At 32.8% G+C, this 144,179-nt stretch overlaps 8 protein-coding genes across 16 annotated transcripts; 4 read left to right on the forward strand and 4 right to left on the reverse strand.

The window, feature by feature from the left end:
* Nucleotides 1–2,377: 2,377 nt before the first annotated feature.
* LOC7469842 (pentatricopeptide repeat-containing protein At5g27270) lies at nucleotides 2,378–9,375 on the forward strand. Of its 4 annotated transcripts, none has more exons than XM_002325345.4 (9): nucleotides 2,378–3,010; nucleotides 3,297–4,686; nucleotides 4,822–5,133; nucleotides 5,639–5,743; nucleotides 5,821–5,908; nucleotides 6,026–6,147; nucleotides 7,574–7,638; nucleotides 8,059–8,641; nucleotides 8,734–9,375. In XM_002325345.4, exons 1-9 carry the CDS (start codon nucleotides 2,471–2,473, stop codon nucleotides 8,748–8,750), a joined length of 3,222 nt encoding a protein of 1,073 aa, XP_002325381.3. In that variant the 5' UTR covers nucleotides 2,378–2,470; the 3' UTR covers nucleotides 8,751–9,375. The 4 variants fall into 4 exon arrangements, with proteins under 4 accessions (XP_002325381.3, XP_024447342.1, XP_024447343.1 ...); XM_024591574.2 differs by having other exon boundaries at nucleotides 2,864–3,010; nucleotides 3,281–4,686; XM_024591575.2 differs by having other exon boundaries at nucleotides 2,865–3,010; nucleotides 3,240–4,686.
* A 2,993-nt stretch (nucleotides 9,376–12,368) lies between these two features.
* Nucleotides 12,369–14,612, forward strand: LOC112325232 (uncharacterized). Its single transcript, XM_052449685.1, has 4 exons — nucleotides 12,369–13,812; nucleotides 13,882–14,086; nucleotides 14,184–14,347; nucleotides 14,470–14,612. Exons 1-4 carry the CDS (start codon nucleotides 12,369–12,371, stop codon nucleotides 14,610–14,612), a joined length of 1,956 nt encoding a protein of 651 aa, XP_052305645.1.
* A 6,606-nt stretch (nucleotides 14,613–21,218) lies between these two features.
* On the reverse strand, nucleotides 21,219–25,106 carry LOC7469843 (4-coumarate--CoA ligase 2). The gene is made up of 6 exons (XM_002325779.4): nucleotides 23,895–25,106; nucleotides 22,504–22,702; nucleotides 22,145–22,290; nucleotides 21,978–22,045; nucleotides 21,683–21,785; nucleotides 21,219–21,506 (listed from the first exon to the last, which is right to left on the reverse strand). The coding sequence occupies exons 1-6, from the start codon at nucleotides 24,966–24,968 to the stop codon at nucleotides 21,384–21,386; spliced, it is 1,713 nt and encodes a 570-aa protein (XP_002325815.1). The 5' UTR covers nucleotides 24,969–25,106; the 3' UTR covers nucleotides 21,219–21,383.
* A 6,420-nt stretch (nucleotides 25,107–31,526) lies between these two features.
* Nucleotides 31,527–32,964, reverse strand: LOC7453578 (FAS1 domain-containing protein SELMODRAFT_448915). The gene has a single exon (XM_002325780.4). The coding sequence runs from the start codon at nucleotides 32,683–32,685 to the stop codon at nucleotides 31,807–31,809; it is 879 nt and encodes a 292-aa protein (XP_002325816.3). The 5' UTR covers nucleotides 32,686–32,964; the 3' UTR covers nucleotides 31,527–31,806.
* A 3,005-nt stretch (nucleotides 32,965–35,969) lies between these two features.
* LOC7453579 (cellulose synthase-like protein D3) lies at nucleotides 35,970–42,319 on the reverse strand. Of its 2 annotated transcripts, XM_024590840.2 has the most exons (4): nucleotides 41,601–42,319; nucleotides 40,152–41,052; nucleotides 38,102–38,909; nucleotides 35,970–37,840 (listed from the first exon to the last, which is right to left on the reverse strand). In XM_024590840.2, exons 2-4 carry the CDS (start codon nucleotides 41,015–41,017, stop codon nucleotides 36,083–36,085), a joined length of 3,432 nt encoding a protein of 1,143 aa, XP_024446608.2. In that variant the 5' UTR covers nucleotides 41,018–41,052; nucleotides 41,601–42,319; the 3' UTR covers nucleotides 35,970–36,082. The 2 variants fall into 2 exon arrangements, with proteins under 2 accessions (XP_024446608.2, XP_024446610.2); XM_024590842.2 differs by lacking the exon at nucleotides 41,601–42,319 and having other exon boundaries at nucleotides 38,102–38,956; nucleotides 40,152–40,295.
* Nucleotides 42,320–60,333: 18,014 nt separating this feature from the next.
* On the forward strand, nucleotides 60,334–74,618 carry LOC7453580 (probable arabinosyltransferase ARAD1). 3 transcript variants are annotated; one of them, XR_008058206.1, is made up of 12 exons: nucleotides 60,334–60,970; nucleotides 61,075–61,248; nucleotides 62,033–62,190; nucleotides 62,278–62,425; nucleotides 63,270–63,385; nucleotides 63,472–63,610; nucleotides 65,041–65,151; nucleotides 67,690–67,758; nucleotides 68,447–68,578; nucleotides 71,961–72,013; nucleotides 72,680–72,738; nucleotides 74,258–74,618. XR_008058206.1 is itself a non-coding variant. In XM_002325346.4 (9 exons), exons 1-9 carry the CDS (start codon nucleotides 60,491–60,493, stop codon nucleotides 68,567–68,569), a joined length of 1,518 nt encoding a protein of 505 aa, XP_002325382.4. In that variant the 5' UTR covers nucleotides 60,335–60,490; the 3' UTR covers nucleotides 68,570–68,875. The 3 variants fall into 3 exon arrangements, 1 of the variants encoding a protein (XP_002325382.4); XR_008058205.1 differs by lacking the exon at nucleotides 72,680–72,738; XM_002325346.4 differs by lacking the exons at nucleotides 71,961–72,013; nucleotides 72,680–72,738; nucleotides 74,258–74,618 and having other exon boundaries at nucleotides 60,335–60,970; nucleotides 68,447–68,875.
* A 5,900-nt stretch (nucleotides 74,619–80,518) lies between these two features.
* LOC18108295 (TOM1-like protein 1) lies at nucleotides 80,519–88,735 on the reverse strand. 2 transcript variants are annotated; one of them, XM_024591541.2, is made up of 5 exons: nucleotides 88,544–88,735; nucleotides 88,134–88,350; nucleotides 87,476–88,042; nucleotides 86,666–86,911; nucleotides 80,519–81,182 (listed from the first exon to the last, which is right to left on the reverse strand). In XM_024591541.2, exons 3-5 carry the CDS (start codon nucleotides 87,992–87,994, stop codon nucleotides 80,763–80,765), a joined length of 1,185 nt encoding a protein of 394 aa, XP_024447309.2. In that variant the 5' UTR covers nucleotides 87,995–88,042; nucleotides 88,134–88,350; nucleotides 88,544–88,735; the 3' UTR covers nucleotides 80,519–80,762. The 2 variants fall into 2 exon arrangements, with proteins under 2 accessions (XP_024447309.2, XP_024447307.2); XM_024591539.2 differs by lacking the exon at nucleotides 88,134–88,350.
* A 2,031-nt stretch (nucleotides 88,736–90,766) lies between these two features.
* LOC18108297 (uncharacterized) lies at nucleotides 90,767–95,531 on the forward strand. 2 transcript variants are annotated; one of them, XM_024591699.2, is made up of 8 exons: nucleotides 90,767–90,940; nucleotides 91,035–91,290; nucleotides 91,388–91,446; nucleotides 92,669–92,728; nucleotides 92,842–92,911; nucleotides 93,783–93,852; nucleotides 94,620–94,646; nucleotides 95,128–95,531. In XM_024591699.2, the coding sequence occupies exons 2-8, from the start codon at nucleotides 91,066–91,068 to the stop codon at nucleotides 95,175–95,177; spliced, it is 561 nt and encodes a 186-aa protein (XP_024447467.1). In that variant the 5' UTR covers nucleotides 90,767–90,940; nucleotides 91,035–91,065; the 3' UTR covers nucleotides 95,178–95,531. The 2 variants fall into 2 exon arrangements, with proteins under 2 accessions (XP_024447467.1, XP_006371248.1); XM_006371186.3 differs by having other exon boundaries at nucleotides 90,769–90,940; nucleotides 91,049–91,290.
* Nucleotides 95,532–144,179: the final 48,648 nt, after the last annotated feature.

Genomic DNA, 144,179 nt, shown 5'->3' on the forward strand with positions numbered 1-144,179 from the left:
TCATAATGGTTTGCCATTCATAAATGATGCAATCAACAATAATATTGTAAATTATAGACATCCTATCCCTATACTTAATGATATTCTTAATGAGTTGCATGTATTTTATGTGTTTAGTAAGATTGATTTGAAAATTAGTTATCATCAAATTAAGATGAAAGAAGGGGATGACGAGAAAAATAACTTTAAGACTAAATATGGATTGTTTAAATGGTTAGTCATGTTATTTAGTCTTACTATTACACATAGTAATTTAATGAGATTGATGAATCATATATTGTCTGCATTCATATGTAGCTTTGTTGTGGATTACTTTGATGACATGCATAGTAAGAATCTAGGTGAGCATGTTGAGCATTTATAGTTTTTGTTTAATATGTTACAAAAGAAATCATTATGTGTTAATCTATTAAATTGTGAAAAATTTTCACAATTTAAAATAGTTTATGTTTTAACTCTACTAGATTTGATTTCTTTACTTGTTGATGAAATAGTTAGATTTGATAACAATAAAAAAGCACAGGTGATGAAAGCATTGTTTAAGAAGGTACGACAACATGTTGAGAAAAAAAAAAAGTGAAGTATGCATTTCAAGATAACAAAAGATGAAAAAGGATTGTCAACCAGAAGATTGAGTTTGGGTGCATATGTGTAAATAAAGATTTCCTAAACATAGAAAATCAAAGTTGATGCTTAGAGAAGATGATTCATTCAGATTCCTTTAAGGAGTCAATTCCTATAAAATGGATTTATAAGGTGAGTATAATGTTAGTGATATATTCAAGGTTGTTGATATTTTTTTTTATTTGATGTAGGTGATGATTCGAGGTCGAATCATTTTGAGAAGAGAGGGGATGATGTGATCCTAGCTAAAATTAGGAGTGTTCATTAGGCCTATTCTAAGGCCTAAAATGAAGTGGATCCAAAAGGTGTTCAATGAGATAAGTTAAGAGGCCTGAGTTAAAACCTTTGTCTACTTTTCAGGTTATATTTGAAACCATAGGAGGATTTTGGATGGGATTTTAATTGAGTGGAAAACTAGATATATATCTTTTCCACTGATATATGGTAGGTCCACTAATTCATCTGGACAAGAGAGAACAACATATTTGAAGTTGGGCCTAGAATCTATCAGCAAAGTGTGAAAACAAAAAAGACATTGTTTTCTTAAGAGTTATGGATTTCATTCACAATATAGAGCTCTTAATGCTATTGAGAACTTATGTGGAAGCCTTTGACTTGCTTATTTTACAAGGATTCAATATCAAACAAGAAGAAATAATTGGTTAGAAATTAAATTTTATTTTACAAGGTATCATGCTTTTGTTCAGCAATGATTCTTCAACAATTATTTCTCTTGAGTATTTTTTACTATCACACGTGGCAAAGTATGAAAAATAATCTTAGACTATTGTTTTATTTATTTTTATTATTTTAAACCTATTTTAATTAGTTTGGACTTTATTTAAATTAGATGTATGTCTGACTCGGTAGCTTTAGGGTTTACATATAAATACTTTTATGCAAGAATTTTTATGAGTTGATGAATTTTTTTTTATCTAAGGTTGCTGCATATTGTGTGCCTTTTCTTCTTGTATGTTTGAGCGATTCTCATACTAATTTGTTGTTTGAACTTGCAAATTCTTCAAATGATTAATCAATTTATTTTGATTTATATTTCTCATTCGCGTCTTCATATAAACATAGGGTGGAGATAATCAATTGCATATCTTGTTGCTTCAAGTTACAAACATTTTTTAAAACCTTAAATTAACAATTTAAAAAACAATTCCACATCATTAATGATGTTTGTAAGAGGGAAGGGGTGGAGAAGGATGCTCAATCTATGGACCAAATGATAATGGAAGAGTTGAGACGTGACAAATGGTTAGAAAGAAAGTAGAAGCTTCAACATTCACACTTGTACCCTTGCTAAAATTTAACTAAAAAAATAAAAGGTTTGACAAAAAAAAGACAACTTAGGAATTAATACTATCATCAATGCGGTTAATGACATACTTGTATTAATTTAAACATTCTCTCCAAAAAAATAAAATTCACAAATAATTTTAAAAATCAAGGTGTAAAGTGAGATTATTATGTAAATTACAAGTAAAAAGTAATAAATAAAAGATGAAGATATATTTTTAGCAATTTAGGATCATTTATTTATTTTTATTTCTTCTTCCTCAATATATTCAAATAAATAAAAATTCATCTATTGTTTCTCTTAAACCAAACCAAACCAAAGAAATTTGTTTTTTTTTTTTTCGGGTTTCAATTTAGTTTGTTTTTATTTCCTAAAATGTTAATAGTTTCCGTAGAGACGGTAAAAGAAAAGGCTTTATCCTCGCGCCATTTATAGTTTCATCATATGCCTCCCTGTTGACATACTTTCCCGGAAAACCCTATTTTCCCGAGGAAGAGGGAAAAAAAAAAAAAAAACAGAGAGGGAGGAAACAAGAGTGAAATGAAGATCATCATCCTCGAATCCCCGTTTCTCCCTCCCCCTCCCAATTCAAAAACAAAGCCAAAACCAAAGTCCATAAACCCCAACAAAGTCCCTATTAAATCCTCAATCCACCCAGACCCTTGGTCCTTAAGCGACGGAAACAACATATCTAAACCCAAACCCAAATCCAAAAACCCCAAAAACCCGTTATCGGATGACAACGCCAGGCGCATGATCATAGCCAGAGCGCGATACTTGAGCTTGTTGCGTAAGCACCAAGGCCCGCAAGCTCAAACACCAAAGTGGATAAAGAGAACTCCTGAACAGATGGTGATGTATTTGGAGGATGATAGAAATGGGCATCTCTATGGGAAGCATGTTGTGGCAGCTATAAAGAGAGTGAGGGGATTGGCTGGCAAGAAAAATGAAGAGAGGGATATGAGGTTGCTTATGAGTGGGTTTGTGGGTAAGTTGAGTTTTAGAGAAATGTGTGTTGTTTTAAAAGAGCAGAAAGGGTGGAGGGAGGCCAGAGACTTCTTTTCCTGGATGAAATTGCAGGTGGGTTTCATTTGTTAATTGTTTATGTGTGTGATTCTGGGGCTTTTTAGATGTTGAATGAAGTGGGTCTTGCTTTAATGTTTTATTTGTTTTAAATTTGATCTTAAACTTGTTAGAGTTGATTGTGAGATGGTTTATGGTTTAATGGGATAATGAAATCATGTTCTTTTAGAACTTAAAATTCCTTTATTTTTTTTTCCCTTCATTCTCTCTCTCTCTCTTTTTTTAGCCACAGAAGAAGTTTTGGAAATTGATTTTGTGCAATGATAGAATTGTGCTTTGACAGTTAAGCTATCATCCGAGCGTTATTGTCTATACGATTCTTTTGCGAATATATGGGCAAGTTGGAAAGATCAAGTTAGCTGAACAAACCTTCTTGGAGATGCTTGAAGTAGGATGTGAACCGGATGAAGTTGCATGCGGCACCATGTTGTGTTCTTATGCCAGATGGGGACACCATAAGGCTATGTTTTCGTTTTATTCAGCTATAAAAGAAAGAGGGATTGTAGTCTCTATTGCAGTTTACAACTTTATGCTGTCTTCATTGCAGAAGAAATCACTTCACGGAAAGGTTATAGTATTGTGGAGGCAGATGGTTGATAAAAGGGTTGCACCCAATAATTTTACTTATACAGTGGTTATTAGTTCACTTGTCAAGGAAGGTCTTCACAAGGAGGCTTTCAAGACTTTCAATGAGATGAGGACCATGGGGCTGGTGCCTGAGGAAGTAATATATAGCTTGCTTATTACTGTGAGTACCAAAAACAGTAACTGGCATGAAGCATTGAAATTGTACGAGGACATGAGATCTCACAGAATAGTTCCGAGTAAATTCACCTGTGCTTCACTTCTGACTATGTATTACAAAATCAAAGACTATTCTAAAGCCCTTTCCCTCTTTATACAAATGCAGAGCAAGAACATCGCAGCTGATGAAGTTATATATGGATTGCTCATAAGAATATATGGCAAACTTGGTCTCTATGAGGATGCGCAAAAAACATTTGAAGAGACTGAGCGATCAGGTCTACTGAGTAATGAGAAAACATATTTAGCAATGGCACAAGTGCATCTCAGTTCAGGAAACTTTGAGAAAGCCTTGAGTGTTATTGAAGTGATGAAATCTAGAAACATCTGGTTATCACGATTTGCTTATATTGTGCTGTTGCAGTGTTATTGTATGAAAGAAGATTTGGACTCTGCTGAAGTTACATTTCAAGCTTTATCAAAGATAGGATGTCCTGATGCTGGTTCTTGTAGTGACATAATTAATTTATATGTTAGACTTGGCTTGACTGAAAAGGCCAAGGATTTTATTGTCCACATAAGGAAAGACCTAGTAGATTTTGATGAGGAGCTTTTCAATACAGTTATTAAAGTATTTTGCAAGGAAGGCATGTTAAAAGATGCTGAACAATTGGTATATGAGATGGGCACAAATGCATCATTCAAGGATAATAGATTTTTTAAGACATTTTCTAATGTTATGTATGGAGAAAATAAGGAACTGGAAAACATTATGGTTTCTGCTGACACCACGGCTCTGGGGCTTATCCTGAGTTTATACTTGGAAAATGGCAATTTCAACAAGACAGAAGAATTCCTGAAGTTGATACTTGAGGCTGGTAGTGGCTTGTCTGTGGTGAGCCAACTAGTAAACAGCTTTATTAGAGAAGGTATGTAACTCACCAAATTCACTCTTTTTTTTTTGTGATTTTTACTATTTACAGTTATATACATTAATTCTATGATATGAAAGTATCAACTTTTCAATGTATTTTTTGGTTGAGAGATATCACTATCTTCTATAGGTGATCTATTCAAAGCGGAGGCAGTAAATGGTCAATTAATCAAGCTAGGCTCTAAACTAGAGGATGAAACAATTGCTTCTTTGATTAGTGCATATGGGAGACAAAACAAGCTGAAACAGGCCCAGGAGGTCTTTGCAGCAGTTGCAGATTCTCCAATATTGGGAAACCCAATAATTAACTCAATGATTGATGCATGTGTCAAATGTGGTAAATTTGAGGAGGCATACTTACTTTATGAAGAAGTGGCACAAAGAGGGCACAATCTTGGTGCTGTTGGTATTGGCATGGTTGTGAATGCTTTGACCAATTCTGGTATGATTGTCAATTCTCTAGTAGACCAGCCATTATCAATACATTTTGATAGTAACAGTTTTATGCATGCATCTTATGCATGTGCATGTGATGCAAACCTCTTCGATATTGGTAATTTTAGAATAGTTTCTTTGGTCTATACAACTTTCATTGACATAATCTGGTAATTATAACTCCATAAAAAGGCAGTTATAGCTGATGTGGTTGTGACATATAACAGATGTTTAGTAATCTGCGTGCATTTTGTTTTATGGTGGGCTATTGCTTGAATTAGGAATATTCGAGCCAGCATTAATCAAGGGCTGGTTGTGAATTATTTTAAAGAATTGAACAAATGAAGAGACTTGTGAGTGCAGGAGGAAATGGAGAAAAGGGAAAGAGTAAAAGAAAACAAAGACCAAAGTAAAAAAGTGCTTTAAAAAGCTAATGCATGCTCAAAGTTGATTCTGAAGAAAGCTACTTCTGTTACAATGCTGATTAATGGAAAAAATTGTTTAATCCTCAGGCAAACATCCAGAGGCTGAAAATATTATTTGCAGGAGTATTCAGGACAGGATGGAGCTTGATACTGTGGCGTACAATATTTTTATCAAGGCAATGCTAGAAGCAGGTTGATACAGACCATCGTATTATTATTTGTTTAGGGAAGAAAAGTGTACACAATAATCTGTAAACCTAATGTTGCAGGTAGATTGCATTTTGCAACCAGCATCTATGAGCACATGCTGTTATTGGGATTCACTCCATCAATTCAGACATATAACACTATGATTAGGTAAGAGCTTGATGGATGAAAAAATGACCCAAACAACGATCTTGATAATGCTGTATGATTGTGCACATCTGTGTGGTGAGTTGTTTTTCCACTCAAACTATTTAACAATTGATGCAGTGTATATGGACGTGGTCGAAAGTTGGATAAGGCTGTGGAGGTGTTCAATACAGCTTGCAGCTTGGGTGTATCTTTGGATGAAAAGGCATACATGAATATGATTTACTATTATGGCAAGGCTGGTAATAATCACCTATATTATCTTATTTTCTGTTCATGCTTTAAAGCAAAAACTGATTAATATCAAATCTGTGAAGTTCCTATAGTAACTTATTTCTGTCTGTATAACCCCACCCCCCATCGTTAGTTATGGCCTCCTAGTTTTTGGCTGGAAATTACTCCAGGAGTATCCACCTCTCTGTACTCCATTCACTTAAATCGAGTCACATTTACTAATTGACAAGAAAACAATATGTGAACATGGAAACAAAATCATATCAACTTTCAATGTTATTGTCGATTAGTACACATGGCTTGATTTAAGGGGATGGAAGATGGAGTGGTGAGTACTCCTGCAGTACTGGAGTTATTTCATGAAGATGTCTTGCATTACAAGTCCCTGTGAAGTCATTCATGAAGATTCTGGAAGTAGTTAGCACCAACATTCCCTTCATGCTTGGCAGAGCAAGATTTCCAACTCTTGTAAAGTTCTCAAATTGCATCCACAAGTAGCAAGTTGCCATTGCTCTAACCTTGACAGTCTAGGTGTACAGCTACTAGAAAACCTGACTGTAAAATCATGTATTTAAATTCTCCAGCCCCCTTACTGTCAAAAGCTTTGAGTGTCGAAAAACCTGACATTGTAGTAGCTCCTGAGCCATCTGCCAAACCAATGCCAGCACTCTTCTTGCTCATTAGTATTGAGCTTAACCTAGTTCAAAAGAGGATAGAGCCTCCCCTACTTTTCTCTGGGTTCTATACGTAGCATTGCTCTCCGAGGATTTAATGGTTATGGTGTCCACAACCATATTCCAATTCTGCACAATCCACAGTGAGCCATTTGAAGGAAACCTCACCATAGTCTCCATACACCAGATTCAACCGAACATGCCTGCCCCCATTTACATTCTGTCTGTCAACACATGATTGATTCACACCTGACACCATGGATAGTAAGAATTGCCAATCATATTTCCATTATACTGCTGCTCATTGGTCACTAGACAGCTGTAAACAATAAGCCAAAGAAAATTGTGGATACGCTACCCCCTCTGTCAAACTTTGATGGCACTACTTTTTATCGGTCAGCTGACAGTTGTCAAGAACAAGCCACAGAAACTTGGGTATACAATGTATCCCAAAACGTTGTCATTGCACTAGAATGAAGTGGTGATTGTTGTCCTGTTTTGCCATAGTATATGGTTAAGAATCAGCGCACCAACAGAGCATCACTGTTTATAGCATATATATGCCTTTGACTGATCATTTTTAAAGCACATATTCACTAGCAATATATTCAGTTCATTTATTCATTGCCAATCTTGTGCTCATTTTATTAGAGTTGGCAGATTCACATCTTCTCCTATCAGTAGATTTATTGTAGTAGCAGCCATGTCTCTTCATTGCTCAACATATTCCATTTCGTCACTATTTTTTATTACTTTGTAGGTAAGAGACATGAGGCATCTCTCCTGTTTGCCAAAATGCAGGAAGAGGGGATAAAACCTGGGGTGGTAATGCTCATATATATTTATGCTGCCAAAACTTTACAGATTATTTTCTGAAATTTCACGGAGAGAAATGAACATCATACATTAGTAGTTACTTCTATCAAATATATTTGTTTGTTATAATTTTCCTGTGGTTCTGCATGAAAATTACTATTTTTTTATTTTTTTTACCTTTTCCAGATAATGCTTAGAATGGGTCCATGTTTTTGTCACAGGAGTACGTATTGCCACTTTAATTTTGGTGATATCTTCATTAATCTGTAACATTCATTTAAGAAAAGATATCCCTGTTTGTGATGCTAGAATACTTAATCTTGGAGTATATGTAGTAATATAACTAAATTTCTTCATCCAGTTGTATATGTGTTTCCAAATTATTATTTTATGAATGAAAGACTTCTTGTCTTTGCTGGGGAATTGCAGGTTAGCTACAATGTAATGGCCAAAGTATATGCCATGTCAGGACTTTATCATGAAGTTGAAGAACTATTCAAAGTTATGGAGAGAGATGGTTGTCCACCAGACTCGTTCACATACCTCTCCCTTGTTCAAGCTTATTCAGAGAGTTCGAAATGCTTGGAGGCAGAGGAAACAATAAATGCCATGCAGAAGAAAGGCATCCCTCCTTCCTGTGCCCATTTTAAGCATTTGCTCTATGCTCTTGTGAAGGCTGGTCTTATGGTGGAAGCAGAAAGGGTGTATATGGAGCTATTATCGGCTGGTTTAAATCCAGACCTTGTCTGTTGTCGGGCTATGCTTAGAGGTTACATGGACTATGGACATGTGGAAAAAGGCATCAAATTTTATGAACAGATCAGGGAGTTAGTAAAAGCAGACAGATTTATAATGAGTGCAGCTGTGCATCTGTACAAATCAGCTGGAAAGAAACTCGAAGCTGAAGTTCTTTTTGAATCCATGAAGAGTTTGAGGATCTCGTTCCTCAATGAGCTTGAAGTTGGATTGAAGATACAATGCCCCAGCCACGTATCCCAGGTGACCGACCAAGGTACTATTTGACAGTGAGCAACGCTATTGAGTTGTGATGTTGATAAAGACTGCTGATGAACAAATGTTATGTGGTTGCAAAACCTTTTACAGAGCTCTCAGTTATATGAACTATGAAGACGGGGGATCCTGAGAGATGCCAAAAACTTCGATGAGGAGCAAATACGAGCAAATACCACATGGTTGTGTACCTGTAGCGACATACTGGTGTATTTAGAGCTCCTACAGCTTAAAAGGTTGAAATTGTGATCAAGGATTTGTTCATCAGAGTACACCTTATAGCCTAGGTATGCGACATGATGATCTGTATTATGTACCTTACAATCCTGGGACGAAGGCATTTGTGCTCCCCTCAATAACATTTTATACGTCGACGACAGAGGATATCTTTTCACCCATGGCGGTGCTCTTGGTTTTCATGGTAAGGATGTGGGTCTTCAGCTGCATGAGAAGAAAAATATTCACAAGGCAACATTGGCACTAAAGATGATGCCAGTGTAGTGCAGTATGCGTTCATCTATGTATTGAATGTACTAACGGAAAATTTTCAATTCTGGGAGAAATGGGAATGTGTAGAACTGTAAAGATAGTATTATTTATCAATGAGAATTGTCTCTTTTACTGTAAAAGGACAGACAGGTATCAGTTTTTTTGTCTGTGGATGCTGATAATGTCCTTTCATCAAGGAACATAGGAAGGACCATTGATGATTCAACTTATTTTTTGTTTCTTGTATTTTGCTGTTACTGACCGACTGTTCCTCCCTTCAATGTGGCTTTATTTGGAAATCTTTCGGCACAACTTTTTTTTTTAAAAAATAAAATAAAAAGGAAGAAGAAATATTAAACAAATAAATTATTTGTTGCCGTTTACAACTTTTTTCTTTGAATTTATAAGAAGGAAGAAAACCCCAAATAACATCATAAGGCAGCCCAGATGTTCTTCGTTCTCGCAAGGGTCCGTGGCATACTGTCCTGGCGCCCTCAACTTTATTAACAAAAGAAATTAACTCTTTCTGTTCTTTTTGGTATGTCTATGGGAATTGGAGTCGTCCCAAATATATTCTCTTATTGATAATCTAGAAGCAGTGATAATAATAGAGTTATTGTAAAATATACTTAGAAAATTCTACTTGATTATATAAAATTTATTAAAAAAATTTAAAATATAGCAAATACTTAATAAAAAGAATCTTTCATATCCTCTTACTAAACTACTATTCTAGTAAAATTATTATTGTCAAGGACCTGTTTAAGATTGTAGTTGCGGTTGCGGTTCAAAATATTTTTCATTTATAAATACATCAAGATGATATTTTTTTCATTTTAAAAAAATTATTTTTAATATCAGCGCGTCAAAATGATCCAAAAACATTAAAAAAAATAATTTTAAACAAAAAAAATTAATTTTTTTGGAAACGCCGGCCAGCCCGCGTTTCCAAACGGGGCCTAAAGCGATATGATATTTGATAAATGAATGATTGTATGTAATGCAAGTTTGAGATTATTAGTGTTTATACTGTGTAGTTAATCAGTTGGTTACACGTAATATGGACTTTGTTTATATAAATATATTTAATTTATTAATAAAAAATATTTATCTTTAATATTCATCAATTTTTTTATTAATGAATCTAATATTAGTTTAATATGCTCTGTAGCTAATTAGTTGGTTACACGTGATATTATTATATTCATTTAAATACATATTTATTATTAATAAAGGTTTAATTTATCTTTATTATTCATATAATATTAGATTAATGAATCTAGAGTAAAGATAATGTTCATAGGAAAAAAAACATTTTGCAAAGAAAATTATAAAGTTGTTATAATTATGAGATTCATATTACATCAAAACATTGTTTCTAAATTGTTCCTAGTCGATGCTCTCTTAAATATTGAACATTTATTAGAGTCGTAGAGACTAATACATATTATCAGTGTTTTAAAACCCGGACCGGCCCGGCGGGTCGACCCGGGACCCGGCCGACCCGGGCATGGGACCGGTCCGGGTGGAGGCAAAAACCCGCTCGGGAGTTGGCCCGGTGAAACCCGGTCGACCCGGCGGGTCAACCCGGGACCCGGGCTACCCGGTCAAACCCGGCTGAGACCCGGTCTATTTTTTTTTATACTGCTAGATGTTAAACGACGTCGTTTTGGCCTTTGTTTTAAAGGCCAAAACGACGAAGAACAATGAAGCAGAATTGGGCATATTGATTGGCCAAACCTAATTAACAAAAAAATCAATTTCAATCGATGAACTGAGGAGCAGAGGAGAGTAGAAGACGTCTTGATCGTTGTTGTTTCACTGCGAAAAAGGTTAGTCTCTTGTTTGAAACTTCTTCTGTTCACGAATCTTCTTCTTTCACTCTCTCTTTTCTTTATTTTTGGCCGTGTTTTGAACTTGATTCAGAGGAGAGCAGAAGGCATCATTTTGCTGTTCGTTGATTCAGTCTCGTTGATTCAGTCGCAAGACTCGCAACCCAGTCATCTCAACCTCAGGTATGTTTCTCTGTTCTTTCTTTTCTGCAATGTAATAAATCCTCTGCTATTAGGAAGTGTCGAAAATGGATGAGGAAACTAGTTTTGTTCGGTGCATTTGCTTTTGGAACTGTTATAGGCAGAGATTGAAACTGTTGTTGTTGTAAGAATTATTGATTATGGTTTAAACCATCAGCACAAATGTCCCCAGGTTTGAGAAACTTCCTTTGACCTGCTTTTGCTATGGTTTAAACCATCAACACAAATGTCCCCAGGCTTGTTGAGGCTGTACAATCTAATATGTTCATGCATGTTGTCCCTCTCAATGGTTTTGTTTGATCTTCTTTAGAAAATTTTACTCATTCTTTGGAGTTGTTCAAGTTTGAAATTGTAGCCATTACAATTTTCCACTTTTCGACACTCCATGTAAGAACTTCCCATTTAAATCAGTAGGTCTTCACAGGAAACTTTGCATCATATTGGCCAACGTTTAGTTACAAATTGATTGGAAAATATGCGGAGACTTGGAATGTAAAGAGGGTTTCAGTTGAAGTGAATGTTAGCATTTCTGATTTCCTCTTCCCACCCACATCTTCACAGTATCAGGATTTTAAAGGTTTCTTGAATGATACTATTCTTGTATCAGAGACAGTATATTTATATAAATTCTCCCAATTCTAGGATTTAATTAAATTCTAAAATTTAATTAATGGATTGCAAAATGATTTAGCTTTAAATTATATTTCCTCTTATAAATTATGTTAGGTTCTGAAAATGTCTTCACATGATGGTAGTACTCCAAGTAGTGATCCTTCAACGGCTCAATCATCTCAACCTTCAATTTCCGTGTCAAGTGGTAGTAGAGGAAGAACAGATTTGGCATGGGGTCATTGTAGAGAAGCTCTTGAACTTAGTGTTGGGTGTAAAAAAACTAAATTAGTTTGTTTATATTGTGCTAAAGTATTTGCGGGTGGTGGCATTAATCGATTTAAGCAACATTTAGCTGGAGCTAAAGGAGAAGTTGAACAATGTCGTAAATGTCCTCCTGATGTTCGACATCAAATGCTTTTGAATCTTAAAGGAAATGCTGAAACAAAAAAAAAAGTTAGAGAAATGCAAGCTGAATTCAATCCATTTAATGCACGACAAAGGGAGCATGAAGAGATGATGATTAGGCAATTAGAAGATGAAGATGATGATGATGGTGATGATGAGGATGATGAGGATGCCAGTACTAAAAAACATATGTTACCACCGAAGGTTGCAAAAAAGAAAAAGATTCAAAGCACCAGCACTGTAAAACAATCGACTACAAGTTGTGGAAAACAGAATAAATCTGCAACATTAGGGACATATTTCATGCCGAGAACAACTCCTGGTGTTCAAAAGTCTCTTCAGAATTGTTGGCAAAGGAAGGAAGCAGTTGAACGGTGTGATCTTGCTTTAGCAAAGTGGATGATTGATGCATGTGTGCCATTTAATGCTGTTAATTCTGTGTATTATCAGCATGCCATAGATGTTGTAACATCCATGGGTCCTGGTTATAAAGGACCAAACTTGCATGCTATTCGTGGTTATTACTTGGCAAAAGCGGTTGATGAAGTCAAGATTTATGTTGAGACTTATCGAGAGATTTGGAAGAAGACTGGTTGCACATTAATGGCTGATGGATGGACAGATCAGAAGAGGAGGACTTTAATTAACTTCTTAGTATATTGTCCTAAAGGAACAGTTTTTTTGAAAACCGTGGATGTATCAGATGTCTCAAAGACTGCTAGATTGTTGTATCAGTTGTTTAGAGAGGTTGTTTTGTATGTTGGGGTAGAAAACATTGTGCATATGGTGACTGATAATGCTGCAAATTATGTTGCTGCTGGCAAGTTATTGATGGAAGAATTTCCTTCAATATTTTGGTCTCCTTGTGCTGCTCATTGCATCAACCTCATACTTCAGGACATTGGTAAATTGCAGTCGGTTTGTTGTGTTGTTGAGCATGCTTCTGGTATCACAAAGTACATTTATAATCATTGTTATCCATTGTATTTGATGAGGAAGTTCACTGGAGGAAAAGAAATACTTCGTCCAGCTCCTACTCGTTTTGCTACCAATTTCATTGCATTGCAAAGCATTTTAGCTCATAAAGATGAGTTGAGAGCTATGGTGACATCTAGGGAATGGGTCTCATCTGCTTATGCTAAAGATAGCAAAGGAAAAAAGTTTGTTGAGAGTGTGCTAGACTCTCTGTTTTGGGAAGAATGTGCAATAATTGTGCGAATGAGTGAGCCTTTAATTCGAGTTCTACGAATGGTTGATGGTGATGATAGACCTTCGATGGGATATTTGTATGATGTTATTCATCATGCAAAAAAAGAAATGATGAGGAGATTTCAAAAGAGAAAGGCTAGAGTGAAACCTTTCATAGACATTATCAGTAATCGGTGGGATGGACAATTTTATAGACATCTTTATGCAGCGGCATTTTGGTTGAATCATCGATTTCAATATGATGCAAATATAATGGATAAACATATGAGCACCATTTCTGGACTTCTAGATGTTCTTGAGAAGTATGCACATGGAAATCTACCATTGCAAAGTAAGATTACAAGTGAGATGAAGTTGTTTAGGAATGCTGAACATGACTTTGGTCGAGTGTCCGCAATAAATAATCGCACCCTTATGCCTCCAGGTATATAATTTTTATATTTAAAAATATTATTTGACATAGTCTCCTTTTACTTATTATTTTTTTATATAGATGAATGGTGGATGACATATGGAACCAGCGCTCCAAATCTACAACAGTTGGCTATACGAGTGTTAAGTCAAACTTGTAGTTCTTCGGGATGTGAGAGAAATTGGAGTATGTTTGAACATATTCATTCCAAGAAGAGAAATAGATTGGAGCACCAAAGGCTTAATGACCTTGTTTACGTCCACTGCAATCTAAGATTGAAACAAAAGTATTTTTCTTTTCTCTAATTCCTTAAATATTATTTTATCTTGTTTAGTAATATTATTAATACTTATATTGTGTTTATCTTCACTTTTAATATATAGGAATTATTGGAAAGGACGAAATTATGATCCAATTAATGTTGAGACAATTTGTGACATTGAAAATTGGGTAGTTGAAGATGACCCGTCAATCTTGACAGCTGAAGAAGCAGAGAGTTTTCACCAAGCTCTATCAACTATAACCATGCAAGATATTTTAGATGATGGTAATTAATGATTGATTATTTAGTGATAAATATTATTTAAAATAAAGTTTTGTTTAACACATAATATTTATTTATTAATTGTGTTTGAAATGTAGATGTCATAAATGTTAATGATATTGAAGATGATTGTGACGATGAAGTTTCAAAGGAGCATGCAGATGATTTATTAGGTGTTGACGAGATTGGCTCAATTCCATCGACATTTGATCCAAATTTTGCTTCTATGGACACAGAAGAACTTAATGTGTTCATTCAACAAAAATGAATATGTTGTTGATTTAGAATTTATGTGGTTGGATGTTTTGTTTTAAATATTTTAGAATTTATGTGGTTGGATGTTTTGTTTTAAATATTTTAGAATTTATATTTTGTTTGTGTTTTGGATATTGAATTATATTTATGTTGTTGGTTTATAATTTAAATTTGGTTTATGTAAGTGTTGCATTGTAACTAGTTATGTGTTTTTTTTATAGGTTTTTTTTTTGGGTTGACCCGGGTCAACCCATCTGACCCGTGACCCGATCACTTGACCGGGTCGATGACCGGGTCGGGTTTCAAAACTATGCATATTATGTTCTTTTATTTATGAAAGGAAGCAGATGTTCTCATAGGTTGAGGTATAAAAGATACATAAAACTAATATGTAGGTGCTTGTCATAAAACATGTACACTAAACTGACCAGCATGAGAATTCTATATGTCTATGGATAGGCTCACATGATGGTTATGTAAGCGATCCTTATACTTGAGATCACTAGGTTATCTTATATAGATAATATTATACTTTGATCCTGTTACATATTATCTTAATCAAAGTAACAAAAAGGCAAACATTGAGTATAACATAAACTATATGAAGGTATTTGAGTGATCAAGAGATAATTCATCACCCAAAAAAAATAGAAAAAATATTATATTTTTTCTCAAATAGTATTGACTAAGAAATCCTTGACCAAGGTTGAATGAAATTTAAAAAGAGTTTCAAATCTTATTCAAATTATCAAAGACTATTGTGTTTAGAACAAATATTATTTAACATGGCAGATATACTACATGCTTTATTGTTAAATCGAAACATTATTGATGAAAAGATATTAATTACACTAAGAAACCGGTCACTGAAAAGTTAAGTCAAACCACTAAAAACTTTTCTAATATTTTAGGGATCATGACACATTGTTAGATGTTGTACTTGATCTTCAAATATAAATTAATTAATTATTGAATTGATAATAAATTAAATTGTTTAATTTATTTAATTCTATTTAATTATAAATATAATTTATATTTGAGCCAACATATTAGGAACCTAATCGGTCACATATATTAAGAACCATTAGTCAAAAATTAAACTAAGATGATTTAATTAAGTATGACTTGGTTCGCATATATTTTAGAAATTAAGAACTAGAATATAATTAATACAAAGATTATATTTCTAGACCTAGAAAAATCAAGTAAGGACTTGATTCAGTTAATTTCTAAAATTGTCTTGAATTAATATATGAATATTATTCAAGGGGCAAATTGATATTTTGCTAATTTATAGGGTTTTTTAGACTTATAAATAGTAAGTCATACCTCTAATTTTTTTATGGTTATCTATTAAACAGAAAAACTACGTAAGTCACATAATAAAAAGATAGTACTCTAGGCATAGAAATCATTCTCTTCTAAATAGAGATTTAGAAGATTTCTCACCAGTGATTCGTGTGGATTACCGTTGGAGGCCGAACAATTGAATGGCTTGTGCTTTGCGACAACCCAACCTTTAAAGAATTATTCAAAGCCGAAAAAGATCAGATCTTCAGGTAATTAATCCCTAAACAACTCTAGATGTGTTTAACGTGATCCTAGAGAGTTCCGAATAATTTGTTTTATTATTTCCATTACGTGTATGATATTCAGGAATCTAACATCTAATATTTGATTAATCAAGTTTGAATTGATTGTAAATAAGTTTTAGAAATTTAGAACTATAATGTAATTTATACAGGGAATTACAGTTCTAGACCTACAAAATTCAAGTAGAGACTTGATTTAATAAATTTCTAAAATTATCCTAAAATAATATATGTAATATTATTTAGGGGAAAAATGAATATTTCACCATTTGTAGGTGATATTATTCAGGAGGCAAATTGATATTCACCATTTATAGGGTTTTAAGGTTTTCCTATAAATAGAATGTTATGCCTCTTATTTTGTTTTTTGTAGTAAATGGTATACATAAGTTACATAACACTTGAAAAACACAAAAAAAGAGCTAACACTCAAAGGCATAGCAATTCCTCTCTCGTAAAAGGGTTTAAGATATTTCTCACTAATGGTTCGTGTGGATTACCATTAGAAGCTGGACACTTGGACGATTTGTGGTTTGCGACAACCCGACTTTGAAGCAGTTATTCAAAGCCATAAAAAATCTAATCTTCAGGTAATCTTCTTATAAACCCTAAACAACTTTAGATTTGTCTAACGAGATCTTGGAACTCCAGAAAAAAATTTTAAATTTATCGTTTTCACTACGTATATATCTTTTAGGAAACTCAACAATCTAAAGGTCATAAATAATGTGATCTAGTGGAGCATGTCTAGAAAGTTGTTATGTCATGATTAGTTGACCCATTAGACTTGGGTCTTACTGGGTAGCAGGACCAATGCTAGGGGCTCTTTTTGGAAGTGTTTTGGGCCTGACATGGCTGCCAGACCCAACAACATTAGATCCAGCTGCCAAGCCAACCCCAATAGCTTTTGGCAGAGGAGGCAATACACCTAGCCATAATTCTTGCCAAAAAAACACAGTAAAGGAAAGCCCCCCTTGGAGTTGCAGCCAAGCGTGCAGGTCTACCCCCAGTGCCCAAGCCTAGGCAGACCCCGCGTTGGGTGTCTGCAACATAATAATAATAAAAAAAAAATTATGATATTAATAAAATTATTTTTTATATTAATAATTTTAATTATAGTAAAATAATAATATTCATAACACAAATAATACTATTTGTAATATTAATACTTTTAATTGTACAAAAAATAATAATATTTAGAACTCAAATAATACTATTTTTAATATTAATAGTTTTAATTATAATAAAAAATAAATATTTATAATACAAATAATAATACTTTTAATAATAATAAAATATTTATAAGACAAATAATAATATTTTTAATATTAATAATAATGTAATTCAAAATATTTATAATACAAATAATAATATATTTAGGTATAGCTACGCTGCGAGACCTAAGGATATTGGATCCTTAGACCCGATGCAGGACCCAAGGCCAATTGTTTATGTGTCTGAAGTACCCAAGAGAATTATAATAAAAATAATAATATTTCTAACACAAATAATAATATTTTTTTATATTAACATTTAGAATTATAATAAAAATAATAATATTTATAACACAAATAATTAAATTAATAATTTCAAGAATATTTATAATACAAATTATAATATTTTTTATATTAATACTTTGAATAATAATAATTATTATTATATTTATAATACAAATAATAATATTTTTTTATATGAATACTTTGAATTATAAAAAAAATAATAATATTTATAACACAAATAATAATATTTTTTATATGAATACTTTGAATTATAAAAAAAAATATTTACAACACAACCCAAGAACCAAGACAATTAGGTCCTGACTCTGGACCCAATGCTCTTGGTTCCTACGTCGGGATCTATTTTGCATGGGTCCTATGTTAGGGCCCAAGAGAAATGGATCCTGACGCAGGACCCAAGAGCATTGGGTCCTGACACAGGACCCAAGGTCAATTGGTTCAGCACCCAAGAGAATTATAATAAAAAAAAATAATATTTATACCAAAAATAATAATATTTTTTATATTAACACTATGAATTATAATAATAATAATAATAATAATAATAATAATAATAATAATAATAATAATATTTATAACACAAATAATTATATTTAGAAACCCAAGAATATTTCTAACACAAATAATAATATTTTTTAGATGAATATTTAGAATTATAATAAAAATAATAATATTTATAACACAACCCAAGAACCAATAACATTAGGTTCTGACTCTGGACCCAATGCTCATGGTTCCTGCATCAGGACCTATTTCGCATGGGTCCTGCGTGAGGACCCAAAAGAAATGGGTACTGCCGCAGGACCTAAAAGCGTTGGGTCCTGACACAGGACCCAAGAGACATGGGTCCTAACGATGGACCCAAGAGCATTGGGTCCTGATGCCGGACCCAACAGAATTAGGTCCTGACACAGGACCCGAGACCAATTGGTTCAGCACCCAAGAGAAATTTATACCAAAAATAATAATATTTATAACACAAATAATTATATTAAGAATTCCAAGAATATTTAAAACACAAATAATAATATTTTTTATATTAATACTTTGAATTATAATAAAAATAATAATATTGTAAAAAAATAATAAAATATTTAATATGAATACTCTGAATTATAAGAAAAATAATTATATTTATAACTAAAATAATTATATTTAGAAATCCAACAATATTTCTAACACAAATAATAATATTTTTTAGATGAATATTTAGAATTATAATAAAAATAATAATATTTATAACACAAATAATTATATTTAGAAACTCAAGAATATTTCTAAGACAAATAATAATATCTTTTATATTAATACTTTGAATTATAATAAAAACAATAATATTATAACACAAATAATAATATCTTTGATATGAATACTTTGAATTATAAGAAAAATAATAATATTTATAACACAAATAATTATATTAGGAAACCCAAGAATATTTATAACACAAAAAATAATATCTTTGATATGAATACTTTGAATTATAAGAAAAATAATAAGATTTATAACACAAATAATTATATTAAGAAACCCAAGAATATTTATAACACAAAAAATAATATCTTTGATATGAATACTTTGAATTATAAGAAAAATAATAATATTTATAACACAAATAATTATATTAAGAAACCCAAGAATATTTATAACACAAATTATAATATTTTTTATATTAATACTTAGAATTATAATAAAAATAATAATATGTATAACACAAATAATAATATTTTTTATACTAATACTTTGAAATATATATATATATATATATAAAATATTTATAACACAACCCAAGACCCAAGAGAAATGGGTCCTGCCGCAGGACCCAAGTGAAAAACATTAATATTTTTTAGATTAATACTCTTAATTATAGTAAAAATAATATTATTGATAACACCAAAAATAATAATATTTTTTATATTAAAAATTTTAATTTTAGTAAAAATAATATTATTTATAAAATAAATAATACTATTTTTAATATTAATACTATTAATTATAATAAAAATAATAATATTTATAACACAAATAATACTAGTTTTTTATATTAATTATAGTAAAAATAATATTATTTATAATACAAATAATAATATTTTTAGTTTTAATACTTTTAATTATAATAAAAAAAATATTATTTATAAGACAAATAATAAAATTTTTAATATTAATAATAATAAAATTTATAATATTTATAATACACATAATAGTATCTTTGGGTATGGCTACGCTGCGAGACCAAAGGATATTGGGTCTCGTTGTCAGCCAGACCCAAGATCAGTGGGTCTAGGTGGGCAGACAGACCTATCCCCCTTTTTGAAGTGTTGTAAGTCTGGATCAACACTATTGATGGCTCCTTTTAGAAGTGTTTTGGGCATGGCTGTCATGCCAGCTCCAATAGCTTTTGACAGAAAAGGCAATACCCCCAGCCGTAATTCTTGCCAAACAACACAGCAGAGAAACACCTCCCCTGGGGCTGCAGCCAGGCACGCGGCTCTGCCCCTAGCGCCCAAGACTAGGCAGACCCTGCGCCAGGTGTCTGCTGCCTAGGGTCATGGCTAAGTGCGCGTGGCCGGCCCCAACACCCATGCTTGTCAGCCCTAGCGCCTGGTGTCGACATTTTGAGCTAATTAATTATAATTAATTAATACTTTTAATTACAATAAAGATCACAATATTTAAAATACAAATAATAATATTCATCATATTAATAATAATATTAAACTTGCGTGACTAAAGTTTATACAGTAATAATATTTTTTTTTAAATATTAACAATAATAATAATAATAATAGTTTTTACTATATTTTGTTTTTCAATTTTCTTCTATTCTTAATATCAATACTTTTAATTACAATAAAGATAATAATATTTAGAATACAAATAATAATATTTACCATATTAATAAAAATATTAAACTTGTCTGGCCAAAGTTTTTACAGTAATATTGTTTTTTGAAAAAATCATTAGAAATAATAATAATAATAATAATAATTGTTATTATTTTTTTTCATGTTCCTTCTCTGCAAGGTCTGCTGATCCAACCGCGCGTTCCTATAAACCCAAGGGCGGTCAGAACAGACCTCGGCGGCCGGGTCTGCACCCAGCGCGCGGGTCTGTAGACCCGCTCGTCCTGGGGCTGCAGCCATGCATGCGGGTCCACCCCGAGCACCCAAGGCTGGGCAGACCCTGCACCAGGTGTCTGCACGGCCAGCCCCAGCACCAAGTGGCTACAGCCAGGCGTGTGTGGCCTGGCCAACGTCCAGGCCTAGCAACCAAGCGTCAGGTGTCTGCAGCCCCAGGAAGTGTACCTCCAGCCAGGCGTCTCTGGCCTATAGTCTCACCATGCCCCCACGAAACAATGCAGTCCACAGTAAAAATACTCATATCCTACGATAATTTCACTATGGTGTCAAATAGTATAATTCACAGCAAAAAAAACTCACAATTGATATTGCTATAATAAAACACTAATTTCTTGTGGTCATAGTTAATATGAAAAAGTTTGCTCAATTCTTGTTAACAGCCCTTTAGTTATTAGAAATAAAAAATCACATCACAAGGGGCAAATCTTACAGTTTAATTGAAAACAGAATGATGGGTTTGTAGTAATTTATTTGGGGCACAATGAGTGAAAGACAACACAAAATAATAAATGCAGATTTAACGGAATGAAATCTAGGACATGGTGGTGGCTGTGGCAAGCTTGGCTCTGAGGTCTTTTCTTAGAATCTTTCCAGCAGCCGATTTGGGAATAGAATGAACGAAGAACACCTTGTGCAGTTTCTTGTAGAACACCACCTGTTTAGAACAAAATGTAAGAGTATGTATGATCTTAGCTTCCAATGGACGTGGAAGCTTTTCTTTTTCTTTGTTGTTCTTAATAAGCATTGAAACCCTTATTAGGATTGTTTAGAAAAGGTATCTTTTTTGACATTGAAAGAGCTAGTATATATATATTGAAGTTGCACGAGCACCTGCTTTGCAATGTAGTCTTTTACAGCCTCTTCATTAAGGTCAAGATCATTTGAGCGGACCACAAACGCGACAGGAACTTCACCAGCAACCTCATCTTTTTGCCTGTTGTTTCCATTCAAGTTATTTCGGCTTTGAGACAGAAAACATGATTAAAATAAAAGAAACACCAGCTCTCTAGCTTTAGGGGCCTTAGAATACAATGATAGAACAACACCTTCCTTTCCTAATCTGATTGAACAAGAATGTTATTAAGAGAAATGATACAGATATGATGATGAGTTTGATTGTACTTACGGAACAACAGCCGCATCCGCAATTGATGGGTGGTTTACAAGGAGAGCCTCAAGCTCCGCGGGCGGCACCTGACCATAGAGCATGGAACATGCTTGTTAAATTGTCAGTGAGGTACGGTACAATACATGCATAGACATGAAAGGAAATAGGTCCAATGTCAGACATGCCTGGAAGCCTTTGAATTTTATGATTTCCTTCACTCTATCAACAATGAAAATCTCGTCGTCGTCGTCGACATAACCTATATCTCCAGTGTGGAGCCAACCCTCAACGTCTATGATGTTTGCCGTGGCTTCCGCGTCATTCAAATATCCTGTTTGGGCTTAGGCTATTAAGGGATAATAACTTTGGAACTCTCGCATGATTAACCTCAGAAAAACAAAAACATTTTCAAGGAGCACCCTTTGCAGAGAATAGATTATAGATATACTGTAGATGGTACTATGACATAGCCTCTCCTACAAAAGAATGATATAATTAATTATGTTTTTGGCATATCAAGCTGAGTGTGGAGAAATTACCGAACCTTTCATGATTTGAGATCCACGGATGCAGATTTCACCAGGTTGGTTGCGACCAAGAGAGCTACCGGTCTCAGGGTCAATGACCTTGAGCTCTGCGTTTCTAACCACCGTTCCACATGATCCAGACTTGGTGGGTAAAGGTTGCTTTGAGAAGGCTAAGCACATTGATAGCACTGGCCCCGCCTCTGTCATCCCATAACCCTGTTCATGTCGAAGCCATCATCAACAGTTTCCTTCCTTACTTTGTATGCATATATACGAGAAATGGTTCGTCTACGGTATTAATATTTTTTATTTCCTTAATAAAGTCTATATTTATGGTTCGTAAATCTCAGTTAGTTTAAATAAAAATGACTTACTAGCAAAGATATATATAATAAAGTTAGGATTTGTCTCGTAATTATTAAATCCATGCCACCATCAGCAACGGGCACCTAGAGTGCCCTAGCTAGGTGGTCGTCGTCGTAACGGGCGGCGCAAATGGTTTGTCGCTTGTGCCCATTGCATTTCGTGCCCGACCAGACTCGTGCGTATAATTCCCAACCATATCCATAGATCCTTGGCCTTCCTACCACACAGATAGCTTTCACTATCGCATGCTTCTAAAACAATGTTTAACCACTGTGATAGCTTCATTAATGGATCAAATCCTGCCACCTCCAATGCCTTTAATTGCAATACAATAACATTTAACTCCTCATTGGATCGGATATCGGATCTAAGATCTCCGGTTCCGGTCATCATCAAGAGACCAGTACTTGTTAAATTATTGGTTATTCAAATATTTATATGTTCTTTTTATTACATGTAAACATTTATTTTTCAATAGTACTGTGTGATATGTCTACCTAAATATAGTACCATAAGAAATTCGTTCTTAACCTTAATTTTATTTTTAATTCGATTTAAGTATATATCTGACGTTGCTTTCATCTACAACATCGATCGTACATCCATTTTCATTAAGTTTTATTTTCTTTTCTTTTAATTTTATTTCAACAGTCAGATTTCGTGAATACAATAGTTTTTGTTTTTTATTAATATAGAATTTTGAAAATTAAATCGATATGTTAATTTGTGATTATTTTTTTTAATAATTTTGATGTGTTAATAGTTAAAAAAATTAAAAATGATTTTAATATATTTTTAAAATAAAATTTCTTAAAAAAATAAAAAATAAACAAACTATGAATCAGAGTAAATGGAGCCTAAAACAGCTCAAGTATCGTAAGATTTGTCCAACACACAAAAATAGTGATTCTCTTCTACCTTTCCCATATATATATTTAGCAAAACGAAAACGCACACACCACCCTCACTATTACGCATGTCATGTATATATGTTCATGAAAACTTTTATTAATTAATTAGTGGCAAGGTAACTAACGCTAACCTGTCCCAGGATGGCCTGTGGAACCCTGCTCCTGAGGGCCTCCTCGAGCTCCTTCCCCAGTGGCGCAGCCCCTGAGAGGACTACCCTGATCGAACTCAAGTCGAAGTTCGCCACCATTGGGTTCTTGGCCAACGCCAGCACCAGTGGTGGCACCACAGCCGCAACCGAAACATTGTGTTTCTGAATGAGCTCTAGCAGTGATCCGATCTCAAACTTTTGCATTAACAGTACAGCAGAACCGGCTCTCAACGAGCATAACAACACGCTGTTCAATGAAAAGATGTGAAACAAAGGTAAAACGCATAAAACGACATCATCTTGTTTCAAGTATAAATTTGGGATCTCTCCATCAACTTGTTGAGCCACACTTGTTATCAAGCTCTTGTGAGTCAGTATCACTCCTTTTGGGAGCCCTGTTGTCCCTGAAGAGAATGGTAATGCCACAGGATCATCCGGATGGATTGAAACTGTTGGCATTTCACTCTCGTTAGCCTCAACAAGCACATTGAAATGTAGACAGTTCTCTGGTGGGTCATCAATGGTGATTACTATGAAATCTTCCTCCGGTTTTTGGTTGTTTTCATGGCAATCACTATCTCTTAGCTTGTTCACATGTTGAGACTGGGTGATAATCAGTTTCGCACGAGAAGCAGAGAATTGCTTGAATATTTCACCTGGAGTGTAGAAAGGGTTCACAGTGGTGGTGACTGCACCAATCATGGAAGCACCCATGAAGGAGAAGACGAATTCTGGGCAGTTTTGGAGCAGGGTCATGATTACATCGCCTTTCTTGATGCCCAAATTGGATAACCCAGCAGCGACCTTTCGAGATATTAGGTGAGTTTCGGCAAAAGAGTAGGTTTTTCCCGTGGAACCTGAAATCAAGCATGGCCTATCTGAGAAATCAGAGAGGTTTTCAAAGCAGTATGCGTGCAGAGGGAGGTGGTTCGAGATGGTTATATCTGGTAGTTTTGATCTGAAAATATGATCAGTTTCATGAGAGGATGGTGCGTTTTGGTTTTGTGGGGGGGAGAGTTCCGGTTTCGGGGGCTCAACCGTGGCCACGGACATCATGTTTCTTGAGATGAAAGGGAGTTTCTTTGTGTGATATATGTATCTAACGCTCAGAATGTATACTCAACCAATCCCAATTCTGGATGGTGTTAATCGACCGGTGTGTATGCGTGTACGAGGAGAGAGCCAGTCGAGCAAAGTGTAATAAATATAGGAGCAGAGAAAGTTTGGTGAAAGTAGTGGTGAGAGACTGGTAGCTAAGCTGGCAAATTGAAGATGAGGTGAGTAGGAAGGGAAGTAGGGAATCAAAGCATGCCCATCTCACATTCAAGAAACCAAACCCTTTGGCTCATGCAGTTCCCATCAAAGCCCAAGCTCTCACCTACCCCCAAGAGTCCATGGCAGCGATTGGTTGACAAGTGTAAATAAACGACACTCACAACAGCTTATGTGGCAGACAAAGTCTTTTATGAGATGACACTAGGAACTTAGTGCATGGCAAATTTACTCTTTCATAGTTATCATAATAATTATCCATATCTTTCGCAATAATTTTTATTGTTGTGTTTCGTTACCGTTAATAAATAAAAAAAGTCAAAGAAAATTACGATAGAAGGGATGAAAAAGAATAGGAAATATAGTTGGGTTTCACAAAAGTCTTTAGTACTTGTTTAGTTAGTCAAGGGATTACAATCTAATGTTAACTTGATTAATACAGACCCAACCTAATTTAAATAGGTGAGTTTATTTGGATTATTCTATTGGATACTAGATACGATATGAATTTTATAAAACCTAACTTGAAATCTACTTAAACCTAACTCTATATATATATATATATATATATATATATATATATATATATATACACTTCAAATATACATATTAATTATTTTATTTTTTGTTGAATAAATAATAGTCAGATGAATACTCATATGGATACCCGAAACCCAATGAATATTTTATAAATATCTAAATTTTTTATCCAATAAAAAATAAGTAGGGTATAGATATTAAGATAGTTTAGTTGATATCATTTGATATATAATCCAATTCACGGGTATCTATGACCATCCCTAGTTTAGTTAATGAGGGATAAAATAAAATTGTCATAATTTATTTTTTGAATTTTCAAAAAAATAATAAATAATAAAAATAACTGATAAAAATGAATTAATGAAAAATAATTTGAGAATTGGTTTAAGACAACACAAATTGAAAGTTTAAAGACTAATAAGGATGAAACTATAAATTTGAAAGTCAATTTTGGTAGAAATTGAAAGAATTGTTAAGTTTAGGGACTTAATTAAACCTTGAATTGGTTTAATAAATGAAATTAGAAACTTAATTGAAGAATTGATATATTTGGGGACTTAATTGAACTTGAAATTAGTTTAATTAATGAAATTAAAGGCTTAATTGAAGAAATACCAAAGTTTGACGCTGATTCGAGGCAAAATTGCAAGAAATTAGAGTCTAATGATCAAGGTGAAATGGCAACGGTACTGTAGGGAGTTTAATTGATTTTTCCAGGGTAATTTTGAAAGAATTAAAAGTTGAAGAATCAATTAAGGACTGAATTGAATAATTCAGAAATCAAGGATTGTTTTGTAAATGGCGCTAAAATCCAGGGGTCTAATTGCAATTAATCCAGGGGCAAAAAAAATTAAAAAAAAAAAAGAGATTTTCCATGAATAAGGGTCTAATTGCTAAATGTCATAACTTCAGGGGGCAAATTGAAATTAGCCAAGAATCTACCATAACATTTGCTCTTCTAGGATGTTATTCGATCATACAATCATAATCTTTAATCAATTTCACCCACCGTCTTTGCTGCATGTTCAAGTCCTTCTATGTCATCAAGTATCTCAAACTCTTGTGATTCATAAAAATTTGGACTTGAAACCATATAGATATTGCCTCCATATTCTTAAAGCAAAAACCACAATGGCTAACTCGAGATCATGCACTAGGTAATTGACTTCGTGAAGCTTTAACTATCTTGATGTATAATCAATCACCCTCATCAATATGCATTCAAGACAGAGTGCATGTTTATTAGTTTTTCACATATAGTTTGGGTTGAGTCAAAGTTTAAATTATAAGTTGATGAAATGTTAAAATAAGTGAAATAAATTTTTATTAAGTTTCATTTATGATTGAGACAATGTGTCTTAATTGAAACTTATCTTAGAAATTAACAATATTAAACTATCAATCTAATATTTATGCATTAATTGTAATGGTTCTTAATTTTTTAAACTAATTTATCATAACTTACATTGGTTACATATTGAATAATTTTTTTTGTTTATTATGGACAAATTAATTAGGTTTATTATATAATGAAGAGTGAATTTGCTTAATACTTAGCTTTCTTTAAATGAAGAACTAAGAATAATTTTAAAAGAAAAATAAAAAATGGTTCTATCATTAATTTATGAAGATAATATGCATCGTTTATGACATGACAACCTTTGAATGATCTATGTTCATGTTATTAATACAATTATCATCGCTACCTAGATTTTGTAGGATTTTAATCTTATGTAGTTTTACACACACACACACATTATATTTGTTATTTTTATTTTAATGTTTAAACATGAGGATTATAAAATTTAATGGATTATTTGTGCAAGGTAAGGATTAATATTTTGTAGAAGTGGGTTTAATTAATACTAGAATGATCAATAAATAAGTTTTTCCAACACCATAAATGTATAAATATGACATTTTAATATAAATTTTACAAAACACAATGTAAGGGAAATGTAACAAAAACTCCTTTTGTGATTAAATTAGTGAACTCTTTTTAGCTACAAAGATTTTCATCACTAAATATATGTTAAAAAATTATTTTCTTGTTACATCATGTAAGCATAAATTTAATGAAATCTAACAAAAAAAAATTATTTTTTTTTTTAAGTTAACATGTACAAATAAAAAAAATTAAAACTTGACACAACTAATATATCTAAAAGAAAACAAGACTCATACCACAACCATAGTTATCAAACCTGACCTGACCTGATGGGTTGATCTAGGACCCAAGCGATCTGGGGCTTTGGTTGGGTTTGTAGGCAAAACCTGGGCCTGCAATTAGCCACATGAAAACCTGGACAATCCAACATGACTCGGGTGAGATCTTTTTTTTTTAGATCTTTTTTTATCATGTTTTTTGTTTTCTATAATACACCAAAAAAAATAATTTATGAACATCTAGTCTTACATTTTTTATAACATGTCTTTTAACTTATCTATATGGAACAAATATTTATGAGATGGGTGTTTCTAAAAAACATAGAGTGCATTAGTGGTTTCAATTTAAGGGACAAAAATAAATTATTACTAAAAACAAAAGGCACAGGCATTGCCTCGCACACAGGGAAAATCAAAGGTTTTTCTATTACTCGGCCCAACCTTACGTGGGAAAACCTGTCACCCTTCTTTTGTTGGTTACTAACTCATATTAAAGTTCACTGTATAAACACTAGCAAAAAATTCTATTTTTTCAATGTGGGATTGGAAGTCCATTAATATATATATATATATATATATATATATATATATATATATATATATATATATATATATATTCATAAAGAGAAAGTTGTGTTTAAATTTTGATTTTAAAACTTCAACTTAAAAGGAGAAGATAATATATTTCCAACATGGGATAAAAAAAAACCTTTTAATAATCTTTTAAAATTCATTATTTACAACATATATGGTTGTTTATTAACTTTTTCATGTGAGATATTAAAAACTCAAATATTTTTTTAATATTCTCGAGTTGACCCGGGTCAATCTGTGTGCCTCAGGACCTAGCCTCTTGGTCGAGTCATCTTTTGGGTCGGGTTTACTAACTATAACCATAATCATTACACCGTTTCCAAGTATTTATAATTTTGTATAACATATAATACAATAAATTTTTTTCTCATCTACAAATTTGTTATGGTGACATAACTAGACTTTATAAAAATTGAGTTGTTTTTTTATATATACTAAAGAGGAGATCAGTTACTCAACATTTCTGTTAAATTAATCACATAAAAAACAACTAAAATGGAAAGCAAATTCATTGTATGGGCATATTTTCTCATTCACCGCTATAGTGAAATGACCTTTTGTCCTTCCCAAAAAAATTTCTTGCCTTTTAATTATGGGCATTTTTGTCTTTCTACATAGTAAATTAGTCATTATAGGTTTGTTTGAGGGTATTATCATCTTTTACATATATTAATGAATAGTTAAATGACCAAAAATCCCCCTAAATCAAAAGAACTAGTATTGTCGGGCAAGGGTATTTTTGCATATTCTTTTTTTATATATAGTAAAATTACGCACATGCCTTTAGATCCTAAAATTTAACATATGGAATCAGGGGTAATGGGGTCTTTTAGCCTTATGTATTTTTTTAATTATTGGTTTGGTCAAGGGTAATAACATCATTCAACATTTAATGAATTTTTTTTTTAATTTGAGAAGCCATGCATCTGCACGTGGGAGACGCCACGCTCTTTGAACGGTGGGTGCGGCATCTCCTAGTGGTGTAAAATATGCTTCCACTGTCTCATTTTATTCTTCTCCGTCTCCTCTTCCTTCTTGGATAGTGCATGCCAGCTTATAATGGTCAGTTTATCACTAGTTGGCTTTTTTTCTCTTCATTTCTCTCTCCTACCCAAAAAATAAGTTACGGTCCTTTTGTATTTTCTTAGACTTTTATTTGTTTTCAATTTAATACTTAAATTATAATTTATAATATATAAATTTCTTTTCAATTTGATTCTTTTTCTTTTGATTTCTTAATTTTTTTCCTTTGTTCTTTTATTAAAGTTTTTATGGTTTTCAATTTTATCCTTCAAATCAGGTTTATAATTTTTGCTTTTTCAATGATGATAAATTGTTATAATAGTAATAGTAATATTAATAGTAATTGATGTGATCCAACCCACATCAAATGATCTATTGGTAGTTCTAGTAGGCCCAATCACCAGGGCTAAAGCAAAAAAGTTCAAGGAAGCATTTAATAGGCTTTTATAAGATATATGGGCCAAGGTGAACTACAAAAAAACAACAACCCAAGAAGAACAAACCTTAATAAATTTGATTCATATTCAAGAAGTCTTTGAGGACCATGGCCCATGATAAGGGAGTGATTTTAGCATCAATGGGCTTTCTTGTCAAGTATTTTGTATTTCCTAATCCAATAAGAAAATCATGAATTTTTTGGGCAGAGAAAACCTAATCTATCAAAGAAATTTAATTGGAAGGAAAATCTTATTCTACCTTGGACACTAAAGGTGATGGCAAAATAGGATTATTGGAACAAGAAAATTTCCTAGTCTGTTCTTCAAAGAGAAGTGGTGGCACTATAGGATAAAAATTTCAGAATATTTATTTTTATTATTTCAAGTTAATTACTTAGTTTTTGGGTTATTTTAGGCCTAGTTTCAAATTGGGTCAAGTGAGCCTATTAAGTTATCTTAAGGGTTTATTTTCTATAAATACTCTTTTATAAGACTTATTTTTCATATTTAATTCACATTAATTTCTGCATAATGAAGCATAGAGAATAAGGACTTTTCTTGCTTGGTTCTTGATTGAACTATACTCTTCAAAGAATTGATCAATTTTTATTCTGATTTTATAATTCTTACGCTCATCTCAGGGTGAGGATGTTATGTGAGGGTGGTTATTATAGTTTTTGTGTCTTGGGGCAAATCATCCATTATGTTAAGCTCAATTCTCAATCTTAAGCCAAATTAGAAAGATCTTGGATTTGCGAATTCAATTAAATTCTGATAAGGTTTGCATCAGTAATAGTAATAATTATGATGATAACAATAACAATAATAATAATAATAACAACAATAACAACAACAAATAATAATAACAACAACAACAACAATAATGAATTATATATGATGATGATGATAGTAATGATAAAAGTGATATTTCATCATTCAATGCTAGATTTGTTATGAATTGAGTTTTACCATTTTTTCATGTATGGTTCTTCCGGTCTAATGATAAGAGTTACAGGTTTGAAAAGTTGATGTAGTTTGGCATCCTTTTTTTTTTTTTTTTTTTGCTTTATTATTCGATTTCATGTTAAACATTAGTTTTTTAAAATAAAAAAAGCTTTGTGGTTTTCTTAAATTTATTTTATATGGGGTTAACTCAATCTCATAACCTGGATAACAAGTTTTACGAGTTAACACGAGTTGGTTTGTTCCTTATTACCCAACTTACATATCTATCACTTGACCTTGGATTAGCACGATCCTAATTTGAATGTTATTTTTTTTATCCCATTATATAATTTTTAAGGTTATTTTTTGAAGTTATCATGATTTTTTTTTTGATTTTATTTGTTCAGTATAGTTGTTTTATTTTCATCTAATTAAAATGAAACAATCTTAACCCTAAGGGGTGTAGCTCAATTGGTTAGGTTCTGTGTTTGCTCTCCAGAGGTCACAAGTTCGAGTCTCACAAACATCAAGGTCACTAGAGGCTTGCATGGTAATTAACTTCAGTGCATGTGGGATTAGTCGAGGTGTGCACAAGCTGGCCGAATACTCATGTTAAACTAAAAAAAATGAAACAAACTTGGTGTAACATGACGCACATATTTAATTGTCGGGTCCTAAACGGTATGGACTAACCAGCATTATTTGTCAAAGGAAAATTCTATGGTGCAGTCAATTGGCCAATAGAAGAACAAAGATAGTGTTCACCCAATAAAAAGAAGAAACATTGCACTTGGAATTTTCTTCCAGGCTTGCTATCTTGTAATGATAGGAGAAAAATAGATTGACTATTTTTATAGAATAATTCATTAAAAAAAATATTCTGCATGTGACCCGTTGTGTACACTTCTCCAAATCCTTTAATTCTGTCCCACTGTATAGAGAACCCGAGCATTTAACACCAAAATAGAAGTCGCCATGAATTTTAATAAACCTCCAAGAGAGAGACTTTCTAGTTGGGAAGAGCCTGAATGTTTTGGGATGTGCTCTTGGTCTGTCGGCGCAGCAGCCCCAGGAGGAGGAGCTGATGATGGAAATGATGGAATATCTGGTAATGGGAGTGATGGGCTTGGTGGTGTGGCCACAATAGCAGGACTTGTGCTGTTGGAGCAAGCAGGTAAAGGATGCCTATCCGTATCTACTAGCAGCACCCCATCGATGCCATGGCATCTAATTGAAGACCCTGCAGTGCATAGATCTGGGCTAGAGATCTTGACATTGTTGAGAAAGAAACTCTTCCTTCCCTCGTTGGAAATGTTAAGCATATAATCGGGATCAGAACTGGGAATCAGCGAGCCTGGTGGAATATGTCGCAGGTGATCAAAGAGCAAGGGTGATGGGATTGAATGGTGAAGCAAAAAATCAGAAACAGCGTTTTGATGCATCCTGATTTTAGACAATAAACGATCCTTGGGCATCAAGAAAGTGACATTCCCCTGAAATTTCTGATCAAGTGGGGCCATGTTAATGAGCATGACAAAACTGAAGTAGTTGGCTCTTGCCATCTCGTCAGAGGCAACGACAAGGTCTTGGCTTCTTGAAGGAATGTCCGTTGGGCTAGTTGCACAGACGAGTACTTTGATCATGAGAAGCACTAACAAGGTCGTGAAAGCTTCCATGGCAGTTGCTTTTGGGTGAAAGAAGGTGAAGAGAGATCTGTCTTCGGGTCTGTTCAATGAAGAAATTATGTAATGATGTTTAGAGATGTAATTAAACATGTTGATGTTAGGTTTGAACATGCATATGTGCTGTTTCAACAACTCATCACTTCACATTTCCTGCATGTTCAGCTTCAGCAATTCTTTTCAAGGGAAGATTTACGTGTTGCAGTAAGGTTAATTACAGCTATTTTTAATTTGCTCGTAGATTTCGTTATATATAGGAAGAGCAAAGCAACTCATCACTCATTAAAAATTAAAAAGAAAAAAAAAAGAAAGTAAGTCAGCATATTTAGCCTAAGAAAAAACATAGTGTTTTGACATTAAAAAGGAGAGAGTTTGGGCATAAAATAAATAAATAAAGGTCAGCGAGTGCTCAGTGGTAAATAGTATTGGAAAAATTGGTTTTAGATATAGTTATCGGATACATTTGAGAACTAATTAAAAATAAGATATATACACCTTTTTCTTCTTCTTTTTTTTGTTAAAACTTCGTTAAAAAATACTCTCAAATTTGATTACAATAACATGGGATATTGAAATGTTTAAATTCCGTTGTGGTCAAAGAATCGTCAATGATGAAGTTGGTGATAGGTTTCTGAATATTATTATACAGTATAAATGATAATAAAAAATTATTTGAAAGTCCCTAAAATTATATTAGATAAATCTAGAGTTATTTAGAGATTTATTACTTGAAGATCTTTCTTCAGCTTTGAATAATTCTTTAAAAGACTGGGTTGTCGCAAATCATAAATTATCTAATTGTCTGGCCCCAATGGTAATCCATACAAATCACTAGTAAGAAATCTCTTAAATTATTTTTTAGAAGAGAGAGATTGTTATGTCTAGAGTGTTAACTCTCTATTATGTGACTTGCGTAATTTTATGTCTAACAGACAATAATTTTTTTAAAATAAGAGGCATAGCTTACTATTTATAGAGAAATCTAAAAAACACTATAAATTAGCAAGATATCAATTTCTCCCTTAAATAATATTTATATATTAATTTAAGATAATTTTAGAAATTAACTCAATCAAGTCCTTATTTGATTTTTCTAAGTTTAGAAATATAATTCACGTACTAAATATATTCTAGTCTTTAATTTCTAAAATATATTTTAATCAAGTCATACTTAATTAAATGATCCTAGTTTAATTTCTAACTAATGGTTCTTAATGTGTGTGACCGTTCCTAATATGTTGGCCCAAATATAAATTATAATTATAATTAAATAAGATTAAATAAATTAAACAATTTAATTTATTATCAATTTAAAAATTGATTAATTTGTAATTGAAGATGAGATGCATCGCCTAGTAACGTGTCATGATCCTCCAAATATTAGAAAAGTCATTAGTGGTTTGACCGGTTTCTCAGTGTAATTAATATACTTTCATCAATAATATCTCGATTTAACATTAAAACATGGATTATGTCGGCCATGTTAAATCATGTTTGTTCTTTACATAATAGTTATTGATCGTTTGAATAATATTTTAAACCTTTTTTAAATTTCATTCCACCTTAGTCAAGGATTTCTCAGTCAATATTATTTAAGAATAGATGAAAACATTTTTTCTAATTCACCTAGGGTGATGAATCCTCGCTTAAGTATCTTCATATAGTTCATGATATATCAAATGTCTGTCATTTCGTTGCCTCGATTAAGATAACATGTAACAGGATCAAAACATACATTCTCTATATAAGATCACTTAGTGATCCCAAGTCTATGGATCACTTACACAATCGTCATGAGTCTTTCCATAGACATAGGTAAACTCTTCATATAAAATTCTCATGCGGGTCAATTCAATGTATATATCTTATGACAAGCACCTACATATTAGTTTTAGGTATCTCTTATACCTCTGCTTATAAGAACAGTTGCTTCCTTTCATAAAGGAAAGAACATAATATGTATCAGACTCTACGACTCTAATAATGTTCGGTATTTAAGAAAGCATCGACTAGAAACATTTTAGGAACAATGTTTTGATGCAATAAAAATCTCATAATTTTAACAACTTTATAATTTTATTTGTAAAATATTTTTATCTCATGAACTTTATTTTTACTCTAGATTCATTAATCTAATATTATATGAATAATAAAGATAATTTAAGCCTTTATTAATAATAAATATGTATTTACATGAATATAATAATATCATATGTAACTAACCAATTGGTTATAGGGCATATTCATCTAACATTTAGGCATAGCAATCCCTTTCAACTAAATAAAAATTTAGGAGATTTTTCACTGGTAGTCTATGTGGATTTCTATTGTATGCTGGATAATTGGATGGCTTGTGGTTTGCAACAACTCAGCCATTAAAGTATTATTCAAAGCCGGAGAATCTTCAGGTAATAAATCTCTAAACAAATCTAAATCTATCTAACAAGATCCTAAAAACTCCAGAATAATTTTGTTTTATTATTTTAAATAATATTCAAGAACCCAACATATCCATCATTAACAATAATTGTGATGGATGATCACTCCATCACTATCAAACTTTCCTAACCTTCCATTCCCATGACATCTCTTCCAATATCCTTGATCTTCTGCCTCCCTTTACCTATAATATCTACACTCTTTTAAAAAATAACTTTGGCAATAATGTCACTAACGTTTCATTATGAGATTAGGGGACCACTACCACTGCTCCACACTCACGAGCTTCATTTTTTAGTACCAACGTAGCCTAACTATCATTGATACGCCTAAACCCTCACTGCCCATGCCCCACCGCCTTAGCTAACAACTCTTAAAGTATGGCTTTTCTTATAGTTTATAAGACACAGTGAAGCAATGCCTATCTATTTTCACTGAGAATTTGTGTTGTGTCTTGTAAGAATAAAGGGGGTTTTATCAATTATGTCAACAAACGGCTTAATAACGATGCATCTTCCTTGTTATGTCATCAGCTTGTTATAATATAGTTGACCATGCAAGATGAAAATCACTTGCGGATATTGTTTAACTTGTAATTAAAAGGAGAATCAATTTCAAATATCCGCAGTTCAATAAGGTCAAACAGTCCGATAACGTGCGATATAACAGCATCAGCACAGGGCCCCGCCCCGCCATAGCCATGAAGCGTTGGAATAAACAGGGCAATTTCCCTTAAAATTGATACACTTTACTATGTAACAAAAGAAGACAATGATCACAATCCTAATCATGACAATGATCACAATCCTAATCATCTACGTAAAGATGGGTCTCTGGTTTTAGTATTTCATGTAATGCATTGTCAAAAACAGTGCCAAGAAAACCAGTTACCCATCTTCTCAGTCCTTGTCTCCATTTTCACTAGAACTTTTGTGAAAGTAAACAGCCACTACACAAAATGTGTGCAAAAACATATCTAGCCTGTACTCCAGCAGAAAGATGTTTTGAAAAAAGAATTTAGTAAAGGAACGCAATTGAATAAATTAAACAAAAAAAGAAAGAAAAAGACCTATCAGGGAAACTGGAATGAGCCACCAATTTGGGTGGTGCCAGACGGGGGATTGATTGCCACCCAGAGGAGAGAGATGGTGATTGCAATAAGTCCTGACCACACAATAACAATGGTCGGTGTCCTTCCTCTTCTTCCCATAAGACCTTTAGCGAAAGGGTAGAGATGAGCCAGGACCCAGAAACTGAAGAAAACCCCACCCAGTAATCTACTCCACTGCGGTATAACACTGTAAATTGTTCGGCTAAATCCAACTGCTATTGCAATTAAGTTGACCATCATGATTGTAATAGGAGGTATCATCAGCGATGTCCATTTGACAACGTAGAGATCAGCAAACTCATCATCAACATCATCACCACCTGATTTTGAAGTCAAGGTGAAAGAAATTTCAATCCCTGCAATGACTTTCAACAATCCCTGAAGCACAGCAGCAAGGTGGGCACTGGTTCCTCCAATCAACCAAAACTGCTCATTCCTCCACCACTCCTCTAGGTCGATGCCAGACCATTTGATTTCAAGCACAGCAAGTAAACATAGAGTCAATGTGATGATTAGGAGATAAGCAAGAAAAGTGACATTAAGGGTCTGAACAATGAACTGGCCAGAGAATAGGGAAAGTGCAGGGAGGAAGCAGTACACAATCAGGAAGATCGAAGTGAAGGGATAGATGCCAACGTTCAGATATGCTATCCTCTGAAGAAATTTCATTCTACGGCTGGCTAAGAGGGCATTGTTGCGGGAAAAGAAAATTTCAACAGAACCAGTAGCCCACCTGAGAACTTGATGAAGCCTATCTGTGAGGTTAATTGGAGCAGTGCCACGGAAGGCATCACGCTTGGTAACACAATAAACTGATTTCCATCCCCTGTTGTGCATCCTATACCCAGTGACAACATCTTCAGTAACAGATCCATAAATCCACCCAACTCGATTTCCCCACTCAGTCTTGTCTTCATACCAGCAAGATATGACACTGATTGCCTCTGCAACAGTTGATGCATCAAGAAGCTCACGGGGAATAGTGAGAGCACCAGGTGGGCGTCCGTTCTTAACAGCTGGGTGATCTGCAAGAGGACGACCTTGAAACTCTGTCACTGGGATTGAGTCAATGAGGAATGTTGAGTTGCCAAACTTCTTAGGGAGCAGGGAGAGGTTCATCTCTTCATCATCATAATCACCCATTCTCAGAGCCCTGTTCTCTTCTGGAGTGTTCGCAGCTGAGGAATGTTTCTTGCGCCGGGCAAAGCAGCAGCTGCAGCAATCTGGGTGATCTTCTTTTGCCCGTGGTGGGTCAAAGCCATAAAGAGCAATCCTTCTAAAGAGGCAACCAGTTCCAACATAGACTGGACCCATTAGACCATCAAGGGCACGCATGTTCACATCAAAAAAAACAGTGTTGTGATTAGCATATCGATCAGAAGGGTCTATGCCCTCAAACCTCTGAGGGAACTGAACATAACAGAGGCGATCACCTCCTCGATCCATCATGAAACACATCCCTTCCCTCATTGCCTGGGAATTGTAAATATAGTGATCACAATCAAGATTAAGAATGAAAGGACCATTAGACATAATGGCTGAGGCTCGAACAAGTGCATTCATGGCCCCTGCCTTCTTGTTGTGATCATAGCCTGGACGCTTCTCACGAGAAACATAAACAAGCAATGGGAGACGTATATCAACATCAGTAAAGTCCATTATCTTAGTTTCATCAGAAGTTCCAAGTAGTGGCTCATCGCTGGGAGGTTTCAACATCACCTGCATCAAGTAAATTAAATAATCAGCCTCATATAGAAAGGCTGAATGTCACAACAGCTTTTAGAAAAGATGAAGAAAGTGAATCCTTGTAGCCCATCCCAACTAGTTTTACATAAAATTGAATTGATTTGTTCAATCAGCAATAACAATAAGAAAGTCTGTTGCAATTTCCAAATCCACACCCGCACATGGTTTAAAAATTAGTGTAATCATTCACATGGCTTGAACAATGATAAAAACAGTTTGTATCCAAACTAATACCTGTATTATACCAGCATGGTCACCCCTAGAGTGCTCAGGAGAAGGATTCAGCCAAGTCCCTGGCCAATGGGTACCATCTGCCATCCATGTAGCTTTTGGAATCTTTACACTCTCCACAGGTCCATCGTCCTTGTGCTGTTTCTGAAGTTTCATGGCCTTGATTTCCTCCCGAGCATGATAGGCATCAGATCGGCGGCGAATAGAATCAGGCAAGCTATTTATTCGAACCTTGAACTCATCATATTCACGCTTTACTCTTCGACGATCCTTGACAAAATCTTGCTTCACTTTGTTCTTGTAAGGATCCCTCTTCAAACTGAAGTAGGATTCTGGATTCCTGGGCTCAATATCATGTTTACGGCAGAAAGGAACCCATACATTTGCAAAACTCGCTGCTTCGGCCATGGCCTCAAATGTTAAAAGTGCACCTCCATCATCGGAAACATAACAAGAAAGCTTTTCAACTGGGTAATCAGCTGCTAGAATTGATAAGATGGTGTTTGCAGTGACAAGTGGCGGTTCTTTTTCTGGATCTGCAGTAGAGACAAAAACATCTACGCCAGGGAGATCAGATTTACCAGTGGGGTTGCTAGGGCTGGGTGTTTCAAATTTATCTTTCAACACATTCAGATCTGTAGCACGATTGATAGGGCATAGCTTTGGAAGTTGATCCAAAAGCCAAGAAAAAGCAAACCAGATCTCGCAAACCACTGACATCCCCCACAGCCAGATTGCGTCGTTGTTTGGATGTCTGATCCTCCAATGCAAGAATAGTGCGAGAATAACAATCCGAACAAAAATGAGAAGCCTATAAGAAGAGATGCAGCAAGAGGCACAAGGCATTAATCAGCGTAACTCTCATAGTGTAGAATCAAACCGTAGGTAAAAATGTTGGTAAACAACATGGAAGGTAATTACAATAGAAGAGAAACAGGAAGGCATAGTTTTCAAGTCAAGTGTCAAATTAACAGTTGCAGCTGGCCTGAAAAAAAGTTCTCTAGAGAGTTAACAAAAGAGCAGGGTCTTTAAAAGAGAGAATTGGATGGATCTCTCATGGAAATGAAATTATTTCTCAGAATAATGTAAGCATTTTAAATGAGCACAGTTAAGAAGAGTTCAATTCATCAAGATAACTCCTCTCCTCTTAACAGCATCCCATACATCCTTTGCTGTTCCACACTAAACAAAGTGTGACACAAGATTAGGAGTCATGGAGTTGATAAACCATGACTTAACTAGAGCATCTTGGCTTTGCCAACATTGAGCCTAAATCTATTTTTCAATTAGCACATCAAATTCCATAGTAACAAATAATGAAGACGATTTCAGAATTAATTCTCTAATACAAGGTGACAAATGCAATCAGTTCAGAAGTTTTTTAGTGACCCTGGAAATTCACTCAAAAGATACAGCTATTCTACAAAATCTTTGGAATAAGTTCTAGAGCTCAAATTTGATGCTTGATATTTACAGGGACAGTTGTGAGCTATTAGCTTGGCAGACATAGATATCAGATTAGAAAGGAAAGAACTAACAAGGCAGATCGACTAAGAAGGGGAATAAAGAGTGCATATATAAATTGTTGGAGATTTCTATGATGTAGCAACACCTTTTAACCCCCCAACATGGAAGGGCATTGATGAGCCTAGGATTTTATCCAACCATCATTGAATGAATAAACATGTGGATATATAACACAGACTGTGGAGTCGTGGACCAAATGGGTATCAAAGTTTTGCATTTCTATGGGAAGTTGTTGGCGTCAGAGAGACAAAGTTGCATGTTTCTCATGGCTCAGTATCATCAAGCCAATGACAAAGTGATAGAAGATACAACAAAGAAATAACAAAAAACCATGGTAAGATACAACAATTGCCGGTGCATGTGCAAGTTTGTTTATCAGAGCGTGATTATCTTCCCATCTACCAATACCAATGCACCAAATTAATGAAATAGGTGAAGATATAGCAATTTAAACATTTGGAAAAGAATATCATTATACTACGAATAGTAAGAGAAAACAGAACCATGCTAGACATGAAGATTGTACCGATATGGACTGATAATAGCAGCTGGAATCTTTAATTTTCGAGTAAGCGGCCTCCATGGCTTGTTCATCAATTCTTTGGGCCCACCAACTTCCTCATCATTCCCATTGCCGAAACCCCCATCACTTGGCCAGATAGCATTGCCATACCCATAAGTTCCCCTTGTTTCAAAGAGCCACCTATTGTGATCAAAGTCCCCAGTCTGGCTTCTCATCAGCGCTGATTTGGTTGACTTCATCAATGACAATCTCCTCTCCATTTTGGACACTGTGCCTGGTGGAGGAAGTGGAAGAGGCCTTCCACTGTCCACAACCACTTCATCCAATTCGGTGTTTTTATAAGGCTCCTTGCAACCAGGGCAAATTCCACCTCCAATTTTTACTGCATCGATAAAGCAATCCCGGCATATTTTGAAATCACACTCACAAGGGAGAATATCAACACCACGCTCATCACTCATCACCTTGGCATCACACCCTGGAATCGCACAAGAGGATCCCTTAGCACCAGCCATTTGGGGATGGCTGGCTTCAGATTCAATCACCTTGTCCATGAGATGAGCACGAGTAACACTATTAAAACCGCCTGTAAAGAGTGAATTTGAGACATATTGCTCTTCAACCCTTTGTGAGATAGATGGATCCATGGGTTGGTTGTCAGGGGTCGGAGGTAAGTGCACTGTATAGTTCATGAAATCACTACTCCCAAGTTCACTATCAAGATCATCCCTTGAGTAGCTGATATAGCGACCAGAGGAAGTCCTCCGGCCAAATGTCACGGTCTGAGGTAGAGGAGGTTTGTGAGATTCGGCAGCATCCGAGCTAATTGATAGATTTGATCGAGTGCCTTTGAATGATCTTGAGGCCATATCTTAACACTGTAAGGGACACGTCTCTTCAAATCCTGCAATTATAGTACTGTGCACCATCAGCATATTCTTCATAATATCAACCGGATTCTAACATATCGCAATCATAATCAAAATTCCAATATATAATTCAGATGTCTGCTTAGGTGCCAAGAAACAATGCACGGCACAACAGATCATTAAATTCTAGAACTCATAATCTTGAATTCACCTTGCTCGCAACATTTAAACAACAGACCAAAGAAAAGAGAGACTTTCAATTTCAAAAGGATTCAAATCAAGTCAAAAGCACTTAACATAAAAAGACAAAGGTGCCGGGATAATTACATATCATCCAAAAAATCTAATTAAGACCTCGTTTGATTACCAATAAAATAAAGCATAAAGGCTTAACGTTTACTAAAATCCAAAATTTAAGGCTAAACACCTAAGATCCAATAAAAGCCTCATAATTAGCACAAGCATGTTCACAACCTCCTCAATTTAAGCCAAAACGAAAAACAAAATCAAGCAAACTGAACCCAGAAGTGTAGTAGCAAAACAACACAACCCCAGGATCCTTTTCACCGTATAACATTTTTACCTTTCGAGCAGCAGCAACTAATCACGCCATCAGAAAATCTTAAAACCAAGAAAAACGCTGCAGATCACCTAGTAGTTAGGACTAGTACTTGTCTTACTAAATAAAGGTTTTGCCTTCTCTTTGTATCTATGCGTGTGTATATAAATTGAGGGGAGGGATAATAGATGGACAGATCCCTTTGTCAGATTCTTTGAAAGCTTCGGAAATGCTAAACGGCAAGTAATAATAATTTGAACCAATCTTTAAAAGCAAAAAAGGAATGCTTCAAAGCCACCACCTGTAACCGTTCATACTGTGTATTTCTCTTTCTCACGTACAAAAAGCAAGAAAGAAAAATTCGTATACAGAGGTGTGGGTGTTGATAGAAAGACTGAGTCGTGAACAAAACTACAAGCACAAAGAGGGCATGACTGAGACTAAATATTATTTTTTTCCCCTTATTACACAGCTGTGACTGTGTGACGTAGTAGGGGTGGTTTTTCTTCCTTTTTTTATGAATCTAGTTATGTAATAAAAGAAAGGAAGAACGTTCTTGGCACTGAGGGCAGAGAACCAAAAAAGAAGAGGAGCATGTAAGGAGGAGAGTGGGTTTTGTGGATCGCCGGCTGATGTTTGGGAAGTCCTGCAGCCACTCTATCTTTTTGATGCTAGTATGTCTGTTGGGGTTTGGAAGGAGAGAGGAATTTGTTTGGACAAAATGGGGACGTAAAAATAAAGATCTTTTTTATTTTTAATTTTAAGACAAAAGGGAGAGAAAAGGGGGTTGATTTGAGGAACAAGTAGGTGGATTAGATAAACGAGTGCGATGCGTGTGAAACATTAAAATGGTATTTTATTAAGTGTGGTAGTTTTTTAAAAAATATTTTTAAAAATTTAAATTTATATTTTATATCGATACATGAAATAATTCAAAAACATTTATTTAAAAAAAAATTAAAATCTTTTAGAAGCACTATTCGATCACTTCCAAACATATCCTAGAATTTAGAAGATTTGAATAGTGTATAGATTGTGATTCAACCATTATATTTAACTTTTTTGTTTTTTTTAGCTTTAAGTTATTTTTTTATATTTTTTATTGTCTTAATGTCCTGATATCAAAAATAAATTTTTAAAAAAAAATTATTCAAATGTATTTTCAAACGAAAAGCACTATAAAAAACAACATCTAGAACAATCTCAAATACACTTTTAATCTTAGAATGTAATCTCATATATACACCAAAAAATAGAGTATAGCTCGATATTAAAGGAAAGATGATATGATTTATGAGCTTGATTATCGTATTGACACAGTTATAATTTTCATTTATAGGTTATTTGAAAATAATTATTTACTGTAATTGAATTCAATTATAGTATTTAATTTGAATTCAATTGATAAATAAGTTGAGTTCACATGTTTGAAATATATAAAATTCTATTAATTTTGTTTTCTATATTTCTCTCACTACTTTCATTTTATTTTTTCAAAAAAAAAGAAGAAGCTAGATAAGTATTTTGGGAAAGTTAGTTTTAATATTAAATTTCTCTTTCTTCTTGGAATTATAAATCAAATAGGTTGATATCTAATTTATTTAAATTCTAAAGAGAAAGATTGAATATCATATGCATAATTTATTAAATTATATTCAGTTTCTAACATGAATCCGTTTAAAAACAAGTAAGAGAGAAATAAAGTTGTGAATTCTTCTTTATTTCATTTTTAACAACAATATTAGCTTCTTTACTAAAAAAAACTGAGGGAATCTCAACTTGTTCATATAAACAATGAAGAAGCTTTTTATTTTATTTTATCTTTCAATTTTGATTTTTAATTAAATTTTTTTTTTAATTTTATCCTTCAATATTTCTTTGATTTTAAATTAGTTTTTATAATTTATTTTGATTTTCTTTCTATGAGATTGTCATAATCTTAAACAAACATCTCGATATTTTGTCGGTGCTCAATTGTTGTTCTCATATCATTATGTAACAATTTATTAAAATAACAAAATTATTAAACTCAATGAAATTCATAATCAAAGTCGTTAGTTTGATATGTTAAGTTATAAAGCCCAGATCGATCCAATATGTCGTCGTCTCAATATTAAACAAAAAAATATTATCTTGAAAAATAAAATTAAAATCAAAACACATTTTTTATCCATCGCTCGTGTTATTTTCAATTCACTAAATTGACTAGGTCACATAAGACAATGACTTAAAAATTCTATTTGTTTTTTGGTAACTTGTTTCTTTGGAAAGCATAATAAATTTTTATTTCATGATTTTCATAATTTTTTTCTCCTTTAACTATCTGATCTTTTTAAATTAAGATTTGACTATTCTTTACAATCCACATTAAGACTTAGAAAATAATGTTTTAGTTAATATCACCAAGTTGTATCTTCGTGACCAATACGATATAAACGAGTCTATTATTTTATTTTATTTTATTTTATTTTATTTGAATGGAAGGCCAGAGGTTTAGACTGTCCAAATCTCCCATTAAAAAAAAAAACAAATAAACAAGACTACACATTCATAGTAGAATACGCGTTTCATTTGGTCCGTCGGATAACGAGATTGGCGTCGTTGATCTCTAATCACAGCATACACGTCATAATATCACATCTGAATATCTGCATTCAGTGAAAGCGTCACAACTTAGTGGTCGAACTTGAACATGTCAAAGTAAAACTTATTGTTAAATGAATAGAGCAACAATTAACAATCACTCCTCCTGTGTGAACATGTGAGTTTGAACAGAATTGCCCGCCGGCACCTATCCATCAAATGAAATGACAGCATGGCTGCTCAGCTGTCGTCTGACCTCTCCGTGTTGAAATTGCACGGCCGATGCCAGGTCTTACCTTGCTGTTGTCTCTCATCTCGTTTTCAGTTTTTGGAAAGTTGCTCCTCTCCACCAACTAATGACGCTTCAAGTATACGTTTTTTTAATTATGTTATTTATAGTGTGTTTCATAAATTATTTCAATTGAAATTATATTTTATAAAAATTATTTTTAATATTAATATATCAAATAACATATAAAAAACATAAATTTCATATTTTTCCATATAAAAACAATTTAAAAATATAAACTATCACAATAGCAATGAGCACTAAATCTACAGCAAAACACAACAACGAAAGCAAAATAACAATACTAAAACAATTCTTTTTTCATGGATCCAAAAGATGAAGAAGAATAGAAAGAAAAAATAAACTTTGATACATTGAAATAAACATAAAAAAATATATCAGTTTTAAAAGGAATTGTCATTCTTTCTTAATGAAGCAAAATGGATATTCCTAAGATAGTGTTGTTATAGTGATGAATCAGGATTTATCAAATTTTTTCACATTTGTTTATTTATTAAAAAGATTGAGCCAAGAAAACACATTGCGGGCTCAAAAGCTCCCTCATCACGATGCGTAGGCTTGGCACATTGCCAAGCTAGAGCCTAGGCCTAATGTTTGTGGGTCTAGCAGGTACTGCCAGGCCCAAACACATTTTGGCGCATGCCACACCCATTCCTTAAAAGGATTTATCATATTTTAAATAGTATCTCTCTTAAATAGAATAACTCTCTTTTATAATAACTCAAGTATTTGAGAGTCTCAACATCTACCAAAAGGATTTTTTTTTTCATGTACTTGGCGTCCTACAACTAAGCTACACCTATTTTCATTAAATAGGGTGGATCTGTTAGTTTAATATACTTTGTAGCCAATCTGCTAATTACATGCGACATTATTATATTCATGTAAATACATATTTATTATTATTAAAGGCTTGATTTATCTTTAATATTCATATAATATTATATTAATGAATCTAGAGTAAAGATAAAGTTCATTAGACAAAAATGTTTTGCAAAGAAAATTATAAATTTGTTATAACTATGAGATTTATATTTCATCAAAGCATTATTCCTAAAATATTCCTGGTTGATGCTCTCTTAAATATTGGGCATTCATTAAAGTCGTAGAGACTAGTACATATTGTGTTCTTTTCTTTATGAAAGGAAACAGTTTTTCTCATAAGCTGAGGTATACGAGATACTTATAACTAATATGTAGGTGTTTGTCATAAGACATGAGAATTTCTTTGCAATGATTTTAATTAATACAAGGATTATATTTCTAAACCTAAAAAAATCAAGTAAGGAATTGATTGAGTTAATTTCTAAAATTATACTAAATTAACATATGAATATTATTCAAGTGGCAAATTGATACTTTGCCAATTTAAAGGGTTTTTCAGATTTTTCTATAAATAGTAAGTTATACCTCTTATTTTTATGAGGTTGTCTGTTAGACAGAAAAAACTATGTAAGTCATAGAATAAAAGGCTAACACTTTAGGCATAACAATCTCTGTCTTCTAAACATGAATTTAAGAGATTTTTTATTGGTGGTTTGTGTGGATTATCATTGAAAATCGAATAATTGGACGACTTGTTGTTTGAGACAACCATGTTTTTAAAGAATTATTAAAAGTTGAAGAAGATCATATTTTCTGGTAATAAATTCCTAAATAATTTTAGGTCTATCTAATGAAATCTTATAGATTTTTAAATAATTTTATTTTATTATTTTTATTACGTGTATGATATTCGAGAATCCAAAATCATATAATAGCTAGAATGAAGTAATTAACTCATTATTCAAACATAAAACTTTATTTCAAGGTTTAGGGATTTTGCGACATCATTACATAGTAATAATGTCTAGAATCTAAATTTCCATATGAGCACTAGATTTTTGTTGTAATTATATCATAGATATTTGAAGTCTGAACGCGGAAACAACGGAGCGATTATCCTTGACTGTCTCCTCCTGCTGACGTGGCTTTTAGTCTCTCCTCGTGAGCTTAGCTATTCCGATAACATGGATATATATATATTCTTGTCTATAGGCGAGCGTGGAAATAGACTTTCCAATAACAGCAGAGATATGACTTCTACGAAATATTTCAATAGTCCGGTGGATTTGGTGGGGTATTCTGGCATTACCAAAGATTGTGAATGGGAAGTCAAGGGCAACTAGCGGATTCAACGCCTGCGATTTTAAAAGCTCAAACATTCGTTTTCAGGGGCATGATTGCAAGAGTCCAGTGGATTTGGTGGTGTTTTTACATTACCAAAAAGTGCAAGAGGAAAGACATTGCATCAACTACAGAGGGGTTTTCGGTCTGGGAAAAGTTCGGTAGAACATACAAGTGACAGCGTTTAGGGTGGATCCGGGACCCACTTTCATTTGGTGCAAAATCATTTATGACCTTTTGTATTAAGAAATACATAAAACATGATTATAAAGTTTCGAAAATATACATATATAATTAAAAGATTGTTCTTACGATATTCTCGCTTTCTTTTTATTATTGATCTTCTGTTTCATGGAAAATAATTTTTAAATTTTTTTTTCTAAACTTTTTTGTATTTATTTACTTTTAAAAAATTGAATAATTAAAAATATTTTTCAGTCAAAGAAAAATTTATTTTATTTTTCAGAAAAGTGTTTTCCACTTGTTTTCTAGAAAATTGTTTTCCTTTAATTGTAGACTTAAAACATTTTTTAGAAGTTGAGAAAAATTCAGAAATATCTTATTATTTGTTAATTATATCAAATTTGGTTCTTAATCTTTTGATTGCTATATATTTTGTTTTAAGTTTTTTTTTTAATTTCATCTCTTAAAATTTGATTTTTTATATTAACTTTGATCCTTATTTTTTTATTGTTATTTGTTTTTCTCTTATTTTTTTTAATTGAAATTTTTATCTATTAGATTTGGTCCTCATTCTTTTGATTGCTATTTATTTTATTTACAATAATTTTTGAAATTGATTTTTTTTTTCAATTTCATCATCTTTCATTTTTTTATCTATCAGATTTGATCTTAATTTTTTTAATAAACTTGAAAAAAAATAAAAAAGTTATTTTCTAACTTATTTAACATGATATAGTCAAATACCAAAAAATATTTTTAATTTATTGTCAAATATCAAAAAACAATTTATTTTTTAGAAATTTATTTTTCATGAAAATCACTACTTTTCAACAAACAAATACTGAGTAACCATTATATTTTTTCCTTATGATTTATAAATTGCTTCGTACAAGGTGGTTTTGTAATGCTAAAATGTTCCAGGATTTTCTCATTGTCAACAACTGATTGAATATCTCATGTTCAATAAAATCCACCACTTCTCATTCGATTCCACAACTGATTGCATAGCTATTTTTATTGTTCACATCACCCTCTTCCACTTATGTTGTGCCGCTTAGTAAAATCCAGCGCTAATTTTCCAAGTACATGCGTGGAGGACATGTCGAATTGTCTTTTTGTCTCGACCTAACCAACTTTTAAATAAAGACAAATTAATTAACTCGTGTTTGATTGTATGTCAATAAAATTTTTTAACAAAATAAATATGATAGTAATTCATAAATGTTTTTTTGACTTAAAAATCCTAATAGTAAATTTAAAAGTTTATACATGCATCTAATTAAATAAATTAAGAATTATTTGTGTAACCAAAATAAATTATAAAGCCTGATTTTCCTAACCAGCCAAACTCGTGACTCGAGTTGTCGTACCCTCGCGAGAGCACGGCGTCGCGACGACCCTTTCCTGAGCGGGGAATTGATTTCAAGGTTTTTGTTTTGTTAAAAAAGGAGTCACCACCTAATATTATGATCACTAGAAAACCTAACTGGTCTTTCAGAGATTCTAAAGCAAGGGACTGGTTGCGTAAATGGAAGGTTTTAGCACCCCTAGTACACTCTACCTAAGGTAAGCTGCTTGGTGTTTGGTTTGTCTTATAATTGCTATGGTGTTGATGTTCTCTAATTCCATCAGTTTCCTAGGATAACTCTGCTATGATGAACGAACTTGGGTTTAAAGTCTAAGGGAAAGAACCCTTGGCCAATATGGATCATACCTTTAGATATGTCTATAGAGTGCCAAAGAGAAACGGTGCGGATCTCTTGAAATCTATGTTTGATTTGAAATAAATTTAGAATTTATGAATTTAGAGATAGCTAAGATAGAAATCTAAGGAGATTCAATGTGCTTAAAAGCTTATTTTTCCCTTAGTATTTCAAGTGTTCGCGACTCGTAAATCGCAAGGAAGAGAAACAAAAAAACTAAGTTAGAAATCTAAGGAAATTCAAGGTGCTTTAAAATCTCATTTTTGCCTTAGTATTTCATATTTTCATGACTCATAAACTGTGGAATCAAAATTTGAAATGTCCCCAATTATAATTGAGGCTTCTTTCAGGATGTGCAATTAAATTGTTCTAAATAAAATTTTAGGCATAAATCTGCCCTTATGTTAAAAACAAACAAGTTGTATTCCTATTAACAATATTTTGGACATTTACCTTTTATAGGTTTCTTTGCCCTTATATTATTAAGGGATAATGACTTGTTATTCTTAGAAAAATATTTTTGATATTAACCACTTGGAGTTTCTTTATCCAAATATTAACAGTGAACAATGTCGAATTATTTCCAATAATATTTTGAATATTAACCCCTTTGGGGTTTCTTTATCCAAACATTAATAGTGAATAAAGATGAATTCCCAAAAATAAAATTTTTATATTTTTGGAATATTGGCCAACACCCTTTGGAATTTACAAACATGTTGTAAAATCCAAGATGCAGGAAAATAATTTTGTGTTTAAGAAATCCATGCTAAAACATATTTTTTGAAACCTCAAATATTTGCTTTTTTTGAAAAGAAGAAGAAATTCAAAATATATTAGGGTATTGATCGTATGCAACACACAAAAACATTTTTATATTTTGATTAAAAACACTATTTATCACAACAATTAAATGCAAACATCACAGTTAAAGCTAGCAAAACATCACAAGAATAAGTCTGTCACATGGGGGGACCAAAGTCCTGAAACTAACATTTTGAACTCAAAACAACGATTAATCGCAACAGTTAAACACAAGCATCATAGTTAAAGTTATTAAACCATCACAAGAATAAACTTGTCACGTGGAGGCCAAAGTTCTGAAAGTAACATTTTGAACTCAAAATCCTACGCCAGTGTCGGTGCCCCACGACCCATCCTCTGTTATCCTAAATCTTGAACACTGTCATGCTCGTGAAAGGAAAGAAACTTGAGGGGCATACTTTTATCCTATGTATTAGAAACCAATGGCCAGCTATCTTGTTTTTTTTAAGAAGAAAACATGATCTGAGAGTTTAAAGAAAAACAACCCCGCCTGAAAAGGAAACTTCCTCATGCCCCTTTACTTTCTCCTCCCAAAAACTTCCCTTACATTATATACTTTCTTCTCTAACCAAAGCTTTGTTTAGAAACAAAACTGCTACCCCTACGACATTCTACAGCTTCTGCTTGTAGAAAAACAAATGGAGCATAAACCGTCGAGCAATTCCCTGATTACTTTGCCTTTGATTCCTAAAGGAAACCTTCTTGTTTTGTCGTTAGGAGCTTTTTTTAAAAAACTCTTTAGAGCTTGTTAAACTCCTTAAGACCGGCCAACAAGAATAAGGAGCAGCAAATGACCCAAATGGGTTGAATCCGTCTGTACACAACCCAAGACGCACATTCCTTGATTCAGCTGAAAAGTGAGGATGAACACTGTTAAAGCGTTTCCACGCTTCGCCGTCAGAAGGATGAACCATCACTCCATCAACCGCATGGTGTGCTTGGTGCCATGTCATGTGCTCAGCAGTCCTTGGTGACATGAATAACCTCTGCAGTCTAGGTGTGATCGGGAAGTATCTAAGTTTTTTATATGCCACTAGAGTCTTTCCCCTGCCAGTTCTAGGTTTGTAACGGGAATGCCCGCATGTCATGCACTCGGTCATCTCAGCATTTTCAAGGTAGTATAACATGCAGAAGTTAGGGCACATGTCAATTTTCTGGTATTCTAAACCGAGGGGTTTCATCATGGACTTCGCAGCATAGAAGTTCTCTTTCAGCCTGTTCCCTTCAGGTAAAATGCTTCTTGCCCATTCAATAATCTTGTCATACCCGGCCTCACTCAACCCGTGATCTGACTTGATGGTGAACACCTGTGCTACGGCCGATAATTTACTGTGGTTCGTGCAGCCATCCCATAATGGTTCGTCAGAATCTTTCAACAAATCAAAAAACATAGCTGCATCTACATTACGTTCTTCTTCTACGATTGGACATTGACTGTCATTACCTTGATTCATTCTCATTGCATCCATAACCATATTTCTGTAAGGATTAGTGTTGTCATTTGCCGTTTCATGCACGTTGCTAGCACTAGAAGTAGACCCAACCACCGTTTCTTCCATTCTCCTCTCACTCTCGCTAACAAATACTTCTCCATGTGCATACCAACACTGGTAATTCTTCATAAACCCTTTGTGTAGAAGATGCATCATTACAACATCTGGATGCAAATACTTTTTATTTTCACACTTCCTGCATGGACACCTAATACCGCCTCCAGTAAAATTTCTGGGAATAGATGTTACGAAATTAATAAAACCCTGAACCCCATTACAATAATCCATCCTCCGCAATCCTTGGGGTGAATCTCGATACATCCATGAACGATCATCCATGACTTATATCGAACCTCTATAAAATTATGATGACATCATGTATTAATTAACTAAGTTAGGTAAATAAACTTGTACAAATATTACTTTAACTCGAGATTATCCAACAAACCAATCACAACTTCTCATAAATATTAAATATTCATTATCATTTATCAACGTCCATACGAATTAAAAAATATACATTTACAGAAATTACCACTCCGCAATACCATTGATAAAACTTTAAACGGGCCCATTAAGCAAGCTATTAATTATTTCAAAATAGCACATGTAATTCGGTAATTCCATAAAGAAATAACAATATATAAACAAATACAATCTTACAAAATCTAAAACAAACCATAACAGGTACAAAATTATACATTCATATACTACAAGTTTGTTTGAGAAATAACAATAAAACATGTACATCTACTAACAAAATACATATACTTAAAAAAACAATAAAATTGACATTTAATTAAATGTTAAAATTTAAAAAGATATAATTACTTACAAAAATTGATAAAATCCGTCGGTAAATCAGAACACGCGCGGATGCTGTGACCACAAAACTTCAAGAAATATAACTTGTTGTGCTGATATGAGGAAGATTTTTTTTTTGGGGGGGAGGGGGGCTGGTTGTTTGCAGATGGGGAGAGTTGAGATGAGGAAGAAGAAGGAGAAATAGGGGATGAAAGGGTCGGCAGAGCTGTCATATATTAACTTTTTTCGACGGTTTTACCTACGGACACTCCGTCGGTTATTACGCCGGTGATTCTGACGGAAACATAGACATGTCACCGTACGGATCTGCCATTTCAAATCCCTCGGTGAGTCCGTCGGAAATTTAAACGGCGAACCGGTCACATCACTTTACGGGCAGTCATTTTTGAATCTGTCGAAAAAAAATAACCCGCCAAAACCTCCACGTCAGCGACCCGCCTTTTTTTAAATTCGGAAACTTTTCCGTCCGTAATTCAGTCGGTAAAATACCGACGGAAATTTTCCGTCGGATTTACCGACTGAATTACGGACGGAAAAGTTTTGGTCGGTTTTTACCGACTGAATTACGGACGGAAAATGACCGTCGGTAATTTCGACCTCAAAATACCGACAGAAAATATTTTGTTGGTAAATCCGTTGGTATTTAGCGAATTTCTGGTAGTGTTTTCGGCAAGGTAGGATAGATTGAAGTCAAGCTCCTCTCTCTTTTATTGTTTCCCATTATTTTTGCTCTCAAACCTTCTTCTTGTTCTCTCGGTTCTCTCCCTTTCCTTTCCTCTCTGTTTTCCCTTTCTCTCCTATTTTCGTTGTTTCCTCCCTCTGTCTTTTCTGTTTGTTTTTCTTCTCTGTGTTTACTCTCTTCGTCTCCCCTACTCTCTTTGTTTTCTCCTTTTCCCCCTCCGCATAAAAACTGCACTTCCAAACCCCTACCATTCCTATGCAACGTTCCATGAAAGGGAGACACTCGAGCAGAGAGACCATGAAAACCTTTAAAACTCACAGTCTCTCACAACAACAGATCAAGAGAAAAGAAAAAAGCACGCGGCTGTAACGTAGACAAATAATCCAGACTACAAAACATGGCAGTGACAGTGGGCAAGCACAAACCTTTTGTTCAAACAACAAAAAAACTGAACATCTAAAGCAAAAGCAATAAAAACAGGTTTTGGAAAAGAACCACACAACAGATGCCAAGCTTAAATATAGCAAAGAAGAGGAAGACTAGAAACTATACATGCAGATGCTGCTGGTTCGAATGCAGAAGATGAGATGCAGGCAGGTGAAAACCTTTGCTTTTCAGCCTCTAAAAACTAAAGAAAGCCTTTCTTTTTTTGCCGTTAAGAGTTTTTAGAAAACCCATAGGTTTGGTGAACTCCTTTTTGACAATGTAGGATAGACGGGAGATAATCCTCCCTCTTGTTCCCGTTGTTTTTCTTGTTGCCCTTACCTCAGCCTTATGCTAGCTCTCTCAGTTTTTTACTCTTCTCTGCCTCCCCTCCCTTTTCTTTTGTTTACTTAACAGCTTGCTTATATAGCCAAGCAAGAACTTGGAGACTCCTTTCATGCCCCCTCATCCCAGCCGTCTGTATTAGGGATAAAATCTCGGCCTTTAAATGGTGTGAGGCTCCTTTCCGTGTCCTCTTTCACAGCTGGCACAGAGAAGGCGCAAAAATGTTTCCCTTGGACTGGAGCTACTGAGTTGCAACTGCATATTTGGCGTGAAAAGAAGGGTTGTCCTGTACACACCAGGTTGCAGAGGATGCAAGGACGAGAGTTTCAAAAACTAGCAGGAAATGGTTGCAGAGGAGGGAAGGGAATGCAGACGGGGTACAGTACCATGCTAACTATATTTCCAGGATGGGGCTGTTCTCATACGGCATCGTCTAGATAAAGAAGAGAATTAATGTAAAAAGAAAAAGACGGTGTCGTTTGTTGTTAGAAAGGCAGCAGAAATGCAACCCATCGTGGCAGAATTTCTGTCATTTTCTGATTTTATCCCCGTTTTTCTATTTCTTCAAAACCCATCCAAGTTTCTTCCAATTTTTATCTGCAATTAACTCCCTTATTTCAATTTTTTTTTCAATTCAATCCTGCAAACTTGGGGACAAAATCCTTCTCGCGGCAGAATTTTTGCTTTCACATTAGATATTCAAACGTGAATATCTTGAGCTTCTGATATTGAAATCAAGCGACTCAAAAACCCAAATTCATTTATATATGTAGGACTACAACTTTCATGAAGGATTCGAAGTGAGATAAAATCGTTTTAAAGAACAGAATCTGGCAGCAATCTGGTTGGTAAAAAAAAGGGTCTCCTGGTCTAATTCAGAAACTGACAATGCCGAGCATCCCGATATGACCAGGAGTATGACCTAAGAATAATGACCAATAAAATTGTGGCGGAAGTAGAGTCTTTAGTGCAAAACTCAGGTCAAAATCCTTCTTGCGGTAGAATTCTCTGCTTTCACGCTTAGATATTCAAACGGGAATATCTTGAGCTTCTAATATCGAAATCAAGCAATTCAAAAACCCAAATTCATCTACGCATACAGTACTACAACTTTCATGAATGATTAAAAATGAGATAAATTCATTTTAAAGAACAGAATTTGGCTGCAACCTGGTTGGTAAAAAAGGATCCCCTTATCTAATTCAAGAAACTGACAATGCCAATCATCCTAATTTGACTGAGAGTCTGCCATGAGAATAATAAGCCTTAGGACCCAATAAAGGTGTAGGTCAATTCTTCAATATGTCATGAGTGACAAAATATAGCTGGAATGGTCAGATATTGCACGAAACCAAGTCAGAATCAAGGCCTAAGTTGGAACAAAAAATTGCAACAACAGCAAAATCAGTTTTTAATTGCAACTTCTGAGGGATTTATCCAACCTTAAAGACCAGATAACAAAGGAATGGATTTAGCATTATAAAGAGTCCTAATTAGCTTAAGAATCCTGACAATTTCGGCAGCAAAGAGAAAGGATAAGGAGAGCAGATGCCAGTTGAAACATGGTTCGAAAAACATTTCCTTCTTCTTTGCTTTTGTCAATCTCCAGCAACCTTGAACTAAACTCCTGCCTTATTTAAAAGGGATATACACCATTCCATTAGCACGTATAACTAAAAAAAAGAGAGTAACAACACGAGTCATGGACTCATTCTGGTTTAATAAGAAACATAGACACTCGTAAAATTGAGAACCAACTAAATATCGAAGTGTCTATTTAAGATCGCGATAAACTTACAAATATCAAACCAAAATAAATTGCGATGACTCAATTCTCAACTAACTTAATGTCAAATGATCAAATTGGAAGTAAAAGTATTGAATTAAAATAAAAAGTGGAAAAAAAATTAAATTAACCCTGACCAAACCTGGCAATCCATAATCCAGGTCATGCACCCCCACCAAAATTAACAAAATTTTATTTTCAATTTTGTTTTTCATTTAACTATACCCTGACCAGGCCACTCAAAAGGAGAAATTTACTTAGTGTGACCCGCTTAAAAGCCCAAGTTGACTTGCAACGTAGTTATCTCAAGAAAAACCTGACAAAACCTAGTACAAAACTTGTTGATTTTTTACTAAAAAAACTAAAAATAATGCAGTTTTGATCTTTTAAAAAAATAAGGAATTTGTTTTTGGTCATCCTGGATCACCCGGGTTGACCCTCCTAACCCTTTCCCTTGTCATTGTCCTGAGTTGAGTTTGATAATTATAAAAAATACATTAAACATAAACATAAACATAAACATAAACATAATAATAATAATAAGCAAACAAGCCAAGAACACGAGTCAATCCACACATTTTGCTCGAAAAACATGATATTAAGGTGAAATAACATCTAATGTAAACTCCCATTGTCAAATGGAACTTGTGGACAGCAGATTGGTTTTTGTAGCCAGAATCGGTGTCAACCAAAACTTTCTTTCTCTATTACCAGAATTTAGCCATCTCTCTCCTATATCTAACCAGGGATTGAAAAATAAAAAAATAAGATTTTGTATCAAAATTGAGTTTTAGAAATCTTGAGGGACTACAAAGGTATTATTGGGAAAGAAGAAGGACTAAAGTGAACTTTTGTGTGCAAACTTTGAAAGTGCCATCCATTTTATTTTTATTTTTCACTTCAATCCTATATCTTTTAATTTTATTATTTTTTAACAATTTAACTTAAATTGACCTTGAATTGTTTCCTAAAAAAACTATATCAAAATAAAAAAATGAAGGAAAATAAAAAACACTCAGTGCTTAACGAGTCCACGATGCACACATTTTAAAGTTTTTATTAATTATCCACTGCTTCAACTTTGAGATTACAAAATCTAACATCAAGCAAGATTATAAGTTTCAAGTTGATTATCAAGTGCTATAATTTTATACACATTGCAATCAATATTAATATCTTTGGAGTACAAAAAGATTACATTTTTTTAAAAGAAAAGGGATTAATATTTATATACACTAAGGAAATGCCATATCTTTTTTTAATTAACTATTAATTAATTAAATAATTAATAACCATAAATATTTTAAAATTAATCAATCTTAATTATTTTATTTAAAATATATTAAATCTCATATGGTAGATCTTTATTAAATCATTTGATTTTTATTTACTAAAAAACTATGTAATTTTCTATTATTTTTTATTTTTTACTTATGTTTTTACGGTATTTGTGTTTTTTTTTCAAAGAAAGAATTCATTTATTTTCTTAGAGAAAATATGAAATTATTTAAAGAAATTATTTAGTTGAAGTTATGTTCTTAATAGTAATTTTAATTTAAGTGCTTTTACTAACATCAACACATCAATTTATTGTCAAATAAATTGGCCTTTTTAATCTCATAGCATAACATATTTATTAACATGATGTTAATTTAATATGCTCTGTAGTCAATCGGTTGGTTACACGTGACATTATTATATTTATGTAAATACATATTTATTATTAATAAAGGCTTAATTTATCTTTAATATTCATATAATATTTTATTTATAAATCTAATATTTGATTTATGAATCTAGAGTAAAGATAAAATCCATGAGACAAAAATGCATTGCAAAGAAAATTATAAAATTGTTATAATTATGAGATTCTTATTACATCAAAACATTGTTCGTAAAATATTCCTGGTCGATGCTATCTTAAATTTTGGACATTCATTAGAATCATAGAGGTCGATACATATTATGTTATTTTTATATGAAAAGAAACAGTTGTTCTCATAAGCTGATGTATAAGAGATACCTAGAACTAATATGTAGTTGTTTGTCATAAGACATGTATACTGAACTTACCTGCATGCGAATTCCATATGGAGAGATCAACTATATCTATGAAAAGACTCACATGACGGTTGTGTAAGTAATCATTAGACATGAGATCACTAAGTTATCTTATATAAGGAGTGTTATGTTTTAATCATGTTACACATTATCTTGGTAAAGGTAGCAAATGGACAGACATTGAATATAACATAAACTATATGAACGTATTTGAATGATCAATAGAGGATTCATCACCCTAAGTGAATTAAGAAAAATATTCCACATGTTCTCAAATAGTATTGATTGTTAAATCCTTGCGCAAGGTGAAATAAGATTTGAAAAGAGTTTCAAATCTTATTTAAATGATCAATGACTATAATATTGTGAACAAATATTATATGACATGACAAACACACTTCATGCTAAAATATCTAAATCAGAACATTATTGATAAAGAGATAATAATTACACTGAAAAACTGATCAGTTAAAGGTTAAGTCAAACCACTTATGACTTTTCTAATATTCGAGAGATCATGACACGTTACTAGACGGTGCACTTGATCTTCAAATAGAAATTAATCAATTATTGAATTGATAATAAATTAAATTGTTTGATTTATTTAATTCTATTTATTTAGAATTATAATTTTTATATGGGCCAACATTTTAGAAAACTAATGAGCTACACACATCTTATTGCTTTGATTTCTTCTCATCCCTATCTTATTCGCTCTCCTTCTCCCTTATGGTCTGTTATTTTTTTTTCTCTTGTGGTATTATTGTTGTTCAACTGGATGAGACAGAGGGACCATCATTGGTCGATTAGGTAGTGATTATTGATGAGAAGTGTAGGTGGTTCAGTATGGAGAGAGATAAAGCCTCTGATTTATTTAGGGTGATGAGGAAGAAGAAAGGGTTGTCATGGATTGAGGATTGGACCATAACTTATGGGTTACTATGGTGAAAGTTGTTATGGGAGATCCATTGGCAGAGATTGTAAATGTCAAAATATTTGGTGTTGATTAGCAAAGAACTATTTACATTGTTAAAGATAAATTTGTTTACCTAAATTAGATAAAGAATCAATCAAGTTTATCTTATAGGACATAACAAAATTATTTTCATAATTGTCTAGTTTGTTTGGATAAATTATTTAAAAAGTTCAGATAGATTTTATCAAAAGAAAATAATCACAAAGTTATCTAAAGATAACTATCAGAGAATTGTTTTTGTAAAACACGAATAATAGTATGTTAAGAATATAATAAACTAGGAAGTTTGAAAATAATATTCTTATTCTTGATTTCTCTCTTTCACACGATCAATCACATCTAAAACTTTTTTCATGGAAATTATTTGTATAGCTTAAACACAGGCTTGATTAGTAGTAGATGCTCAACCAAACTTCTATATATACTAGGTATTTCATCATAATTCCAGACAAAACAATCTTTATAAGTGTTTGGTAATGATGCTAGATCCTTCTAGTAAATTTGCACTTATTAAAATTGATATATGCTTGTATTTGGTGCCCCACTTAACTTCAATTAAAGGGTTTTGAGTTTCATTCTATACATCATTCATCTTCTAGTAAATTTTCACTTATTAAAGGGGTTTTTCTAAATTAACTTGTCATATCAAGCATAATTAATTGATAATCTTTATTTTGTTTTTTGAACAAATTTTAATCTTGATGTAGTTTTATTAAACAAATTTTGTTATTTTGCCCAATACATCTATAAAAATCATTAAAATAATTGGAACTTGCAACCAAGTCACAACAACTCATTTATTTCTATATTTCAAATCCATGACTTGTTACTTTCCAAGTGCAAGTTATTTGTTCTAGTATATATATATAAACCACTAAAAAAGATTTCAAAAATTAGATTTCATTAAAACCTTTAAACTGAATTTAATTTAGAGGGTTTAAATATTTTGTTAGAATTTTTGTTAATGTTAATGGTTGAAGAAAAAAACAAAAAGAAAAGGAAAAAAAGGAGTTACTAGGTCATTTATTGGGCATGGTGGTCTATTATGAAATTCAAGTAGATTTTCGAGTAAGGTAAACACTGTTGTTTTAGAAGATTGTGCAAGACTTAGGTAACGTTTAGTTATTGTCCTGTGATAGAAAAGATATAAATAATAGAGACAAAAAGTGTGTTTAGTTGAAGAGATAAAGACATAAAAATAAATATATTTATGGAACAATTTTGGAGTGGATTTTTATACTTTCAAAACATGATATATATAGAGGATATGTCTTTAGAGACAATATTTATTTTTTTATTCCTAAAATATCCTTGTAAAAAACTCTTAATTCTAAAATTGTCTAACTAAGATATATAAAAATAAAAATAATAATTATTATAGTTTTTAAACCCAACTCGAGGGTTGATCCGAAGTAAAGCCTGGGTCACAGATTGTGTTGACCCGAGTTAGCTTAAGAATAAATTAAAAACCTGATTCAAGGGTCGACCTGGGGCAATACCATGGTCACGAGTGGGGTTGGCCGTTGACTTGGGTTACAAGAGGGGTTGCCCATTGATCCGGGTCAATGTAAGGCCCGAGTTAGGTTTCAAGAGGGTAAACCTGGGTTGACCCAAGTTAATGTAAAATAAAAGTGATTATTATTATAATTTTAAAACTTGATTTAAGGGTCAACCTAGGATAAGGCTCGAGTCACGGATTAGGATGGTCAACCTGGGTTAACCCGGGTCAATGCAAGGATTAATATTGTTATTATCTTAGTTTTAAAACCTGACTCGAGGCTCCATCGAGGCAAGATCTAGGTCACGGGTTGGAAGGGTCAACACTGGTTGACCCGAATAAACACGTGAATAAAAATAATTATTATCATAATTTTAAAACCCGACTCGAGAGTCAATATGAGACAAGGTTCAAGTCACAAGTTGAGAGGGTTTACCCGACATACCTATTTAAAAAAAAAAAAATTCAAAGAAACCTTATTTTAACCAATTTTGTTTTCAAAAAAATCAACAAGTTTTTTACCTGTGTTTTATTTCGGATTGATCTGAGTTTTTTAGGAGGTTTGGTTAAGTCAAACCTTTCTTTATCCTAGCCTCCAATCAATCCATTAAGTTAATCTTGATTTTATAACTTAAGTTATTATAATATTTTTAATTTTAACACTCAACTAAAATAAAAAAATATATCTAATTATTGTTTTAAATGTATAAGTTTTACAGTAATATATATATATATTAAAAATAAAATAAAATATTCATATTTTATGATATTTTAAACATTATAAACAAATAAAATACAGAAATAATCACTCTTTTATATTTCACTATTAAATCCTCGTATTTGTTTTTATCTTTTTTTTTTTTTTTTTGGAAACAAGAACAAAACACTGTACAAGAGACTAAAAGACCTTCCCTTCCTGGAGCCGAGGATTTGTGAGGAACGAAAGAGAGAAAACGGCAAATTGGAATGAGTGCGGCTGACACTTGACGAATCAGTTACATAAGAGCAGAGATTATTCTTCTAAAACTAATGAAAACAACAAAGCTAAAATAGAAATGGCGAACAAACAACTCCATATATTATCTTCAAGATCCAGATCTCCAATCCTCCTCTTCACAATCTGTCTTTTCGCTTTTTCTCTTCTCTTCTTACTCTTCTCTCTCTCCACCCGTCACCCATCAGCCTCTCCATACCCTAACACTAACCCCAATCTCTCTCTCAAACCCGAAACCTCCTTCGTCGCTTCCCTCGAGCACTTCCTCGATCACAAATACCCGACATCCTCCTCCTCCTCCTCTCCGTTTCCTACAGTTAGCGAAGAGGATGTGTCAAGATTCGACGATCAAGTGTTTTCCAAAGAGCGCGATCGATTTTACAGAGAACCCTACTACCCGTTGGATTTGCCAATTAGGGTTTACCTTTACGAGATGCCGTCCAAATTCACCTACGATTTGCTTTGGCTGTTTAGAAATACTTATAGAAACACTGATAATCTCACCTCTAATGGCAGCCCCGTCCATCGATTAATCGAACAGGTATGATTGCATTTTATCATTATCATGATCATGATCATCATCAGAGTAATTTTATATTTTTTGTGGAATTAATTATAGTATCTGTGATTATAACGTGCGTGCAGCATTCTGTTGATTACTGGCTTTGGGCGGATCTGATTGCGCCCGAATCGGAAAGGTTGTTGAAAAGTGTGGTGAGAGTTGAGAGGCAGGAGGATGCGGATCTGTTCTACGTGCCTTTTTTCACAACTATAAGCTTTTTCTTATTGGAGAAGCAGCAATGCAAGGCGCTTTATAGGGTGTGAGTGATGTTGCAATGTTTTATGATATCTACTACTTGTTTTCATTATGCATGTGCATTTGATATTCATGTGTCTCTAGTTTTCATTACGAGAAAAATGTTTGGTTTTCTTGTAATTTCTGAATGCCTTTTATTTCAAACTGGACTGTATTTATATGTTTATGAGCTTAGTAGTTATGTTGTACTGTGTTTCTGCCAACAGATGTTGGCATGCTAGATACATCTAGAGCAATATTGAATTATTGATACGATAATGAGCAGCATGATAGTTTGAACTCACTGCTTCTTACTTTTCTTCATGCAAGGGTGAGCTAGAGAACCTAGGGTTTTAAAATGTATCTCTGGAGGAAAAAAAAATCCTTTTTTTGAGTTAACCCTGAAGATTATGTACTTATATTATAAAGGCGTCCTTTAGGAATTGAAAGGTAAATTAAGAGTATTACTTAATCTGTAATATGCAAGTTCAATTGGAAATATTGTCTATTTGATAATGAAACCTTTCTGTATTATGAGCTGTGTTTTTCCCGTCATTGGTACCTGACTTGGAATTTGTTGACATTATAATGTCATTTGATATGGTATAATGTTTGAGTTGAATATTAAGTTTATTTATAAAAGGCCAAGACACTGAATTGGACTTTTGAAATCATGTTTATGGCTTGAAGTTCCATGAAATGTGCAAATGTGCCTGTTCTTGTTTGGAGAACCCTTTTTGTAGAGAATGAAGCTAATTAGCATTACCTCTGCATTCAAAATTATAACTCTGCTATCTGTGGATATAGGAAGCTCTGAAGTGGGTGACAGATCAGCCTGCATGGAAACGATCGGAAGGAAGGAATCACATATTTCCTATTCATCATCCATGGTCTTTCAAATCTGTTCGTAGATATGTCAAAAATGCAATTTGGTTGTTACCAGATATGGACTCCACAGGGAACTGGTGACTATATGGCTTAACTAAGAAAGCTTGTCTGCATTTCAGTATTTGACTGGTTATAATAACTGCTAATGATCATGTAATCTGCAGGTACAAACCAGGACAAGTTTTTCTGGAGAAAGACCTAATTCTTCCTTATGTCCCCAATGTGAATTTGTGTGACACCAAATGCATATCAGAAAGTGAATCAAAGAGAAGCACCTTGCTTTACTTTCGTGGGAGGCTTAAAAGAAATGCAGTAAGTTTTTTGTTCAACTAGTTAAATTTAAACGGTGGTTAAGGCCAGATGAGTTCCTTAAGGTTGATTTTGAGTCTTTGCTGGTCCAAATTAATGTATCAATGTTTATTGAATCTATTAGCTGCTAGATTAGTGTTTTTCTAATGTGAGGTGTTCACTATTTCTTTAATTTCCATATTCGGTAGAAATAGTAAGTAGCAGGGGTGCAGGTTTTTCAGTGTATGGTTCATTTTTTCTGTTGGCTAGTTATAATTTTTTTTGGTGCTTCTTTTTTCTGAAGTACTCAAATTTTTGTCTTCTTATTTCACACTCCAATTTCAAATAGGTGGACTTAACAATACTTAGAGCTTATATATAGACATGTAATAGTCCTGGTTTTCCTCGTATAAATAAATAATATCATAGAACTTAAGATTTTCCTATACATGAAGATCTTTCAACTCAAAAACCCATTTTCCTCTTCCTTATTATTTTTTTTAAATTTCTTTTAATATAGTTTTAAAAAGTTCCTAGTGGGAAATAACATTGATGAATTTTTGAACAAAACTTTGGAAACAGAGTGCAGTGCTCCTGGTATGATTTTTTTTCTCCCACAATCTTGATTTTCAACTCTGGAAAAAATTGAATTCTGTAAAGTAGGGTTTGCCAGCTTGCTTGACTATATGATGCATAATGTACTGATTCCGTTCATGTTATCCTTTGGTTTCTGGAATGAAGTTGTCTATTTTTTTTTGATTGGAATTTGATTGTCATCTTTCATATGCTACCCTTTATTGTCTTTTTTGTTTGCCCATGTCTATATGTTTAAGGTGTATTTCCTTGGTCAATTGCATTGTTTGTCTAGGGTGGGAAGATACGTGCAAAACTTGTAGCAGAACTAAGTGGTGCCGAGGGCGTGTTTATAGAGGAGGGGACAGCTGGAGAGGGAGGGAAAGCAGCAGCTCAAATTGGCATGCGCAAGTAAATACATTGGTTCCTTGGCTCTCTTTATCAATCTAGCTTTTATGTGTAGTTTTCATTAATTATTGAGTTCTCCTTTGTCACAGGTCCATTTTTTGCTTAAGTCCAGCTGGTGATACACCGTCATCTGCCAGATTATTCGATGCCATTGTCAGTGGTTGCATACCAGTTGTAGTCAGTGATGAATTAGAGTTGCCTTTTGAAGGAATACTTGATTACAGAAAGGTATGCTTCATTTTTGCACCCCCTATTATTATTTCCTTCTATTCTATGCATCTTTTGTAAGCTATAAGCTCAGATAAGGCCACTTATTGTGTAGGTACGTTGTCAGTAATTTGGTATAATACTTGAGAATCTATTGCAGTAGTTATTATGTGGAGATATTTTTACCTGCTATGTCAGTTGAGACATGTCTATTTGGGCATTTAAGTTGATAGGAAATTTCAGTTGAGACATATCTATTTGGGCATTTAAGTTGATGGGAAACTTATGGATACGATCATGTTCTACAACTATAAAATAGAAGCCCTATCAATTACTTACAACCCATGCTGGACATTTTATTTGTTTGGTTTCTTTTGTTTATGAGAGTTATCACCTGGATTGTTGTTCAAACAGATCCCTATATAGCTAGATTCAGCCTTTGTGGATGAAAGGCACTATTGTGGAAAGTTAATATTGTTGCTTTTTTACGGGTTCAGGGTTTTTTCTTTCTTTCTTTTTCTTCCCTCTCTGCCCATATCCCAAACACCTATCATTTTCTTTTAATTTATCATATTTTGAAAGTCTAGGTACCCTCTGATGTTAAGGGATTTATTTTGACAGTGGTGGTGAATAAAATTAATATAAATGACTTCTTGTCATTTATGAGCCATTTGAAGGCTCTACTCCTTGATATATTTGTGTTAGATGTCATAAAGCGGGAGCCTTAAAGCTATCTATTTTTACGTTGTTCAAATTGCTTGGGACATGGTATGCATTATTTTGCTTTGGTGGTGAATCATGGATGTTTTCTGAATAAATGGTGGATATGTTAACCTTAGTTGTAACTTTTGGGTTTTTCTTTTCTTTTAATAAAAGGAATGATGCTAAGATATTGTAGAGTTATCCTACGTTTGTTGTAATTTTATGTGTTTGGATAGGGAGGAATGCTAGAATCTTCAAAAATCACTTCAACTCAAGGCAAAAGTAGCGATGTCCTTTATTTAGCATATGGGAACCATTATTATTCAGAAAAGTATGTGATTTTAATTTTATTTCTTTCTAATTCTGCATCAAGAAGGACAAATCACTTAATTCTGGTAGCTTACAAAAATCATATGTTACATGGAAATCTCTGCGAGGATAGGGTTTTTTCATGTATCTTGCAAAACACATTCTTTGTGGGGACACGAACAATCTTTAGGTGAATTTTATTATATATCTAATTTATTTCAGATAATGACTGTGAGAAGAAAATAAAAGATGCTGTTTTTTTGTCTTAATGTGTGCAATTTTGATGGATTAGATTCTTACAAACATATATAAAGCTGATTTGGAAAATGAGAAGTTGTAGCTGATTTGTGTTATGTTGCTAACTTTAAAATAAACGGCCCACCCAAAAACTATATATTGGGTAATTGATGAGGCCTCCAACCCTTTCCCTTGCTATGCAGATAGCTTTATTTGTTTCTTCCAGTGATGCTGTACAACCAGGTTGGCTATTAAAATTCTTGAAAGGCATTAGCCTTGCCCAAATTCGGGGAATGCAAAGAAACCTTGCCAAGGTTTGTGACTATTAAAGTTTACATAATTTCAGATTTCTTTTATTTTTGTTGTTGTTTGATTGTACAAGTGAATGATATCTTGATTTTCATAGTTCTTTTGCCAATTGAAATAACCAAACCTACAAAATACCTTCCCAACCAACCTTTATTATCCACTGTGCTATTATAGCTTTGGTGGCATGTGGTAAAATGGTTGGGTGAAGATGCATTTTTGGACAATTTTAACCCTTGGGTGCCATTTGGACCCTGGAAAATGATTTAGGCCATGTTTGTATGCCGAAAAGTTGTTTTTATGGAAAGTAGTTTCTATGGAAAGTGGATTCCTGAAAAGTGGATTATTTTATGATGTGTGGTAGTGTCATGAAAAATAAGTTATTAATATTTTTTTGTTCAAGTTTATTAAAAGGATGGGTACCAAATCTGACAAATGAAAAAGTTGGAGAATGAAATTGAAAAAAATTCTAATTCATAAATTACTTCAAATAAAACAAATAGCAATAAAAAAAATGAGGGCCAAATCTGACATAAAAAAAGTTGAAGGATGAAGTTGAAAAAAAATTCATTTTCATAAATTATTCCAAATAAACTAAATAACAATAAAAAAAATGAGGACCAAATCTAATAAATAAAAAAATTTCAATTAAAAAAAGACGAGAAAAACAAATAACAATCAAAAGAATGAATATATAAGTTAATATAAAAATTAAATTAAATCAAATTCCTTTGAGAATTACCAAGATAAAGTCATTGAAAGTCTTGCTAACCCGATCAAAGAGCAGCCATAGGTTTCTCGTCTCTTATTTTGCACTAGCCCTACATATTGCGATTAATATTTTCGGTGGGAATGTTTGATCCAACTCTTGAGTTGTAACCTGGCTAAGAAAACGCGTGGAGACTAGTGAGGCGAAAATGAAGAAAACTAGATTTACCTTCATCGCGCCTTGCTCGCGGATTAAAAAAATGTTCGGATATCGAGACTAACCCTTCGATGAGAAGAAAAGATTGAAAGATGGAGACTTGGCTATAGCATAAGAGAAAGGAGACTGAGGTTGAACTGGATAGTGCATGTCAGTCAAAAAGGTTGCCTTCCTCAATCTTATGGAGTGCAGGGTATGGTAAAATGACCGCGGAAGTGATGCTTTAATTTAATTAAAAAGAAGGAGCTAATCTGGGATTCTCCTTTCCTAGCCCAAATTAAACATTGACTTCTTTCTAGGCATGACATTCCAATGAGCTCTTACCATGGTAGTAGTCTATTTATCATTTTTGGTCTTCTTGTTTTTTCTTTCATTGTCGGGAGTAGGCTTTCTTGTCCTCCTTTATTCTAAATAGGAATGCCTATGAATTGGCTTCGAGTTTTCATATTAATTTAATGTCAAAATTCTCCTCACTTTCCAAATGAAATAAAACCAAAGTCAAGACAAATTAACATGATAATAGGGGAAACCCTATGATAGAATCTTTTAGGTATCTGCCTTTCTTTTAAAGGATATTTTTGGAGTTTTGTTGTAAATAATCTACTTTGGTGGTTCTTTCTTGAGCTAGCAGAGATGACACCAAAAGCTCAGTGGCTTTTTAAAGGATGGAATTGAAAAATAAATATAAAAAATAAATTCAAAACAAAATATATAGCAACAAAAAGGTTGATGATCCAATTTGATATAATCAATAAATAACATGATATTTTATAATTTTTTCAAGGAGATGAGAGAGGAGGAAGGAGAATAAAAAAAGCAGCCGAGGCTTAATTGACGTGCTGCCCCATTAGGAAGAACTCGGTGAGATGCTTCAAACGCTTCTCCGGAAGCCAATGTTTGGTTGACGAGAGGCATTGCACGTGGTGTCCAAAAAGCACGAGTGCCTCCTATACAGTGGCGTGGGCATGACATGCGCCAACCATTTTTTTCTTAAATAATATTTTATCTATATCAAAATACCAAATTGCCTTAAAGTCTACTTGATAATTACAATAAAAAAAGGATGAAATAATGAAAAAGGTCCTAAACACTAGTTTAACAAATTTTGCTTTTAATGATAATTTAGTCATTTCACTTTATTTTTATTTGCAACTTTTGGAAAGTGAATTCTGTCTAAAATAAAAGGTAAGCACTTTTTTGGAAATTAAGCTAAATTTTTCTTTGACCAGAAAGTGTTTTTCATTGATCAACTTTTCTAATGGTAACAAACATGAGAAAGTTTGGAAAATGATTTTCATAAAATAAACTTGGCCTTAATTATTCCTACTCGCTTTTCAAAGATTAAATTGGAGCAGGGAAAGATGATATTTAAGCATTTATTTTCCCTTGTACAAGTGGAGGCAACTAAATGCTGATTATTCTTTCTTTGGGCCCGTGTAATCTTTTTTGCCTGTATTCAAGTCATTCATACCTCAGCGAAAACTTTTCTTTGTTTTCTACATTTGTTTAGTTCTCATCTCTTTGTTTATTAGTTCTCTTTGTATTAAGTTTTATTTTATTAATCTTTATATTTTTGTAATGTATCTGATGCAACTGTTTCTTATACTTCCATTTCTTTCAGTATTCAAGGCACTTTATTTATTCCAGTCCAGCTCTACCCCTAGGACCTGAAGATTTGGTTTGGAGAATGGTTTGTTACTCTCTCCCACTGAAAAAGTCTTATATATATATATATATATATATATATATATATATATATATTTGTGTGGATTGCTAATAATTATGGCAGGCATGCTTTCAATATTGACTGTTACAAAAATTTATGCTATTCTTTTTTTTTTTCTGATAGCATTATTTATTTCAGTAACTTGTTCCTTTATATGCTTATTTGACCTGTGCTCCTGTTCAGCAGGGTTTTTGGCAAACTATCCACATTTTTGTTAAAACCAGTTTTGTGAAAAAAAAAAGGAGCAGAAAAATCTTGCAGTTTGTGGCTATTCCTACAGCAGTAATTATTTAGCTAATTGTAGCCATTTTTCAAAATGTTGTGTGAGTAAGTCAATGTCTGCTCAAATAACAAATGTACTCTTGCATAAAGATCTCCTTTTGTTGCAATCATGACCTTTTTCTATTTGTTCAAAAGACCAAAAGAAACAAAAGAGCATAATTATTGCTTTATTTTGACAAGATGCAGGAGAGATTCACCATTTTTGTGTCCTCAAGCAATTCTGCTGTTGTTCTAGATAGTTGCCCCTCAAGTTTTTAAAATTACTGTCCATTATTACAAGAGCATAATGCCTGTAGAAATTGTTTGAAAATGATACTGTCTTTAGTTGAAGTTTGAGGACATGTTTCATTTTCATCTCATATGCAAACAGATGGCTGGTAAACTGGTGAACATCAGGCTTCACACACGGAGATCACAGCGTGTGGTGAAAGAGTCTAGAAGTGTATGTGCTTGTGATTGTAAACGTGCCAACTTTACAGTCCCGGTTCTTTGATAATGCAAGGCTAAGATCTCTCACTCACATATTTAAAGTGATTCTTGTTTGCACCCATACGAGTATGTTGGCATGTAAGTTTTTAATGGTTATTTTATATTTTAACTATATGGAACGGCAGCGGATAATGAATATCGATTTGTGTTAAACATCTTTCAGCAAGATCTGTGAATTTTTCAATTTTCTCCCTTTTAAATCCAGCTATTGAAGAATTTGTATTGCAGAGGAATCTTTGATTTACTTAGGTAGTGTAAGGAGTATAACAATCTCTGATTCATTTTTTTTCAAGTCATGGCCTTCACATTATCCGTCTTTGTTGATTTTGTGTAAGATTATTTTTTACCATTGAATTTGATTAAACAAAAAAAATTGAGTGTAAAACTAAAAATCATAAAAAATGAGGAAAATAAATAGAAAAGAGGAAGAGAAAAGAGATAGTGCTTTGAATTTAATACAAGCAACTATTAAATGAAAGTTGTGATGAATTTATAGATACCAAAATCAAACTATTTTTTTAGAATAGTCTGATATGCTGTTTTGAATTTTTAAATCTAAAATGTTTCCATTCGGATTCTGCATTGATTGGTTGTTTATAAGTGGCTTCTGAGCTTAGATTTATGTTTAGAAGGATTAAATGACTATTTAGATGTTTTTTTCTTAAAAATAATTTCTAAGGTTATAAAATCATGATTTCTCAGGTTATCCCTAGTGACTCTGTATAGCTTGAGTATTCAAATTCTGACGAGTAATGAAATTCTGATGAGTAGTGTAGAGCATTGTTCTAAAACTTGGACCGGTCCAGCAGTCGAACCGTTTCTTCTCCTTGTTCCTGCCTTTTTTAATTCAGTTTTTGATTGTTGCTTCTCCCAAAGCTCACTTTTTTGTTTTTTGACATATGTTCTTTTCCATTTATTATCTGCCACTTTGGCGATTGTTTTTTTCAATTTCTATGATTGCGACGAATCTTGCCTAAACATCTTAGTGTCAGATGCCTCCATTTATTCTCTTCTTACTCTTTCTTTTCTTTTGGGTTGCCTTTACTCTGCATTTTTGGAGGCTTGGGCTTAATGCATTCTGTGCTAAAGATTTTTTAGCTTCCTAGGTAAAGTTGCCTGCACCAGTTCCATTTCTCTACTTTCATCATTGTTGCCTTCTCTTTCATTGATGCATCTTTACTGCACGATTATTATCTTGGGCACTTGATCCTTTGTTCATTATGTTTTAAGTGGGAAGCGCTTAGTCATCTCATTATTAATTGAGGGTTTTTTTTTGGGTGATTGGTTTGTTCCTCATTTCTTATTCTATCCATCTCTGTTATTCATGAAGCTTGCTCCAAGCTTTTCAGTTGTCATTGGTCAACTCTGCTGCGTTGCTATCTGTTTTTGTTTTTGGAGGTTTAGATTGTCTACTCTAGATCTGGAATGGATATCTGCTTTTGTTTGCTTTAGGAGTTTTTGTTTTTTTAAGCTTTTCTACGGGAGACTTCTTACCCATTTTCTTCCTTTTCCCATGTCATTTAATATCTTTTTTTCCTTGATACGTGTTTGCTTGATCTGCATTTAATCTTGCAATTCACTCTTTCTTTTTTCTCGATTTCCTTTTCCCAACATTCTTTTTGTGCGTAGGTCTGCTGCGTTAAACACTAGCTACTGTGATTTGTTGGTTTGTCAGTAATTCCTTATCTTTTGTCACTGTATCCTTCTCTTTCATGGATGCATCTTTTATACGTGGTTTTTATCTTGGTTGCTTGGTTCTTTGCCCATCCTTTTTTAGGGGAAAAACACTTAGTTTTCTCATTTGAAGAGAGGTTTTTTTTTTATTGTTCTCTAGGCCTTCTTTTTTTTTCCTTTCATTACTCATTTTTAAGCTTGTTTGTCTTTTTTTTTAAACATGCACCTTACATTTCAGTTGTTGTTAACTTGCTCTGCTTTGTTGCTGTCTTATTGGGATTTGATATCTTGATGGCATGCTCCAAGTTGCTGCTTTCACCTGCTATGGAGGGTGTTATTTATTTATTTATTTATTTTTCATTTTCCTCTGTTAACTTTGATGATCGAGGTTTCTTGCTCTTTATTTTATTTTTTGTCTTTTTAAGTTTCCCTTCTTGATGCATGTCGTTTGATTTACGTTTGGTCCCAAAACTCGTTCTTTTTTCTGGGTTTCATTTTCCCAGCAATTTTTTGGTTGTAGGCATGCTGCATTCTACACGCAATTGCGATTTGTTTGTTTGCTAAGTACAATTTGCCTGTAACAATTCAATTTCTTCCCTATTTTCATCTTTTTACTCACCGGGGAGAAAAATCATCTGTTTCATTGCTGGCATAGCTTTTTGTTGATTTGTTTTGCGTTTGTTCTGCCTTTTGCTCCTCATTTTTTATCCTATTTACCTCCATTATTTATGATTCTTGCTTTTCTCTTTTCAGTTGTTTTTGTTCGCTTTTGTTGTGTCACTGCCCACTCTGATTTTTTACATTTAGATTGTCTACTCTGGCCTTGGACTGTTTGCTGCTTCCGCTTTCAGTTTAGCTCTTTTTTTTTTTTTTTTCTCTATCAATTGATGTTCGAGGTTTTCCTGGCATTATTTTTATTGTCTTTTTTCCACTTCTCCTTAGTTTTCTACCTTCATCCCACTACTAATGCCGAACGAAATCAACACAACCAAATTCACTAATTTTGGTTCCAGTAGAAAAGATAACCGAAGAAAGAATTGACAAAGGGAAAGAAAACTGATATTTTATTGCAGAAAATTAAAGATTACATAGAAAAGAAAACAAGTAGCCTCACACCACTCAAGAGAATCACTCTCATTTTGGAATCACACCAACGACTATGAACTTCATTACCATCTACCCAATTTAGACATACATTACACATTAAATAGAAATATATAATACAGTTATTTACTAGATAATAACCAACTAAGATAAGAATATTGACAGTTACAATTAACTTCTCCTACCACTTTGAATTATAAAAGATTATTTTCATTTATTCTTCAGTTATGGGTTCTAACTTCTTCCTTCTTGCCAACGTGTACCATTGGAATTGTAGACTCCATAAAATATACTCCTTTACGAACTAGCTTGATTGCTGTAAAATATTCTGGACTTCTGTTTGTCTTAGATTGCTGCCACTTTGGTCTCCAGAATTTGCATCAACTACTGCCTCCTTTTGCATTGAAAATCTCTGTTTATGATTGTTGGGTTTGATATTTTAGGTTTACTTTTTACTTGGTTGTGGCACTATTGTGTTATATATTGTTGCTTTTCTATATCCACTCTCTTGTACCTGCGATAAAAACCTGGTGCCAGATTGCCTCTTGTATTTCTAGAGTGCCTAATTTGTATTCCCAACTCATTTTTCCTTTTCTTTGACTCGGTTCTTTTTCTTAGCTTGATTTCACCAAGCTCAAACAAGCTGTGCGGCCAATTCTACTAGAAACAGGTTGCCTCGCTCTCTTTGCTTTCCTTCTGATATTTTTTTTTCCGTTGACTGCTTTTAAGATTGCCTTTCCATTTAACTTTGCTACCAGGCTAATTATCTGCCGACCTTAATTATAGGTTGCTTAATGCTTTAACCATGAGATTAAAGATTAATTGATTATCTAACATATAAATCTTATTTCTAAGCTATATTTGGATTTTTTTTGGGACATCATTAATGATCGAACTAATTAACAAACTAAAACAATTGCCAACCGACCTTTCAAGAAGCCGCATTCAACTTTTACACAATGCTCCATAACTAATAGTTCTCATTATTAAGATAATGTTCCATGCCTTTTACTTCCCTCTCTTTCCTTCCATTAATGTTCTGTAAAATTTGTACATTTAATTTCTCATAAAAAATTGTTCATATTTGTTATTGTTCTATTTCTAATCATTAAAAAAAGTTTTATGCAATTCATGTTTAACTCCCACAACTTTGTAATCATTTAAACAAAAAGATCCTAACATTGTTTTGTTTTCTTTGAACTTTTTTCGTCAAGGAAATTTGATATATAGATTTTATCAGATTTTGCTTCATTGCAATATTATTGACAAACTCATTTATTTTTTCTTACTATCAACATTCGTTCCTTTTTCTCTAATAGAATGTTGCTTCCTTTAGGTTCAAAGTTGATTGCATTGTGATTAATGGACATAATGTTGCAAACCTTCTTATAATAGGTAAAATAGTTGAAAACTTGTTGAATCTTCTACTCATCAGTATGTTTATGATAGAGGTTTCAAAGATCCATTCATCTTTGTTATAATCTAATTTTTTTTCCCTTTTCAAAATTTCCCAAAAGTCCAAAAAAAAAGTTTTTGATGCATTGATGTCTTTTTATAAGCTATTTTCACGTTCATTTTGTAATTTTCAACTATTTTTTTCTTATTGACATCTTTTAAAAAAATAGAAAAAGAAATGTTATTGATTCATTCACTTTTATTTCATAATTCTTGATTACTTCTTTTTTTATTATTCTAATTGAAGTTAACATTGTTCTTCGAAAAACCAAAATACAAAACATGAAAAAATAATTATAGAAAGCAAAATGAACAAGTAAGTTAAAGTGCAAAACATGAAAAATAAAGGGCTAAAAAAATATTCAGTAAGGATATTCTTAGGATATACTTAGAATAAGGGATAAAAAAATAAGAATATTTCTATGTAGAGTAGCATATATATAGAAGAGTTAGGGGGGAGCCAATAAAAAAAGGGGAGAAACCTTAACCACTATTGGAAGAGATAAAGAGAGAGAGAAAGGAAAGAGAGGAGAAAGAACATAGCCACCCACCTCACAAAACCTTAGCCACCATTGAAGAGTAGAAAAATAGGGGGGGGGGGAGAGAAAGAGAGTGATTTGAAATTTGAAAAAGAAACCTAATAAAAACCGTAATAACCTCTCTCCTACAAAAAAAACCCAAAAACAAAACCAAGAACCCTAGACTTTCCTCACTGTATTTTGGCTATCACAACAACAACCCTAACCTCTCTCTCATATCACCACATCATCTGACCAACTTCCATGGCCTTCTCTTATCGAGAAACACCATAAAAAAGGAAAGAGAAGCTACTAGAGAGAAAAACGATTGACCAATAAAGCTTTTAAGCCACAACTCTTCTCTTGTCAGATGGTAGTGACTTAACACTGCTGCCACTGTTAGGAAGAAGATAAGGTAGTACAACCTACGAAGTGGTCTCCGTGCTACCATCCCCCGCCATTAAGTCTGACGACATATTATAATCAAGGTTGTTTATAAAAGATAACATCAAGGGCAAAAAAGGTAAAAAATGTTTAGCCATCGACATTCTCCTCTAAACAACAATGATTTACACTGTCATCACCACAAAAAAGAGAAGGAATTGGTGCAACCTTTGGACTCATCCATACACCACCTCTTTTCTTCAGTAACTAGAAAGACGTGATGCAAACTAAGCTACCACTGCCAACTTTTACAATATTTTTCCACCATTGTTTTGCCATTGTCACCTATTGTTTTAGCCTTTTTTAGCCCACCTCATCCACTCTAAAAGGTTCATTTCAAATCCTAAACATTTTATGAATAATTATTATAGTTTATTGTTGGTTTGGATGTGTGTTGTGATGAAATTCTTGGGTTTGAACAAACTTTGATATTGATTGTGTATATGGACACTTGGATTTATTTGCGTATTTTTCAACATGATATGTTTTGTAGACAGGACAACATCAAGGCTATCCAAAAAAGACAACATCAGGGGAAAAAAAGCTGAAACTATTCGGCCATTGATCTCTTCTTATGATCGGCAATGACTTACACCGCTACTAGAAGGAGGAAATGGTGTAACCTATGAACCCATCCATGTACCATCTCTCTTCGCCAGTAACCAGAAAGACATTACACAAATCAAGTTGTCACTGTTAACTTTTACAACATTGTTCAATCACTATTTCGCCACTGCCACCCACTATTTCAGCCTTTTTTGGTCTACCTCATCCACTCTAAAATTTTGGTTTATTACTGGTTTGAATGTGTTGTGATGAAATTTTTGGGTTTGAATAAACTTTGAGAATGGTTGTGCATATCCACATGAATTTGTTTGCGTGTTTTCTAACATGATGTGTTTTATGGATGAACATGCATTGTAGATGTATTCAATGTATTTTCAAGTCCTTTTGGTTTTTGCACATCTAGGTCCAATCCTTCAAAGTTTACATCTTGCTTATGTTTGATGTTCTTGGTCATTTCTTTGTGTTATTTATGCATGAGTGTGTTTTTTTACATAAAAAGATAATGTTCATATTCACATATACATTTGTATTAGGTTTTATAAGTTGTTTATAAAATCCACCAAGGTTTCAGCCCACATTACAAGGACTTTATGGGTTGACATTCCAAATCTTTCAAAACATTTCCTTTTTTTTAATCATTTTTGCTAAAATATGAAAATCAATGTTTTTTTTTTTTATTGTTATTCACTCATGGTATTTAAGGCAATATCCTAAAATTGAATTGCATATGTGATTGTTAAATATAGCTGCACATCTTAAGGCAAATGAATTAATAAAGGTCATTGTCCAAATTTAATCCAAATGGGATATTCATACAAAAAAAAAAAAAAAGCCCATTATGAGTAGATAAACCTATAAAGATCACAATTTAGATGTTTAAGACTGAGGTATAAACTTCATTCAACAAAATGCAATTATATCTTCACCATAGAATAAGCGAACCTTCATGGGTTGTTGTCCATGGATCTTGGATGCATAAACAAATGTTTGGCACCATCCCTCTTTGGATTAAAGCCAAGTTCAATATGCCTAATATAGGTGTCGCACGTGTGCAGCGTCGCGGCGATCGCCCACCCACACTCAATGTGTGTGTGTCTGGAAAATATGGGGAGACAAGGAGTTCTTGTCTTTTTATCAGTGGAAAAAATGGAATGAGAGTCGCCACCTAGTATTCTGGTCACTAGGAACCCTAACTGGTCTCAGAGATCGGGTACGGAGACTGGTTGCGTAAAGGGAAGGTATTAGCACCCCAAATACGCCCTACCTAAGGTAAGCTGCATTGTTTAATTTGTCTGATCAAAATCTAAGGTTTGGTCACGTTTTCTAATTGTTGGTCCTGACTGTCTAAGATTCAAGAAAAGCCCTCCTAAAAAAGAAGGTTCTTATCTTAATGGGGTAAAACATAACCGTTCTAGCGTCAAATAAAAAAAACTACCTTTTTAATATCGGGAGTACGTTTTACGTATAAATTCATAATCCCTGATATTAAGAAAACAAAATAATTTTTTTGGAATTTTTGAAATATTGGCTAAGTTCTCGTGACTTTAATAAACTGGTTATTAAAGCTAAAATGCATGCTAAAATATTTTTTTTATTATTTTTCTTTGTTGTATGAAAATATGATGTAATTTTTTTTTTGAGAGACACGTATGCATGAAAACAAAAACATTTTTTTTTTAAGTTTTGACAAAAACCGGGTATTTTAATACCAGATTTGTATTTGTATGATGTAAAAATACAAACCAATATTAAGCAAAATTTAGTATAAAAATACGCGGAAGAATCACAAATTCTTGAAAATATTTTTTTGAAATTTTTTTGGGACCGGGCTAGAACCGGCCCACTCATTTTGGGCTGGGCCGGACTTGTCTGGCCCAGTGAACAGTGGAGCACTCTCCACTGTTCACGCAGAACAGTGGAGACGGTGTAGTGAAGAGGAGAAGAAGAAGGAAGAGGGGCGGACCTGCAGTGGCTTCAAGGAGGTGCTGCTGGCGGTTTCTGACCGGACAACGGCTTGGACGGTGGCTGACTTTTCTTCTTCTTCTCCGCGTCTTTTTTTTGCTCTGTGCTTCTCTGTTTCTGTTTTTTTTTTCTGTGTTTCTTCTTCTCGCCGCTTTTGTCTCCTACTTATCCTTTCTTCTTGTGTTTCTAATGGTGGCTGCTGTTGTGGGCGGAGCGACGGTGGTCCCAGGCGGAGATGCTGCAGTTTGTTTTCTTCTTCCCCGTGCAGAGGCGCAAGCCTCTGTTTCTCTGTATTTCTCTTCCTCTCACTTCTCTGCCTCTTCTTCTATTTTTGGACGTTGATGGTGCTGTCGGGGGTGACTAGGAGGAACAGTGGAGGCGATGGTGGTTCTTCTCTACGGTGGCGGGCAGTGTCTGCTGCTGTTTTTCTGCCTGTGCAGAGGTGCTGGCTCCTTCTTCTTCAAGGGTGTTGCAGCAGGGAAGGAAGATGGTGGGAGGCTGCCGGCGGTTGCTGACCAGTGGAGTTGCTATGGGGGGCGCCGGTGAGGAGTAGAGGCAAGCTGCTGCAATTCTTCTTTTCCCCTGTATGTTTCCTCTGTCAACAATGTTCACCTCTCTTTGTTCCTTCTCAAATCTCTCCTCTATTTTTTTTTAAACTCTCCTTTCTCTCGTCTTGCTCCCCTCTCTGTCACTACCTTTCTCTCCTTCTCCAAAATTTTGCCACCCCCCATTGGTTCTGTTCTCTCCCCTGTATTTATAGGCAGCCGGGGGAGAGGTTCACCATACCCTGTCCAAGTGCAGGGCATGGTGGCATGGGAGTTGCAGGGTATGGTTGTGTAGGTGTGGGTATGGGTCATGCGGGATTTTTGGGCAAGTGGGGTGGAGAGAGAGGGGGGAAGAATAGCGGGAAAAATTTTCAAAAATCTCCTTCTCCCCTGTCTCTGCATTTGCAGGGGAGAAGAAGCTGCACAGTGCCGTTCAAAACGGCACCGTGCAGTTTTTTTTTGTTTTTTTTTTCATTCATTTTTTTTTTGAAAAAAAGGAAAACAAAATTTGGGAGTGACCCAAAATTGGGTTATGACAATAGGCTCATCCAATTATTCTCTAACATCACTTGATGGACCATTAATGGTCATATGTTTTGATTAGGAACAATTGGTTGTACATAGATCAATTTTACTAATTTTTATCAAAATGAATGAATGATAGTAATTGAGAGTGGATAATATGACTTGAATTTTAAAATTGATAAACTCAAGCCTAAACATCCACCCAAGGTTTAACTCATTACAGTAGACCCATTCTAATCCCTATAGATAGATCATTGGTAGGTGGTGAGGCACAACAAACTTATTAGGAATAGAAGAAAAATAACAATGTAACTTACTTTAAATAGGATGTTTTTGGGTGATAATATTTTTTCTTTAGCATAACCAATCACGTACCTCAAAACTCTGAAGACTAGTTAGGATACCTAGTGACCATAATACCATGTGGCGACCTTTTTTTAATATAAAACTTTTTCCTCCCTTTCAAAACTAAAATTTGTTTTCTTATATAGGAAAGAGAGTGAGTCATCGTGATGTTAGGTTTGACAATCTTCACTCCTCCTATTAAAAAATCAAAACAATTCAAGAATGTTTTTAGATTCACTTTGATATCTTCAAATCAACTATTAATAGATAAGATATATTGACCAACAATGTTTTTTATGACAATCTTGAGATTGCATAGCCTTATCATCATCAACATACTCTTGAAAAACTTGTTATGCCATAAACAAACATTGACGCATCATCTTCTAAACCTAACATCTAGATCATAAAACACTCTTTGAACTCTAGCATGTCAAGAACAACAAGCTATTTTCATGTAAGGTTTTTTAAAAGATATTGTCTTTTCAGGTTAAACTTATTCAAAGAAATATCGTTCCTTATAAAAAAAAATAGGAAGCTATATTTCCCTTCAGGCTCAAAACCCTCTTGGGAACTAAGTTTTCCTCCAAAAACTTAATCTTTTAATTTTCCATGTTACATTTCCATTATCCATGCATAAAATACCTTGCTCTAATTTCAAATGCATCCTTCTCAATTTTCCATGTTGCATTTCAATGATCTATAAATTCATTTTGAATATTCAAAGTTTTAATGTATTGTATAATCCAATAAAGTGCCAACCAAACCTTGATTTTAATCTTTTCATGCCTTAATCTTCTCTATAAGACTAACATGTCATGGTCCCGACACAAAGAAACCTGCTTGATAAATGATGCTATTAGCAAACCTTGATACTCCTATTACTCGATCAAAGAAGAAAAAACAATCCACCCAACCTTTAAAAAAAGTTAGTTTGTCATCATTACTACCTCTTACATTAGATCATCCAACTATTCTTTCGGCCTAACCTTCAACTATTAATGATCCATTTACTTACAAACACCTTTTTCTTTTTCTTATTAAAGTAGAGTGCTATATATTCTATGGTCACTTTACCCCCTAACTTAAAAGGAAAAAAACCTAAAACATTTCTCATTCATCATAAATTTCTCAGTTTTTGTTGTTGTTGGTCAATTAATTGTTGTTAAAATTGTATAAAATCTTAAGCAAGAATTCCATACAAGAAAACAAATGTTGGAAGGTTCATACTTGCAAGCTTTTCTCTTTTTTTAACTTGGTTTTTTGTTTATAGGCTCCGCTTATGTTTTTTCCATTATGTTTCAGCTGAATTGACATTGTTAATGTTATTTTGCTACCCTTTCTTTCCCATACACTACTAAATTTTAATATGCTATTATCTTTAGTTTCTAACTTCAAAGACCAAGTTTTCTTAAATCTTTCATTACCATCAACACTATCTAATTGCATTTCATCCCTTTTTGTATATATTAATTTATTATCATGTCCTTACATGTCTTTTCCTTTTAAAATAAATAGTTTTTAACTTTGAAAAAAAAAAGAACCAAAATTTAATTGGCATTAATTTTTGTGTTTAATTTAAGCCCGTCGCTTGCGCGTAATATAGCATGAACACACTAACTAATTATTACTAATTAATATATTTATATTATCAAAACATTGTTTGAGCAACAAGTAGATTAAAAGTGAGGTTGGAAATCTGAACTCAATCATAAAAATTAAAAATTGATAAATCAAGTACTCATTAGGAGATTGTAAGATAGATTGGGTTTCAATAAAGTTTTAGTTATTTCTTTCTTTATGTTCTTCTTTCTCTTTCTCTCAAATTTCTAAATTGTTTCTCTCTTATTTCTTAACTACTTTGCAACTTTTATCCATTACATAATCATTCTAAATCTTGTATCGATTGTTAGCTGAGTAACTCTTGGAATATATGGAAAAGTGATTAATTGAGCAAGATCTAGTGATTTTAAAAAGATTAGAAGATTAAAAATATCAATCAAGAATTTTGTAAAGGTAATTTTACACCCATAATAAGAAATGTGATGATATGGTTTTGCAACACAATCATAAAATTGATGAGATAAAATAATTGGTTTGTGGACTTCGACGTATTCCAACAAAAGAAAAGAATAATGATAGAAAAGTTGGAGTTAATAGATCTAATAATGGTGTTATGGTTCCCATGATGGGGAAATTAATAACGAGTTCTTGAACAAAAGGTATATAAGAATAAGTAAAAAATCTAGGATACTATACTAAAATAAGAATGTCCCAATAAGAGTTTCCAAGAATTTTTGGGTAAATGGTTATGGTAAAATAATCTATTTTTGAGTTATCTTCAAATTCATTTTCTTTTCTTCCCAAAAAAAAAGATGAAACAATGCTATTTTGAACGGTATTGTTCTTCTTCTTCTTTCCCTATACGCGCAGAGGCAGGGAAGATTTTTCTCTGCCAAACTATTATTTATGAACCAATGTAACTTGAGAAATAAAAATGAAATGCATGCATACCTCCAAATGAGCAAATAGTCTGAGCAAATAGTGACAGTGGATAACGAGCACCAACAAAACAAAACACCAAAAGGCAAAGTTTCAAGGATTATAATTTGATGATATGAATAAGAAGACGCGAGATGATCTCCATACTAGAAAAAAAAAAAAAATTGGTGATAGCACGGGGCAAAGACATTCTAGACCTTTGTTTCTATTTTCAATAATTCATGAAATTGCGAATCTTTCAAAAAGTTAAAAATTAAAAGTTTGAAGTTCTAAGAAATTGAGGAGATCAAAAATGAGTTATGACAGCACATAGAAGCAGCAACAAAATCATTGGAAGAGCATAATGCGTGTAAAATACATACAATCTCACTCCCAAAAGCAAATTGTATAGCGAAATCCAAGCATGAACAACTTGCAGAAAACAGAAAATATACATAAAACAATGGAAGTACCATGCAAAAGAGAAGCCACAACCCACTTTTTATGAATGCAATAATTAAAATTCAATTCAAACTCAATTTGTGATCAGCACCTAAATAGCCTGGTATAGTGTTGCTTAGAAGGTTATGAGGTCGTCTTTAGAAGATTGCTGTTTCTTCGGGTCATGCACAACTTGGGATGTACCCCCACCCTTCTTACCAAAGATCATTTCATCAAGATCATCCATCATGTCATCATTGCTCCCTCCATGAGTCCCACCTCGTGAACCTGCAGGTTTCCTGACCAACGCATCTTCTTTCGCATTAACAGGTGAATCAGGCTCGACAGCAACAGGAATCATAGCAGGTTCAGGTATAACTGGAACCACTGATGGGGCTTTTAACTCTTCATACTTGGAGAGAACTTTCTGGATCTCGTCATTCACATTCAAAGCTTCAAAAAGCAGGGCCTCATTATCTCCAGCCTTCTCAATGATTCTTTGCACAGTCAATTGTGACTGCCGACACTGATGGACTAGAGTAGTCGTCAAATCATCCTGCCAATCAAAACAAAGCATTCTATAACTGAGATCTCAAACAAGAATTACTTGTTGCTCAACTTCTGAAATAGATTTCCCAAGTGAACCAACCCCTGCCCCAAACCAAAACAAGCATCATCATCTCCGCTAACATAAACAAAATTCCATCATGGATACTTAGAACGAGAAAACAACAATAAACCAAGTCGCTTCTTGAAACAGAGGAATTAAGGAAATCAGCATGCACATCAAGATAAATGAAAAAGCTATAGCATGGCAAGTGTTGGACAACAATCTTGGAGGATTTGCATACAGAAAGATGTGAATCATTAGCCATTCTCTAGGTTTAACATGGCATCAACAACTTCTAGTTTAACATAGTATGAAGCACCATTAACTACTTTTGCAGCCTCCAGGCTCTTCCATAAACTTGGTTCACTGATCAGAATTCTTACTGACAGTTATTGCTAATTCAAAGCCTTTTGTTTTTATGAGATGGAATTTTAGTGCATCTGTTCACCACCTAGTATGAATACACATTCAATTAACATAGCAATACGTTTTAGAATTAAGGGAGAAAATGCAAGTTGCAGGAAAAGAAAGAGATTGTTCAATAAACCAAAATAAAACAAGTAAATTTCGTAAGTTCTCTTGATAATAGACAACTATTTGAAAGTATCAAAATTACAGAGAGAGAAATTTGGTCCTAATTAAGATATCATACTTTACTTTTCTTCAACCACCTTATGCAGCCGCAACATGTATTGGAAGGAAAATAAAAAATTTTAAGGACAAGATGCTAGGTGGAAGATGGTAAATCAAAAAACTTCAGGGAGGTTCATGATAGGATTAGGTCGACAACATAACAATTGATCTTGAGATATTGCAATGTATGCTCCACTCTTTATCTGTTAGGACATGTGCAGTACAACAGGTTAAAGCAATACAGGATTAAGGAAAAATGGCCAGATATTGTGGAAGACAAATGAAAAGCAAAAATTCTCCACTGAATAATGTCTGTTCTTTTATTTTATCTGATAGGCAATCCCAGCCATCCTGGTGGAAACTGGCATATTTCCCGCTTCAAATTACTGCAAATCATGTTGACCCAATCCTTATAAAATATAATAGCTATGCACTTCGAGAGATATCACACCCAATGGCACATCCCTGTAGAGACAGGAGACAGGAACAGCCTCCTCTAGTATGCTTACCTTGTTGAACAGTTACACACATTTATGTTTACATTTTTCAAAGGTACTCACTATATTTGATCATCAAAATTAAATAGAAAATTTTCAATATTTAACTTATTGATCTTATTTTTTAGTTTTGACCAAATTGAATTAATGGATCCAAAACTGACATGAAAAGAATTGAGTGCTGATACAGCCTCTACATTTAGCCATGTTCTTGCCCCTCCTAGAATTTTGTTCACAATTCACCACTAATCAAACATTTATTTGTCAACAAGTAAGACTCCTCATCTGATTGGTGAGGATGAGTTTTCTTTTTTTGCGTCATAAAACAGTACAACATTATACCCCAAAATTCAAACAAACTAATATTTAAATCAATTCATGCATGTATGCTCTTGAAACAGGGGGGGGGGGGATGCGAAGCAGTATTAACTTGGGAAAGTTTATTCCCACTTGTTTATCTAAAATGATTAATTTGACAGCAAACAGTCAGACTATGAGGGGGCTAAGAATCAGCAATCTTTTGAATTTTCCCTTGCTTTCTACCATCTCAACTACAAGAAGTAAATGTAAATAAAAACTGAAAGCAGATCAACTAATGTCTTGGAACATTTACTCATTTCATTTCTATTTTATAACAGCTATGAACTTACATCAACAATTGCCTGCTGTTTCTTATGGGTCACTGGGTCCCTATCCTCAAAATTTTTCATTGTAGTTTACATAAGGTTTCACTATTAAAAGTAGATTCTGTTTGATTAGTTGTACAACATCAACTGATATTTTGCTAAGTTCTGTTAATAATTTGTTTAATAACAGCAAAAGTTATTAAGCAAGGCCACTCTTTAAACACAATTGTAACCTAATACACAAATGAAAATTAAATTCTCTTCATTGAATTCAAGACACGGGAGAAACAAAGAGAATTATATAATGAAGAGAATAGAGATTGTAAAGACTCTTGTTTTATTTGATGGGGAAAAAAAAAACCTTTAATGATCTTTCTATTTTTTCTCTATCCAACCAAAAATAGGTAAATTCATAGGGATCTGGACGGCAAAACATATGCAGATAGATCTACACACGTATGTTCCTATTGGTTGCCTCTTTAAAAAAAATAAGAAGAAAACACAGCATTTCCCACTCTCACTAGTCCAGCTTGATGAATGCAATGTCTGTCAGACATTCTCATTCTTCATGAGGCAATTTTGATTCGGCTCAAGAAACCAAAATAGATATAGTTAATTCGACAATAATTTCCTCCTGGCCGGTTTGGAAACTTCCTCCTATCCATAGGTGTCATGTTACCATGTATCAAGCATCATTAATTGTGTTTTTAAATGAATCTTTTCTCTGACCAATTTTTTATTGCTTGATAGATCTTTTATTTCCATCCTAAGTCTATGATTTTTTCTCACCCATGCTGTCCTAATAACATGACAGTTATGGGCAGGCGGAGACTCCCTCCAACCCGGGTAGGGAAAAAATTATTGTCCTAGCTAACCAGTCAGCAAAAAAAGTTTCCATATGAGAAGTGGGCTGATTATAACAATATGTTTGCATTGGAAACATTTTCAGAGATGAACTTGGACGAAGACATTAACATCACACAGTGAAAAAACCCAAAACTACCACCTTTTCACATGAGCTTTAAGAATGACGTCAACATCAAATACTAAGAACTCACATATGCATGTTGTCATCCCTGGCCCCCAGCTGCTAAGAATCCCTAAACTTATACCAATTTAAGAGTCCTGTTTTAATGCAAATCAAATCAATTTGAACATCAAAAATATATACACACATGTTACAAGTGCAAAATATGGAAGCTCGGGATTCCATGTTGTTATTCTGTCCTTCCTTCCAGTGGTACTGTTACTTTGCTGCCATTGCTGAAATTGGCACAAACAAGACTGATTCTTCTATTGAATCAGTCCTTGTTGGTTCTATGTGTGTTAATACTTGCTCCAACATGCCTTCTTATAATGATATACATCTTGACCCATGTATGTATACGTAGATGGTTGTATGGTATAATATGACGGAGTTGACACACTGGGTTATATTGAAGCTATGGTATGAGAAACACATAGTAGCATTCTTTTAAGCAGGTTGACAGTTGTTGGGATAGATTGAGAATGTTTGGTTGCAAGCAGAATTTCACTGAACATTTTTGTCTCATCCATTTTCAAGATGTATGAGAAGCAACCAAACACTCTTAGATCAATGATTGGAAGATGTTGTGTACTGACACAAATACACATGTAAATAAGTTGTTCCTCAAGTTGTTTGTAACTTTAGATATGGAATTCCTAGTATTAGATAATGATTACTCGAAGTATCATCTACAAAAAATTGTTAGAATTTACAGGCCAAATTCATTTTTTTTATCTTATCCAAGTAGACTTTGAAAAAATATAATGTTCAAATATCTGGGCAACTGAACTTGTGAGTTAACAGGGCAAGTGGCATTAAAATTGAGAAATAAAGATAAATAAGAGGTGTTAAACCAAAAAAAAAAGTACAAATAGGAGGCTAAGACAGAAAAACAATAAGCTGGGGCCTCTAAACAGAGCTATCTATTTCTACAATAGACACACACATAAACAAACAGAGCTCCCCTCTCTCTCTCTACATGTGTTTATTTCCCCTACTCAATCCTCAATGCCTTCTACAATTCCCAATTCCGAAAAAGAATTGAAAATCACATTTCAACTGCAAACAATTAAGAATTTTTAAAAGTAAATATATGTTTATATTAAAAACATACAAAAATTAAGAGATAATGCGAAAATACTCAACCATATCTCCATGGTTGTTAAACTTGCATTTTGACATGTACAGTTTAACAAGGTTCTGGAAACAATAAAACTTGTCGCCATGCTCATAAAACTGAGTCAACCAGGAATTGAAGCAAAATCAGTATTTAAAAAGTTGGAATTGTTAAAATCACAAATAGAATTGCAATGATAACATGTCTACATTTTATCAGTCTTTAGTATCTTATAAATGAATAAAGTACGTATTCATTTTAATTGGTGACATTTGGCTTCTTTTGGAGGACTTGAGTCATTAGGGATGACATTGCAATAAGCACCACTGATTGATTGACTTTGGAAGGGAAAATAAAACAACAAAAAAATTGAATTTATAGATAAGATTTCAGTTTTACTTTTTTTTTTTCTAAATCAAAATTTTATTAAATAGTTATTATATCATCAAAATCTAAAAGGAAAATTTGATGCAGACCCTAAAATAATAAATAAATAAATAATATGCAAAGTTATGCATTCACCATGGAAATAAGTCCACAAAAAGTTATGTCTACATGCAACCAAAAATACCAGCAAAGACCGACATAATTGCTTTGGCATTGACATAGATAAGACCGACTGTTTCTATAAGGTTTTTCTTTCTTCAACTTTTTTCTTTTTTGGGGTGGAGGGTTTGCTTGTTCCTGCATTCAAATTGGAAATCCGAGATTCTTAGAAAAATGGGCCAACTTATAAAGAATGTTCTCCATCGTCAATATAAAATTAAGAAATTAGAAATGTTCTATTTTTTCTTTGACCAGCATGTTACATCTGAACATGATAATCTTGTTTTTAATAATCCACTTAAAAAAGCCCACTCAAAAATAGCCTTATTTTTTCACAATTTAGCAGGTCCTAAGAATGGTTAGATAAGTCAATTTAGGTTGTGTGTTACTTTTCAGAAAATAGTTTTTTTTGGTTTTTGGCTCTAGTTTTCTTATTTATTCTAAAGAGATTTTTCCATAGAAAAATAAGGAAACATGTTTATTAAATACATCTTTTTTCAAAATGGAAAACAAGTGCCTTATTTGGCTTAAATTAAAAATATGAAAAGGAATGAACACATAACATTAGGTTAACCAAACAAGGCTCTTATTTTTATTGTGGATAATTTGGAAAACAACTATTTTTGTGTTTTCCAATTTTATGAAGAAGTAGAGAATTAGAAAACACAAAGTTTCTAAGAAATCAATTTTCATTTTCAGTTAGTAGACACATTTTCTTTAGTTTTCTATTTCTGAGAAAAAAAATTCTGCAAAACTGAAAAAATTTTCACAAGTAAACACAACTTTAATATCTTTAGAATGTTAGTTACTTTACCAAAGTCAAGTGAAAGTAAAAGAACAAAAGAATTCATACACAAACAATAAGAAGAGTTTAGGCATCTCATATTTGAAGTAGGATTATAGAGCTATTTTTTTATCTAATCAAAACCAATACATCCACACCAAATTAATTGGATATCGAAAACTTGTAAGATAAGAAGTACCTGTAATGCATCTTGTTCAGGTGAAGAGGACAACACTGTAGCGAGAAGCTCTATGCTGTTTCTTGCCACATCAAATGCTTCCTTTGTCTGTTCAGCTGTAAAGCTTTGCAGAGGAATATCATACTCAATCTGCCGTGCAAGACTAGTATCCACTTCTGGTGCCGACACAGAACGAGGTGGGGTGAAGATAGGCACTAAACTCTCATTGTCACGACCAGGGAACCGGATACCCCTTGATTTTAAACTCTTTAGAACAAAACGAACAAGTCAAGAAACAATAATGGTTCAAGAATTCATAAATCTGCACTAACCAAAGGACTACGTGAATTTATCTTCTATAGAAACACTGCAAAACAAAGCACCTGCATAATTTTCATCTGTGATCCATAAGACAATTTATTTCCACAAATATCCAAAGCAAACAAATCCTCTGTCAAATTAAATATGGAACAGTTCATTTAACTTCTATGGGTGAATTTTGGCATATTTACCCAGCCAACTTATTTTGATTTTACGACTCCCTCCCTTTCAACCAAGATTGTTAGGGCTAAGAATCATATTTCATCAAGCAGACAACTCTCTATGATATACTCTATAAAAAGGCTGACAGCCAAATAAAACCAACATCCAATATATCAATCCAAGTAATAGGAACTAATAGGAGATAGGGGGGGAAGCTGAACTTGAGACAACTATTAACATTAAATAATATTTTGTTGCTAGCAAGCCAAAAGACAATTGAGAATAGAACATTCCTTTTCTTTACCAAACATTCAAAAAGTGAAATCACTAAGAAACAAAAAGGAGTACCTTGTATGTTTCTTCAAAAACAGGTAAATAGCGCAGTTCACTGGTTGACTCTCCCCATGCTTCAATGAGCAATAGAGCTTTATTCCTATTATTGACGACAGTCTGAGGATCATCAATCAACTTTACCATTTCATCAAGAACCCTCTCAGCCGCCACCTCTGAGAAAGCCTTCTCACAATTCTTAGCACATGTTTCAAGCAACACTAAGGCTAAATACTGTACCCTAGCATTTTTTATCATGATCCTCTTCTTTATGCCACGAATCAATTCAACACTACTAACTTTTTCATGATCGATCATGTCACAGATATCAAGATTCATGGCCCAATCAGGCTCATCAAGCGTCTCTGCAGTGGCATCCTCGACAAGTTTATCGGCTTGGTTAGGACCTTGTAATAGCTCCTTCACCTTGAAGCTCATTGAGCTCATGCCTGCACTCATCTTTCGACCCACCTCGGCACCTCCAATCTTGAGGCGTTCGCCAAAAGCACTGACCTTCTCCATCAAATTGTCACTCATCTTCGCAGCCTTTTCCAAACCCTAAGATCAAGTCTTCAAATTGTTGTCCTGAAAGTCCAATAACCGACATAAACCAGAACAAAACCACGATACATCAAGTAGCAGAGAGCAAAAGGGATAACAAAAGCGAGTTTTTCACCTTTTGAAGCAACACGAAACAGAAAAGGATTCAAAATTTGACTTCTTTCTTTGCCTTATATTTTTCCGCTTGAGAGAATCATCTAATTAGAGAATATTAGGAGAGAGAGGACGACAGATTTGTTTGGGTGGTAGTTCTCTTCTCTAGGGGGGAAAAGTAGAGTCAACTCAACTATATTTCAAAGTTTGATCAAAATTCAAAGCTTTCTCAATTTTCTCTGAAACCAAACAAATATAGAAGACTGAGAAATCCAAATAAAAAACCCTCAAAATTCTGTTACTTTAATTTGATGAGCTGAGCATATTACAAGAACTCAGACATGATCAGATCAAATTAAAGACCACAATCTGAAAAAATAAACCTAACCTATTTTATTATTCCCGTGTAAGAAAAATAAAAGGATAGATTACCTTAGCAGTTTGTTGTTGTTATTGTTGTTGTTGTTGTTGTTGAGTCTTGACGATGATGATCTTTCGAAGGACCTTCTGTTTGTTTCAGTCTCCTTATTAACGTGCAAAGAAAATTAACATAATAATATTTCAGTTATTTTAAGGTATTTTTCGTTTGTACTTCTCCCATTGCTTAGAATTTTTTTTTTTTTTTTTTTCCTTTGGCTTATAAGGGAATTTATACCTACAGCGGCCCATTCGCCGGCCAAGCCGTCCTCCTTTTTCATTTTTCTTTCTTTCAAAATCGATGAACTCCATTCAAATATTCTTTATATTCAATTCTAATGAAAATGAAAATGTAGGAAAATTTTATATCTTTACAGCTAAAATAAACAAATACATTCACTCATACAAAACAATAATTATTCATGATAAAAATAGAAAATAAAATTAAAATCAATTGAATTCACTTAAATAAAAAAATCTTAATGAGTTAAGAGAGTTAAAAGATAATCGACCAATCAACTAAGTAATTAGAAATCATAATAAATAAATAAATAATAATTGATCAACGTTAATAACTAAAAATATAATTATATTTAGAGCAATAATTATCAATAAAATAATCAATCAAAAATCACAAACTAACTTAAAATTCATGTTTTTGTTAGAAATTACTGACATGTTCAATTCATGTTTTTAAAGTCACAAAAATATTGAGTTACAATGTTTAAAATATTAGTTATAGTAACAAAAACTTAGAACTTAACCAGTATTAGAGATGTTTAAAGATGAGTATTTATCATTTAATCCATTATTATAACACAGAATTAAACCTACACACACTTTTAATATCCACATATCCATTATGTTTTCATCAATTCCAATAAAGTCATCACCATTAATTATAAATGAACATGTTGGTGTATAGATGTCATTATATATATATATATATATATGAAAAAATTTAGTCAACTTGCTCTTGAAAGAATATCTTATTATTAATTTATAAATCTTTTTACTGTTAATATAAGGACTTTTTAGATAAAGATGGAAAGCGCAACAAACACAACTTATCAAAGCAACATCTCACATGTAATTACTTGAATCACACTTTCTTTGTTGTATATTTATCTCTTTATGCGACATTATATTTTTCAAACTTTTATAATTTGTAAATAATTGTACTTGACATCCTAAAGCAAACACTATAGTGATAAACTCTAAGTGATGAAAATGATAATTAACCTTATAAAGTTTCAATTGCCTTGAAGCGTAGGTAATCATCCTTTTATGCAGCATCGAAACACAACCTAATTCTTTTTTTATATGTCATTATAAACAATAAATCATTTTAATTATGAAGGAATTATCAATAAATAGCCGTTGTTAGTCTTCCTTTTGGTTTTTTCTTATCCATTTCCACCTTATTTCTTTTTATGTCAACTAAGTCAAAGGGATTGTTGCTATTATTAAAAATCCCTTAATAAACTTCTTGTAATAACTCGAAAATCCAAGAAAACTTTGAATCTCTATCATATTTACATATCTCTACTAAAAAGCCTACTTCTTTTAACCGAAAGTTATACCTATTCAATTTGGATCTAATTTCTTTTATATATATATATATATATATATATGTTTTCAAAATAATTTTTAAATTTAAATGTAAATTAATATCCATTATCTTTTTTATTTTGTTTATTTAGACTCTTTTAAATAACGGTTATTTTTTAGTTATTTTATATGCATTTAAATTTTTTAAGAGATTTTCTAATTCATTTATATTTTTTATGTTTTATATCAATAAATTTTATATTAAAAAATTAAAAAAAATTTATTTATAGATAATATTTTTAATACGTGTAACTTTTCATGATATATTTTTATTTTTTATTTTATTTAATTAATTTCACATGTGTTTATTTTTATTATAATTTAATTAAATAAAAAATCAATTTTTATGAATAAAATCCTTAAACACAACCATTTCAAACATCTAAGTCGTGAAAATGAATATCTTGATTTATATCTGACTCTTAATTTTTTAATTTTTATCTTTATATATTGTTAATAAATTTTTATATATTTATTATTGCACATAATTCTTAATTTAATATATTAAATATGTACATAAGTTTTTTAATTTTAATTTTTTATATAAAAAATAGATTGAAAAAATCTGTATATTTAATTTTTTTATGAAAAAGATCTGACTTGAAATAGGTAGTGTGTGTGTGTATATGTCTGTATATATAATACCCGTAGCAGCAGCAGCAAACTAGCCAGTGAAAAAATAAAAAGACGACTCGATACACAGAGTGTATTCTGCTGGGTTTAACCTAAATTGTAGAGGCAGGAGAAGTGCGCATCTCAATTGATCATTTCGTGGTGATCGGTTTCTGAACAACTGCACAGGTGTAGCTTCTCCCCGAACTATGATTCTTATTCTATTTTTTATATTTTTTAGGCTAAAGTTTTTATATGTATAATAATAATGTTAATAATCTAGGGTTTGAATTGCAGGTAGAGTAATTGAATTGATGGATTTGAATTGGCTTAGTGCCATATTAGTTGGGGCAGGCTGCCTTGCTTTAGGTTACTGCATTGGGACACGCTGCCCTTCTTTCATCTTTTTAAGGTTAACACCAAAAGTGGTTAAAGACACCAAAACTAACCCTAGTAGTCATCATGGAAACAAGAAAAACAAGTCCAAAGAACCATTTGAGATTGATAAGCTGGCTGATATTCTTGATGATTTCAAGATGGTAATGCCTTTTTTTTTCCATCTGAAAAATGAAGTATGTCCTTATTACAATTTCTTTATATGATTTTTTTTATATTTCTTTATCCTTTTTAATGTAGGTGTTGGTTGTCAGAAACGATCTTAAGATGGGAAAAGGGAAAATTGCAGCTCAATGCAGGTTGCCTTCTTTATTCTTCAGGAGCTGTCTTTGTGTTAGCTATTAGTTGGAACAAGGGAGCTATATCTTACTTTCTTTTTACAGAATTATTCCTTTTCTTTTTCAAAATCTTGTTAGATTTAGACTAAAGAGGCTATAAAATGACATTCAAATTCGCTAGAGTAAACTAGTTTTAGCTGATACTTGAATTACTTTCTGGGTCCGGAGGCTGTTCTCTTATCTGTAGAATAGACAGACAGTTCTAGAGATAGAAGCAAACAACTTAAAAGATAGCTGATTATTCTTTTTTTTGTGAACCCAAAACAATTACGATATCAGTTATTGACACCATTTGTATAACAATTCATCAGTGGAAACTTTATTGATTGGTGGTTTGGCAATTGAGAGATTATCTGATTATCAAGAAATCCCATGATGGCTGATTTTCTAGCTTGTTGACCACTGAGACCATCTACTGAATAGCTTCTGTAACTAATTGTCAAGGGAACAACCAACTACAGCCTGGTTTTGTGTACAAGTAGCACGATAATATATGATTAAATTGTTTTATGATATTGGCATGTTGGTATATGAAGAACAACATTGAGACATTTAGCAAGTGAGTTTAAAAGTGGAAAATCTTCCAAAAGTAAAAGTGGCCTTGGCTAGTGTTTTCAGATATGGTAAGTTTGGATTATTTAGTTTCGCAAAAGTTGGGTTACAAATCTGCTTTACTGGCTATGCTGTGGTTCACGGCCTCTTTTGCATCCCAACACCTACCAACTTATTGGATGTTACCTTGAATGTCGCATAACTATGTGGCTTATAGATCCTGTTGAGAAGTTATCGATTTGGATCTATATTTCAGTCTCATTTATTTGTTGAAGCAGTTGCCACCAGGGACCAGAGGGTCTACTTTTACCCTATGGTTTTGCCACAATTGTTGTCTGATTAAAATATGGTCTTAGATACCATATCCCCTTCTTTCACCTTTCCCTGTTTCTTTCATGCACCGAGGCAGATTATTATTTGTTACTTTGATGACTATTCGTTCTCCTGATCTTTAGTAAATAGTTGATTACTTGACACTGACAAGAGTCAAATTTTTGCCATATTCCTTTGAACATGCAGTCCTCCTATTCAATGATAGATTAACATTAACAATCCTCATTCATGTAATTTTCATGTTCTTTTTCTATGATTGAACACTGTTTAAATTTTTGTGATTTGTCATTGGTTTTAGTCATGCAACTTTGGGCCTGTATAAAAAGCTTCTTAACCGAGCACCTAAGGCTTTAAACAGGTACTACACTTGCTGTTCTAAATGACATAGCCTTATGGTTATGCTTTTTTGCTCCTCGCTTTTCTCTTTTGTGCCACTTCTTCTTCAGTTTCAAATATTTTGCAAATATGCAGGTGGGAGATGTGTGCTCAGCCAAAGGTGGTCGTGAAAATTGAAAGTGAGGAGGATATGCTTGTTTTGCAAGTCAGTATGTCAATTTTTTTTTTGTGTCACCTCAGTTAATTTCATCAAATTGATACTATGGGATCATTTTTGTTTTTTGCTATTTCAAGGAAAAATAGTAGACAGTATCATTTAACTTGTTAGTCTATAAATGGATGACAAATGAATTTCCGATGTGTATAGTTTTATATGTTTAAAGCTACAAAAACTTTTCTCCTTATCTGGACACAGAGATATATTATGGATTTTTTTAGTCTTAGGTTAAAGGAATTTTCCTTTAGCCTTGTTTCAACCATCTTTCTTGATGGCAAGTTTAGGTTTCTAAGTGAATTTTTAAGCCGCCTCTCCCAGCTTATAGCCCAATTCACTACGCCTACCTTTGTTTTTACCGGTGCCACTTTGCAGCCTGGTGGTACATTCATTGACCTATTCATCCAATCAAACTGAATATCAGTTGTAGTTGATGTGTGCATCAGATGAGAACCCTAAAAAAATAGCAGACATCAAAATGAACTCAACAAAAATTTGGAAAGTTCGCTTAGTACCTCTTGATATTCTTGGGAATGCATCCCAGTTGAACATCCAAGCTCATTTTTGCAGCAAATTTCTCTTTTTCGAGGTTTTTCTCAACCATTGCATTTGTGTTTGCTGTTATGCTAGTTAAATAGGTAAAAAGACCAACCAACTTATGATGCCTTTTTTTTTTATATATAATTTTAAAGCTTTGTTGGCTGAGACTATTATCTATTTTATTCCGAGTCTGATGTTTCAACTATGACCTTTTATTCTACTGGTTTTAGTGCTGTTCTCCTTTATTTTTATTATGGTTTCCATAATTTGTTGTTTATCTGGTCTGATTCATTCTTGACGAATTCATTTTCAACTATTACAGGAGAGGGCAAAATCACTTAAACTACCAACCCATATTACTATTGATGCTGGAAGAACACAGATTGCTCCAAGTGAGTTGCAAAGCTGATTTTTATTTTATTTAGATTGATGATTGCTCATAAAATTTCATTTTTTTGGGAGTATTATTTTTGCCTTGAACTCACATGGAATGGTTTTTTTTATGTAATTTAAATTTTAGGAAGAATGGTAATTCATGAGTTTGTAGAATCAAATTAACAGGATGTAGAAAAATGCATTTGAGCTGTAGTTAGTGTGGGGGTGGGAGGCAGTAGCAGGAATTTGGCTAAAAGGTGGAAGCGAGAAATCACTTAAATTTTTTTGAAGCACAAAGCCATTTGGGATATGTTATTTCGCTTATAAATTTCCAAAAAGTATTTGTTGTGAAGTTAATGGATTAGAAACTTGGAAGTATCTCAAACCTCAGACAGGCAGACCTATTTTTGACAGTCTAGGTGATCATATTATTGATTCATTGAACATTTTAGCAGCTGCAAGTCTCTAATAATGTGATTGTTATTTTTTCTTAAATTAACATGAGATTTTGATAGTATGCATGTGTTTGTATATTCTAATGGCGCAATTGAACAAGTGTGAATGGGATTAGCATGTTTCCTTGAAAACTGAAGAAAAACCAAGCTTTCTTGCACTTTGATTTTTTGGTTATGGATGTTGCTCCAAATGCCTGATTTGCTTCTTTAAACTCATTTATACCAAAAAGTGTGTTCCAACAAGCTTGCTATCCAATTTACCTACAGTGCATTTTCTTTTGGTCTTTAACAAAAGTTGGACTGAAATTTATTTGTTGCTGTTGATTCAGATTCAAGAACAGTGATGGCTATTCTTGGTAAGAGTTTCCGTTCCAGTATGCTTGTGTCATATCAGCTATATGATTTGTCTGTGTTGGATCTATTTGTAGTTTGTTTGTTAAATTTGCTTTACTTTAGATCAAAAAATGGTCTATTAAATAGTAAAATTAGATGTAAGAATTTATGAACTACATAATCTAGCTTTCAGAAAATATGGAAATTATGAGCAAAAAGTATTTAACATACTTTTACGACATTAACAATAGAAAATGTAACTTTTGACAAGTCAGTAAGTTTTTACTTGAATTTCGTTGTTAACCTTCAAAGTTCAAGTATGTAATTAACTGAAGATATTGGTTGATTCATGGCTTTTTTCATAATAGGGTGCTCCCAAATCTTATTTTCCAGAATATATTCAGTGTTATCCTTGTATGACTCAAAAACTAACAAGAGAAACGATTTGGTGGAGCCTGCATGCTGTTAACTACGCTTCCATTCTCTAAACCTCTGTTTTTGCAGGACCTGTTGAAGTGGTTGATGATGTCACAGGTGGGCTGAAGCTTTTGTAGTAGCTTCTTCATTGAGGTGATGACCTTTAAGCCCTACTGACTGAGTTTTCTGAAGATCTCACCGACAATGAACAATGTTCTACACATTTGAAGGAAAATTGATCAATCAATATATGAGAAAACCAGTCTGCAAGGCCTTATCAATCAATTTCATGATCATTACTTTTAATAGTACTTTTTTATGGTGGCAAAAATTTTGTAATTGCCCAGCCATGGTGGCGATTGCAGTACTTGGAAGTTATTTGCGCAGAAGATGGGGTAACAATGATTTCCCTTGATTTTATTAGCACAAGATTTGGCATCTCTGTTACTTTCTAATTAATTGCAATGTTAATTTGGTTATTAAGAAGATAATTGGTTGACAAGAAGGAGACAACATAACGATGTTTTGTGTTTTTTAGCGTGCCAGCGAAACTGTGGAAAACAGCAAGTAAGAAGGTAAATATTCTAACTCTCTTTTTTTGTTCTTTGTAAAAATTGGGGGTTTTGAAACTTGGATTCTCAAATATAATCCTGAAATGTGATATTGGTTGAAATGAAAATAGTCGTTCATATGCGCTTTGTGTGCATGATATAATAGAGTTGTTCAAGTTCTTGGAGAAGGATTTGACATGAGTGTTTAGTTAATTTTACTCATAAGATTAGTTAATTTCTTTTAGTTTTCATATATACAGTCAATATTGCATGGAGAAGGGCTTTTGATATGGGAAGTAAATGTAAGAATATTATGGAAACTATAAAAGAGACCAACAAAATAAAATCAAATGAAATAAAAATCTATATGATAAGGAATAATTGAAAGAGAAGAATATAACCTTCGAGGTGTTTTTATTTTATTTTATTATGGATATGTATTTTTGGTATCATGATTTTGTTTTCAATCAAGAAACAAAAAGATATGTCTGTTCTATAATAATAAAATGAATTGAAAAATATATAAATTGTTAAATAAAAAGAGTTGTTAATATTACCAAAAGACTAAAAGTAAAGAGCGGATTTTCCTTAGAAAAGAAAAAGCAACGAATAGATTCACCTGTAAATATTTTATTTTGAATGTGTTTTTTTTGTTATAGGTTAATTTTGGTTGCTATGTCTAAATAATTTTATATTTTTGTTTTTATAAATGCATAATAAAATTATAAAAACACAACCTTTTTTTTTTATCTTAAATAGAAGTGTAAGAAAATGAAAGATAATTTACAATAATTTTTTTAAAATATTATGAAATTATAAAAAGAATTAAAAAATTAACTTAGTCCACCTAAAAACTTTCACTATCAACAAATAATGGGTTCACAATTGTTCTTTCTTAGATTTAACTAAGAGCTAGAACATGCATATCATCAAGAACAATCTATTCTTGGAATACAACAAGATTAAGGGAGAAATATTTGAGAAAAACTCACAACACTGACAACCCTGGTTTTTGACAAAACAACCAGCTTATACACTACTAATCTTTGATCCAACCGTCTAGAATGAAGAGTAACATGTTTAGAAGCTGCTGTTAAAATCTCAGCCCGATCCAACGGTTAACTAGATGGAAAATGAAGAAAGAAGACAGAACGTTCAGCTGCCTCCTTTTCTTTTCTTTCTCCCGTGTTCTCTGTTCTATCCAAGGTTGTCAATTCTGTTCCGTTTCGTCCAGAATGGTCGAAACATTCCATACCAATTTAAAAAACAGAACAAAACAGAACAATTTTTATCTCATTTTAAATCTCGGTCCGTTCTGGATTTTTTGGCTAAATTTCGGCCGGAACATTCCGGTTTCATTCCACATGTTCCGTTCCGCTCTTGAAAAGCCGTTGAATCAAATTGAACCTTGTTCAATTTAATTAATTAAACCATCCAAGTATAAAAAGCTCTTTTTCATTACTATTTTCAATAACAATGATATTAATAATAATATTGAAAATTTATTACTATTTTCATTAACAATGATATTAATTTTTTAAAATTAGATTTATCACTAATATATATGGTTTATATTCATGTTTTTTTTTTTTTTTCATATTTATACTTTGTAGGAATTTGAGCAAAACAAGGAATGCTTTAGATTCCATTAGCCTTGATAACATTGACCTAATTTTATATTTAAAATATTTGTGTTAAAACATTTTACTTTCATAATATTTTGATATTTTGTTTAAGTTGAATTACTCTAAGTTAAAGATCTATTTAATCTTGACTATTTAGAAATATTTTAAATTTTGAAATTATATTTGTTTGGTATTGTGTTTGTATTGCATAATTTATAATTAATTTATCTTGATTTTGAATTATGTTTATATATATATATATATATATATATATATGAACAGTACAACCCCGAAACGTCACGCCGAAACACTCCGAAACTGAAACATTCTATTCCAATTAAAAAAACAAAACACCTACCGAAACGGAATTGACAACCTTGGTTCTATTTTGCTCTAATTAATTCTATGCTATAGTAGCAGACCTATTTTATTTCAAAGAGGTTGCCTAGTTGTCTCTTACTAATTAATGTGGTGGTCCCATCATTACATGGTGTGGGACCACACACAACAAATCTCCCCTCGCGCACCATATGAGGAATTCGCCATACTTGCGATCAACTTGTAAACTTCAATGAAGGGGGCTCTACCAAGCCTACTTCCCTTCTACAAAACTCAAACTTCTCTCTCGGTAAAGGCTTGGTCATCATATCTGACGCATTGTTATCAGTATGGATCTTCTTAATAACAAATGACTTTATCTCCATAGCATCTTGAATCTATTGATATCTAACTTCAATGTGCTTTGATCGAGAGTGCAAAGTAGGATGCTTACTGAGATGGATTGCATTTTGACTGTCACAATACAACATAAAGTTCTCTTGAATTAGACCAAGTTCATGTAAGAACTTCTTCATCCATAACAACTCTTTGCTCCCTTCAGTAAGAGTAATATATTTAGCCTCTGTAGTGGATAATGCAACACATTTTTACAACCTTGATTGCCATGAGACTGCCCCCCTGCAAACTTCATCAAGTATCCTGATGTGGACTTTCTAGAATCAACATCACCGGTCATATCTGCATTGGTGTATCCATCCAACACCGGTTTATTATTGCCAAAACATAAGCTGAAACTAGAAGTGCCTTTGAGATACCTGAGTATCCATTTCACTGCTGACCAGTGTTCTTTACCAGGGTTGGAGAGGAACCGACTAACCACACCAGCTGCATGAGCTATATCCGGCCTTGTGTAAACTATGACATACATCAAACTACCAACTACGGATGCATAAGAAACCTTTTTCATCTCATCTTTTTCTTCATCACTTGAAGGACACTGCTTAGAACGTAGTTTAAAGTGGCTTGCAAGTGGAGAACAAACATGTTTGGAGTTGCTCATCTTTTGCTCATTGATTCCCCTCTCCAAGACGATCCATTGACACCAAGATTATTTTTTTTATATAGCTAGAGTGTGATCGACTAAAATCTTTTTACTATCTATTTTTTGATAATTTTCTCTATCATCTCTCAATATTCAAAGACCAAACTAATAAAAATAAAGTAGTAGGATCAAAATGTACATACCTAAATTATAGGAATCAAATATGCAAAAGTTAAAAACTTCAGGGATCAATATGAACTTTCATGTGCAAAAAATATAATATTTTTAAAGTACAAAACACTATGGATTCACCCCAATTATGTATCTATACACATTACACACACACACACACATTACACACACACACACACATTGTAACATATACTAAAACACATCAGTGTTTTACTGTGGATTGCACAGTGCAGTCCACAGTAAAACACTGATGCCTTTATTTTTATTTTTTTTTGTTTTTAATTTTTTTTTGTTTTTAATTTTTTACACTTATGCCTTTAGTTTTTTTTTTTTGCTTTGTTTTTTTCTTTTAATGAATTTTTTTTGTTTAATTTTTTTTGTTAATGTTTAATTTTTTTATTTAGTTATAAGACTCTCATGACATGGATCTCGGGTTTAACGGGTTAACCTGATTTGACGAGTTAACTCAAAATTTGTTTTTTGCTTTTTTTTTGTTTTAATTAATTTTTTTCGTTTAGTTTGTTAATGTTGAATTTCTTTCTATTTAACTATCAGACTTTCATGACACGTATCCCGGGTTTGACGGGTTGACCTGGTTTTAGACTGCACAGTGCAGTCTACAGTCCAAAGGCTGAGCTTTCTTTTTTTTTTTTTCAATTTTTTCCCGTTTTTATTATTATTATTTTTTGTTTTTTATGCCTTTCGGTTTTTTTTTTGCTTTTTTCTTTGTTTTTTTTCTTGGGTTTTTTTCTTTGCTTTTTTTTGTTGTTTTTCTTTTAATGAATTTTTTTTTGTTTAATTTAGTTTTTTAGTGTTAATTTTTTTTTATTTAGTTATCAGACTTTCATGATACAGATCCTGAGTTTGACGGGTTAACCTGGTTTGACGAGTTAACTTGAAATTTGTTTTTTGCTTTTTTTTTTCTTTTTAATTAATTGTTTTTGTTTAGTTTAGTTTTTTTCTTTTTAATTAATCTATTTAATTATCACATTTTTATGACACGACCTTGCAGCCAGACCCACATCCAAGGCTATTGAGTTTGGTATTGCAGCCAGACCCGCTTAAACTTGGGTCATGCAAGTTTAATGTTATTATTAATATTATAAATATGACTCTTGGGTCAGGCGTTGCAGCTAAACCCAAGACTCTTGGGTATAACTTTACATAAAGATCTAACACTTTTAGATCTTAGCTTTTTTTGATATTTTTTATGCAAAAAAAAAAAAAAGAAATTGACCCGCGGCATCGCGCGGGTCATGCAACTAGTTATGTTTTCAAAAGCATGTCTTCTTCATCATAAGAGTATATTTTCAAATAAAAAACTTATAACGATCTATAAAATAATTTTCAACAAACAAGCATAGAAATAATATTTTAATTAATTTTATGTCACTATATAAAAAATAAACAGAATAATTAATTTGATAAAATTATATAAATCATTTACAATAAAAAATAAATATTTTATTCATATTAAATATTCATGAGAAATGTTTTTTTTTTAAATCTACATATTAGGTTCATATATAATTATTCATAAAATATTTTTTTAATATTACTATTAAAACCCTAACCTTATATGAAAAAAATGGCATAATGGAATGATTTTTTTTCATGCATTATTTTAATAATTTTATTTATAAAGAATTTATTATAAAATAAAAAAAATATATAATTAAGAAATAAATAAAGGTGCAAGGTCTAAAAAAAGGTTAGATGTTAATGAGTAAGGAAAGCTAGGCTCGAGTGATTAGTTTATTGAAAGAGCTTAAGATTGGAAGCCTAAGCTATTTTTTATTTATTTAAACAGATAGGACAACATGTAGTCCCCCTAGATAAAAGATGTTTCCCCAACTATAATAAATTCCAGTCACCTTAAATGGCTAAAATATAGGGGTTCAGATAATTTGGGCCATAGAAACTCAAATTTCAACTATTTTCATGTAAAACAAACTATAAATATTGTAGTAACCTAAATAAATCTATTTCATATCCAAAAACACCCTCTAATTGTTCTAAAAATTTAAAGTCTTTAGAGTCCCAATTTATTTTTTCTAGTGTGATTATTAAATGACAAAACTAGGTTTATTGAACTCTCTTTTTCAAGGTGAACTCACCAAGGTTAGTTAGTTTATGATTGAAATGTGACCAATCATAACCTTTATCTCTCTTCTCATTTTTCCAGCAAGTTTTTGTTGTTCTCTCAATATTCAAAGATGAATATATAATAAAAATGAAATTTAGGGTTAAAATATAAAAATATAAAGTTATTGGAATGTAAAAAATTGTAAAATTTAGAAATCATATTGTAATTTGACGTGATATAATTGGCCGAACAGTAACATCCAAATCTTTGAATTGAATTGAATTCCAATGGTTAAATCAATTCTTGGGTTTGGAACCCTTTAGATGGTATTTGATATGAATTCCAAATGGAATTCTATTGCTAAAAAGTGACCAAAAGCAAATCAGATGGGAGACCATCTCATTTGCTACATTAATTCCCTTTAAAATTGTCAATAAATATCTGTTTGTTTCCTGTCCATATTTTTCTATGTTTATTTCTAGAAAAATATTTTTTTAAAAATATTTATCTATGTTTGTTTCTTGTAAAATATTTTATTGAAATATTGATTAAAACAAAATATTTTATAGTTAATCTTCAAACTTAGTTAATTTGCTGGAAAATATTTTCAGCTCATAAAGTTACGGAAAATATTTTACAAATAGTAATTCAATTACAATATCATTTAATTATTCTACCACCACCACCATCACCATCTCACCACCAACTTCACCACCGCTACTACCACTATCTCCTCTTTCACCACTATCACAACCACCTTATTGCCACCTCCTCCTTTACCACCTCCACCACCACCACGACCACCTCCTCCACAACCAATGCCATGTCACTAACACCTCCTCCTTCACCACCACCTCCACCACTATCTCACACTACCATCATTGAAAAATATTTACATGTAAATATTTTTCAAGCTAAACATTGAAAAATATTTTTTATCCATAAAATTATTTTACACAATAGTAAGACCCAACCCGGTACAATGATTGGATCACGAGTCAGATGGGATGACCCGGGTCAACAAAAAAAAAAGAATTCCAATGCAACACTTATAGAAAACACCTAACTAGTTACAATGCAACACTTTATAAATCAAATTTAAATTTTAAATCAACAACATAAATTTAATTCAATATCCAAAACACAAACCAAATATAAATTCTAAAATATTTAAAACAAAACATCCAAAAAACATAAATTCTAAATAAAAAATACATTCACTTTTGTTGAATGAACACATTAAGTTCTTTAGTATCCACCGAAGCAAAATTTGGATAAAATATCAGTGGAATTGAGCCAATCTCGTCAACACCTAATAAAACACCATCATGTTCATTTGAAGATTCATCATCACAATCATCTTCAATCTCATTAATATTTATGAAATCTGCATTTAAAACACAATTAACAAATAAATATTATGTGTTAAACAATACTTTGTTTTAAATAATATTTTTCACTAAACCTTTTTTTCTAATGTTTTTATGGAGGCTGATTATCCACACAAGCAGCAACAACTATACTTATCCTGCCTTCGAGTCACACAAATAAATTCAAGCTAAAATCCTTGTCTAGTTATATTTTATCAGTAAAATTGTACTAGTGTTCTAAGAAGATTCATTGATAAAATACGTATTTTAATTGCCATTGCAATTGGACTTTAGCAAATAAATAACCAATCGAAAAGTGTTTTCAATATGATTTAATTTTTTTTGCATGTCACATAAAAAAAATTGCAATGAAAAATATAATAGAGATACAAATGAATCTAAGCCTTTTTTTTGGCTTTATAAAAACTTTAACTTATTAGCATGGAAGCCTAGAAACTTAATTAGCATGGAACACCACTCAGTTATAGAAAATCCTTTAAATACTGGTGGATCATGAATTCCTATAAAGAAAACACTTGATTAAATAATATGCAAAATTTACCATTCTTGGTGATTTAATAACCATCACATTATTTTACTTGGAAGAATCAAGCAACGAAGAACAAAATGGTAAAGAAAAAAAGGATATATAGTTTGCCTGCAAAACGCGGTTCTCCAAGCATATAGTTACGAGTTTGCTTAAGCAATCAGTAAAGAACACAAATCTGAGAGAGAAGAAAGGTTTAGAAAAGGAGAATATTTTGACTGATAAAATATTTATTAATTATTTTTTCATGATGCTGAAAAGGAGAATATTTGTGCTCAAGTGCTTTCTTATAGACAAAAAAATAAATAAAAAGAAACAAATAACAACAACTTTATCTGACTTTAATTCGTAAATCTGAACTGAAGAGAGCCAAATCAAGAAAAGAAATAAACACCCTGCAAAAACAGATTTAGAGTTTATTGAGGGCCTCTTCTTGTTATTATAACCAGAAGAGAGATGGGGACAAAATTTGGTATGGCTTGCCTTGAAGTTTTTTGCGTGTACTTAAATTCCTTCTGCTCTTCTTTGCAACTGATATAGCTTTGAAGATTGAAGAGATTATGTTTTCCGTCTTCATGTTGCAAATAGTTTGACAGTAAGTGAATTTTATTCACCACTCTAAAGGCTAAAACATTTATGTTTTACTTTTTTTTACATATATAAACAGTCGGGTCTCATCTGGATTTACCCGGGTCTTACAGGTTCTGGGTCGACCCTCCGAGTTGACTGAGTTTGCCGGGCCAAATCACTAGCTGGTTTTTTTTTTACCCAACCTAGCCCAAGCCCCAGGTCTATCGAGTCCCGGGTCGACCCACTGGGTTGAACCGAGTTTTAAAACTATGCTCTTAACAACACAATCCCTTTTATGTACAAAATCGCCCACGTGTATTCTTTAATCTTTGTCTCTAAGAAGTGACCATCACTTACTATCAAACGACGCCTGTCCTCTCAGGTAAGAACTAACAACACAACACCATCCCTAAAACCTTATTGCATGTATTTTACATTTATGACTTGCTTGTCTCTGTCTGTTTCTTTCCTTTTCGAGGCATTAAACTCCCATCTCCTCAACTTCTATTTTCTTTATTCGTCGATTTGGTAATCGTGTGATGTTCTCTCTCTGTTCTTTCTTCCTAACTGTAATGTACTTAGAATTGTAAATGTAATAATAAACCAGGTACTGAACAACCAACATTTTGTAAAAGGACAAATCGTGAAGGCTATTTCTCCGATTCTCTTTATGGAGCCAAATTTCTATCCTACTAGTTGCTTCCTTCAATATTTGCATGGGACCCGAGCAACGTCTAAAACTACAGTTGCTCGACTGCGAATTTAACCATGTGCATTTTAATATTTTAAAACTACGTCAGCATTCTGCAGCCACCCAATCCTGGTTTCTTCTCCTGTCGAGATAATCCATACGTCCTAGACAGATTATTTTAATTTCTTATTCTATCTTTCTATTGACTTTAATTTCTTTATTTTTCTTCTTCAAGGAAATTTTAAAATTGTAGAACATGTCATCAAAGTTTCATGTATTTGGCAAGCATGACTTCTATTCCATTATTGTATATATGCAGTACAATACATCTAAGATTGTTGAAGAGTTCAGAATACAGGACTATCTCTTAGTTGCTACGCTATTCTGTCCAAGGTTGTCCTTCCATGAGTTCGTGCTTGCCTCTTAAAAGTTCACAATGATCCTTGGTAATTGTGGCATAGGGAGACAATCTCTTAGTTAACCCCTGCAACTCAAGAACTTCATGGTAAGTTGTTTCCTAGTTACTATGAAGTTCTTGAGTTGATAAACCTCAATCTCGATATGATTGATAGGACCTTCCAAGAAAAGATATACATAGAGATAAGCGGAGCCTGCATGAGTTATTGATGCATGTAATTAATGTTTTTTTTTTTTTTTCTATTTACTCCTTTTTCCTATAATTTTTGTATTTAAGTAACTTTGTTAGAATTTGCTTGAGAATCAATCAAGTGTCTATTAAGCGCATATATAACTCTAAAAATGTACCTTATCTTGCGTGACACCTTTATTTCTTTTAGTTTATACTAGATTTGTGGTTCGTGTTTCGCTTCCGGCTAAATAATTTTAATTTCAATTTAAAAAAATGCTAAGAAAAAAAATTTAAAATCTGATTCATTGTTTCAATTAATAATTTAAATAATATGATTAAAAAATGCAAAAATAATAAATAAACAGACAAAAATAACAACAAAAAAATTCAAAAAACTCGATTTGAGCCAACTCAGATTATGAAACAATACAATGTTGAAGGGAAAAACTAAAAAAAAATAAGACAAACAACAAAAAAAACCCAGTTAAATCAATTTAGCTCGCAAACTTTGCAACAATGAACATTATGTTCGAAGACCAATTCCTAATAAATCAAATGAGAATATGATAATTCTAAAAACAAATATGAAAAGAAAAAAGATGAAGCTCAATATCTAGCAAATAAAATGTTGAAGGGAAAAAATTAAGAAAAAACAATAATTTAAAAAAGGTAAAAAAACTCGATTTGAGCCCTTCCAGGTCAAGATGCAAAATTTCTAACCAAGTCGTGATACCAAATGATGTTTTCGAAAGCAAATTGAATAAAATTATAAAGCTCAATTATAGAACAACTTAATGTAAAAGAAATTTAATTTAAAAAGGCAATGAAAAAAAATATGAGTCAACCCAGGTTAACCCGCAAACCCATGACCATGGAAATCATGAAATCCTTAAACCGGGTTTCATTAAGAAGTTTAATTCCCAGCTAATTTAATTTTAAAGTATAAAATCATGATAAAAATATCAATTTAAAAAACTTTCCAAAGAAAAAAAAAACAACAATAAAAAGTGTAAGAAAAATAAACAAAGGAAATAGAAAAGACTGAGAGAGTTTGAACTTGTTGGCTTGCTTACCATTTACTTTTTATTCAACGTATTTATAGAGTATTACATGTAACAAACTATAGAAAATCAAGGAGTACAAATAAATGATTTACAATTAACATTAATCTATTGTTTTAAGCACAATAGAATGAGAAAAATCTGGAGGTGATTTGTTTGCTGCACAATTGTTAACCTGATCTGATTTCTTCGACTTCTCCCTTGATTCTCTCAACAGATATTTGACTGAGTCATTGCATGCTCTAACACCCTCCTGCAAACTAATAGGGAGTTGACGAACCATGATTTTGGACCTCAAAAATTGAAATCAAGTTGTCGTTTGTCCCTTGGTAAATATGTCAACTAACTAGTCTTTTGTTGAGATATGCTTAACCAAAATATCTTTATTAACTACTTTTTCTCTAATGAAATGATAATCAATTTCCACGTGTTTAGTTCTAGCATGAAAAACAGGATTTGAGGCTAATGCCAGTGCTCTTATGTTGTCACACCAAATAATTGGAGGCGAGTAAAGATACAGTTGTAACTCCTTCATTAGCATTCTTATCTAGTAAGCTTCGGCTTTGGCTAAAGCCATGTTTCGGTATTTTGCTTCCGTGCTTGAACGTGAGACAACTCTTTATTTCTTGGCGTACCATGATATTAAATTTTTCCTGAGAAAAATACTGAATCCACTTGTGCTTCTTCTATCATATGGGTTACCAGCCCAATTTGAGTCACAAAAAACATGAATGTCAATCGTAGAGGGGGAATAAAAAAGTCCATAATCCACCGTAGCTTTTAAATATCGAAGAACCCTTTTGACTGCCATCCAATGAGTATCTCGTGGATTATGCATGAATTGACATAATTGATTTACTGCATATGAAATATTAGGACGTGAAATTGTGCAATATTGTAATGCGCCCACCACACGCCTGTATTCAGTAGGGTCTGGTAAAAGTATGCCATCATACAAAGATAACTTCATTCCTGAAGTTGTTGGATATGCGAGTGGCTTTGCTCCTTGCATTTTGGTGCTATCAAGAAGATTTGAGATGTATTTTGCTTGCCGAAGATGAAGGCCTTCATTGTTATGTTGGGCTTCAACTCCAAGAAAATAACTTAATTGTCCAAGATCTCTAATATGGAATTGGTCTTTCAAACTGTCAATAAAAGATATGATGGCAGAATGGCTTGATCCAGTGATGATGATGCCATCTACATATACTAACACAAAAATTTTCAATGTGTTAGTGCAAAACATAAACAATGAATAATCAACTTTTGATTCTTCAAAGCCAAGTTCTAATAATTATTGAGATAACCTCCGAAACCAAGCTCTTGGAGCTTGTTTGAGACCATAGAGAGACTTATGAAGTTGACACACGAGATCAGGTTGACTCTCATCAATGAATCCTTGAGGTTGTTCCATATACACCTTTTCATCAAGTATGCCATGTAAGAATGCATTGGAGACATCTAATTGTCTTATAGGCCAATGAAATTGAACTGTAATAGATAAAATCAATCTAACTGTAGTCGATTTAACTATCGGGGAAAAGGTATCGAAGCAATTAATTCCAAATTTTTATTCCTCACTACATGTTTGTTGTGTGGTATTGGACAGAGAGACCACGACCCATTTTCCATCAAAGCATCAAATTCACATCCCATAGCTTGTCTCCATTCAAGTTGTGTCACTGCTTGTGTATAGCAAATTGGTTTAGATTCTGTTTAGATACTAGTCAAACAATGAAAAAGATGATGAGTGTAATAAAACATTTTGAATCCAGAAAAGTATTTTGGTTTTAAATTCCCTATTTTGGACCGAATGATGATATTTCTTTCTGGTTGCTCAAGGGGAGGTGCTTGTGGATCAGGATTGGTAGGTTCTTGATAAGAAATTATGTCTATATTAGACTCCAATGGGCTCATAGACAAAGGTAAAGCTATAGAATCATTATTATGCAAGGATAAGGTAGTATATGGATAAGATGAGGTATTGTTTTCACAAGCAAGATCAAATGAATTTGAACCGGGAATTAAATTAAGTGGAATGGAATGTGAGATAGGAAATAAACCTGTCGACATCGTGAGTCCTGATAAAGACCATGAATTGGACGCTCCAAGGCAAATAGTTGGGGCTGACCAATTTTTGGGAAACAGGTTGGGCATTGGCTTGAATAGTAGGTTGAGGAAGCTGGACATGGTCATAGGAGGTAGAGGCCATTTGTTTGAAAATAGAAGCGTGTATCAAGATCAAGCGTCTGCCTTTTTACCAGCTGATACCATGCAAGAAAAATAAATAGAGGAAATAGAAAAGACTGAGAGAGTTTGAACTTGATGGCTTGCTTACCATTTATTTTTTATTCAACATATTTATAGAGTATTACATGTAATTATAGAAAATCAAGGAGTACAAATAAATGATTTACAGCTAACATTAATATGTTGTTTTAATCACAACAGAATGAGAAAAATCTGGACGTGATTTGTTTGCTGCACAGTTGTCAACCTGATCTGATTTCTTCAACTTCTCCCTTGATTCTCTCAATAGATATTTGACAGAGTCATTGCATGCTCTAACAAAAATAATAAGAATCAAATTTGATAGGAAAAAAAAAACCCCATGGAGGATAAAATTGTTAAAAAAAAAACACAACCTAAAAAGTAATCGGGATAGAAAGGAAAGGAAAAAAAAAATACAAAGATCAATTTCTAATAAATCAAATATTGAAGGTTGAAATTGAAATAATTCAATTTAGAAAAGGAACAAAAAAAAATCAATATGTGTTAACTTTTGAAACTAGCGACTCTGGTCATGAATACGAGACTAACCCCATAGCAACGAAAAAAATATGAATTAACCCAGGTTAACTTGCAAATCCTACGACCATGGGCACAAGATTAAGATAACCCAATAGAAATGAAAGGAAAAAAAAGGATAGGAAGACTAATTTCAAATAAATTAAATGTTGAAGGATGAAATTGAAATAAATCAATTTAAAAAAAAGAACTGATTTGCCTTAGCTCCCTAACCTGAAAAAACTAGCAATCTGATATGAAGATGAATGAATGTACGTTTGGTTATATGATTGTTTTTTTTTATGGTGTTTAGGCTAAAAATTACATGATTTGTAATGGAAATGAATGATAAAATCTGAATGAAACTCTTTAATAAATCGAAGACACCACAAAGAAATTCCTATTAGGATAAAGATGCCACACTATTTGTTATTAAAAGAATGATAAGTCTTATTTGTTCTTCAATCAATTCTAAAAATGGAAGAACAAGCAAGAAAACTCTTTAAAGGAGAAGTTGAAAAGTTTTATATTATTTCCAAAGTCCCCTATATATGGTGTGAAACATCATTATATACTTGGAACAACCCTTCAAGTCTAAGAAATACCAAAATAACATAATTGAAAATCAAATAAATAACTTTGCTTAGAAAACTAGATAAATAATAAATAGCACATGTTTTTTACTTATAGAACACACTACAAACACACAATCGAAACCCAAACTGGCAAAAACTCTTAAATCATGAACCAAGCCTTATTTGAAAACAAACAAACATATTTGAACCATTTCCATTCAGTTTACAAGGCTCTAAACTCATCAATATCTCAATCACATTAATTTAACTTGTTAAGGCACTTTGTAGTTGTTTCGCTCGAGCTCTCTTCATTGGACCATCTGAATGACCATACACATTAGAATCAACCTCTTCCATGTAAGAATCATGATGCATGTCAAGGACAGAAAAAATCAACCCGCATTAACCTTTGAAATCAATGACTCTAATCACGAACCTAAGACTAATCCTATAGAAGGAAAGCTGTAAATAATAATAAAGCAAAAATCTAAAAAAAAAGTGTATAAAATATAAAACGTTAGCTTTAAAAAAGGAAAAAAAAAAGCCAACCTAGGCAAACCTTTTAAATCTGGTCTACTCTCTAAATCTCATAACCCGTGAAATCCTTGAATTGCATTCAATTAAAAAACTTAATTCCCAACCAATTTAATTTTGAAAGATGAAGTCATGAAAAAAATATCAATTTAAAAAACTTTTCAAAGGAAAAAAAGATAGCAATAAAAAGAATATGAATCAAATTTGATAGAAAAAAACCCATGGAGGATGAAATTATAAAAACAAAACACCTAAAAAATGACCTCAAACAAAATAAATAGTAATCAAAAGAATGAGAACTAAATTTGAAAGATAAAAAAAAATGAAAAGTGATTAAATTGAAAAAAAATAATTTTATAGTTTATTAAAAATAAAAAATAGTAATTAAAAGAATAAGAACCAAATCTGAAACATTAAAAATTAAAAGGGGGTGAAATTGAAAAAAATTGTAATTTTATGGTTATTAAAAAACAATAGTAATCAAAAGGACATAGACCAAATACGAAGGAAATAAAAATTGAAGGGGTGATGCTGATTTTAAGGAAGAGAGATAAAGAACCCGAGGGGTGTTTGGGGAACACGCTAACCCGTCAAATCGATGGAGGTCAGACCTTTTAAACTCCACCTTGGAAGGCGGGGTTTGGTGGCTGGACAACCCCACACGCACCGCCCGAACGGCATGGGGTTGTCCACACTCTGATGCGTCTGTTGCATGTGCTATCAATGTTTTTAATAATATTTAATATATTAGCAATTTTTTTAATAATTTTTAATATATGTTAATTAAAAAATTCCCCTAACTAACATTTAAATCTAGAATAAAACTAATGTAAAATGAAAAAGAAAACCCTTGTGAGAGAGTTATGTTGATTTTTTTCTTTAAGAGTATGAAAGTAATTACACTATTTTGAAAGGAATTGAACGATTAAAACAACCCTAAGTAATAAACATTATATTTTTTTTATTCTAGGGTTAAGTTAGTAACTTTATTTTGCAAAAAAAAATTAAATGACCAATCTAACCTTATACAATTTGTAAAAGATAATTATGTCATGGTGAAAAGACAACCTTGCCTCAAATGTGTAGTTCAATTTTTTTTTGAGTCAGACAATTTTTTCATTTCACTATTCCAATGAATTGTATAATATTTCTTAGGCTATAGTAACTTCTCCTTCTCTTTTAGTGTTTTTTTTAATATGATAAGAAAGATGGGTTTATGAAAGATGAAAGCCTGTGCCTTTTCCTTTTCGAAAAGAGAGGAAAGAGAAAAGATAAGTTTTTAAGATCTTTCTGAAGAGAGAAATTTGTTTTTAGATTTTTATAGTATAATAAAAAAAATTAATAGAAATAGTATTTTATCTTAAATGAGAACAGAACTTCGAGTAAAAAAAAAGATAAATTAGAAGAGAACTTAATAAAGGTATTGAAATTGTAAGGAGATAATCACAATTTTAGGTGGAACTCACATTGAAGGCTTCCATTTTAATTTTAGAAAGGAAGAGAGCATTTAAGGTTCTTAGTTGAATATTTGAAAAAAAAATATATTCTAAAGCCAACGCAATATTTTAAAATTAAACTGATTAATTAGAATGATTAACATGTCAAACATGTTTTAAATACATGGTTGCTAGTTTTAGGTGAACAATGTCATTTGCCATGTTATATTTGGTTTATTCGATCGATCACTTTTAAGTATAAATATGATAGGTAAATATTCATTCATTTGAGAAATAGAGGAAAACAATAGGATTTTTTTACACCAAAAATAAACATTCATGCATCAATCATAGGAGAACAATGATTGTTTATGACAAATAGAAGAATAAAGTTAAAATTGATCGAATACAGGGGAATCAACCATGCTGGAAGAGTCCTGATCGACCAAGAGATTCATAAAAGTAGTCGACCAGATGATGAGTTATGATTTACCAAGGGAAATCGATCAACCATAAGAGTTCTAATATTCTCGAAGAACCAAAAAAGCTTAATTGTTTTCAAAATGAGAGAAGATTTTGTTAAAATCAACTCCTTGTCTTTATCAAATTCCTTTTGCAACTAGTCTTGTTTATACATTCATAAATTGCCATTCATTGTAGTCTTTCTCTTCAAGATAAACTTACATCTAATGAGTTTTATCCCTTTAAATGGATCAACCAAGTTCTATACCTAGTTGGTGTGCACAAAATCCATTTTAGATTTCATGGACTCAAGTCATTTCACACAATCAATATTAGAAATTGCTGCAATATACTTGGTAAGTTCATCAAGTATGAGCAACTTATCATTTTCATATTCCATAAGAAGTCCATATCTTATTTGTGTGTAACATGTCCTATTAAATCTACCAAGTTCTTATGTTGCTTGAGCTTCATGCTAAACATCCAACATTATATTTTTAGGCTCGAGTTCTATTTAGATGTTAGTTTTTGTTTTTTGAACTTTTTTATGTTCTATTTTCCTCCTAATACTCCATTCAATAAAAAATTTCATTCTCTAAGAAAGCAACATGTCTTAAGAAAAATACATATAGTTTAATAGAATGGTAGAATAATATCCAATAGTTTCTTTTGAATATCCCGAAAGCTTATATTTATTTGATTTAGCTCATATCTTTATAGATACTATATGCTTCATATAAACATCACATCCCTAAATATTTAAATATGATAAGTTCAGTCTCTTACCTTTTCATATTTCATATCAAGTCTTATTGGCTTAAATATTCTCCACCGCGATCTAATTGAAATTCTTGGCTTAAATATTCTCCATCTTAATCTAATCGAAGTATCTTTATACTTTTTCTAGTTTGTTTTTCATCTTTATTTTGTTAATTCTTTAAACTTTTTAAATGATTCAGATTTGTGTTTCATCAAATACACATAATCATATTTAGAATGGTCATTACTAAATGTAATAAAGCATGTGTATCCACCTATGACATGAATTGTCATTGATCCATATACTTTTATATGTATTATATCTAATAATAATTCTTTCATATTTTCTAGTAAAATATATTTTGGTCATCTTATCTAATAAGTAAGCCTCACAAGTTTTATATATTCATAATCAAAAGGACCAAAATATCTTTCTTTATAAAACTTAGTGATTCTTGTTTCATTTACATGACCTAATCAACAATTTCATAAATATGATGAATATCAATTATTTGATTCATTTCTCTTACTTTATATTGAACATGAGCATTTCTAAATCAAGTATATACAAACTATTTATATAAATACCAGATCCATAATAAACATTATTATTATTATTATTATAAAATAGTATTTTCTCTCAATAATAAATTTAAATTCATTCAAAGCTAAATTAGAAATGAATACGATGTTTCTAAATGGTAATGGAACATAATAACACTTATGAAGTTATAGTATCAGCCCACTAGGTAAAGTTAAATAATAAATTTCTATAGTTATTGCAGTAACTCCTCCTTTATTTTTAAATTGTAGGTCTACTTTACCTTTATGCAATTTTCTACTTCTCTTTAGTTCCCGTATATTCTTACAAATTTGAAAACCAAATTCAGTATCCAATATCTAAGAACTATCATGTGAAGTAGAAATATAATTTTCAATCATAAACAAAACATGGATATTCATAGAGGAATATCTTATCATCTTACAACAAAATAATTCCCTAGAGGTCTCATGCTTCCCAGTCTTACTAGTTGTATCAATTAACTCTTTGAAATGCATAATCATAGTGTGGGCATCCATATTCTCAGGTTGTATTTGAATTTTAGATGACATGATGGCTAACATCACACATGTAGCCTTTTCATCATCATCAATATGATGTTGATACCGAAAAATATAAAAGATAAAAAATGACTTTATAAATTAAATTATATGTTCTACATGAATAATGTGAGTGTAATGTGTAATAACCTAAATGGCTACAAGACATATAAATTAACACCATATACCAATAGTGCTTTTGACAAAGCATCAAGTCAAGCTTTAAAATTGTTTCTACCCAATCTCTGAATATTAAAGATGAGTTTTATTGGTCGATTCTACCTGCCAATTAACTTAAGCATAATATGAAGTAAAATAGACTATTTTAAATACATACTCTTTTATGAATTGCTGCATATATTCCTTAATAAATATTGATTCTTAGTAAGCAGTGATAGTTTTCAAAAGTCCAAACCTGTGAATGATATGTTTTTCAATGAGTTTGAACATTGTTTCTTGATTAATCTATTGATAAGGAATAACTTTAACCTATTAGTTATGTCCATTTGATGAAGGTGGGTGTATTTTTCCAATAATATCCATTGTCCATCCTCTAAATAACCATGCATTAAGCTCATTTGATGGCACATACTGCATTAAGGCAAACTACTAACATTCTTAACATCCTTTTGCATAATTAATACAATATTTAGTTGTACCTGGCTAATAAAAGTCATAGTTCATGATTAATCATCTTGTCTTAATTCCAATCGAGTGAGTTCCATAAAGCCCTTAATAAACCTCAAACATGACCAATAAGGCTTCTTCTACTCCTTAACATATAAGCAAAATTCTATTCTTATGTGGCATTTACAATAAATATGCTAGGAGTATATATTGGCCATTTTCATTTTAAAAGAACTTAAAATTTTATGTGAGGAGTTTGGTAGGAAATTTTTAATTTCATTTCTCTAATCCTTCTTGAGATTAAGAGCACTAGAATTGTTAAGACCCTCAACTTGTACTTAGTAAAAAAAATCTTAGCAACATTATTGTTACCGTTTTGTGCATTTTTTTACCATAGAATCATTGCTCGGTTTATCATGACATTCCTATTGGACGTTAGTTATGGTTTATCAATTGATAAATTTCACAAGACTATGCCATGGTTATCAAAGGCTATTTTGTAACCTGATCAATGTTGAACCTAGTCATTGGTTTTTGTATTGTTTTCTCTTGCTAAAAGAAATAAAAATAAGATAAAAAAATCATTTAATAAGGTTTATAGATAACATGGTATGGAGTTAGGATAGGGTGTTCACACATATATTCTTTAGTTCACTAGCTAATAATAAGTAATGAATCTTTTGTTACTATAATTAATATGCTCCTAACTCTAGGAGTTTTCTAGGCCTAATATTAAGGCTTCATATTTAGCTTGATTATTTGTGCAAGAGAAATCAAGTTAAGTGGATAAAATCACTTATTGATCCACTAGGAATATTATGATCACTCCTACACCAACCTTGTTCTTGGTTTTTAATCCATCAATCCATAACTGTCATGGAACATGATCTACCATGATAATGTTAATACCCTATTCCAATTTATGGTCAATATTGATGCATAAGTGATCAACTAAGAAATTAACAAAATCTTGGTCTTTAACTGCTTTTTAAGATATATAATGTAGATTAAATTTCGATGATGTTAATGTTTATTTGCTAATAGGACCTCTTAAAAAAGGTTTTCACAACATATATTTAATTAAATGTATTTTACATATTATTTTAACATAAACTAGAAACATATACTAACATAACTTAACATAAGTAAAATACAATGACAAATGTAATTTTTGTATTGATTTATATCTTTCTTTAACATTTATGAGGACATGATTGAAATAATACACAACTTGTTCATATCCAAAGTCATTTTCTATACTAATATGCTGTTAATTAATCCTTTTGCTGCTGGAATATATAGCCTTAAAGGCTTCCTGGTGAAGCTAATACTAGAGGTTTTAACTAGATAAACTTTTATGTCTTCAAAAGAAATGGTTGTTTTTTAGTATATTAAAACTCATCATAACTTTTTTCTTTCCTAATCTTAGTAAAAGGTTTGATCTTCTCTGTAGTATTTGCAATGAACCTCCTTAAAAAATTAGTCTTTTCAAAAAACTTTGTAATTCCTTATTATTTAAGGAAGTTGTGCTTCCATGATTATTCATGTTTTATTTTTATCCATTTATATACCTCGTTATGCACTAACAATCTTGAAAAATTGCTAGCTTGTACACTAAAGGTATACTTTATGTTGTGCATCTTTATTCATTGAAAGGTAGTATATAGCTCTTCTTAGTAGGTGGATTTTGATATTAATTTTACCATGATGTCTTTAATACAAACCTTCATATTGTAATTGATCATATAATGTAATATCAAATTCATTGTCTTTTGGTACGTTGTATCAGCATTTTCCATATTAAATAGCATTACCACTCATTCATACATCCTTAGTGAATTAGGACATTTGAATACTATATTGAAAACATCTTCTTTTACAATAAAGATTTAGTTATAACTAGAGTGACCATTTATAAAGATAAGTGTTTTATTGTCCGATGTTGCATTGATCAATATATTAGCTATTGACATTGGATATTCATCTTTTATAGTTGTAAGATTCAAATTTCTAAAATCTATGCTTACCTTTGATTTGAAATTCTTTTTAATACTAGCACTAATTTAGATATTCATTTAGTATATCTTATTGGCTTAATAAATCTATATTCTAGAAGTTGTTTGATTTCATCTTTTACATAATTATTAACGTCTGAAACCATTTTTCATGGAGGTTGCTTGTGTGGTTCAATCCAGGTTTCATTGGCAAAAGATGTTTGGCCAAACTTCTATCTAAACTAGGCATTTCATCATAATCTTGAGTAAAAATATCTTTATAAATGTGTAACAATAATATCAACTACTTCTGAAGTGCTTTTAGCATATTTAGACTTATAAAGGTTAGTCTAGATTAATCTTTAGTTCCAAAGTTAACTTCAATTAACATGTCCTGAATTTTAACATATCCATTATCCATATTTGATGGTGTTAGGGGTAGACTTTTCATATTGAGTTAGATCAATTGATAATTTTGATATAATTCTATTTAACATATTTTGTTCTAATGCTCAATATTTCTAAAGGCTTCAATAAAAGCTTGAAACATGAAACAAGGACATAATGATTCATCTATTATATGTTTTATATTCTTGTCTATCTTTTCAATATTAGAGGTGTGTCCAAATACAGTACTATGGTGCTAGGGTGAACTAGACAATGAAGATCCACATATAGGCACATGTAATACCAGTTGATCCACAAAAATTTGATAAGATAATGGATTATCAAGTCCTTCATAACTAACATGCTAGGATCTCTCCATTGCTTCCATTAACTATTTATTAAGTGCAACAATGACTAGTTTACTTGTTTTTAGGCATAATTATTGGCACATAGAACAAATATTGAATCTTATTCCATGGTGCAAGCCAATCCGTCATCTTATCAATATGCTACTGGTTAAGAAGGCAAGTAGTAATCTTGTAAAACCAAGCAAAATATAAGAATTTATGACCCTCAACCTTAAGAAAAGATTGTATGCTCCAAAGCAACAACACAAAAGGAAAATTCTAGGTTTATGAATAATGAAAAAGAGATATTACATAAATTAAAGTGCTGGAAATAAATAAATAAAAGTTATAAATAAAGCAAGGAAATAAATTGTACTAAAACTAGTAAAAAAAGATAATTACAATTGTATATATAGGGCTAATCATCGTTCATAGTGACTGTATGACCCATTATATATTTGTATAGAATTTAAACCCTATATAAACATATAAATCCTAATCTTATATAAATATTGGTATCAAGTAAGGAGAATTCATTGCATCCTAATATAAACTAAACTCCTTTTCTATTGACATCACGTGAATCCTAAACTAATCTTGTGACCTTTGATTAATTAGTATATTAAGGACTCGTATTATGAATAGAATTAAAATTAATGTTTTTTCACGTGTGTTCAAACTCTTATGGTAGATCATTTCTCTTTGGTTGATCATATCTCCTAGGTAGATCGACTACTTCTTCAAATATATTAATCGATCAGGACTTTTCCTGCGTGGTCAATTCCTTTGTACTCAATTAATTTTAGCCTTTTCCCTTATTTGTTATAAACAATCACTATTATTCTATGATTGACATGTGAATTTTATTTTGGTATGAACAATGCCTTTTAAATTCCTTTATTTATCAAATGAATGAATATTTTATCGTAAAATTTATGCTTAAAAACAATTGATTAAATTGACCAAATATGACTTGGCAAATGACATTGTTTACCCAAAAACTATCAACCATATTTCAAAATATACCTGACATGTTAATCATTTCAATCAATCAATTCAATTTAAAAATAGCATGTGCCCTGACTTTACACACGATGTTTATGCTTCTTAAAATACTCTTAATTCTTCATTTTCTATATAAAAATGCCTAATCCCTCTCCTTTCATAATTTCAAAAATTTCTCAGCAAAGATTCAACTAAGAATCCTAAATGCTCTTCTTCCTTTCTAATATTAAAATGAAAGCCTTAAGCTTAATTTCATATAAACCTATGATCATCTCCTTACAATTTTAGTACCTTTATTAAGTCCACCTCTCATTTTATCTCTTTTTTTTCCTTCGAAACTCTTCTTGTTTATGATAAAATACTATTTCTATTAATGCTTTTTATTATATACTATTAAAATCTAAAAGCAAATTTCTCTCTTCAGAAAAATCTTAAAAATTTATCTTCTTTCTTTACTCACTCATCAAAAAAGAAAAAAGAAAAAAGAAAGAATAAAAAAACATATCATCATTCATAAACCCATCTTTCTTGTCATCCATAAACTAAAAAAAATCAGCCCATAAAAAGTAAAGGTGTAATAAAAGATAAGGTCAACTTTTTAATGTTAACTATCCACTTAATAGACACTTGATTGATTTTCAAGTAAATACTAACAAATTTTATATTCCTCTGGTTCCTCTCTCTCTCTCTTTATATATATATATATATATATATATATATATATATATATATATATATATAGAGAGAGAGAGAGAGAGAGAGAGAGAGAGAGAGAGAGAGAGAGAGAGAGAGAGAGAGAGAGAGAGAGAGAGGAACCAAAGGAATATAAAATTTAAATAAAAAATATCAAGTATATGCATTAATAACTTATGATAATGTAGGTTGCTATCTCTACATCTATCTTGATAATTAGGAAGAGTTTGGTTATTATCTTGGGATAGAAAAGAAAAATACAGTAGGAACATAAACTTGTTTGGTAAAAGAGATGAAGATAGTGGGGACATAAAATAAATATTTTTCTAGGATAGTTTTTGAGTGATTTTTTGTACATCCAAGATAGGAAGTACAAGGAGATATGTCTCATATATCCCTACTATATTTATTTATTTTTGTCTTGAGACAATATCCAAACGCTATCTAAGAAACAACTTACTAGAAAGTTGGGTTGCAAGGTTCAACTTAGATATTGTTTCACTATGCCACGATTACTAAAGATCATTGTGGCTTTTTAAGAGGCAAACATGGACTTTTGGAAGGACAATTGTTTACCTGGAAAGAATAGCGTATCATCTTATATCTCTTATAGAAACTCTTTTATTTTGTATTTTAAACTCTTCAACAATCTTAGATGCATTATATTGAATATGCACAAATAACATACAATAATGGAATAGAAGTCAATAGATAGGTGGCACACGCTATGTCGTAGAACAACCCAAAATTTTCTCATCATAACCAAAAATGTTAAGGTGATGCAAACATTCCTAAAGAAACAAAAAAACCAAGACTATCATATATGAATTAAAAAAAAATGCAACAACAATAAAGAAATTGACAAAAAAAATGGCAAAGAAAAAGGTAAAAAAAGATTACCCCAAGCCCATTCAGGGTTAGCATGTCAAATCTATGACCTAGTCATGATACTCGGGTAACCTCGTCGAAAGCAAATTGAATAAACCAATAAAGCTCAATTATCTCACAACTCAATGTCAAGAGGTGAAACTAAAAGAAAATTAATTAAACAAAGCAATGAAAAAACAAATCTGAGTCAACATGGGTTAACTAGTTGACCTCGCAACTATGGTAATTAATAGGATTAAGATAACTCCGTAGAAAGAAAAGCGAAAAAAAAAATCATAAGGGCCTATTCCTAACAAGTCAAATGTTGAAGGATGAGATTGAAAAAAAAAATCAAATTTAATAAAGAACCTAAGAAAAGACTGAAGTCAACCCTTGACCCTAATCATAAGCTAGAGACTAATCCTATAAAGGTAAGCCCTAAACATAACAAAGAAAATTTTAAATCACAAAATAATAAGGGATGAAATTGAAAAAAAAAAAGGCAATAAAAAGGGGTCTAAAATAAAACAAATATCAATAAAAAGATAGGGGACCAAATGTGACATAAGAATAAATAAAAAAATTAAATGTTGAGGGATGAAATTGAAAATAAAATTCAATTAGAAAAATTATTAAAAAATAAATAAATAGCTATTAAAAGAATGAAGACCAAATTTGATATAAAAATTAAATGAAATCAAATAATAAGGGATGAAATTGAAGAAAAAAGTAATATACAAAAAGATAAAAAGCAAAAGCAAAAAATAGTAATCAAAATAATAAGGGCCAAATTTTATACATAAAACAAATAAAAGGAAACTCGTGTATTTTACCAAGGATAAGAGAAAGAAAAGGGGAAGGAGAAGAAAAAAAATCCACTGAAGCTACACCACTGGCTGCTGTTGACACAGCCTCGCCACTAGTAAAATCTCAGTACGTCGCGCCTATTACTACCTTGGAAGGTGGTGTTTGATCGTTAGAGGAGCCCACATACATTGCCCAAAAGGCGCGAACTTCTCTTAAAAGATATTTCAAAATATCCAATTTCCCTTGAGTCTATTTGTTAATTACAAAAAGCCATAATGAAATGACTAAAACACTCATGGATGTAAGTTAAAAAAAAGTAAAATTTGAAGGATAGTTAAGTAATTATACTTTGCAAAAAAAAAAAAGATGAAAATTAAAAAACAACCCTTTCCTCTTGGTTATTTTTTTATATATATTTTAAGGGTAAATTAATAATTCAACCGTAGAACAAAAATGTGGAGAAATCAATTTACCCTATTCAATTTAATAATGCCAATTAAACCTCATGAGCGAAAAACTAATTACACTATACTAATCCAGAATATAATGAGTCTTGCACCATGATTACAAATCAAAGAATTCATCTAAAATTTTATTTTGCTTTGAGAAAAAATAAAGAACTAAACAAATCAATAGAAAGATAAGAATAAGAATAATCACCATGGCTATGAGCACATATGCTTGTTGACCCAATTAAAATATCTCCCTCAATCTATCTAAGTCGTAAGGATTATCTCGATCAAAGAAGAAATCAGGATAGGGTGACTGCATAGTGTGAACCTAGTTTTAATTGCCAACTAGATCATTGGTCTACGCTGCATTGCAAGTCAGATCATTTTTTATTTATTGAAGCTCTGTAATAAAAGTAATTAATTATTAACTCAAAATATGATGTATATTGGATAATATCTTTTTTAAATATTAATATGGTGGCATATTAGATGATATTCTTTTTAGATGTTGAGGATGAGCTTAAAATTTTAATTATGAACTTAAATTATAAACTCAATGTTGAAGAATAAAATTGAAATAAATAAATAAATTTAAAACGGATAAAAAACTACATGAGTCCAACTGAATTAACTTGTCAAGCCCGCAATATAAGTTATGAGATCTAAATAACCTCATATAAAGAAAATAAAGCAAATTACAAAATTAATTCCAATTCCAACCCAATGTTGTTGGATACAATAAAAATAAATAAATAAATAAATAAAATGACCCAACAAAAAAAAACAACACAAGTTAAGTTATATTAACTTGTTAAACTGACGACGTTGGTCATAAGTCCGAGATAACTTCATAAAAAAATAATGAAGCTCTATTTTCAATAGATCCAATGTTGAAGTTGAAATCGAAAAAAAAAATCATGAGATGAGGATAACTCCATATAAAGTAAGTTGAAAATTACGAAGCCAAATTCCTAAAAACCCTATTATTGACGGAAGAGATTAAAACAAAAATTAAATAGAAAAGGATTGAGTAGTTGAAGGGTGAAATTGAAAAAATATTCAATTAAAAAAAGATTCAAAAAAATAAACCGAGCCAACACATAGCAACCTGCCAAATCTATGATCCGAGTCATAAGATTAGAATAATCCTATTGAAAGAAAATAAAATAAAATTATGAAACCTATTTTTCAACCAATCCATTGTTGAATGATGAAACTCAAAAAAATAAAAAAAAATAAGATTGAGTTGTCGGAGGGTGAAATTGAAAAAAAATCTATTAAAAAAGGAACTAAAAAATAAACCGAGTCAACCCGAATCAAGTTGTCAAACTCACGACTAGGGTTATGAGATTGAGATAACCTCATAGAAAGTAAATAAAAAATAAACTATGAAGCCAAATAAAAAAAAATACTCAATTAAAAAATTACACAAAAAATGAACAGAGTCAAACCCAAAAAAAGCAGTTTGAAAAAGAATTTGAAGCTCAATTTTGAACCAACCTAATATTGAAGGATGAAATTGAACTAAGAAAAACAAAGTTGAAAAAGTGGCATGAAAAAACAACTCCAGTAAACCTGAGTTAACCTATCAAACTCACGACATGGATCACAAGATTGAGATAAATTCATAGAAAGCAGATTGAAAAATTACGAAGCTCCACTTCCAATAGATTTAATATTGAAGGTTGAAATCGAGAAAAAAAAACTAAATACATGTGACTGATATATAACTAACCGAAATAAAATAAAAAATACAAAGCATAATTCTCAAAATTCTAATATTAAAGGATAAAATAGAAAGAAAAACTAAATAAAAATAAAGAAGATTTGGTTGTTGAAGGGTAAAATTAAAAAAAATAAAAAAGTAAAAACGAAAAAAAAACAAAAAACATAAAACATTATTATACATTTGAGAAGAATGTTTTATGAGTCTAACTATAATGATTTAGCCACATCCTTTAATAGTTTATTAATATTATCTCGATTAGATAAGAAATCAGGATTGGGTGACTGTAAAGTGTAGCCCTAGTTTTAAAACATTTAAACCCATATGGTTAAATTCACATGAAGCAACTATATGATTAGACTTTAGTTGGGTCCCATACAAAATATCAAAGAAAAACATTAGTGATAGAAATTTGGCTCCATAAAGAGGTTCATAAAAATAGCATTCACTAAATCATTAATTCAAGAACGAATCATATTAATCTTTTTTAAATATATATAAAAAATTAGGTATTGTTAACATGTTTCCTAGTAAAAAACATAAACCGTGTGGGGTTGATTCAATGTGACCCGCTCGACTTAACAGGTCTAAAGACAATCTAGATGACTGATAAAAACATAGTTTGACAAAAAACAATTCAAGATGATATTTTAAAAAAATACTAAGACGACAACATATTGAATTGACATAAGTCAATGCTGTTTAATCGATCAAATTAATGAATCCGGTCATAAGATCATGATAATCCTATAAGAAGCACATAGAAATAAATTACGAATCTCAATTTCCCAATCAGTCCAATGTTAAATGATGAAACTAAAAAAATCAATTAAAAAAATAAAAAAAAAATTCACATCAACTTAAATTAACCTACCAAACTCGTGACTCGAGTCATGAGATCGAGATAACCACATAAAAAGCAAATAAAAAAAATTATGAACTTTAATTCTCAATCAACCTAATGTTGAAGGATATAATTGATACAAATCAATTAAAAAAAGATACAAAATAACAACACGGGTCAACCCAGGTTAACCCACCAAAAAAATTATGAAGCTTAATTTCTAATAAACTCAATGTTGAAGGGTGAAATTAAAATAAAAACCCAAAAAATAAACAAAGTCAACCGAGTTAACCAAACTCATATTCTAGGTCATAAAACTAAGATAACTTCACAGAAAGCAAACTAAAAAAACATATAAAGCTAAATTTTCAATCAACCAAAGGTAAATTTGAAAGAAAAAACAATTAAAAAAGAATAAAAATATTTAATCAAGTTAACCTGCTAAACCCACGACATGAGTCATGATACTGGGTTAACCTCATAGAAAGTAAATCAAAATAAATTATGATGTTAATTATTAATAAATCTAGTGTTAAAAGATGAAATTGAAAAAAAAATTAAAAGAAAAGAAAAGAAAATATATCACTTTTCTATTGAACAATTATACTTGATGAGAGGAAAAATAAATTCCCCTCCTCAATTAGTGTTTGTTATATTTTGTTTCCATTCCTATTTATCCCTTTTCAAATCTTGGTTGTTCACTACTCTTGTTTTTTTTTTTTCAAAGAAGGATGGAAGGAAATTCTTTTAAAAGAAATAGTATAGTTGAAAACTTATTTAGGAAATAGTACAGTTCAAAAAGTAGGGTGTCTCATTCTCGACTTCAAATTTGGCTAAGATAATTTTATTAATTTTCTTAAAAGCTATTTTAAATTTTGAATTGAATAAATAAATAAATATTATCTTTATCACGACCTAATAACTTGATATCGAGACTATTATTAATTTATTTTTTAAATATTATCTTTTAAAAATAAATAAATATTATCTTTATCGTAGTTGTGATAAATATAATATTTATTTATTTATTAAATTTAAAATTTAAAATGTAAAATTATTTAAATATAAATAAATATTTTTTTATCACAACTTGATATTAAGACTAATACTTTTTTTAAAAAAACATATTATCTTTTAAAAGTAAATAAATGTTATCTTTATTGTAGTTGAGGTACAAATTATATTTATTTATTTTTAAAATTAAAAATTAAAAATAGATTTTAAAAATAGTTTAATAAAATTTTCTTTATCAATTTTTTTAAAAAGTGACATATGACACATGCGATTTTAGGGTCATAGATGACACATTCGACTCTTCAAATTGTGTTATTTCTTAAAATAGATTTTCAATTGTGCTATCTTTCTAAAAACATTTTTCATGTATGCTATTTTGAAAGAACAAAACTCTATTCATCACCTTAGTTAAATCAAAGTAATAATTATAAAGTGATGGTAATAAATTTAAAGTGCAAAAACAAATTCAGGTATTGGTGATGTGTCTTTTTAAAAAATAAATTTTAACAATGAATTAAATGATATTTTTATCTAATATTGAGATGAAAAACCATTTGATTTACCTAGGTTAGCATGAGTTGACCTATGAAATTCATGGGGATAATCTTGAAAAACAAATTAGAAAGCTCAATCCTGAATTAATTCAATAATGAAGGATAAAATCAATAAAAAAAATAGAATTTACTTTTATAAAAAAAACTAAGTGAATTTGAGTCAACATCACGACACAAGTCATGCACGTCTTCAGATTCAATAATTTTTTTTGTATCTCAGATATTATTTTTTATTTAATTATATGAAAATAAATTGCATGATAGTTTTTTTGTATCAAATATTTATTTTAGAAGTAAAAAACCGTGATAGGAATGTGGTGCTAAGATAATAAAAGTATATCATTGATAACAAAGAATGAACTTGTATTTTTCTTTTCTAAATTGAGGGGCAATAAAAGAATTAAAAAAGAAAAAGGAAAAACAAATAATAGTCTGGATGCTGCGAATTAACCTGTTAAACCTATGAACTGACTCATGGACTCAATTGGGTTCAACGATTTTGTTTTTATCAATTTTTTTAACCCAAATATAAAATAGAAAAAAAAAACCCAAAAGGAGCCCAAGCACGAGGGTCTATCTTTATTTTTTTTAATTTTTTAAAAAGGCGGACGACATGAGTCGGCAATGCATCAACGACGACAACAGACGAAACGTCATTTGCTTTTGCAGAATTCAGCAACCACGGGTCGCTAGAAAAATAGGACTTGAGTTTTTTGGCTTAAAACCCCATTTTGACCTAAAACACCTAAAAAAATATCCAAAACACCTCGATAAACCTATCATTGACATAAAAAAAACCAAAAACCAGCTTTAAAAACCAAAATCAACTTGAACCCAAAAACATTTCCACAGTCAGATCCGTCTCCTTTGGCAAGGATAAGGAAAAAAACACCTAAGGAAAACTACCCTCATGAAATGAAACCTATTGACATCGATTTCAATTTTTTTGGTGGCTGTAATCTTCATTAACGATCACTTTCTATCTCTAAGCTGAAATTTGGAACCCTCTCTCTCTACAAAAAAAAAACTGAAAAATAAAGAAAATGATTTTTTATATCAAAATTAAATTTTGAACAACTAAAAAGACCAATCACTTATAAACCTAAAAAATAAGGGAGAAAAATATTTTTTTTATATGAAATTCAAATTTACTATCTATTTTACCTGTTAATTTTAATTTGATCCTCTAATTTAGAATCCAACCCTTCCTTCCAAAAACTTAATATGCCGGAAAGGACAAACGTTATTTATAAGAAAGAAAAAGAAAATGAAAAGAAAAGAAAAGAAAAGGAGTTTATATATTTTATTTATGGAATATCCTCGAATATTCAAAGATTATTTCGCAACATTATCCACTGTCTCTCTTCCATGTGCTTCATTTTGTTCCCATTATTCGATGTGATAAATAATTTTGTCAGCTTTGTAAGTAATGCAGGCCTTTAAAACATGGAAATATGTCGTGGTCTTCCTTCAATCACAGGAATCGCTGGGGCTGAGCCATGCAGAAAGACTGGCAATTAATGGTACATTAGCCATGTTACTTTATCTTTATATTATTATGATTTTTTTCCTCGTGCTTCCCTCCTTATTAAAGTTGTGTTTCTCTATATAAAAAGTTAGTGTTTCCCCCCAGCACAACAAAACAAATATTGAGATCTGAAGGCATCATCCACTGTCACCTCTATAAAATAATCTCTATGGAAACTTTTTTGAGAAAATTTGTGGCGACTGGAAGGAAGAAGGCAGGAGGAGGGCTCCACTCATGGCAATAATTGTCCTTTGATATATAGCAACCCTGTGAAGAATTTTCAATTGAAGTTGGAAGGTACCCGAGAGTTGGAATTTATTATAAAATATCACAAATTCCTATCTATATTTTTACTATGAAATTATAGCATTCCCAGAGTTTTGAAATGAAAAGGAGTATGATATGTGCCATTTCCCATGCAACAATAAAACACAAAGGATAGTGGCACACTATCAGACCACAACGTGTAGTGGCAACATGGAAGAGACTGTAGTGGCAAGGTGGAAGACTTAGTCTAATTTATTTATTTGGTCATTGTCTGTTGAGTCAGTTTGTTTTTGTTCTTTTTTTCAGCATTTTCTATTCTTTAGCAATGTTGTTATTTTCCCTACCTATTTGTTATTTTCCCTACCTGTATGGCTATAGATATATAGCCTAAAAGAATTCAAGAAGATATGCAGTTATTTCTTAAACAACCCTTCCTTTCCCTATTCCCTTCTTGATTATAAAATTATTCATATAAGTGGTATCAGAGCTAGGTTAAAACCATGGACACTCGCGGTAAAACAAATGCAGAATTCCGCAATGATGTCAATGAAATCTTGGCACGACATGAGATCAGTTTCGATTAGGTGAACGCAGCCTTACAAGCAGTGTTAATCGAGCTCCAATCTCTTCGAGCCTCCCGTAGCCAAAACAATAACTCTTCTGAAACAAACCCCTTTGCTCGTGACGAATCCTCACACCCACATACTTCTCGTTCTAACACTACAAAAGACCATTCTCATCAAAACCTCAAGTTGTCCTTTCCAAAATTTAATGAAGATGATCCAACTAGATGGATTTACAAGGCAGAGCAATACTTTGAATTCCGAAATATTGCGCTGGAACAACAAGTTCAGCTGGCCTCATTCTATTTGGAAGGCATCGCCCTGCAATGGCACAGGTGGTTGGCAAAATTCCGTGGACCACTAACATGGGACGAGTTCACCAATGTTGTACAACTCCGATTTGGTCGAACCGACTACGAGGATCCATCAGAAGCTCTAACTCGCCTTAAACAAACCACCACCATCGCAACTTATCAAGAAGCTTTTGAAAGGTTTTCTCACAGAGTGGACAGCTTGCTCGAAAAATTTCTAATAGGTTGTTTTATTGCAGGACTCAGAGATGACATTCGCATAGATGTAAAAATTAAACAGCCTGGAACCTTGGCAGATACAATAGGGGTGGCTCGGCTAATTGAGAAACGCAATCAGCTGCAGAAGAGACCAAACAACAACTCCGTTTCCAACCAGTTTATGCAGCAGCAAAGACCTCATCCAATCCAGTAGCTGGAGTGCTAGGACCTCCACCAAACCAGCGCAATAACCAAAGTTCCAATACTCCACCAGCAACCTTCCATAGAATCACCAATCAAGAGGCACGAGAACGTCGAGAGAAAGGGTTATGCTATTATTATGACGAGAAGTTCATTCCAGGACATCGTTGTGAGCAACCACAATTATTTATGATCGAAGATTCACCCCATACGGATATCGAGGGTGTTGAGAGCAGTCAACCAGACTTAGAACTTCCAGAAGTTCTACCTGAAATTTCTTTTCATGCAATTACAGGAACCGAACATCCACAGACAATACGCGTCCTTGGCAAGTTAAAGAACAAGAATGTAACGGTGCTAATAGATGGTGGCAACACTCACAACTTTATTGATCAGGCTATCGTGTCAAGATTAGGATTACCAGTAACCTAGGGTAAGAAATTGCAAGTCATGATGGCTAACAGAGAGAAGATCGATTGGGCTTTCTATCACCACTGACTACTACATTGTCCCTGTCGCAACATGCCAGTTGGTATTAGGAGTGCAATGGCTTGCAACTCTCGGACCAGTCAAGACTGATTACAAGCAGCTCACCATGAATTTCAACATGGTAGGAACTTCCCACACATTCCAGGGATTAGGACGAACTGGCATTGAAGCCTTAACAGATAAGGAATTCAATGGATTACAAGGCTAGGGATTATTTTTTCAAATAATTCCTTCCAACAGTAGCAACCAACCACCTTCCTATCCTCCTAAGATCAGTGAACTTTTAGCTCAATTCTTTCGGGTGTTTGAAACACCAACTTGCTTACCTCCACAACGGTCACATGACCATCACATTCCATTGCTTCCTACAGCAGGACTAGTCACTGTGAGGCCATATCGATATCCTTATTACCAGAAGACTGAAATAGAGAAAATGGTAAAGGAGCTTCTGCAATCTGGTTTAATAAGGCCAAGCCATAGCCCGTTCTCATCCCCAGTTCTATTGGTAAAGAAGGTCGATGGCGCATGGTGATTTTGTGTGGATTATCGAGCTCTAAACGACATCACGGTGAAAGATAAATATCCAATTCCTATAATTGATGAACTATTAGATGAGTTGCACGACGCCAAATTTTATTGCAAATTGGATTTACGGTCTAGATATCATTAAATCTATGTGCATGATGCCGACATTCATAAAACCATGTTTAGAACTCATGAAGGGCATTATGAGTTTATTGTGATGCCATTTGGTCTCACCAACGCACCAGCAATATTTCAAAGTCTTATGAATGATCTCTTCCGTCCCTATCTCCGACACTTTATTTTGGTTTTCTTTGATGACATTCTAGTATATTCAAAATCATGGGCAGACCATCTTACTCATCTGCAAATTGTTCTACAGATCTTATCAACTAACAATTTATTTGCCAAATTGTCCAAATATCAATTCGGAGTTTTACGGGTCAGCTACTTGGGCCACATCATTTCTGAGCAAGGGGTATCAGTTGATCCTGCCAAAATCCAAGCTCCGACACTTTATTGTGTGTGATGCCATTTGGTCTCACCAACGCACCAGCAACATTTCAAAGTCTTATGAATGATCTCTTCCGTCCCTATCTCCGACACTTTATTTTGGTTTTCTTTGATGACATTCTAGTATATTCAAAATCATGGGCAGACCATCTTACTCATCTGCAAATTGTTCTACAGATCTTATCAACTAACAATTTATTTGCCAAATTGTCCAAATATCAATTCGGAGTTTTACGGGTCAGCTACTTGGGCCACATCATTTCTGAGCAAGGGGTATCAGTTGATCCTGCCAAAATCCAAGCTCCGACACTTTATTGTGTGTGATGCCATTTGGTCTCACCAACGCACCAGCAACATTTCAAAGTCTTATGAATGATCTCTTCCGTCCCTATCTCCGACACTTTATTTTGGTTTTCTTTGATGACATTCTAGTATATTCAAAATCATGGGCAGACCATCTTACTCATCTGCAAATTGTTCTACAGATCTTATCAACTAACAATTTATTTGCCAAATTGTCCAAATATCAATTCGGAGTTTTACGGGTCAGCTACTTGGGCCACATCATTTCTGAGCAAGGGGTATCAGTTGATCCTGCCAAAATCCAAGCTCCGACACTTTATTGTGTGTGATGCCATTTGGTCTCACCAACGCACCAGCAACATTTCAAAGTCTTATGAATGATCTCTTCCGTCCCTATCTCCGACACTTTATTTTGGTTTTCTTTGATGACATTCTAGTATATTCAAAATCATGGGCAGACCATCTTACTCATCTGCAAATTGTTCTACAGATCTTATCAACTAACAATTTATTTGCCAAATTGTCCAAATATCAATTCGGAGTTTTACGGGTCAGCTACTTGGGCCACATCATTTCTGAGCAAGGGGTATCAGTTGATCCTGCCAAAATCCAAGCTGTCATTGAGTGGCCACCACCAATAACGACAAAAGGGGTCCGTGGGTTCCTTGGTTTAGCAGGTTACTACCGGAAATTTATTCATCATTTTGGATGTATAGCAACGCCTCTGACCCGTCTCTTGAGCAAAGATGGATTTTAGTGGAATGAGGCAGCGAAGATGGCGTTCCAACAATTGAAAGAGGCACTGACGTCCCCACCAATCTTACGTCTTCCTGATTTTACTCAACGTTTCGTCATTGAATGTGATGCCAGTGGAATCAGACTCGGTGCAATTTTGCTTCAACAGAATCAACCAGTGGCATATTTTAGTGAAGCATTGAAAGGATCAGCCTTAGCATTGTCCATCTACGAAAAAAAAATGTTGGCAATCGTCAAAGCCATCAAGAAATGGCGTCCATACTTGCTGGGGAAACCATTTACAGTCCGCATTGACCACAAAAGTCTCAAATACCTCCTGGAGCAACGAATCACTACACCAGCACGAGCACGTTGGCTGCCAAAACTACTTGGTTATGATTACAAAATTGAGTATAAAGGTGGGCCTGAAAATCAAGGTGCAGATTCATTATCACGTGCAGTTGAATTCCAATTTTTATCCATTTCTCAACCACGTGCAGATTGGTGGCCACTACTTCAGAAGGAAGTGCAACATGACTCTTTTTATGCCAACTTACTACACAAACAACCCTCTCAAGCCAACCATCAGCTGCTCCACCGTGATGGCGTTTGGTTTAAGAGAGACAAAGTCTATTTGAGCCCCATCTCCCCCTTGATTCCAAAGATTATGGTTGACTGCCATTCATCACCCATAGGTGGGCACTTTGGGTTTCATAAGACTCTATCTCGTATCAAACATAGTTTTTTTTTCTAATATACGTCAGCATATGAAGGAATTCTTGCAACAATGTGATGTTTGTCAGCGGTTTAAAATTGATTATATGCAGTTGGCAGGGTTACTTCAGCCTCTACCCATCCCTGCTCAAATATGGACTGATGTCTCAATGGAATTTATTAAAGGATTACCCTCTTCTAATGGTTATATTGTCATCATGGTCGTCGTTGATAGATTGACCAAATATGCTCACTTCGTCACCTTGAAACATCCATTCTCTGTTGTCATTGTTGCCAAGATATTTGTTGCCAATGTGGTTCGCCTGCATGGGATTCCAACATCCATTGTTAGCGACCAGAACAAGGTGTTTATTAGTGCCTTTTGGCGCACATTATTCCAGCTGTAGGGAACCCAGTTGTGTATGAGCTCAAGTTACCATCCTCAATCTGACGGCCAAACGGAAGTTGTCAATCGGACTTTGAAGCAATATTTACGTTGTTTCGCAGGAGACCAGCCACAAAAATAGTTTGAATGGATTCCCTGGGCTGAGTTTAGTTACAATACTTTCATTCACTCCTCCACCAAGATGACACCCTTTGAAGTTGTTTATAAAGTTCCCCCTCCAAACTTACTAGCTTGTATACCTAGCACTTCTTGTGTCCAAGCAATTGATGAATACCTGCGTGACAGAGATACTATCCTACATGAGTTGTGGCATAACCTTCTGCTTGCTCAAAATTGGATGAAATGTCAAGCGGACTAACATCGGCGCGAGGTATCATTTGTCGTGGGAGATTATGTGTATTTGAAACTTTAACCCTATCCGCAAACTCTGTGGCTTTTCGAGCTTCTCTTAAGCTCGCCCCTATAATTTTTTGGTCCATACAAGGTCATTGAGAAGGTCGATTTGGTGGCTTATAAACTGGCCTTGCCTTCTGGTTCTCAAATTCATGATATGTTTCATGTCAGTTTGTTAAGGAAGCATTTAGGTCCAGTTACTCCTTCCTCTCCCAAACTTCCCCCTGTCTCGATTACTTCAGTTGTTCTTCCACATCCTAAAGTTGTCTTAGATCGACGTGTTATATGCAGAGGTAAATATCGTCCAAAATCTAAAATCCTGATGAAATGGGTCGGTGCACCAGTAGAAGACGCTACTTAGGAGAATGAGTGGCGTTTCTCCAAGTCCTATCCTGACTTCCTCCTTATGGACAAGGTTCCTTAAGGGGTGGGGAATGATATGTGCCACTTCACATGCAACAACAAACCACGAAGGGTAGTGGCACACTATCAAACCACGACGTGTAGTGGCAACATGGAAGAGACCAAGACGTGTAGTGGCAAAGTGGAAGACTTAGTCTAATTTGTTTATTTGGTCATTGTCTGTTGAGTCAGTTTGTTTCTGTTCTGTTTTTCAGCATTTCCTATTCTTTAGCAATGTTGTTATTTTCCCTACCTGTATGGCTATATATAATTTTAGAATCAAGAAGGGAATAGGGAAAGGAAGGGTTGTTTAAGAAATAACTGCAAATCTTGAGTTCTTTTAGGCTATATATATATATATATATATAGCCTAAAAGAACTCAAGATTTGCAGTTATTTCTTAAACAACCCTTCCTTTCCCTATTCCCTTCTTGATTCTAAAATTATTCATATCAGAGTACATTGTTATTTTATCAGCCTTGGTTTTGAATAACATTACAAGTCTGTAACTATACCTTTCTTGATTGAAACCACCACTTAATCTCTTAATTATTGTTGATTAATGTCTTATTAAAACAACTTGATATTTTCTGAAAAATCTAAAAAAAAAATTTAAATTCTCAAAAGACACATTTAGATCTAACTTTCAAAAAAACAAGTGTTATAAAGTGTTAGAATTTAAAAAGGAACATGTATGTTATTGTTCAACAATAAAGCAAAATTGATTATGAGAAAAATATATCTCATTTTACATATCTTATTAAGTATAACTCTAAAAGGTGTGGACATTTAATTGTTCATTCAATCACTCTTCATCATCTCACACATTACTATGGATCACAATAGTATATTTTTTCAAAATTTTCACTTTGGTCCTCAAATTTTTCTTTTGCACAATTGAGTCATTTTGAGCTCAAATTAGAGTATAATTGCATGTTTTATTGGGGGTGAGGGTTGAATTAAAAGACAGAGGACTGAAGTGAAATAATCGGGAAAATAGGTGATAGGTTTGCAAATGGTTTAAAAAGTTCATTTGTGTCCCTCATCTTTTTACGTTATTAGTTAATCGGTCCCTATAATTTTTACAAAATAAATTTTGATACCAAACTTAATTTTCCTCATTTTCTAGTCCTTTTTTTAGTGGAGGAGAGAGAAGGGGATGGTGGATTCCGGTTTAGATAGAGAAAGTTGACATTGGGGAAGATTTAGGCCACCAAAACGATCAATTTTCGTGTCAAATGGTTTCATATGATGAGCAAGGGTTACGATTACGTGTTCTTTTACCTTGGAAACACCTAAAAAAATAGATCTAACCTTGGGAAGATTTTTGGTTTTAGGTTTTATCGGTGTTTTGTGTTTTTGGAGGCTATTGATTGGTTTACCAAGGTTTCTACGGTGTTTCCTAGGTGTTTTGAGTAAAAAAAAATAACCTTGTTTTTTCGACCACATCAGTGGTCGGATTCTGGAATTTCCAGATGATGCGTCATTTGTTTTTTCTCAAAGAAACTGGAGCCAATGACGCGTCGTCCGCCCCATTAAACTTAAAAAAAAATAAAGGCCCGTGTGTCATCTTTTCTTGATTGGGGCGTGGCCTCATTTTTTCAATTTTTTTGATATTAATGGCTATTTTTTATATGTGTATTTTCAAATAATTTTTATAAGTTTAATTAATACCCCTTCTCTATAATTTTTTGGATTTTTTTAGCCTTTCTTGAATAGCAATTATTTTTTAATTATATTGAGTGTGTTTAATTTTTTCAGATATTAGTATGATTCACCTGTAATTTGGTTTGTATATTTTATATAGATTAAATATTTTATATAATATTTTTAATATATGCAACCTTACATAATATTTTTTTTTACTTTTATTTTGTTCAATAAATTTTATATGTGTGTCAATCTCTATTACAAATTGATTTTCATAAACAAATTCATTAGACACAACAAGATAAATGACCTGTGTTGTGATATTAAATATTTTTATTTACATTAGTATTTTATTTTTGCGAATTATGTTTTTATTTATTGTTGATTACTTTTTTTCCATTTATTTAAACAAAAGGTTAGTGGTTTATTTAATTGGATGCGTGCATAATTTTTTTAATTTACATTTATGATTTTTTTATGTAAAAAACTTTGTTGAAAAATTCAACATATTCAAGTTTATTTGATCATGTATTGGTGTTTTCAATTTGATCCTTATTCTTATGATTTTTTTTCTTAACTCTTTAATAAAAGTTTTGTTCTTTTTAATTTCATCATTAAATCCAAGTTGATAGTGTATTTGTTTTTTTTTGTCCTTATTGATTGATTTTTTTATATTTATGTTTGCTATTTTTGTCCTTTTTTTTAATATGATTGAAATAAAAGCAATTTATTTAGTTGATCTGGACTAAAATATGTTTACGGCACTAAATTATTTTACTAGAAAAATAATACAGACCCACAGTATAGTATGAGAATCCATAAATAATAATGAACTAAAACAACTCTTTTACTTACAATTACAACACAACACAATCTATTAATAGATAGTTAGCCTTTATTATAATCAATATCTTTTAAAAAATTAGCTAAATAAGAAGTCATGTTAGAAGGATAATTTACTACATCAAATCTTAATAAAAATACAATTTTTTTTTATGATCTAGATATATTCTTACATTCAAATTATTTTTATTTCAATTTGAAGAGAAGAATAAGGTGTAAACTAGTTATTTATATAAAAAGTTAGTCTGTAGCTTAGAATTTTGAAAAAAGTGGAAATGATCAATGAGTGACTTGGACACTAGTATCAATTCGAGCATAGGCGACGTTCAAATAAATCCAAAGAAATAGAAAGAGAAATGAGAGGTAGTTTAACTTGATATGATTTGAGTTTGTTTTTTTTATAATCACGAGTTCGAGTTGTTTCATAACTATTAAAAATTTATATAATTATTATTTTTAAAATTTATAAAATTAATTAATATACATACAAGTTAATCTGGATATCTATATTAATTTTTTTTTTAAAAAAAAAAGTAAAGAAAAGAAAAGATTATTTCGCAATATTATCCACCGTCTCCCTTCCATATGCTACATTGTTTTCCCTTTATTCGATGTGAGAAATAATTTTGTCAGCTTTGTAAGTAATGCAGGCGCCTTTAAAACATGGAAATATGTCGTGGTCTTCCATCAATCACAGGAATCGCTGGGGCTGAGCCATGCAGAAAGACTGGTAACCACAAAAAAAGAAAAAGGAAAAGAAAAGGACAGCACTACAAAACAAATATTGAGATCTGAATTCCAAGCATCATCTACTACTGTTAGCACGTTGTTGTAATTATTATTTAAAATATTTTTTATTTATAAATATATTAAAATAATATTTTTTTAAAAAAAAATTATTTTTAATATCAGTATATTAAAATGATCTAAATACATCAAAAAATATTAATTTAAAATAAATAAAATAAAATAAAAAATAAAATTTTTTCAATAACACTTTTAAAATTCAAAAACAGGTATTCCACCACGGTAAGATAATCTCTATGGAAAATTTTTTGAGAAAATTTGTGGCGACTGGAAGGAAGAAGGCAGGAGGAGGGCTCCACTCATGGCAATAATTGTCCTTTGATATATAGCAACCCTGTGAAGAATTTTCAATTGAAGTTGGAAGGAACCCGAGAGTTGGAATTTATTTGAAAATATCACAAATTCCTATCTATATTTTTACTATGAAATTATAGCATTCCCAAAGTTACATTGTTATTTTATCAGCCTTGGTTTTGAATAACATTACAAGTCTATAACTATACCCTTCTTGTTTGAAACCACCACTTAATCTCTTAATTATTGTTGATTAATGTCTTATTAAAACAACTTGATATTTTTCTGAAAATTCTGAAAAAAATTTAAATTCTCAAAAGACACATTTAAGTCTAACTTTCAAAAAAAAAAAAAAAACAAATGTGTTATAAATTGTTAGAATTTAAAAAGGAATATGTATGTTAATGTTCAGCAATAAAGTAAAATTGATTATGAAAAAAATATATATCATTTTACATATCTTATTAAGTATAACTCTAAAAGGTATAGATTTTTAATTGTTCATTCAATCACTCTTCATCATCTCACATATTACTATGGATCACAATAGTATATTTTTTCAAAATTTTCACTTTGATCCTCAATTTTTTTTTGTGCACAATTGAGCCCTTTTGAGCTCAAATTAGAGTATAATTGCATATTTTATTGGGGGTGAGGGTTGAATTGAAAGACAGAGGATTGAAGTGAAATAATCGGGTAAAATAGGTGATAGGTTTGCAAATGGTTTAAAAAGTTCATTTGCGTTCCTCATCTTTTTACATTATTAGTTAATCGATCCCTATAATTTTTACAAAATAAATTTTAATACCAAACTTAATTTTTCTCATTTTCTAGTCCTTTGTTTGGTAGAGGAGAGAGGGGGGATGTCGGATTCCGGTTTAGAGAGAGAAAGTTGACATTGGGGAAGATTTAGGCCACAAAAACGATCAATTTTTGTGTTAAATGGTTTCATAGGATGGGAAAGAGTTACGATTAAGTGTTCTTTTACCTTGGAAACACATAAAAATAGATCTAACCTTGAGAAGATTTTTGGTTTCAGGTTTTGGATCGGTGTTTTGCGTTTTTGGAGGCTATGGATTGGTTTACCAAGGTTTCTACGGTGTTTCCTAGGTGTTTTGAGTCAAAAAATAAATAACCTTCTTTTTTCGACCACACCAGTGGCCGAATTCTGGAATTTCTAGACGATGCATCATTTGTTTTTTCTCAAAGAAACTAGGGCCGATGACGCGTCGTCCGCCCTATTAAACTTAAAAAAAATAAAAGTCTATGTGTGGGGGTCTTTTTTTGATTGGGACATGGCCTCATTTTTTTCAATTTTTTTTATATTAATGGCTATTTTTTATATTTTTTTTTCAAATAATTTTTATAATTTTTAAATTTTAATTAATACCCCTTCTCCATAATTTTTTGGATTTTTTAGCCTTTCTTGAATAGCAATTATTTTTTAATTATATTGAATGTGTTTAATTTTTTCAGATATTAGTATGATTCATCTGTAATTTGTTTTGTATATTTTATATAGATTAAATATTTTTTATAATATTTTTAATATGTGTAACCTTACATAATATTTTTTTTACTTTTATTTTTTTCAACAAATTTTATATGTGTGTCAATCTCAATTACAAATTGATTTTCATAAACAAATTCATTAGACACAACAAGATAAATGACTTGTGTTGCGATATTAAATATTTTTTATCTACATTAGCATTTTATTTTTGCCAACTATGTTTTTATTTATTATTGATTACTTTTTTTTCCATTTATTTACACAAAAGGTTAGTGGTTTATTTAATTGGATGCGTGCATAAATTTTTTGATTTACATTCATTGTTTTTTTATGTAAAAAACTTTGTTGAAAAATTCAACATATTCAAGTTTATTTGATCATGTATTGGTGTTTTCAATTTGATACTTATTCTTACGATTTTTTTTCTTAACTCTTTAATAAAAGTTTTGTTCTTTTTAATTTCGTCATTAAATCCAAGTTGATAGTGTATTTGATTTTTGTCCTTATTAATCAATTTTTTTATATTTATGTTCTCATGTTTGCTATTGTTGCCTTTTTTTCTAATATGATTTAAATAAAAGCAATTTATTTAGTTGATCGGGACTAAAACATGTTTATGACAATAAATTATTTTACTAGGAAAATAATACAGACCCACAATGTAGTACGAGAACCAATAAATAGTAATGAACTAAAACAACTCGTTTTACTTCCAATTACAACACAACACAATCTAATAGATAGTGTCACGGGGTATGTAAACACCCAAAGGAAAATATATATATATATATATATATATATATATATATATATTTAGAGAGAGAGAGATGATGATGAATGCAGTTTTCGCTGCCGATGCAGAAATCAGCAGCGACGCAGTTCCGCTGCCGATTCTGGATCGGCAGCGACACAGTATTCGCTGCCGATTCTGGATCGGCAGCGATGCAGTCTTCGCTGCCGATACAGACATCGGCAGCGACCCAGTTTCGCTGCCGATTCCTTGATCGGCAGCGATGTAGTTTCGGCTGCCGATTTTAGGATTGGCAGCGACGCAGCTATCGCTATGGAATCCGGATGGATAGCCGGGACAAATAAACGACTAGTTTCGGCGAATGACATTTGAAAACTTGTGTATCTATATGTACTACTAATTGTTACATCAAATACATGAAGAAATTATAAATGTTAATGCTTATTTAATTGCTAGGCCGCTAGTTACCATTATTATTATTATTAAGTATTTGTTTTCTCTTAAATGTTTTGTACTGCTGCAGGGACGTCACACCAACGAGATGTCTAGGATACCCGATACACGGGAACCTACTTTTGCAAGGAATTAAGTAGATGCATTCTAAATCACAATGTATTTTGTAGGGATCAATGTACTGAATGTATAACTTTTATTAGATCCTTTTTGTTTAAAAATTGTGATGGCTATTAGAAGTATAAGAGTGCAAACTCATGTCCATGTATATATATATTTAATATGAACTCCAAATCATGCAACCTTAATATTATGTGTTTGTGTAAGATTCGCTTTTGAATGAACTGTTGATTGTATGGATTGTATTTTGATGATGTGAGGATTCAAGTTCTTTGATTACCGGCACCATGTGTATTAATATATATATATATATATAAAAAAAAATTTACTATTGTTTTGGGCTTAGAAAGCCGGGTTGTTACAGTTGGTATCAGAGCACTTGGTATGGATCCTGAGGATCATTAATAAATGTGTTGTTGCGATGAATTTCAGGATGGTACGCACCCGACAAGGGACACGAACTGAGCCACCCTCCTTAGAAAGGAGGGGCATGAACCGAGGTGCCCAAGGTTGGCAAGACGAAGATCCCTTAGATGATACGGCATCTCATGCTCTGATAATACCGCCCGAAACTTTGCATGGGGAAGATACGGTGGCAGGAGAAGGCCCGAGGTCTCATCAGACAGAGGGAACACCCCCAGTCGCAACGGAGCAGCGAGAAAGATCAGAAGCACAACCATCTACTGTTCCAACTGGTGTGCCCCCACAATATGTAGATGCAGGACTCCTTGTACAAATAGTTAAAGCAGTGATGGAAGGCATGGCTAGTTCAGCAGCACAAACAACCCCTACCACCCAGATTCCACCAGCAGCCCCTACGACCAGCATGACCATGGATAATGTGGTACCACTGGTGCGACTAGTCAAGAGTATGAGGGAAATGGGCTGTGAACCGTATATGGGGGAACAAGATGCAGAGATAGCTGGAAGATGGATCAGGAAGGTAGAAAAGACAATGATTCAAATAAGCATACCCGAGGGTTTGAGGGTAAATTGTGCATCCCAGTTACTATCTGATAGGGCCATGACATGGTGGGAAACAGTTCAGCTGAGGCGTGCGACTGAGACCCTAACTTGGAGTGATTTCAAGACAGAGTTTGAGAATCAGTTTTATTCCAAGTATCATCGCAAGGTGAAAGAACAAGAGTTCTTAGCATTAAGACAGGCTGATATGTCAGTATTGGAGTACGAAAGGAGATTCCATGACCTCTCATTGTTCGCCCCACATTATGTGTCGACAGAGGAACATATGATTGAAAAGTTGAGAGATGGTTTACGACAGGATTTGAGACAAGGATTGATCGCCTTGCGATTTAAATCGGTGAGGGAGTTGATTGAGGCTGCACAAGCTCTGGAGGCATGTATTGGAGAAAGCCAAGGGGGGTATCAGAGTATAAGCAAAAAGAGAGATGGGGACTATTTCAGCGGCAGACCACCGCACCCGAAGAAAGGAAAAAGTGGAGTGTTTGAGCAGCACGGAAAGAAGGGGAGTTTGATATTACCGCCTCACCAACAGTCAAGTGGGAGAATGATGGCGGGACAGTCGCACTCGAGGGCAAACTCTTCAACTGGGACCGGTGACCGCAGGGGAGTTGACTATCCTTTTTGTGTAAAATGTGGACAAAAACACCCTGGGGACTGCTCAGTTTCCCCTAGGCGATGCTTTGTGTGCAGAGGAGAGGGTCATAGGTGGAGGAACTGCCAGTATCTTAGCCAAGGGTGTCATTACTGTGGTGGGAAAGGTCATTACAAGAGGGACTGCCCCAAAAGAAACACCGGACAAGTACAGAGCTATAGACAGCCCAGTCAGAGCCACCAGCAGTCAGTCACCGTTAATAGGCCAGTGAGATCTTCTCAATCAGGGGCAAACTCCAGTCGAGGGAAGCCGAGGGCACAAAATGATCGGACCCCAGGGAGGGTCTTCCACCTGACACAGGAGGAGGCCAGGGCTGCATCGGATGTGGTGGCAGGTACACTACTGTTGAATGATTTTAATATGCATGTATTGTTTGATCCGGGTGCCACCCACTCATTCATTGCTAAGAGAAGTGTCACTAAATTGAGAAAGGAAGTAGAAATAGTAGAGAAGGGGTTTGTAAGTGGAACTCCAATGGGAAACATGGTTGAAACAAATATTGTATATGTGGATGTGGGGGTTAGTTTATCCGGGTATGAAACAGAAGTAGACTTGATTCCCTTAGAGCTGCATGATTTTGACATAATACTAGGCATGGATTGGTTGAGTAAATACAAGGCACTAATAGATTGTTATGCTAAAACTGTTACCTTTCAAACACCTAAGGGCGAGAAAATGACTTTTGAAGGAGAGAGATTTCCCAAACTGAATGCTTTAATATCGGTGGTAACAGCCCAAAAACTTTTAAGAAAGGGATGTATGGGATACCTCGCATACATCTTAAACTCTGATGATGAAGGTCCACGATTGAAGGATATTCCTGTGGTGAAGGATTTCCCAGATGTGTTTCCAGAAGAACTACCAGGACTACCCCCGGAGCGAGAGGTAGAGGTGTCTATAGACACTTTTCCTGGAGTCCCACCCATAGCCCAACAACCGTATCGGATGGCTCCAGCAGAACTGAACAAGTTAAAGACTCAATTACAGGAATTATTAGACAAGGGGTTCATACGGCCCAGTAATTCTCCTTGGGGAGCACCGGTCCTATTTGTAAGAAAGAAAGATGGAACCCATAGGCTTTGTATTGACTATCGACAGTTGAACAAAATAACAATGAAAAACAAGTATCCGTTACCTCGGATAGATGATTTGTTCGACCAATTAAAGGGAGCGAGGGCATTTTCGAAGATAGATCTGAGATCAGGGTACTATCAGATGAAGATTAAAGAAGCGGATGTAGCAAAGACCGCATTTAGAACTCGTTACGGACACTATGAATTTTTGGTGTTACCGTTCGGGTTGACGAACGCCCCAGCCCTCTTCATGGATTTGATGAATCGGGTTTTCCAACCATACCTGGATAAGTTTGTGGTGGTATTCATTGATGATATATTAGTGTACTCGAATTCTTTCAAGGAGCACGAAGAACACTTGAGACAAACCTTACAAACCTTGAGAGATCACCAGTTATATGCAAAATTGAGTAAATGTGAATTTTGGCTGAAAAGAGTGACGTTTTTGGGACATGTCATTTCAGCCGAAGGTGTTTTTGTCGACCCTCAAAAAGTCGAAGCAGTCTTGAAATGGGAAAGACCGACTTCGGTCACTGAAATACGTAGTTTCCTGGGACTTGCAGGATACTATCGGAGATTTATCGAAGGTTTTTCCCTGATTGCAACCCCTTTGACCCAGCTAACTAGGAAGGATAAGAAGTGGGTGTGGTCGGAAGAATGTGAGGCAAGCTTCCAAGAATTGAAGAGGAGGCTCACCACTGCTCCAGTCTTAACTCTCCCCTCAGGGACCGAGGGTTTTGTGGTATATAGTGATGCCTCGGGGAAGGGATTGGGGTGTGTTTTGATGCAACATGGGAAGGTGATCGCCTATGCATCAAGGCAATTAAAGACTCATGAGGTGAACTACCCGGTGCACGACCTGGAGTTGGCAGCTGTAGTATTTGCCTTGAGGATATGGAGACACTATTTGTATGGGTCTCGAACCCAAATTTTTACTGATCATAAGAGCCTGAAGTATCTGATGTCGCAAAAGGAGTTGAACATGCGGCAAAGAAGGTGGATAGAGCTCATTAAGGATTATGATTGCACCATAGAATACCACCCGGGGAAAGCAAATGTGGTGGCAGATGCCCTCAGTCGCAAAAATAAAGCCTCCTTGGGAAGCTTAACAGTGGGAAAGGAGCGGCAATTGGCAGAATTAAAAGAGTTGGGTGCAGATTTGGGAATTGATGCAAGAGGTGGGTTAGTAGCCCAATTATTGGTGCGACCAACGTATCGAGAACAGATACTACATGCCCAATTCCATGACAAGGTGGGATCCAAGATTAGGAAGAATGTGGAGGCCGGGGTAGAAATGAAATTCCGAGTAGCGGATGATGGATCCTTGATGATGGGACAACGGTTGTACGTGCCTGATGACGAAACAGTCAAACGTATGGTTCTGCAAGAAGCACATGAGTCCAAATTCTCCATACATCCTAGCAGTACTAAGATGTACCGAGACCTGAAACACCTCTATTGGTGGCCTAATATGAAAAGGGAAATAGCTGAGTATGTGTCAAAGTGTGAGATATGTCAACAAGTCAAGGTTGAACACCAAAGGCCTGCGGGACCATTACAGCCATTACAAATTCCAGAATGGAAGTGGGAGATGATCACCATGGATTTCGTGTCGGGATTTCCCAAGGGGAGAAAAGGAAATGATGCAATATGGGTCATTGTGGATCGGTTGACGAAATCCGCACTATTCTTGCCTGTAAAGATGACCGACTCGGTGGACAAGCTTGCCAAGATCTACATAAATGAGGTGGTACGACTTCATGGGATTCCGGTGTCCATTGTATCGGATCGAGATCCTAGGTTCACCTCTCGACTTTGGCCGAGCATACAACATGCCTTGGGGACAAGATTGGACATGAGCACTGCGTTTCACCCTCAAACGGATGGCCAATCGGAAAGAGTCATTCAAGTCTTGGAAGACCTATTACGGGCATGTGTGCTAGAATTTGGAGGAAACTAGGAGGAACACATGGCATTGGTGGAGTTCACGTATAACAATAGTCACCAAGCCACAATAGGGATGGCCCCATATGAAGCCTTGTATGGTAGGAGGTGTAGAACTCCTTTATGTTGGGAGGAAATTGGGGACCGGAAGTTATATGGCGCAGAGTTAGTTCAAGTCACCACGGAGAAAGTGAGAATTATCAGGGATCGCATCAAAGCCGCACAGGATAGACAGAAGAAGTATGCCGATGTGAGGAGAAGACCTCTCGAGTTCAGTACGGGGGACCAGGTGTTCCTGAAGGTAGCCCCATGGAAGAACATGTTACGATTTGGATTGAAAGGAAAGTTAACTCCCCGTTTCATTGGACCCTTCAAAATCTTACAACGAGTTGGACCAGTAGCCTACAAGGTGGATTTGCCCCCATAGTTAGCCAGGGTCCATGATGTGTTCCATGTCTCCTTGTTAAGGAAGGCTAACGTAGACCCCGCCCGAGTTCTACCCCAGGTCCCAGTAGAGGTCAAGGAAGACTTAACACTGGAATTGAGGCCCATAAGGATACTAGATCAAGAAGTGAAGGAGTTATGGAGCAAAAAGATCCCCATCGTTAGAATCTTATGGCGAAATGCTCAAGTAGAAGAGGAAACTTGGGAGAGGGAGGCTGAGATGAGAAAAAAGTACCCCAATTTATTTGATCTACCAGGTATGGAGTGTGAAACTTCTTAAATTTCGAGGACGAAATTCATATTTAGGAGGGGAGAATGTAAACACCCAAAGGAAAATATATATATATTTAGAGAGAGAGAGATGATGATGAATGCAGTTTTCGCTGCCGATGCAGAAATCAGCAGCGACGCAGTTCCGCTGCCGATTCTGGATCGGCAGCGATGCAGTCTTCGCTGCCGATACAGACATCGGCAGCGACCCAGTTTCGCTGC

This window comes from Populus trichocarpa, chromosome 19 (genome assembly GCF_000002775.5).
Source record: "Populus trichocarpa isolate Nisqually-1 chromosome 19, P.trichocarpa_v4.1, whole genome shotgun sequence".
In the NCBI taxonomy this organism is placed as follows: domain Eukaryota; kingdom Viridiplantae; phylum Streptophyta; class Magnoliopsida; order Malpighiales; family Salicaceae; genus Populus; species Populus trichocarpa.

Bases quoted from the DNA above. Each gene is read 5' to 3' on its own strand.
- LOC7453579 (XM_024590840.2), bottom strand. From the start codon at position 41,017: ATGGCCTCAAGATCATTCAAAGGCACTCGATCAAATCTATCAATTAGC. The intron at 38,910-40,151 runs GTACAATCTTCA...CTCTTCTTATAG, and splicing joins GCTATTATCAGTCCATATCG to GCTTCTCATTTTTGTTCGGA. The intron at 37,841-38,101 runs GTATTAGTTTGG...TACTTGATGCAG, and splicing joins ACCATGCTGGTATAATACAG to GTGATGTTGAAACCTCCCAG.
- LOC7453578 (XM_002325780.4), bottom strand. From the start codon at position 32,685: ATGTTCAAACCTAACATCAACATGTTTAATTACATCTCTAAACATCAT.
- LOC112325232 (XM_052449685.1), top strand. From the start codon at position 12,369: ATGTTACCACCGAAGGTTGCAAAAAAGAAAAAGATTCAAAGCACCAGC. The intron at 13,813-13,881 runs GTATATAATTTT...TTTTTTATATAG, and splicing joins TCGCACCCTTATGCCTCCAG to ATGAATGGTGGATGACATAT. The intron at 14,087-14,183 runs GTATTTTTCTTT...TTTAATATATAG, and splicing joins AATCTAAGATTGAAACAAAA to GAATTATTGGAAAGGACGAA.
- LOC18108295 (XM_024591539.2), bottom strand. From the start codon at position 87,994: ATGAGTGACAATTTGATGGAGAAGGTCAGTGCTTTTGGCGAACGCCTC. The intron at 86,912-87,475 runs GTACTCCTTTTT...TTTGTTCTAAAG, and splicing joins TTTTTGAAGAAACATACAAG to AGTTTAAAATCAAGGGGTAT. The intron at 81,183-86,665 runs GTACTTCTTATC...TTTGATTGGCAG, and splicing joins CTGAACAAGATGCATTACAG to GATGATTTGACGACTACTCT.
- LOC18108297 (XM_024591699.2), top strand. From the start codon at position 91,066: ATGGATTTGAATTGGCTTAGTGCCATATTAGTTGGGGCAGGCTGCCTT. The intron at 91,291-91,387 runs GTAATGCCTTTT...TTTTTAATGTAG, and splicing joins TTCTTGATGATTTCAAGATG to GTGTTGGTTGTCAGAAACGA. The intron at 93,853-94,619 runs GTGAGTTGCAAA...CTGTTGATTCAG, and splicing joins AAGAACACAGATTGCTCCAA to ATTCAAGAACAGTGATGGCT.
- LOC7469842 (XM_002325345.4), top strand. From the start codon at position 2,471: ATGAAGATCATCATCCTCGAATCCCCGTTTCTCCCTCCCCCTCCCAAT. The intron at 5,744-5,820 runs GTTGATACAGAC...CTAATGTTGCAG, and splicing joins CAAGGCAATGCTAGAAGCAG to GTAGATTGCATTTTGCAACC. The intron at 7,639-8,058 runs GTAATGCTCATA...GGGGAATTGCAG, and splicing joins AGGGGATAAAACCTGGGGTG to GTTAGCTACAATGTAATGGC.
- LOC7453580 (XM_002325346.4), top strand. From the start codon at position 60,491: ATGGCGAACAAACAACTCCATATATTATCTTCAAGATCCAGATCTCCA. The intron at 63,611-65,040 runs GTATGCTTCATT...CTTGCTATGCAG, and splicing joins GAATACTTGATTACAGAAAG to ATAGCTTTATTTGTTTCTTC. The intron at 65,152-67,689 runs GTTTGTGACTAT...CATTTCTTTCAG, and splicing joins TGCAAAGAAACCTTGCCAAG to TATTCAAGGCACTTTATTTA.
- LOC7469843 (XM_002325779.4), bottom strand. From the start codon at position 24,968: ATGATGTCCGTGGCCACGGTTGAGCCCCCGAAACCGGAACTCTCCCCC. The intron at 22,703-23,894 runs GTTAGCGTTAGT...CGACATGAACAG, and splicing joins CACAGGCCATCCTGGGACAG to GGTTATGGGATGACAGAGGC. The intron at 22,046-22,144 runs GCATGTCTGACA...CTCTATGGTCAG, and splicing joins TAAAATTCAAAGGCTTCCAG to GTGCCGCCCGCGGAGCTTGA.